Raw genomic sequence first — 144,179 nt, 5'->3', positions numbered from 1 at the left:
CTCTCAGTTCAGTTCAGATCAGTTTAGCAGTGAATCCATTATTAAAGAGAAAGTTCAAACTTAAAGCACAAATTAATATGTTTGATGGATCATTAGATTGAGATCTAAAATGTTACAAAACATGATCATAAAACATCTAAAGTATCATTCAATCAGGAAAAATAATCTCTTATTTGCACTATATTAAAAGTCAGTCTTGTGCAAAATCTGCTTTAATTCACGAGTTCACACTTACAAATAAGTTAGATAAAATAAATGGTATGCATATTTAGTGTGCTGTCCGGGGAGAGGGCTCCGAGCTCGGATATTGGACCCTAACCCAGAGTACTCCCCCCGTATTGCTGGTCAGAAAGTAACCAGGCGAGTGTGAGGAGACGGGGTGGTGGAGGGATGCTGAAAAACTGTCGAGGAACATTGGTGAGTCAAATGAGTATATATATATATATATATATATAGGTCTCCACTCATGCTGATTGGATAGACATGTTGATAACTGATTGTTGACAGCTGGTTGGAATGATGTGATAATTGGATCAATTATTTGAACGTGCTCCTCCCGAACTTTGTTAATAAAACATCAATAAATGAGACTATTCACAACATAGGCTAGTTTTACTGTTACTTAATAGATCTGTACTATGTAATATGTATGGAATGTCAATTAGTGTGTGTGTTAGGGATGGGGAAATGAAGCCTCATGAATCACTGAGGCATTCCCCTGACTGTTCCGGGAAAAGATTCAAAGCTTCGAGAGTGTCGAGAACAGCGCCATCTGGTGCTTAATTAAAATAAAGCAGCCAGAAGCCTGTGTTAGAAGCTCTGGCAGATGAAGCAACCACAACACACTCCATAGTTTCAATGTTATGTGTACAAATAAAAGCTTTACATGTTTGTGTTTGATTTGTTCATTAAATAAATTCATTTTCCCATTAAAGTGTGACAATAAAATATAATAGCTTATAAGCTTATATGATTCAATAAGATTTAATGTAGGCCTACTCTCTCTCTCTTGTCTGATAGGATCGTGTTATTAAATGTCAATATCAATAATTGTAAATATCAACCAGACTGAGGCAACAATGACTCATTAAATACGATCTGAAGTTCGAGCCTTCTGACACCCAAAGCGAAACGCGCACGTGACTGGTCAGAAAGTGAGGCTTCGTTTGTCATCGATCACGTGACTCTAGTAAACCAATACACGCCTCGATACGGGGCTTCAAATTGTGTCGCTTATGTGATACGCGCATCGAAGCTTCAGTGTCATATGTAACATCACTAGTGTGTGTGTGTGTGTGTGTGTGTGTGTGAGAAAGTGTGTATTTCAGTGTGACTCTCAGTCCTGCAGTTTCATGTTATTGAGGATCAGCTCATGTGTTCAATCATTTACAGCTCAATAATCTGAACTCACAGCAGCAGAAAGAGGCTGAACACTTCAAATATACTTTACATTGTGATTCATGTGTGAGAGTCAAATATGATCTTACCTCAGTCTCTCCAGTTTACAGTGAGGATTCTGTAGTACATCAGACAGCAGATTCACTGATTCTCCTATTTTATTCCCAGAAAGACTCAGTTCTCTCAGGTGTTCAGGGTTTGATCTCAGAGCTGAAGTCAGAGCAGCAAAACCTTCATCTGTGACGCCACAACTCCTCAACCTGTAGAGAACAATGACACACACTTCACTCTCACAGTTCAGATCAGATCAGTTTAGCAGTGAATCCATTATTAAAGAGAAAGTTCAAACTTAAAGCACAAATTAATATGTTTGAGGGATCATTAGATTGAGATCTAAAATGTCACAAAACATGATCATAAAACATCTAAAGTATCATTCAATCAGGAAAAATAATCTCTTATTTGCACTATATTAAAATTCAGTCTTGGGCAAAATCTGCTTTAATAAATGACACTATTCACAACATAGGTTAGTTTTACTGTTACTTACTAGATCTGTACTATGTAATATGCATGGAGTGTCAATTAGTGTGTGTGTGTGTGTGAGTGAAAGTGTGTATTTCAGTGTGACTCTCAGTCCTGCAGTTTCATGTTATTGAGGAGCAGCTCATGTGTGTCACAATCACTGTCACTCTCATCGTCATTGTCTTCTGTTAGTTTCTGTCAGCACTGCATTTCCCATCATCCTCTCTGGCTCACACCTGCACTCAATCCATCAATACCCACACCTGCCAGCAATCATCATCGTCTTCACTCATCATCTTCAGCTGTTGTCTTCATTGTTCTTCTGTGTATTTAAGTTCCCCTTGTGTCATGTTCATTATTGTTTGTGGTTAGTGCACACTGTTTGTGTCACACATACTGTTTCGCATCCTGGATTACCATCGTTGTTGAAATAAATCTTCTTGTTATTTTTGTATACCTGTTGCCTCCATCGTCATTGAGAACCAGCGTTACAATGTGTTCAATCATTTACAGCTCAATAATCTGAACTCACAGCAGCAGAAAGAGGCTGAACACTTCAAATATACTTTACATTGTGATTCATGTGTGAGAGTCAAATATGATCTTACCACAGTTTCTCCAGTTTACAGTGAGGATTCTGTTGTACATCAGACAGCAGATTCACTGATTTTCCTATTTTATTCCCAGACAGATCCAGTTCTTTCAGGTGTTCAGGGTTTGATCTCAGAGCTGAAGTCAGAGCAGCAAAACCTTCATCTGTGACGCCACACTTACTCAACCTGTAGAGAACAATGACACACACTTCACGCTCTCAGTTCAGATCAGATCAGTTTAGCAGTGAATCCATTATTAAAGAGAAAGTTCAAACTTAAAACACAAATGAATATGTTTGATGGATCATTAAATTGAGATCTAAAATGTCCCAAAACATGATCATAAAACATCTAAAGTATCATTCAATCAGGAAAAATAATCTCTTATTTGCACTACATTAAAAGTCAGTCTTGTGCAAAATCTGCTTAAATAAATGACACTTTTCAAAAAATAGGCTAGTTTTACTGTTAAGCCGACTGCACACTGTGCGATTTTGGCCACGATTTGGCTGTCTGAGACAAATTTAGCAAATCCCAAAAGTTTTCTCTGATCTTAGGCCAAAACCTGAAGTGTTTGATCGTTAGTTTGATATTAGGGCTGCACGATTGATCGAAATGAAACCGCACGCGATCTGGTAAAGGCTGTTATTATTTTATGTGCAGTTTGTCAGTGAAGTACGGCTCTGTGATCGGTAGTAAATGCTGCTCAATCTGAAAGCCAGAGGGCATCTCTCACACACACACACACACACACACACACACTAAATATGACCCTCCGCAGAAGAACGATAACACACAATATTCCAGGAAATCCCTATCGGCATCATACTATCTGTAGCTGAATAAACAGAAGATTGAAACGCTTTGATTTATTAATGTTGTCTTTTGTTGGACAAGAGGTTCATAAATGCTTCTCATGTTTGGAAAGATGTTTGATGTGTGTTTCTTTTTCAAATGCACATTAAAAGCGACTCAAACTCGCAGTGCTTTCAGATGGAGCAGCGTTTACTACTGATCAGAGCCGTACGTCACTGACAAGCTGCACATAATAAATAATCACAGCTTTTGCGATTTCATAATAGCGATATAAGCAAAATGGATTTCATGTTAATTGCGATTAATCGTGCAGCTCTATTTGATATGTTCACCAACAGCCGATTAAAGGAACACTCCACCGTTTTTTGAAATAGGGCTTATTCACCTTCTTTCCTACATTTAGATAGGTGGGCAAATGCATTTTTGTCTCAGTGCATGCATTGTTTTAGTTTGACAGGGTCGGCGCTAGCTTAGCTTAGCACAATGAATGGAATCCTTTGTTGCCAGCTAGCATGTCCTGAGTAAAAGTAATATCAAAAATAAAACAAACCCACCTAATTACTTCTTGTGGCCTGCGTATTCACAACAGGCACAAATAGCGATGCAGATTAACACTAGGCGATTTCCTATGCAGATATTGACTTGGGACTATATTAGGGGGAAGCACAGGCGAAGCACTGCTACTTGGGTGCAGAGATATCACGCCCAAGTAGCAGTGCTTCGCCTGTGCTTTCCCCTAATATAGTCCTTAATATATAAGTCAATATCTGCCTAGGAAATCGCCTAGTGTTAATCTGCATTGCTATTTGTACTCGTTGTGAATACGCAGGCCACAAGAAGTAATTAGGTGAGTTTTTTTAATTTTTATATCACTTTTACTCAGGACATGCTAGCTGGCAACAAAGGATTCCATTCATTGTGCTAAGCTAAGCTAGCGCCGACCCTGTCAAACTAAAACAATGCATGCACTGAGACAAAAATGCATTTGCCCACCTATCTAAATGTAGGAAAGAAGGTGAATAAGCCCTATTTCAAAAAACGGTGGAGTGTTCCTTTAATGACCGTTGTAAAAAAGGCTATAGTTTGCCATCAAACCTAACCTCTCTTTATAATTTCTCCCTCTGTATTTGAGGCACACACGGCACCTTACCTGAGCCAATCAGCGTCCAGAAACCTTGAGCATGTGACCTCCCCCGCCCTCACAGAGACAGTATTACAATGTAGCGGGACTCGGAGATCGACGCTGAAGTTACATCGGTATAAACTGTTTACATACCACATTTCGGACGAAGTGTTGTGCGTGAATGCAAAAAAACCCACACAAACACAACCATACAAGCCAGTCTGTTGAGTGGTGACAATAAATGGGTTATTCCCAGAAAAGTGCATCTTCGTTTGGTCTCTAATCGGACAGTCTTTGGTGGCTCAGCACCCTGAGCTGGCAACTTGTCGTATAAGTTCTACTAATCAGAAGCATTTTTTCATGGTCCTTCGAGCCGGAGCCTGGACTTACCAAAGAGATAGAAGATGTCACTATATGAAGAGGATGAGCCAATTGTGCGAGTCAGGAGGAGGACTGTCCTTCCCGCACGTTACGATGAGTACGATCTCACTGGCTTCACCCTCTCTAAGCCTGTTCCAGAACCCATGTCACCACTCACTCATCCAGTCAGACTGGCAGAGAAAGGCGCAACTGGATTCACTCCAGTGCTACCAGGTTATGAAGATGACAATCTGTCACAGTGGTCCGATGATGAGCGCAAATCTGCATCAGATATCATACGGGAAGAGAATAAGGATCTCCGCAAAGTCCTACAAAGGATACAACAGGAAAGGGACACAGTTCAGAGCAAAAATGACCAATATGCAAAGGAGCTTTCTCAGCTCAAGCAGCAAATGAAGCAGCTACAAATTCAGATGGAGCATCAACTTCCTGGAAGTCAGCCCCTTTCGCCTGACACCCCTACGAGGCAGTATGGCTCCAGTTCTCCTGTGCCTGCACCACGTGTCTGCCCACAGGCACGTTCTGAGGGAACTAGCTTCAGACCTGTACCAGCTCCGCGCATAAAACCGCAAAAGGAGCATCAGACCGAGGACAAGTTTCAAAGTCCTCCACACCACCCAACTCCAGCATCTGCTTACAATAGAGAACAGAGCTCTTCTTACCACTATATGCCACAAGGGGTTCAGAGATTAGAGGTAGATTACTCCCACAGGCAAGAACATTCAAATTCTCCATATTGGGTCTCTCAAGACACAGCAAGACATCCACAAATGCCATGGCGGTCACTTACTCCATCACCTCCCCCTGAACGAGAACTGATGTATAGAGGTCCAACCCCCACAATTCCTGACTTTATACATCCTAATCCAAGAGAGTTCTCACGACTGAAAATTGCTCTGGAAAATATCCTCCCAGCTAATGCGACAGAAAGGTTCAAATTCCAGATACTGATGGATCATCTGAAATTAGAGGAGGCTCTGCTAATTGCTGACTCGTACTGCCATTCGCAACACCCTTACACAAGGACGATGGCTGCTTTAGATCAGCAGTATGGTCAGCCACATCAACTAGCTCTACAACGGATTGCAGAGTTAATGGACGGCACAAATATAGCTAGTGGAGACCAGAAGGCCTTTAGACTTTTCGCTCTCAAGGTCCGTTCCCTGGTTGGCATGCTGGAACAATTAGGCAAGAAGGGAACTTTCGAATTACAGTGTGGGTCTCATGTGTCTCGGCTGCTTGGGAAGCTTCCACATGACCTCAGATCAGGGTTTCGGAGGTTTGCACATCCACATCATGTGCCCATCCCTACACTTCTGGATTTTGCAGAATGGCTGGAGTTTGAAATCCAAGTTCAAGAGGACACTACAAGGTTTGCAAGTAATCAACGTAGAGGGCCCTTACCACGAACAAGAGAGACTTACAGAGACTCTAAGCCAGCCACTAAAAGCACCACAATCTTACTGAACACAGAGAAGGAGAATTCTGAGTCTATGCCATCTGCTTCACCACTTAAGACTTCTCTGAGACCCTACTGCACCTACTGTGACAACAGTAAGCACTCCCTCAACAACTGCACCAACTTCAAGCTGCTTACTAAAGACCAGAAACGAAGCTGGGTCAAAGACAACAACAGATGTTGGCGCTGTGGTAGAACTCATAAGTCAGCAGAATGTAACCTAAAAATGCGATGCAAACAGTGCAATAGTCGACACCTTATGGCTCTGCATGACATCAGTGCTTGGAAGCCAGAGTATCCAAAGCCTGTTCACAATGAAACTGCTGATACCAACACCTGTCTGCTCAACACTATGAATGAGATTCTCTTGGTTCATAAACCGCCCACCAGCCGGAAAGTTCTTCTTAAAATCACAAAAGTGATTCTCAGAAATGGAAAGAGGAGAATGGATGCATACGCAATCCAGGATGATGGATCTGAGAGAACTATCCTCCTCCACAATGCAGCTCAGCAGTTGGGCCTCAAAGGTCAGCCTGAAGACCTACCCCTTCGGACAGTCAGGCAGGAGTTTCAAGTTCTCAGAGGTGCAGCCGTCTCATTTACAATCTCCCCAATGGCTCAGCCCACCAAACGGTATCGCATCAAAGGTGCCTTTACTGCTCAACAGCTAAGTTTAGCAGAGCACTCACATCCTGTGAATAATCTAAGAAAGAGATATCAACACCTTAAAGGGCTTCCACTATATGATTTTGACGCAGTCTGTCCCGTGCTGCTCATTGGTTCTGATTATCCCCATCTGATCACTCCTGTAGAACCAGTAAGACTAGGCCCTCCAGGGGGACCAGCGGCTATAAAGACACGTCTTGGCTGGACATTACAGGGCCCAGTCCAACACTTTCGGCAGGAGATGACTGAACAGCACTGTCTCTTCACTTCGGTTTCGTTCCCAGAATCAGATCTCTACAAGCAAGTGGAGAAATTATGGCAGATGGACATACTGCCCTGGCGCAACGAAAAGATTTGCATCAGATCCAGACTGGACCAGGAGGCGGTGGACCTCTTGGAAAGGAAGACAATCAGGGTTGAGGTGGATGGTATCAAACGTTACGCAACCCCTCTCTTGCGTGTCAAGAACATGCCTGAACTCAGAGCACCCAAAGAGGCAGTCTTATCACAGCTGAGGGCCACCGAAAAGAGACTGGCAAAGAATCCAGAGCAAGCAGCCGCTTATACTGCTGAGATTTCAAAACTGGAACAAGCAGGCTATGTTAGTAAATTGCCACAGAATGCTGAGCCAGATCCTTCCAGCTCCTGGTACATCCCGCATCACATGGTGCACCACAATGGGAAAAACAGGATAGTTTTCAACTGCTCGTTCCAATATCACGGACAAAACTTGAATGAGCTTCTGCTGCCAGGACCAGTGTTGGGACCATCGCTACTTGCTGTGCTACTCAGATTTAGGGAACATTCAGTAGCAGTCAGCAGCGACATCAAGGGGATGTTCCACCAAATTCGACTACTTCCAGAGGACAAACCACTCTTGCGTTTCCTCTGGAGAGATCTGAATATACAGGAACAACCCAGTGTGTACGAATGGCAAGTCCTCCCATTCGGCACTACCTGCAGCCCCTGCTGTGCCGTATTTGCACTCCAGAAACACGTCCTTGATCATAGCCTGCCTGGAGATGATGTCTGCAATTCGGTGCTGAAATCCTTTTATGTAGACAACTGCCTACAAAGTTTCACTTCAGCAGAAGAAGCAAAGTGTTTCGTTGACAAAATAAGGAACCTGCTGGCAGATGGAGGCTTCGAGCTGAGGCAGTGGTCCAGCAATGCCCCTTTAACTATAAGTCACCTGCCTCACAATGCAATTTCGGACAGTGCAGAACTCTGGATTTCACAAGGCCAAACAGACACCCATGAGTCGACATTGGGGCTCCTCTGGAACCATCAGTCTGACACAATCTCCTACAAATACCGTGCCAAAGACAGTAGTGAGACTACCATGCGTAACATATATAGAATCCTAGCCAGCCAGTACGACCCGTTGGGTTATCTCATCCCCTACACCACACGCGCCAAGATCCTCGTTCAATGATTGAGGGACAAAAAACGGGATTGGGATGATCCACACTTGCCCATGGATCTGCTACAAACCTGGACCGAATGGGAGGAGGAGCTACCAGCCCTACAGAATATCATTCTTCCTCGGTGTTACAGTAGCCCCACCAAAGACACAAAAACGAGCCTAAGAGATATACATGTTTTCTGTGATGCCTCCGAACGTGCCTATGGCTCTGTGGCATATCTTAGAACAGAGGATCAACATGGGCAAACAGAGGTAAGCCTTCTTAACAGCAAGATCACGTGTAGCACCAAAGAAACAACAATCTGTTCCCCGACTGGAACTGTGCGCTGCACTGACAGGAGCTCAACTTGCCAAAGTACTCAACAATGAGTTAAACCTGCCCATACGCCAAACGATCTTGTGGACCGATTCCACTACGGTCCTCACATGGTTACAATCGGACTCCTGCCGATTCAAAGTATTTGTTGGGACTCGGGTGGCAGAAATTCAGGACCTTACAGAACAACACAGCTGGCGATATGTACCCTCCGCCAACAATCCGGCCGATGACATCACTCGGGGAATGAGTCTGCGTGAGATTGGCCCGGAAAAACGCTGGTGCCAAGGACCGCCTTTCTTAAAAGATCCAGCCAACCTGTGGCCTGTTTGCCCCAGTCCAGTTGAAATAGATGATAATGAACTTCGCAAGATTGGGTCCAGTACTCTAGTCTGCTTCACCTCCTCTGAATTCAGTCAGTTTAAGTCTTTCGAGGAGCTAATCGAGTCCACGGCTCTTCAAGAGGCCAAAAATGGTGAGGCCACAGCCAATGACTACAGAAGTGCCGAGATTAGTGTTTTGCAGCAAGCACAGCAAGAATGCTTTCCATCAGACTTAGAACAACTAAGGACAGGTAAACCACTTTCACGGAACAGTCGACTAGTCGCACTGGCCCCAGAATTTGATGGAGAAACCAAATTAATCAGAGTTGGCGGACGTTTACGGCATAGTCCCTATCTTGAACCTGACAACATGCACCCTATAGTACTAGATCCAAAGCACCCCATCACGAAACTTATCATCCAAAGTTATGACTCCAAACTTTGTCATCCAGGTCCTGAAAGGGTGTTCGCTGAACTCCGCCGTAAATATTGGGTTCTACGGGGTAGAGAGGCCATCAAGCATCTGCAGCGAGAGTGTGTGCAGTGCCAAAAATGGAGGAAAAAACCAGAGGTACCTAAAATGGCGGACCTCCCCCCAGCAAGACTACGTCTGTTCAAGCCCACCTTTTACTCCACTGGTGTGGACTGCTTTGGCCCCTATACCGTTAAAGTGGGTCGACGCAGTGAGAAAAAATGGGGAATAATATTCAAATGCCTCACCACCAGAGCAGTATACATCGACATCCTCCATAGTCTGGAAGCCGACTCCTTCCTTAAGGCTCTCAGACGATTCACGGCTAGACGAGGGAAACCCCATGAGCTCTTGTCAGATCAAGGCACAAACTTCAGAGGAGGTGAAAGGGAGCTAAAGGAAGCTTTTACAGCTCTTTCTCCAGATCTGCAGAGACATCTGGCTAAACAACAAATTGAATTCCATTTCAACCCTCCTAGCTCACCCCACTTTGGAGGTTGTTGGGAGCGAGAAATTCGCTCCTTGAAAAACGCACTGATGGTGACTCTAGGAACTCAATCAGTGACTTTTGAGGTCCTTCAAACTGTGTTGGTGGAAATTGAAGGAATCTTGAACTCCAAACCACTGGGATATACATCATCTGATGTTTCTGATCCTGACCCCATTACCCCAAATTGTCTCCTAATGGGGCGGCCAGATGCTTCACTCCCCTTGACAGTATATCCCCAGTCTGAGCTGATCAGCCGACGGCGATGGCGTCACAGCCAGATCCTTGCGGACCAATTCTGGAGACATTACCTCAAATTCTACCTCCCGGGTCTTCAGAACCGCCAAAAGTGGCGAAAGGACACTCCAGACATCCAGGTTGGCACTACGGTGTTGATTATCGACCCTCAACTACCCAGAGCTCTCTGGCCTGTGGGGAATGTGTCAGAAGTATTCCCTGGAGCTGACACCAGAGTGAGGACAGCCAAGGTTCAGGTGGGAGAAAAAACATACACTCGGCCAGTTGCACGACTTATACAATTACCTGCTATTCCTGACTAAAGTAATTGTAACCGACAGTAGATTAAAAAGCCTTTTGAATGTGTACATATTTCCTTACGGAAATCTGGGGGCGGCTGTAAAAAAGGCTATAGTTTGCCATCAAACCTAACCTCTCTTTATAATTTCTCCCTCTGTATTTGAGGCACACACGGCACCTTACCTGAGCCAATCAGCGTCCAGAAACCTTGAGCATGTGACCTCCCCCGCCCTCACAGAGACAGTATTACAATGTAGCGGGACTCGGAGATCGACGCTGAAGTTACATCGGTATAAACTGTTTACATACCACATTTCGGACGAAGTGTTGTGCGTGAATGCAAAAAAAAACACACAAACACAACCATACAAGCCAGTCTGTTGAGTGGTGACAATAAATGGGTTATTCCCAGAAAAGTGCATCTTCGTTTGGTCTCTAATCGGACAGTCTTTGGTGGGTCAGCACCCTGAGCTGGCAACTTGTCGTATAAGTGCTACTAATCAGAAGCATTTTTTCAACCGTTGAGATCAAATTTGACCTCTGACGAGATTCTGACAGTGTCTGAAGATTTGACTCTCAGTCCTGCAGTGACTTCTCCTACGACAACCGTCAAATCGACTTCGTTTTTCAAGACAAGCCATGACCAAAATAAACATTAGAGATTTCTGTAGCCACCATTTCAATCCCGCCTGTAACGCAGCTCACATCACCAAACGTGTCATTGATTGATGATGTAAAACATGTTCAATCTCTTACAGCTCAATAATCTGAACTCACAGCAGCAGAAAGAGGCTGAACACTTCAAATATACTTTACATTGTGATTCATGTGTGAGTCAAATATGATCTTACTCTAATTTCTCCAGTTTACAGTGAGGATTCTGTAGTACATCAGACAGCAGATTCACGGATTTTCCTATTTTATTCCATGACAGATCCAGTTCTCTCAGGTGTTCAGGGTTTGATCTCAGAGCTGAAGTCAGAGCAGCAAAACCTTTATCTGTGAGATCACAATTACTCAACCTGTAGAGAACAAAGACACACACTTCACTCTCTCAGTTCAGATCAGATCAGTTTAGCAGTGAATCCATTATTAAAGAGAAAGTTCAAACTTAAAGCACAAATGAATATGTTTGATGGATCATTAGATTGAGATCTAAAATGTCACAAAACATGATTATAAAACATCTAAAGTATCATTCAATCAGGAAAAATAATCTCTTATTTGCACTATATTAAAATATAAAAATTCAGTCTTGTGCAAAATCTGCTTTAATAAATGACACTATTTTACCATGTTAATTACTAGATGTAATATGTATGGAGTGGCAATTACTGTGTGTGTGTGTTTTCATTTAACAAAATTAAAAACGATAATTTTAAAAGTGTCAATGCAGAAAGAAGAACATAATAAATATTAAGAATGGATCCAGCATGTTCTATAACTCAAATAGCATAATTTAAACACTATCTTAGTACAGTAAAGGGAGCGCTCTTTCGAGGCTATACATAATCCATTGAATAAAAGTTTCGTTTTTCTTGCTGCTGAGAGGACCGGTGGCCAATTATACGCTGCAAAACGGCATGTCAAAATAGATACGCACAACAGATTAATAGATAAATAGAAAAATATTAATTTCAATATATTTTTGAAATTCCATTTCAAATATTTGTAAAAGTAATGACTCGTAAATAATCTTAAATGTCTCATTGTACATTGCTATTCTTGTTATGCAAGTCATTGCTACACATTAAATCTGCACTTTACTAGAGAATCATCACTAATTTCACATACTCAGTGATTTGATTCTTAATTGTCAATTTAATATCAAGTAAATTTTTAATTGTTCATCTACTAGTAAAAGTTAAATGTATGCCATACATGTAAACCATACATCAAATGTTTTTTTCAGGAGATTTGAGCTAATTGATAAATTAGCTCTTTCTTTTCTTAATGTTTTAACAGTGAACTGATTGTTCTGATTGATACTTACTGAACTGATCTGGATTCTTTAATCACAGGAAGAAGCTTCAGAAGAGCCTTTAGTTGTTCAGTTTTATTGTCTCTTTCAACAAAATCATTAATATTAAACTCATCCAGCTTCTCCTCTGATGTCAACAACACAAAGACTACAGCTGACCACTGAGATGAAGAGAGTTTGACTTTCTTTATTCTTCCAGATTTCAGATACTGTTGTATTTCCTCCGCTAGCGAACGATCACCCAGTTCATTCAGACAGTGGAACAGATTGATGGATTTCTCTGGAGAGTCAATGGTCCTGATCTTCTCCTTGATGTACTTAACTGTTTCCTCATTGCCGTCAGATCTACTTGTCTGTTTCATTAGTCTTTGTAGGAGATTCTGATGAGACTCCACTGACAGACCCAGAAGAAACCGCAGGAAAAGATCCAGATGTCCATTTTTACTCTGTAGAGCCTCATTCACAGATCTCTGATGCAGCTCAGATAATGAAGCATGTTCTGATGAATTTTGTCGAAACCAATCCTTAACTTTGGACCGCGAACTCCGTTTGGTGATTGGGTTAAACACATTGGTGTTGTTGATTGTATAGTCGAGATGCACATATAGAGCCGCTAGATGTTCCTGAACGCTCAGATGAACAAAGCAAAAGACTTTCCCCTGATACCAGCCAAACTCCTCTCTGAAGATCTGAGTGCACAATCCTGAGTAAACTGATGCTTCTGTCACATCAATGCCACACTCTCTCAGGTCTTCCTCATAGAAGATCACATTGCCTTTCACAAGCTGCTGAAAAGCCAGTTTCCCCAGTTTGAGGATCATGTCTTCATCTGTCACGTTCTTCTCATAGTCCTTCTCATGTTTGATGTTGGTCTGAAGGATCAGGAAGTGTGTGTACATCTGAGTGAGAGTCTTGGGAATCTCTCCAGTCTCTGCTTCGCTCAACATCTTCTCCAGAACAGTGGCTGAGATCCAGCAGAACACTGGGATGTGGCACATGATGTGGAGGATCCTCGAGGACTTCAGGTGTGTGATGATTGTATTGGCCAGACTCTGATCACTGATTCTCTTCCTGAAGTATTCCTCCTTCTGTGGATCATTGAAGCCTCGTACCTCTGTCACTCGATGGACACACTCAGAGGGGACGAGATCGGCTGCTGCTGGTCTGGAGGTGATCCAGATGAGAGCAGAGGGAAGCAGATTCCCCACAATGAGGTTCGTCAGCAGCACGTCCACTGAGGTCTCTTTGGTCTGATCCCGTAGAATCTCATTCTGGTGAAAGTTTAAGGGAAGACGACACTCATCCAGACCATCAAAGATGAACATCACTTTATATTTGTCTTTGGATATTTCCATTTCTTTAGTTTCAGGGAAAAAGACATGAAGAAGATCTGAAAGACTGAGTGTTTTGTCCTTCATCAGATTGATCTCTCTGAAAGGAAGAGGAAATATGAGCTGGACGTCCTGATTCTCTTTCTCTTCAGCCCAGTCCAGGATGAACTTCTGCACAGAGACTGTTTTTCCAATGCCAGCGACTCCCTTTGTCAGCACAGTTCTGATGGGTTTGTCTTGTCCAGGTAAAGGTCTAAAGATGTCACTGCATTTGATCGGTGTGTCCTCTGTTGCTGCTCTCCTGGATTGTGTCTCAATCTGTCTCACCTCATGTTCATTACTGATCTCTCCACTCTCACTCTCTGTGATGTAGAGCTCTGTGTAAATCTCATTCAGGAGTGTTGGGTTTCCCTGCTGTGCTGTTCCCTCATACAGACACTCAAACCTCTTCATCAGATTTGATCTAAACCTGTTGAGGACTTCATGGCTGTTAAATTAAAATACCACAGTATTAATAAACACAATGTCTTTTTTTAATCATATATTTTGTTGAAATGTAATACCTGAGATCAGTCTGTGTATCTCCACTCTTAAAATCTACTGGCCGAATCATAGAGCCGTCACTCCTCATAGACACACAGCTGGGCTCTGGTTCTGATCTCTTCTGGTGAACTGAACTATAACAAAAATAGATTAAAGTTAATATATTGAATTACTGTATTAAAAAATCACATATTAATTTATCCTTAAAGAGTTTATTTTCACAATGTTGAGGAAAAAAAACCTGTGAAAAAGTGCTCTCATATACATCTCTCATGTGTGAGTAACACTACATACATTCAAATATTAGCTACACATTAATAAGAATTTCTCATATCTTGAAGAAAATATCACCAATATTATTCTGATAATAAAAAAATATCATGCTGTAGTCATATTTTCACAGAAACATTATACCTGATATCATGTTGTGAATCTCCACTCTTAAAATCTACTGGCCGACCCATAGACGCGTCAGTCCTTATAGACACACAGCTGGCCTCTGGCTCTGATCTCTTCTGATGAACTGAACTATATAAAAAAAAAATAACGGTGATAATATTTTAATATAAGTTAACTTAATAAAAACATATATTATATATATATATATATATATATATATATATATATATATATATATATATATATATATATATACATATATATATATACTATATTTTACAGATGATTTTATCTGGAGTTTATTCAAAATACCTGCAACCTGGATAAAAATCTTCATCTCTGGATGTTTGAGTTTCATCCATGATGAAGCTGAACAGTTGAAACAGAATCTGATCTTCACCACTGACTCTGAATGGAAATGACAAGCAATAATTCAGCTGAACGGAACCTGAGATTCAGAGAAACAGGATCATGAGACGTTTGATGATTGACGTTTAATTTTTCAATTGATGATGAAACAGATCATCATCAATTGTTCACTCAAATACACAATGTTAGTCGTGTATTAACACAAATGCAAACTAAACCACAGACAACACGAAACAATAAAAGAATGTTTTGCTCTAAAATGAAACATATCAAACACATACAAAATAACTATGTCCTTTAGGGGAAATAGGCTAATATTGGCCTAAATGCAGAAGTCACATGCAAAACGTCTCGAGAACTGAACACTCACCCTTGATTAACGTTTGATCACATTCAGATTCACAAAATCCATCGCCGTTTCTATCAAGTAGTTACTTGTAAATTCGTGTCTTAGCTTTTGTGAAGGTTTCCCTGAAACACTTTGCATTTGGCACTCAGTATAGAATCGATTCTGGCTGTTTAAATGGCGAAACATCAACTCTGATCATTTACTTTCACTTTTTGCGCGCAGAACAATGATGGCGTCACGTCACGCGCGCGCTCACAGTCCTGCACGTACACGGGTTCTGTTTGGTAAACCCGCACTCGCAGTAGCAACTAAACAAAATATAGCAGCACTAATTTAATTCCGTGCCCGACCCATTTGACATAAAGACCGCGACCCGAAACGCACCCGCATTAAATCAGGTAGATTTTTTTTTCTACACAAGCAACCAAACCAACATTAGCCATTCTGAGTTGATGCATTCCATAGCACAAATGCAATGTGCCACAGACGTTGCAACACCGTAAACCTGACATGCAGATCTGTCTGTCACGAACGAGCGGATAGATCGTCAATATTAAGCAGATTTCTTTTATCCAAAGAGACAAGCAGGGACAATATTTTATAACAATAATTTATTTAATTTATACAATCTTATTCAGTTAGGGTTGACTGTAATGTTACTGTCAGCTACCCTGGGGTGCGTTTCCCGAAAGCATCGTTAGCCAACTATGGTCGCAAGTTCCCTCGTTACCAATAGAGTTCAATGGACATTGCGATGAACTTGCGACCATAGTTGGCCAACGATGCTTTCGGGAAACGCACCCCTGATCTAGCAATCACTACCGACATATTTTACAGGTTTTACAATGTTATTTTTGATGTATTGTAAGTAAGTGTAAGATGTAAGTGTATTGTACAATGTCATAAAGTTGACCATTTGTATTGACTTACATTTTAAATTGTGGAAGCACTGTTTTTTTTTTTTTGTTTTTTTTTGCTTGTAAATCTGGCATAAATTGTCACATTTGAGAGAATTGTAAAACCATTTTTACATGCACATGTAGAATTACAAAAATTGCAAAAATAACTTGTTTCTGAATACAATGTGAAAAAAAGATGTTATATGACAAGATTCAACCAGGATCAGCCCCGACAAAAAGTTGCAAAAATGTTTTTTAAACGGAAACGGTGGTGCGTTGAACACACTGTTCTGATGACGCAAGAGTTGCAACTATGGCTGCTGAGAAGGCCATTCTTTGTGTTCAGTCACTGCTAGGGATGTTACTATATATACTTATATATACACAATATATCAATATATCAATATATTACATATATATATATTACAATATATCGTCACAACATATCACTATACAAAAATGCATCAATATGTATTTGACAGGAAAGTTCAACCTAAATGAAAATTTCTGTATGAGAAAAAGTAAAAGTTTTAGTGTCAGTACTACATTACTACAGTACTACATTTGGCCAGCAGCCATATTACCCTGTAGCCCAAGACTGGTGGCCCACTGAAGCTAAGCAGGGCTGAGCCTGGTCAGTACCTGGATGGGAGACCTCCTGAGAAAACCAGGTTGGGTCCTAACGCCCCAGTGTAGTGACAGGGACACTATACTATCAAAAAGCACCGTCCTTCGGATGAGACGTTAAACCGAGGTCCTGACCCTCTGTGGTCATTAAAAATCCCAGGATGTCGTTCGAAAAAGAGTGGGGGTGTAACCCCGGCATCCTGGCCAAATTTGCCCATTGGCCTCTATCCATCATGGCCTCCTAATCATCCCCATATTGGCTTCATCACCCTGTCTTCTCTCGTAAGCTGGTGTGTGTTGGGCGTTCTGGCGCAGTATGGCTACCGTCGCATCATCCAGGTGATGCTGCACATTGGTGGTGTTTGAGGAGATTCCCCCTTCCATGTAAAGCGATTTGAGTACCTAGAAAAGCGCTATGTAAATATAACAAATTATTATTAATTATTATTACATTAAACTACCACATATAATGTTATTCTGTTGTCACCATTGTCCTGTGCATTGGGTTACCAGCACTAAGTCCAACTCTATTCATTTACACCCCCAATGTAACACCAAATTTAACTTTTTAATCAACAGTACATTTTTTGTTAACCTTTAACCATATGGTGTATCGCAATAAAATTTTATCATTAGTTCAGTATCGTGATATGTATCGAATCGTGACATGAGGGTATCGTTACACCCCTAGTCACTGCCCTTGCCGTCCAGAATAAATGAGAACATCCCAATTGAGTGAAGGGATTTGTGGAAACTGTGGTTCCTAATTATTGTGATCCAACATTTGCATCGTATTTCAGGATGAAAAGACAAACATGACTTCTAATATCGTCAATTGTTGCGTATACCACACGTGTAAACGACTTTACTTGGACCCATTGTGCGAGCTGTCTCTTTAATACCACGTGGTTTATATACATGTTGCTGCTGATTGGGCTGACATTTTCAACACACCCACCAAACACGAGCCATATATAGCTCTGCACTAAACAAGAGAAAAGGTATCTCAAACCCCATTGCACACCGTTTCCAGGAAACATGTCGTTCAGCCCGGAAACCGTAGCAAAAACGTTTGCGCACTGGTTTGAGACTATACCAGTAACTATAACTATATACTATAACTTGCCCCAGGATTCAATGACAAAATCAATCACAAATTACAGCCAATCAGCAGAGTTTGTGGGTGGAGTCTCTGCAAGCTAACTGCACTCGCAATAATATGGACAAATATGTGGCACTTGGGTCCTCCAACACAACACTTATACTGGACCAGATCTAGGTTATGATGGAGTGGGGTGGAAAGATATAAAACTTACGCTGGAGACCAGATGTTGAATACAGAAAGACTTTACTGTAACACAACACATTAAAATTGAAGTTGGATCAGTGGGGTAAATAAATAGATATATAAATAAATAAATAGTTAAAGGTGCATTAAGCAACTTTTCATGTTAAAAATACCCGTTTTCTAACCCATACATGCTTAAACAATTGCCTGATGGGCTGAATGAGCCCTTCTCTGATCACTGAGATTGTCTCTATAATCCTGTAAAGTAAAATAAATAAGAGGGATTCGGGACGGAATTTTAGACTGGGCGTGACGTCATGCGCGTTCACGGCACGCTCACCTGGCTATGTCTGGCAGGTTTGTGTATTCGCCGCCATTTTCCGTAGAAGATGGATTCTAAGAGACCGGCTTGTAGTTCATTTCAAACACCAACGCAAACTCCACGTAAGATAAAAAAAAGAAAACTTTTGTCCGTGAGCGTGCACACTTCTGGTTGCAGTTTCGCTTGCCGCCAGAGGGGGCATAGTTCTGCAAAAACTCAGAGACTTGCGCAATGCACCTTTAAATATATAAGAAAAGGTAAGTAAAAAATTTTTTTTGTATTCTGTTAACCCTTTTTTCCCTTCACAGGTAAAAGAACAACTTTGTTGTACTTGTCGTAGAAATTTTGGTAACACTTTATTTTGATAGTCCGTTCGTTGAGACTTTACTAGTTATTAGTAGCCATTCAGTAGCTTGTCAACAGTGCATCAGTTGACATTCAACAACACTGTTTCAACAGACAAGTAACATACATTCAACTGACTGCCTATAGACTATAAGGTACAATTCAAGTGTTAATCTACAGATTTTACGAAAAAGTGCCTGTTGACTGTCAATGTTATTTTGCAACAGGTTATTAACCAATTGGCGACTAACTTTCAATTGTCAACTAACTTTCTGTAGATTGAGTACCAACAACTCAAGATCAATCTGTCAGTTAAATGTCAACAGTCATGTCAGCATATGAAGTATATGATACTGTATATCCTACTCAAGGGGTCTCATGTGCATCAAATTAATAATTATTTTAGCTGATTTAAAAAAATTTTTTTAACCATTTGTAGATAATCTGTTGATAGTCAACTAAAGATTACATGTAGTTGCTTATTTGTTGCTTGTCAACAAATAAATTGTTTATGATCAGTAGACTATTAATAGACATTCTCAACTAGGCGTTAGTAGATATATTTTAGGACTATCTAATTAAAGTGAAAAACAGTTTATATCAGTAGAAAGTCTATAACCTATCAACAGATTAATATATTGTTTATGATCAGTTGACTATTAATAGACATTCTCAACTAAGTGTTAGTAGATATCTTTTAGGACTATCTACTTAAAGTGAAAGTCTATAACCTATCAACAGATTGCCTCCCTAACCTGACTGAAGCAGAACAAACACTATGGCCAGCATATCAGAGAAAAAAAAAATCACTTTTATTAAAAAAAAAATAATAATAATAATAATAATACAACCCATTATTTACTAGGATATCACGATCACATCTGAACCATCTGATTATGTGAAAAAAATTATATTGAGCATTCCAAATGAGAAAACTCTCAATAGTTACATCATTTCAAATGCCCGAGGCCAAGATCAAAAGTTATAAACAACAAATAACAATAATTATTAATTAATACATTTAGCCTTTCATGACAGTAAGTTTTACAGAAAATCGCATTTATTAAATGCAGTTTAACGTTATAACAGTTACTCATTTAAGAAATAATCTCTGTTCCTGCTGCAAACTCGCTTCGGAGGATTAACAGACAAGACTATAGTTTAAACCCTTAACAATACCTTCTTTAATCGTTTAACCATTTTGTAACATTTAGTTTATTTAACGTTACGGTGAGACACAAAAGGCGTTTTCTCCTATAGAACCATAATACACCAAACACAATATAAATTAACAAAATAAATAATTTTTATTAGCGAACGTAACGTTAGATGTAATCCAAATCTTTATAATCCATACGCAAACAAGAAACAGATGCAAATTCAGCCCTTCATCCACATCCAGCTATCTCCATCTACATTCTCAGCAGCGACCGCTCGTGATGAATTTAAATTCAAAAATTGCGCCCTCAAGAAGCGTTACGACATGTTTTACGGCAGTGATATCAAACGCTCATTGGCTCTCGCCTGCTTCGTCACAGATTGCAGCAAGCCGTGTTTCAGTTGAAACAACATTGAAATGCAGAAGCGCGCGCGCCGTCTTCATGCAGAGGGAAGCTGGGTTAACATTTTCATGGATTAATAACTTAAATTCTGCTCTGTCCCTTATACAAAACTATTATATACTGCCAGAGAGGACTGCAACACATCGTCATTTGAGCGACTTTTGGTACTGATTTACATTTTCGCAATAAATTATTATGATTACACATCTGTTGTTTTTCTTCATAATTTTAGCCTGCATAGTTTTAAGAAATGGTTATGGGTAGGTTTAGGGGCAGGAGTAGGATTAATGTTAGTGGCTCAAAATATATTTTAATGCTATTAATAAAACTGGCATTTCCCTACACATCTCTGTCCATAAAGTGTTTTATTCTTTTTATATTCTGTATAAAATGAGTAATTTAAGGGAACTTACATTTATCTATAAAACAGTATAAGGGAAATGATACAGATATCTTTGATTTGTAAACGTTTTGTAGCTGTGAATTCGTAATAATTCTACGTTGCAGACATGTTTGTATCATACGTTTCAGCATCTATCCAAACGTACAAAAAAAGTATGTTTTCAATCTGTTGATAGGTTATAGACTTTCTACTGATATAAACTGTTTTTCACTTTAATTAGATAGTCCTAAAATGTATCTACTAACACTTGGTGGATAATGTCTATTAATAGTCTACTGATCATAAACAATTTATTTGTTGACAAGCAACAGATCTAATCTTTAGTTGACTATCAACAGATTATCTACAAATGGTTAAAACATTTTTAAAAACAGTTTTAAATCAGCTAAAATAATCATTAATTTGATGCATATGAGACCCCTTGAGTAGGATATACAGTATCATATACTTCATATGCTGACATGACTGTTGACATTTAACTGACAGATTGATCTTGAGTTGTTGGTACTCAATCAACAGAAAGTTAGTTGACAATTGAAATTTAGTCGACAATTGGTTAATAACCTGTTGCAAAATAATATTGACAGTCAACAGGCACTTTTTCGTAAAATCTGTAGATTAACACTTGAATTGTACCTTATAGTCTATAGGCAGTCAGTTGAACGTATGTTACTTGTCTGTTGAAACAGTGTTGTTGAATGTCAACTGATGAACTGTTGACAAGCTACTGAATGGCTACTAATAACTAGTAAAGTCTCAACAAATGGACTATCAAAATAAAGTGTTACTGAAATTTTAAACTGTATATTCAACTAACCATGTTTCTAACATCTAACCTTATTTAACATCTAACATTTGAACAGGATGTACTGTGCTTGTGACTTTGAGTGTGTGTGTGTGTGTGTGTGTGTGTGTGTGTGTATAAATAACATAGTTTGGGAAATTAAACTAGACAGTCTGTTAGAATCTTGTAATTAACAAATGAAGTGAAGTCATCATTAAAACAGAGTTTGCTTGTGCCAGTGACAGAGGAAAAAGTTTGCGACTTTTGAACCAATCATATTGAAGGTGACATGTTAGTCTTATTTGTTTTCTCGATTCTATAAAAACTGTTGTATCTGTGTTTTACGGTGGGATTCTCAATGGAATTTGTCTGAGATCCGCAGCCTTGATTCTTCTTGGGAGAGTTTCTCTGAGAACTGCTCGAACACTCTCCCGGCTGTTAATAAAAGCATTTAAAGGACATTTGCTGAAAGTCTGTCTGTTATTACTGCTGCACAGCAGGTCAGTTTAGGGAAGCAAAGTAAGTTAGAGAAAGAGACTTGGCCAGTTGTCGATGGAAGACGCAGAGAGCCAGAATATAAAGGTTATTAAGTGTCAACTGGAAGGCGCTATGGGTGTCGATTTGAAGACACCAGATTTAATTTATTAAGTGTTGATTTGCAGACACTAGATAGTCAGGTTTAGGGAAAAAAATCCTCTATGTACTCAAGGCAAAAGAAATAAACAATCACATATAACAACAACAATATAAAACAATAAAAATAAATAAAAAATATTCAATACCGCAACTCAATTTGTGTTGTGTGAAAGAGTACAGTTCACTCAATATGTGTAAAATAGTTCAGTTCCCACAAGGGTCTGACAGCAGATCCACAGAGTCACAGATTACCACAATTACAGTTTTACCCCACAGCAGTTTCGCCTGCGCATGTGCATTTCGTCGTGAGAGTTTGAGAGAGTTTTATGTTGTCGAGATGCATGTTATGGCACTGGAAGCAGGCCCGCCCACAGAAATGACTGGGCCCCTGAAAAGGTCCAGTGAATGGGCCCTCCCCAAATCTGCTATAGGCTACTCATATCATGCGTGTGCTCTCTCTCTCTCTCTCTCTCTCTCTCTCTCTCTCTCTCTCCTACATTAACACATACATTTAACTGAGAGAGACTCAGGGGCGCAACTACCCAGTGTCAGAAGGGTATGCAGCAACAATTTTGCTGTCACTGAGTGACAAAACAAAAAAAACAAAAAAAAAACAAATAAATAAATAAATAAATAAGTGTGCCATGTAATGAGTGAGTAGGAACGAGTGAGAGTTAATAGATGAAATAAGTAAAAAAAAATTAATTTATTAATACAATTGAACTATACTCCACAGTGATGAATCAAATAAATAAATAAATATATAAACTGCATTGCCATAGCAATACCAGTGTTTCTTACAGGATTTTTGGTAAAGCTGTGGTGAGTGGACCTCTGTACCTCTAGGGGGGTAGGGGGGTTGGGGGGCACCCTCCGTAAGAAAATTTTGTGCTTTTTAATGTTAAATTCATCAATCTGGTGCACTTTGAGAGTTCAAAATTAAAAACTCCAACCCATATTCAGTGTGCAAATTAAAAATTAAAACCTCTTTTAGTTACAGTGTCTGTCTACATTACACTACTACATATGATAACAGTTATAATATTAATCCCATGATATAATAGCCATATATTGTAAAACAAATGCACTGAAAAATAAAGGAAACTTTCATAATTAGTTTTGTACTAATTTCTATACTTGAAAGAGTATATTTCTATACTTCACATTAAAGATGTGATTGGGCCAGCCCAGTGACCATCAAGAAAAGAACCGGTACTATGGTTATCTGGACCATACGATGGCCTACCCCTAACCCCGCCCCTAAACCTACCCGTCACTGGTCCGAATAACCATATAGTTCCAAAGAACCAATGGGCCGCTGATCTACTTGTTTCATGGGCCGGTGTTTCAGAAAAAAAAACTAACGCTGACTTTTTTTGACCAATGCATTACACCGGCACTAACCCAGCGCCGCCGATTAAACAAAACAAAACAAAATGAATGTACAGTTTTATGGGCTGTTAAGACAAAAAAAAAGAAAAAAAGTATGGGATGCATCGGCCCAAAAAGCACGTCGGCCCACTGGGAATCTCTCGGTAGTCCCGATGGCCAGATGGATCTACATGCCTGGACGTCACACTTTAAATCCTACCTGTTGCCTTTCATCCACTTATTTAGCTGCTGTCTCATCCACTACCTGCTGCTCGCTCAGCACTCATGGCGCCCGCGCCCGCTCGCGATATTAAGTAGGCCTACAATAAAAATAGCTTACTCAGACCATTTTCAGGAAAGGGGTGTTTCATTATGACACAGGCTACATTTTACTCAAGCAACATTAAATAAAATGCATTTTTTTCTCACTTTCAACAATTAATGGTGCTATTTTGGTTCAAAATAAAATATGGTAACTTTTGCTTATATTTAGGATGAACTTAACTTATATTTAGGAGTTCATGCACAGCAAAAACTCCAGTGTTAAATTAACACTCCTGGGAGTGTATATGAGTCCACACTCAAGAGTGTTAAAGTTAATGAGCTAATTAAGTGATTAATTTAGTGATGATTGAGCATTATTGAAGACATCTGATGTTAACAAGCAGAATCACTAAAGGAGAAAATCACAAATTGTAAGTTACCATTATGGCGATGGGTGTTTGCTTTAGTTGGGCTATTGACCCTTATATGTTTACTTTAAATTTTGCTTGTCTGCTGTTATTGATTTATAACAGTCAGATGAACAAAGAAAAAATGTGATCTGATAGTGTTGGTTATGTTTTGACATAATCATGTTGAGATCTGAAAAACGAAACTTATTGAGATAGTTTGGTTTAAGTTGTCAATTACAGCAGCTCTGTGATTCTACAGCATATGATTTTCAGTATTTTTCATATAATCCAAAAATATTTCATTGTTCTGATCAAAACACTTTCAAATGAATTTATTTAGAAACACAGACATCAATAAACAGAGCAATTCCAAGAGGGTCCTCACACCATCGGTGCTCGGGCCCTAATAATCAGCCTGTGAATCTCAACAATGGTGACAATAATAAAGCATGTTGCAGTGGCTGCCACCAATCACAACTCATTAATGGCTACCATCATGCATTGCGGTATGAATAAATTATGATCTGAATTGTCTGTCATTTACTTTGCGTAATTGAATATTCTGCTCGTCACCATTGTTTAGATGCATAGACTGAATCTTGACGTCTGTGTGTGCCTAAAAAAATGATTTTTTTTTTCAAAACAACTTTTAAGAAATCCTTTGTATTATATCTAAAATTCTGGATATTTATGCAGAATCACAGTTATGCTATAATCAACAACATAAATCTAAGTCAGAAATAAGAGTTCAGTAATCAAGTTCAAATGATGATTGTCATAATATAACCGGCATCATCAGATCACTTTTTCTCTTTGTTCATCTGGCCGTTATAACTCATATACAGCAGCCAAACAAAATCTAAAGTTAATAATATAAGGGTCAAGAGCCCAACTAAAGCAAACACCCATCACCATTACGGTGTCTTAAAATTTGAGATTTTCTCCTTCAGTGATTCTGCTTGTTAACATCAGGTGTCTTCAATAATGATCAATCATCACTAAATTATTCACTTAATTAGCTCATTAACTTTAACACTCTTGAGTGTTAATTTAACACTCATATTTTAACACTTTACACTCTTCAGTGTGGACTCATATACACTCCCAGGAGTGTTAATTTAACACTGGAGTTTTTGCTGTGCATTCTTGCTCTGTAACAGTAATAATCAACAGCAGTGTAGCAGATCTAATCCATCAAGACCAAATACATTAACATTACCATATTCAATAACATGCTAAAACTATCCGAGAGTTGTCATGATTGAAATTATTTTATACTTAAAACAGTTAGAATCACGTGTAACATTATTATCCAATCACTTATTTTAACATTTGTGATTGTGAATGATATAATCATTAATAGTGGCAGTAGTGTATTATTGTAAAAAAAAAAATTACATTACTGTTTTTATTAAATTCATATTTTTTTTCTTCAATATATTTTTCTTGAATCAGTGTAGCTGAACCTGAATGAAGGAGCAGAATCCAAGTAAAACAATGTTTCAAGGATTTTCTGTAAAATTGTTTATTTTTCTCATGAATGTTCAAGAAAAAACTCTATTATAATTAGATGTAAACTTGGGTAACACTTAAAATAATATTAACAAACATATTATGCATGTTTGTCAAGCAGTGTCAGCGTGGCATGTGATCACAAACATCAGTTTAATATATTAATCATTAGTATTTAATAATACTAATTAATATAATAAGTATGTACTGTTTCAGGAAATAAATAAGGCAAATAATTAAGTTATGTGACATTTCCTTTACAAATAAATGAATTTTTTACATTAAATAATGTTTTGGTGATGTTTTATTATAATAAGAGCCCTTGATAAGGAGGATAGCACACAATTCATTGAGCTCTAGTAGTATGCAGTGCTGTCCAGTTCACAATAACACACATGCGTGACCCTGGACCACAAAACCAGTCACATTTTTTGAAATTGAGATTTGTACATCATCTGAAAGTTGAATAAATAATTGATGTACAGTATGGTTTGTTAGGATAGGATAATATTTGTCCGAGATACTATTGAAAATCTGGAATCTGAGGGTTTAAAAAATCTAAACATTGAGAAAATCACCTTTAAAGTTGTCCATTTATGTTTGCGATTGTGCTGTATTCACTTACAAAAATAAATGTTTTATATATATTTACGGTATGAAATTTACAAAATATATTCATGGAACACTTCAGAAGTTGTGTGTCCCTAAGCTTCAAGGTGCAAAGCATGTGCCACACCCCTCTTAGCTTGTTAATTTTCCTATTAACTTCTAGCTCCACCCACCTGATCTCAAGCCAATTAGGATATATAAATATATATAATTTGCCACAAATATACCAGTGCGACTTGTGACTGGTTTTGTCACCCAGGGTCACATATTAGTAGTGTATAAAACAGCTCTAGGTTACTTATGTTTATGTACCCCAGAATATTATAAGGATACAGGTTACAGGACACATGTTATATTATTATCTAAACGAATCAGAAATCTAACATAAGATGACAGAAATCCATTTAATATGCAATATGCAGACTGAATATCAGGGTCACATATATGCATTATATTCTGCAAAGCAAGCTTATTATTTCTATTATAACACTGCATATTTCTGACTCTGTTGTGTTTCTTACAACACACAAAAAACCAGAGCTATGCTTGCTCTCGTTTGGTCATTGAAACGTAAGAGTATGAAGGTAAATAATAGATAGCGCGGTGTACAAATAATAAGTAACATTTTCGATTGTAACAAACACTCACCCTCCGGATTGATTTCTGGATCAAATCGCAGCCCGCACTCATATCACTGTTTTTTAGATGTTGGTTTTAGAAATACTTGATACATCAAGAGGAATATAATCGAAATTAACATTGCAATTAGTAATTAACTGTGTTCAGAGGCAGAAACAACAACAACAAAAAAACAAGAAACCAGTAAAAGAATGTGAAGATTTATTTGGAAACATTAATAGATCATCATATAAAAATAGATTAATAATAAATAAATATTTGACAGAAATAAATGTGAAATTATTTGCATAATCTTTGTCTTCCTCTGATGGTATAATTTAACATCTCTTCTGTAGTGAAACTCTTGATAAAACCTATAACACTTTTCCCAACACTGTCTGTATTGCACAATAAATCTATTGTCTAAGGCTTGTTTTCACTTTGCTTTAACCGTTTGCCACATGTTTTGAGTGTTTCACCATTTACATTGTAATTAATATCTAACAAATTTGAAACAATTCAAAGCTGCTATTTTCAGCACTCATTTTCATGAGCCATTACTATAAAACAAGAAACTGGTGTGAAGTCACACACACACACGTCAGTGTTATCGCTGTGTGTCTCTGTGTCTTCAGTCTCTGTAGCAGCTCTTTATTCACCATCAGCTGATCCTGAGGAAACTGAACTGACGTCTAAACACTGAGAGTCCTACAATAAAACACACAGACAGTCACATATGAGTATGAGCCATTACTGAGTCACATCACATCTGGAGATCATTTCAGGAAAACACAGCCAGAGATATTAATATATTCATATTACAGCCAGAGATATTAATAAAAAACTGGAATAGATTAATAACAGCAAATGATAAACAATTATCACTTTATCACTCACTCACTCACACACACACACACACACACTTCCATGCAAACAAATAATCCGTTACTAGTAATCAGATTGACGGCTCGGACTGAAAAGCCTTCATGTAAACACCTTAATCGAATGAACTCGATCTGAATGAAATTTCTATTGGATTGGGTGGTTTATTCCTTTTCTAATCCGATCGAGAGGACATGTAAACACTTGATCAGATTGAAAACCCAATCTGGAAAGTACTGTGCCTGTGCAATGACGTAATGCCGTATGATGCGTTCGAGCTGTTGTAGTTGTTGAATGAAGTGTCATGAATGACCAACACAATCTCACGGCCTTCAGTCCTTCTTTCAGACTCTCATTCACAGGCTGTTTCGGGTGCAGGTAGGGGTGTTTTTACTGTGTGATAAATATAAGCAGCACGGCACAACGGTTCATGTGCTCATTGTCTCCTAATTAGGACCTAATCCGTCATATAGAAATATTAGCCTAAGTCTGCTGTTTAAAACAAAGAAAGTATGAGAATAGTATGTGCAAACAGCAGGAAATATTCGTGCAGTGTGTGCATGTCAAAAACTCAATTCCCATTTGAAGCTTGTGACATATAAACACACACATCAACCCGATCATTTTATTTATCATTCATGTAAACACTACATTTGGATTTATCAATCGGAATGAATTAATGAATAATCAAAGAATTAAACTCTTATTAAAAGAGTTTTTAGAGACTAAAGTGGAGCTGAATTATTATCTAATATTCTTCAGTTACACACATATGAGACCTGTCACTGAAATTGGGTCAATTTAAAGGCTTGAAATAAAAATATACTTACAGTAGTGTAATGTCTCCAGTTTATAATGTGGATCATCCTTCAGATCAGTCAGTTTAGAGAGACACTTCACTCCTGAATGTCCCATTTTATTCCCAAACAGACAATTAGTGTGTGTGTGTGTGTGTGTGTGTGTGTGTCTGTGTTTTCATTTTACAGAATTAAAAACAATCCTTTAGAAAGTGTCAATGCAGAAAGATGAACATAATTAACAGTAAGAATGAATCCAGCATGTTCTTCATTTCTCAGTTCTGACTGTGTTGAGCTCGAGTCTGTTTAAAGTCAAGAGACTGAAATGTTGATTGTGTGTGAAAGTGTGTATTTCAGTGTGACTCTCAGTCCTGCAGGTTCATGTAATTGAGCAGCTCATGTGTTCAACTTTACATTGTGATTCATGTGTGTAACCGCATTAATATTAGCTCAAATGATATATAGGGAATTTTAATAATCAATCAGGAATATGATTAATATATATCACATATTACAGTTACATTAAATTATCAAAGTTGAAAAGCTTAGATCGATTGTATATATATATTTATATATGAATGATTACCACAACGGGTTATGGTTCGTCATTAATATATCAATAGTCTTATTACAGATCAAACAATCTGTTTGTCCAGCAAACGGCCGTAAGATCAACTTATCAATAAAGTTATCACTTCTTATAATTCCAGGAAAATTAGTTTCTGGCCATGAAAATTATTCTCCTGTCCTTATAAAATTTAGGTTATTGAAATAGTAACAAATCGTAAAGCTTTGTAGCTAGGATCAACAAATCAGGGACTTTCCGTAATGTGAGCAGACAGACAGAATCAATCGAGGATATATTGGATTTTAATAATTGAACTAATAATACATCAAACTACAGTTACACACGGAATACATGTACAACAGAAACAAACAAACGAAAACATTTCCGAACGAGAGAGCGAGAGCGAGAGCGAGAGAGAGAGAGAGAGAGAGAACGGCAGCACAGTACGGCAAAAATCACAGACAAAATTAACCTTGAGAGACACCAAGGAATCAAATCACATTAAAAGTTAAGACGAAGAAAGAAAAGAAAAGAAAAACGGAGAAGAGCTCCCTAAGGAGCCATGGAACCGGAAACCTCTCACAGAAGAAGTGCTCTGGAGAAACTTTCTGTGTCAGTCTCTTATGGAGAGGATGGGTTCACGCCTCTGTTCGCGCAAACAACCAATGACCGTCCGAGAATCTGAAGCGGGAAAAGTTTCCTTTGTCCTGTCCGTTTATGATGGCATTTAGACGTCATTTCTACCCAGAAAGATGGTAAACATAGAATAATACATTTTACTGTAATCTCCTGTGGTTGGTTCAGTCAGAGCGAGGCCGTTAAACAGATACCAAGAATGAAATATAAAACGGTTAAGGATACAAAGTTACAATCAAAAGCACGATTATAGGCATTTAAAGTTCGATTAACACACAATAAAATTGTAGATACTCCAATATGACATGGTCATATAAAATGCAACACAGGAATATATCAAACATTTGGAAATGTCTGTATATGAGTAAGTCCATGGAAAGTCTGTGTGTGTGTGTGTGTGTGTGTGTGTGTGTGTGTGTGTGTGTGTGTGTGTGTGTGTGTGTGTGTGTGTGTGTGTGTGTGTGTGTGTGTGTGTGTGTGTGTGTGTGTGTGTGTGTGTGTGTGCGTGCGCGCGTGTGTGCGCGTGTGTGTGCGTGTGCGTGACGCAGAAAGTTTCGTTATCTCTCTGGCTGAGAGAGAGGGGGTTTGGAATTCTCTTGAAGCTTGCAAAGCTAGGAGTATATTGTCTCTGGAGAGGATCGCAGAGTCGTAAATGGTGTCAGAAGGCAACCCAAACCCAGACCTGGTGGCTCCATGCCAGTAATTTAGATGCTCGAGAGTCCTGATTTACATTCAATGAGTTCAGATTACAAGGCTTTGGGTTTCAGAAGGAGCGTGCTCAGGAAACACAGAGAGTCCGAATTTGTTAATTCAGAACAAACGAACAAATGATTCATAGCCCAGTCGTTACATGTGTGAGAGTCAAATATGATCTCACCACAGTATCTCCAGTTTACAGTGAGGATTCTGTAGTACATCAGACAGATTCACTGATTTTCCTATTTCATTTCCAGACAGATCCAGTTCTCTCAGGTGTTCAGGGTTTGATCTCAGAGCTGAAGTCAGAGCAGCAAAACCTTTATCTGTGACGCCACAATCCCTCAACCTGTAGAGAACAATGACACACACTTCACTCTCTCAGTTCAGATCAGATCAGTTTAGCAGTGAATCCATTATTAAAGAGAAAGTTCAAACTTAAGGAACAGTCCACAGTTTTTTCATATTAAACTATGTTATTCCCTTAACTAAGACAAGTTGATACATACCTCTCTCGTCTCAGTGCGTGCACTCAATCGCTCTGGTGCGCGGCGACACTTTGATAGCACTTAGCTTAGCCAAGTTCATTCATTAGGGACCAAACAGAGATGAAGTTAGAAGCGACCTAACACCTCCACGTTTTCCCTATTTAAATACATTTACACGAGTAGTTACACGACCAAGTATGGTGACACAAAGTAAAACGTGGTGCTTTTTCTAAGCGGGTAAATAGGATAACTATAATGTATGGCGGAATAGCACTTGGGATCACTTCGACTCGGCACAGTAAAAAGTCATTCCTGAAAAATCATTTCTCCCTCTCACTTCTGTCATTAGAACCAACGTGACTTTTTACTGTGCCGAGTCGAAGTGATCCCAAGTGCTATTCCATTGAGTGCACGCACTGAGACGAGAGAGGTATGTATCTTTATGAAAAAACGGTGGAGTGTTCTTTTAAAGCACAAATTAATATGTTTGAGGGATCATTAGTTTGAGATCTAAAATGTCACAAAACATGATCATAAAACATGTAAAGTATCATTCAATCAGGAAAAATAATCTCTTATTTGCACTATATTACAATTCAGTCTTATGCAAAATCTGCTTTAATAAATGAGACTATTCACAACATAGGTTAATTTTACAGTTAAGCCGACTGCACGATTTTGGCCACGATTTGGCCGTCTGAGACAAATTTTGCAAATCCTAAAGGTTTCCTCTGATCTTAGGCCAAAACCTGAAGTCTTTGATCGTTAGTTTGTCTTTGTTTGGAAAGATGTTTGATGTGTGTTGCTTTTTCAAATGCACATTAAAAGCGACTCAAACTCGCAGTGCTTTCAGATGGAGCAGCGTTTACTACTGATCAGAGCCGTACGCCTTTAATGACGTAATCCTGGAGGCAAGTTGAAGTGAACCCAAATGCAACTTTAACAAAACAAACATTAAACAAAGGCTGGAAACTGGAAACAAAGACAAGAACCTGGAAAAACATTCAATACTAGACAAACACACAGGGCAAACATGAGGGCTTAAATACACAAGACTAACGACAAGACAAGGGACACCGGTGAACAATAATCAGCTCCCGACGCCCATCAAAAAAAAAAAAAGTTCTGGAAGGTTGTGGAGCGGAGGCGGACCTGAGGGCGGGATGGAGGGCCAGGCCCGTGGAGCGGCAGAGGGCCTGTAGACTGCGGCAGGACGGGAGGCGGATCAGGCAGTGCAGGCGACCAGGGAGGAGACGGCCCTTCAGGCGGCCAGGGAGGAGCAGATGGTTCAGGGCTACAGGGCGGACCAGACAGTTCAGGAACAGACACCGGCTCAGGAACAGACACCGGCTCAGGAACAGGCATGGCGGCGGCCATCTCTGCTGAGGGATCAGGCGACGGTCATCTTTGCTGAGGGCTTAGGTTCAGTGCTGCGTTCCAGTCCACTTTTAGACACGCACTTGCAAACTTCCCTAAGCACTTCCCCTCGGGGAATCCCTGCCGCCATTTTGAAGTGCGTTCCACTTCGTGAAGTGGATGAGGGAAGTTTATATGGACAGACCCTCGTTCCCTCGATTTTGACCGAGGGAGCGAGTCTGCTTCAAATGTACACTTCAGGCACCTATATGTCCCACAATGCAGTACAATTGTGACGTCACCACATATCTCGTCTAATCACCACCACACCGACAACTCTATGATATATTAATTATAATGTTTTAAATTTAAAACAACCCAAACACACATATAAACATTTGGATGCTGCATTAAATTATTAAAGGGAAATTTTTTTAAAAATAATTAATCAACTCCACAGCTGATTCCAAGTGATCAAGGGCTTAGGACGTTCCAATTCAGCCCATTGCAGTTTCCGGCAGTAGTGGGCACTCGCAATGACGTACATCTGAGTGAACGAGACGAAGAGAAGTTAGCGAGTGAAGGGCATGACAATTTTGGACTGGAACACAGCACAGGCGTGGTGGTGGCCATCTCTGCTGAGGGCTCAGGTGACGCAGCGTCAGCCATCTTGTCCAAAGACACTGGCTCGGCGTCAGCCATCTTGTCCGAAGACACTGGCTCGGCGGCAACCATCTTGTCCAGAGACACTGGCTTGGCGGCGGCCATCTTGTCCGGAGACACTGGCTCGGCGGCGGCCATCTTGTCCGGAGACACTGGCTTGGCAGACGTGACGTTAACAGTCTCTGGATTGGCAGACGTGACATGAACAGTCTCTGGTTCAGCAGAAGTGACGTGAAGCTCAGGCTCGGCAGGACTGACGTGAAGAAACTCAGGCTGAGGGGATATTGTGGGCTTGTGCAGCTCCTCCTTCGTAAAGCCCACAGTAAAAGACGGACCGCTCAACAAAAGGGCCTTGTCAATATATTCAATTAGCGTCCATTGAGGGGTGTTGTCAGGCATGAGGTAGTCAAGATTGTCCTTAAGCCCATAGCAAAACATGTCTTTCAAAACCTCATCATTGAAATCCACCCCATGACAAAGCCCACAAAACTCCTCTATATAATTTTTGATCGGACGATTACCTTGGCGGAGAAGGAAGAGACGGGTTTGCTGGGTCCATATTTAGGTCTAGTATTCTGTAATGACGTAATCCTGGAGGCAATTTGAAGTGAACCCAAATGCAACTTTAATTAACAAAACAAACATTAAACAAAGGCTGTAAACAAAGGCTGTAAACAAAGGCTGGAAACAAAGGCTGGAAACAAAGGCTGGAAACAAAGGCTGGAAACTGGAAAAACATGCAATACTAGACAAACACACAGGGCAAACATGAGGGCTTAAATACACAAGACTAACGACAAGACAAGGGACACCTGTGAACAATAATCAGGCGATTAACCAATGACAAGACACATGGCAGGATCACATGACAAACAGGGAATCACATGACAAGACGAGAACCAGGCACAAGAAACAAAACCCAAAACATGACAACATCATTGACAAGCTGCACATAATAAATAATCACAGCTTTTTGATTTCATAATAGCGATAAGCATAATCTATTTCATGTTAATTGCGATTAATCGTGCAGCTCTATTTGATATGTTCACCGACAGCCGATTAATGAACGTTGCGATAAAATTTGACCAAATTTGACCTGACGAGATTCTGACAGTGTCCGAAGATTTGACTCTCAGTCCTGCAGTGACTTCTCCTACGACAACCGTCAAATTGTCTTCGTTTTTCAAGACAAGCCATGACTAAAATAAACATTAGAGATTTCTGTAGCCACCATTTCAATCCCGCATGTAACGCAGCTCACATCACCAAACGTGTCATTGATTGATGTAAAACATGTTCAATCATTTACAGCTCAATAATCTGAACTCACAGCAGCAGAAAGAGGCTTAACCCTCTGAGGTCGGCAAACGCGCCAGCGCGTTTTGCTGGATTTTCTTCACATTGTAGCACAATAAACTTAAATTTCTCCATCATTTATGGTCATACAGAAAAAAGAAATATAAAAAAAGAATCTGTGATATTTCTACTTTTGTATGTGTCCACTTACAATCAAATCAAAACATTGTGCTTCTGTAAAATAAAGAAAATAAACAGGGTTTGCGTTCTGCCTCTCCGTCGCGGTGAACTTTTTTTTCTTGAGCACGTCTATAAACTGAAACCAAACTCAGCGAATACTTGTCACACATTTATGAGCCATATACCTTTATAAACATTTAAGTGTGTACTTTTAAATGATCAGATTCAAACTGAAAACAAATATTCTCTGTTTAAGTAATTTTGTATAAAACCAACAAGATGTCCAGCTTCTCAAACGCTTCCTAATTACTTTTAATTTGACCACGCCCACTCGCGCAAAAGAGATTCACATGCAAATCTCCACATGGAACGCGCTCGCGCTCATTAGGCCTACCTCAAAAACAAAACACCAAAACACTTCACAAGTCTCTGCTTTTCGTCGAGTTTGAAAGGCGCACCGTGAGCTTACATTGGATTTAGGCTACCTCAGAAGAAGAAGAACGCGATTTGAAGACAAGAAAGATACAGGTAAGAAATTCTTACATATTAGTTTGTTATTGTTGCATAAATTTCACATTGCAGTTGAACTGTTGCTAGATATATGGTGAATATTATAATATTTAGACCCGTGTTTACTGTTACTGTGTTTGTGGATATCTGCTCAAACGTAGATATGTATGGTAACCATAATGTTTTATATTTGAGCGCGATCGCGTTTGAATGTATCATATTTGATACATTCGAAAAGCAAAACGCACCAAACGGCTTCATGTTTTTACTATTATCTAATTTCATATCATCATAACGAATGGAAACATTTGAAGTAACATGATAATCAATATATTTTTCTCTAGCTTAGTTGTTACTGAAATATTTTGGAAGATTTATAGGCTGCTATGGTTATTGTTATTATTATTTTATGCAGCACTGCGCATAGCTTATGCCTACAAGGCACAACAAACCTGGTGTTCATTATATTATTGTTGGAAACATTTGTGTGTGTGTGTGAGTGTGTGTGTGTGTATTCTGTGGATTTTAAAAAGCAATTTTAACCAGAAAAATCTCAAATGTATTCCCAAAATCGTGCAGGCCTTTCTCTTGATATCAGTATGTTCACTTTTTTTTTTTTCAGGGCCCAGATGCCACTGAGTCCTGCTGACTTAAACATTCACACAAGTCTCTGTACATGAACATGGTAAAGTGAAAATCAAACACCTTGGAAATGAAAGGTATGTAGGCCTACAATGTTTTTAGGAATGGCACAAAGGTCTCTGTCTTTGGATCATTGGTTATCTTTGGATTATGTTGTAAATAAATCAAACAATCTAAAAGCCATTCTTTTTTAAATCTCCTCATTTACAGTATTGTGCAAGGTTGCTCAGAATGATAGGGGCCTGATAGCTCCTAATAGGGCAGTTAGAGGAGGGTCTTTGTCTTTCTCAGGTGAGAAAAGCTTACATATTAATGAGCTCCCGCATAAAGCTTTGTGGCACAAAACACGTCGTAAAATTTTTAAATCAATATATTGTCTTATCTGAATGAGCAGTCAGGGTGATTTTCATATCGTTTTAGAGCAAATATTCTAGGCTACGTGATACAATTTTCAAAAGTCTTGTGAAGAAATAATCAGTATGGGTTTCATGACCTTATTTCAGTGAGAATTTTTGTTTGTATTTTCACAAACCACGCATAAATGTCATTATCTCAAAACTACAAACTTTTACACACATGCTGCTGATATATTATTGTAGCAGAGTTTGTGCTGAATACAGTGTAATTAGACTTTATCCATGAAAATGTCACAAGTAACAGAAATAAGCACAAATGTCAGAGCATGTCAGAACACCTCCAGGCCCAGAAAACAGCTCAGACCCCAGAGGGTTAAATGATCTTACCACAGTTTCTCCAGTTTACAGTGAGGATTCTGTAGTACATCAGACAGCAGATTCACTGATTCTCCTATTTTATTCCCAGACAGACTCAGTTCTCTCAGGTGTTCAGGGTTTGATCTCAGAGCTGAAGTCAGAGCAGCAAAACCTTCATCTGTGAGATCACAATTACTCAACCTGTAGAGAACAATGACACACACTTCACTCTCTCAGTTCAGATCAGATCAGTTTAGCAGTGAATCCATTATTAAAGAGAAAGTTCAAACTTAAAGCACAAATTAATATGTTTGATTGATCATTAGATTGAGATACAAAATGTCACAAAACATGATCATAAAACATCTAAAGTATCATTCAATCAGGAAAAATAATTTCTTATTTGCACTATATTAAAATTCAGTCTTGTCCAAAAAAATCTGCTTTAATAAATGAGACTATTCATTACATACGTTAGTTTTACTATGTTACTTAGATCTGTACTATGTAGTATGTATGGAGTGTCAATTAGTGTGTGTGTGTGTGTGTGTGTGTGTGTGTGTGTGTGTTCATTTTACAAAATTAAAAACAATACTTTAGACAGTGTCAATACAGAAAGATGAACATAATTAACAGTAAGAATGAATCCAGCATGTTCTTCATTTCTCAGTTCTGACTGTGTTGAGCTCGAGTCTGTTTAAAGTCAAGAGACTGAAATGTTGATTGTGTGTGAAAGTGTGTATTTCAGTGTGACTCTCAGTCCTGCAGTTTCATGTTATTGAGGATCAGCTCATGTGTTCAATAATTTACAGCTCAATAATCTGAACTCACAGCAGCAGAAAGAGGCTGAACACTTCAAATATACTTTACATTGTGATTCATGTGTGAGAATCAAATATGATCTTACCACAGTTTCTCCAGTTTACAGTGAGGATTCTGTAGTACATCAGACAGATTCACTGATTTTCCTATTTTATTCCCAGACAGATTCAGTTCTCTCAGGTGTTCAGGGTTTGATCTCAGAGCTGAAGTCAGAGCAGCAAAACCTTCATCTGTGAGATCACAATAACTCAACCTGTAGAGAACAATGACACACAATTCACTCTCTCAGTTCAGATCAGATCAGTTTAGCTTTAATCCATTATTAAAGTTTATTATTTATTATTATTATTATTATTATTAAATTATTATTTATTATTATTAAAGTTCAAACTTAAAGCACAAATTAATATGTTTGATGGATCATCATTAGATGGAGATCCAAAATGTCACAAAACATTATCATACAACATCTAAAGTATCATTCAATCATGCAATGGAGGCATCCGATCAGCGGGTGAAGGTCTCTGCGCGTTACTGTCTTTCCTCGTGGCAAAGTAGTTTGATCAAATGAAATATTTTTTTCATATGTATTACCTTGTTATTTCATCTGATTCCATAAATGAAAAGTTTTTAATGATATCTGTGCATCATTAAATGTGAGCGAATGTTTGACTTCTTTTTAACTCTTTACTGAAAATAATGTCAGAGTCAGTTAGAATAAAATCAAATGTTTACAATTTATTATGTCAGGTAAATATATCATGCCAATTTCATAATCAGTTCAAAGATAATAGATACAAAACATCAAATGCTCTGGAATAAAGAGAAGATGCGAACTTTGACATTATAAAATACATGATGCGAAGTGTTTTGCATATACCACATCACAGGCTGGTCTGGGTTACAGAATCACGCTGATCCTCTTGTTGCATTTCTTTATATAGACAGAAACTTATTTCACATGGAAACATTTGCTAACAATGGGAATTTACATTCAGAGTTTACACCTTTTGAGAGCAGGAGGCCATTTGCCTGGAAGACCCACCCTCTTCTGTGTGCGAGTTATCTCTAAACTCTTAAATACCTTTTTACCTTTTTTGTTTACCTCTTTGGGAATGAGACATTAGTACCAGTTGCACTGAGAAATTATAAATGAAATTTCATGTGTAATACTGTATGATAATTATTCACATTAAACCATATAGATTTTTGGGTGAATTTCAGGTGATCTCAGCATGAAAGAGAGGGGGAACGGGGGAATGGCGGGGTCAAGGGAAAAATATGTAGATTAGGATTGCTTAGGTGAGAATTGCGTCTCGAATGGTGGTGCTAGTTTCACAAGAGTAAGTTCAAATGTTAATTTCCCGAAAGGTCCTTTGTCTTCTCGGGGAGTGGTCGCTCCTCAACTAGACTGCCCCCCATTTTCTAATTTCTTAAGTCTTACACTAGTTTTGCTGTTACTTAGATCTGTATGTAATATGTATGGAGTAATAAATTGGTGTTTGTGTGTGTGTGTGTGTGTTTTCATTTTACAAAATTAAAAACAATACTTTAGAAAGTGACAGTTCAGAAAGATGAACATAATTAACAGTAAGAATGAATCCAGCATGTTCTTCATTTCTCAGTTCTGACTGTGTTGAGCTCGAGTCTGTTTAAAGTCAAGAGACCGAAATGTTGATTGTGTGTGAAAGTGTGTATTTCAGTGTGAGTCTCAGTCCTGCAGTTTCATGTTATTGAGGATCAGCTCATGTGTTCAATCATTTACAGCTCAATAATCTGAACTCACAGCAGCAGAAAGATAGCCTGGGAAAACCCATACAAACTTCCGACAAATTTAGATTTGCTCTGCAAGTAGTCTGGCAAAGAGCCCATTCAAGCCGATTTCTAATCCGTCCAAATCGAGGCACTAATCAGAAACGTTGAGGCGGGCTTTACACGATGACGATCGCTCTGATTGGTTTTAGGTCTATCCAATTGCGCCCAGAGGCATTTGAGCGACGTCCATTGGTGAAGCGCACCAACTATTAAATGCATTATTATATTCAAATTGCAAACACATGAGGACAGTCTCCATGAAAGACCCACTGGCAGATGAACGTGCTACTACATTTCTCTCCGAAACGGTAGGAAATTTAATTAGGTTTAATAGAAGATTTTAACTGTGACAAGATGAGGCTATTTACGTGACAGGATGCACGCGACAGATCCGTCCGATAAAGATGACGAAGTAGTATGTCCCAAAGCTTGCCTAATTTTTTGCTACACATTCAAAAGTAAATACATTTTCTTCACAAAAAGAGTACACTTTTATGGCGTAGTGTAACTTAGGCGAATTGGGATGCAGCATATGGATTTACTCGATGACGATCGCTCTGATTGGTTTTAGGTCTATCCAATTGCACCCAGAGGCATTTGAGCGACGTCCTTTGGTGACGCCCCTTTGGAAATTAGTTATTAATGAAGCTTTGCCAGACCATAACTGAGTTACTACTGAGAATGGTCTGGTTTTAACCAGGCTAGCAGAAAGAGGCTGAACACTTCAATTATACTTTACATTGTGATTCATGTGTGAGAGTCAAATATGATCTTACTCTAATTTCTCCAGTTTACAGTGAGGATTCTGTAGTACATCAGACAGCAGATTCACTGATTTTCCTATTTTATTCCCAGACAGACTCAGTTCTCTCAGGTGTTCAGGGTTTGATATCAGAGCTGAAGTCAGAGCAGCAAAACCTTCATCTGTGACGCCACAACTCCTCAACCTGTAGAGAACAAAGACACACACTTCACTCTCACAGTTCAGATCAGATCAGTTTAACAGTGAATCCATTATTAAAGAGAAAGTACAAACTTAAAGCACAATTTAACATTTGATGGATCATTAGATTGAGATCCAAAATGTCACAAAACATGATCATAAAACATCTAAAGAATCATTCAATCAGGAAAAATAATCTCTTATTTGCACTACAGCAGTGGGGATTTCTTTAAGACTGCAAGGGAAGCTCGGCTTCCCCTATAATGTCAAAAAAATTAATGGTCAAATATGTACTATTGTGTTAACATTTTATTGACTAAAAATGCGTTAGAAAACGTTCATCTCAAAGACGAGTTCGTTCAGAATCAGCTACATACAGCAGGTCGGCTGACTCGATTTCCTTCTCATACATTCCCGTAGCGTCACAGACAGTGCATTTCCCTGTTGAAGCCCAGCGTCCATTGACTTCAATGGGGCTGCTCTGAACAGTTTTTTTCAGCGCTTCGAAACCAGACGGTCATTGGATAAATGCTGCGGTTATGTCCCGCCCACGGACGCTCAGCGTCTCTGGGGGTGAATGAGGAGTGGGCTGGCCCGGACGCCGGGCTTCCGCGTGATGATTGGAGGGGCTGCATCTCCTTTTGATTGACAGCGATTTCATACAATAAAAAGTCGCTGCCGCTGAAGCTATTCGAGCTCAGTCCCATCGCGGATTTTTCAAGTGATAGTCAAAAGACAAACTGCTACAACCTCTTTCTTGGTATTTGCTTGTCGAAATTGCTAGCCATTTTTCATAATACATTTCACACAATTATACATTTATACCTTTATTATATTATTACTTATCCTATTATATTTTTTTTATAATATTATTAGTAATAATTAAAACAATAATTATTAAAATAATAAAAAATAGCCTATATATTATTAGTAGTATTATTATTAATAATATATAGGCTATTTTTAATTATTTGAATAATTATTGTTTTAATTATTACTTATCCTATTATATTTTTTATAATATTATTAGTAATAATTAAAACAATAATTATTAAAATAATTAAAAATAGCCTATATATTATTAGTAGTATTATTATACTTTATTATATTATTATTTATACCTTTATTATATTATTACATTTATACAATTATACCTAACTCTGCTGGCCATTGAGAGGACACTGGTCAAGTCACTGGAAAAGACGCCTAGTTGGAACGATATAGGGTCACAGAGCATTTTCTTGAAAAGGAACGTTGGGCAGAATTTACGTATAAATAAATGGACAATTTTTATGATGTAGGCCGAAAATGAGCTTCCCCTCTTTGAAAGACCAGCAGCCGCCACTGCACTACAGTATATTAAAAGTCAGTCTTGTGCAAAATCTGCTTTAATAAATTAGACTATTCACAACATAGTATTTCAGTGTGACTCTCAGTCCTGTAGTTTCATGTTATTGAGGATCAGCTCATGTGTTCAATCATTTACAGCTCAATAATCTGAACTCACAGCAGCAGAAAGAGGCTGAACACTTCAAAAATACTTTACATTGTGATTCATGTGTGAGAGTCAAATATGATCTTACCACAGTTTCTCCAGTTTACAGTGAGGATTCTGTAGTACATCAGACAGCAGATTCACTGAGTTTCCTATTTTATTCCATGACAGACTCAGTTCTCTCAGGTGTTCAGGGTTTGATATCAGAGCTGAAGTCAGAGCAGCAAAACCTTCATCTGTGACACCACAATTACTCAACCTGTAGAGAGATAAAAAAAATAATCAAATAGCATAATTTAAACACTATCAAATACCTTTCCAACAAATTTCAATTCCAATAAAATTTAACAATGTAAAATTATTATCCAAGGTTCATAGTCAATGTTTATATTTACAACAGTATTGTTTTTGCAGATGTAAGAACTGTAGCCAATCACAGACATGTTTGCTGATCTCTTTTTTGTTCAGTGCTGAGTTCTTCACGCTCACGAATCCTCTCATTAACAAAAATACATGACAAAAAATTGACATGACATGATTGACATGACATCTCACAGTAAAATTGAATTGTGAAGTTTTAGTCAACTTTAAGCTATACATCAAGTTAATGTTCAATTGTCCTTCTAATAGTAACATTTAAATGTATGACTCTGCTGTGTAAACCATACATCAAATGTTTTTTTTAGGAGATTTGAGCTGCTTGATAAATTAGCTGTTTCTCCAGTTGTTTGCTTGGTCTTAATTTCTTTTATCATTTCTTTTAAATATTTAAATTCCTTCTTTATGTGCAAGAACATTCAACTAGTAAACCTTTTCTGACTTTGTTTGAATGCCTGGAGGAGTTTACATTGTCACGGTTTAAGAAACACATCAAATACTGACTTTTATGTTTTATGAACTTTTATTTTCCTGATGTTTTAACAGTGAATTGATTGTTCTGATTGATACTTAATGTTGTATTACAAATTTATGAAATGTTTAATTTAGTTTTACATTGAATTTAGCATGTTAAGGTTAGGTATAAATGATGATTATCAGAGCTTCTAGCAAAAGACTCTGGTCAGTCCTGTTTTACCGAAACTCTTAATGGCTCTTGGAGCTAGTGTTTTAGCAAGAGAGTCTTGCCAGTCCTGTACTTGGGTCTCAGCATTTGAATAGATATGCTGAGTGAATTAGGGTGGGCAGCACTCTGTCTAGAAGTCTTTTTGGTTCCTGCCCCTAAATGTATATAAACTGTAAGAGAACGTCCACTTAGTCAGACTTTGGTGACTGCAGCTACTGACAGCTCATGTTATCAAAGAATTCTGCTGAAGAAACAACCAAGTCTCCTGGTCTTCGATTCTGAGTTTCCAACAATTTGGTGCCGTGACCCGGATGGAGAAACTGAAACTCAACAAAGAATGAACTTTCCAGACGGAACCTTGAAACTTCAAGAAACAAAGAACGAACTTTTCCAGATCTGAAGATTGAGAACTTCAAGCTCAAAGTTCTGAATCTTGAAACTTCAAGCTCAACAAAAGATCTGACAAAGATTGCCAGACTGAATATTTCCAGCTTCCTCCAGATTGAAAACTTCAAGCTCCAAAAAGATCTCAAAGCCTGACTGAGTTCCAGACTGAATCTTGAAACTTCAAGCTCAAAGATCTCAACAAAGCTGACTGAGTTCCAGACTGAATCTTCCTTTACAACCAAGAGTTGGTGAGTTTTCACTCCATTCAAAGAACCGTTGCAAACCAGTACAATTTTTTTTCTCTCTCTGCGCCGTTCAGAGAAGAGTTAACAGACAGCTGCAGGGTTTGGTTAACTAAGTTATCCTCTAAAACATTTTTTTTTATCCTCTACATTGCTAGAGAAGGTTTATCCTCTGTAAAGTTAGTGAAGATTTATCATCTGCTTTATCAGGGATGGTTAGCATAAGGTGCTTATATTTTGGTTTATCCTCTGTTTCAGGCAGGGAAGATTTTTAGAATATTTTTTGGTTTATCCTCTGTTTTCGTAGGCAGGGAGGTTAAGTGTGAAGTGTTGGTAATTTGGAAAGTTAACTATAGTTGAGCTGTGTTAACAAGTATATCCTCTGTTGATCAGGGAAGTTTTTAGTGTTTGTTTGTGTGGTAGCAGAAATTCACAAAATGTATAGGAAAAGTACTAGACTGATTCCCACAACTGAAAAAGGTGGACTTGCAACTCCTTTGTGGTTAGAAAGTGAATTCAAAAAAATGTTAAGAGAACAAATGGACCTAATAGTCACTGAAAAAGTTAGACAGGAACTAACTCAGAAATATGAAATTCACCCAGACAAAACTTGGTCAGTAGATGAGTGTAAAAAGGTGCTTGGAGCAGGCATCCGCAAAAACAATGTGAAGGTCATTATTTGTTGTCACAGAGAATTTCTTTTAGCAAAAGCTACAGAACAGTCTAAACGCAACTCAGAGCTAGAGAAACAGAACAATGAGCTCCGTGCTAGAATATATTCTTTGACTAAGAAATTACACCGCAACAAAGATGCAGAAAAAAATGATGAGGGAGTATTTAGTCAGCCTGATAACATTTATCCTGACTTAAAAGCTTTCTTTGAAACAGAGGTAGCCATCCCATCAGTAACTGATAAGCCTGTAGATTCAGAGAAGGTGTGTGGGGCAAGGAGAAGATCTCAGGGAATTGAGGGAACTGAAAATGTTCCTCCCAACTCTTCTGTTGTCAAAATACAAACTGTTGCCAAAGCGCTAGGGCCTAAAGATATAGAGAGACTCTCCCAGAGCTTACCCTCAGCACGCACAAATTTTTCTGAATTTAGAAGAGCATTGATCAGTAAAATGCGTCTTTACGACATGTCGTTGCCAGAAGTCACACAGCTGATGTCACAAATTCTAACTGAATCTGAATTCAACAATTTTGAGTCTGCTGTTACTTCCGAACTGCAACATGCCAGTAAAGGCGATTTGAGAGAAGGTGTTTTGAAAATCCTAAAGAATCTCTTAGGACCCAAAATAGATTGGTCGAAAATTACCAGTTGTGTACAAAAAAAAGAAGAAACTGTTAGTGAATATACTGAGAGGTTCTGTCAGGTAGCTGTAACGTACAGTGGAATCGTTGATGACCCTGAAAGTGTGCGAGATGATAAGGGACCCCTAGTCCGCATCTGGGCAGATGGCCTTGTAGCCGAATACAGAAGAGCTTTGCCATTCCTAGATCTAACTTGGTGTACCAAACTCTTAGAAGTAACTTAGACAGTTTGACTACATGGGAAAGAGATGCTGATGTTAAAGCCAAAGTGAGAGTAGCAGCAGCAGCTACATTTAGCACAGCAAAACAAGAAAACAGGTGGTCTAAAAAAGAAGGCAAATGCCACTACTGTGGAAACTTAGGACATTGAGAGAGAGTGTAGAAAGAAGCAAGATACAAAAAGAAATGCTATGCATAATTCTGCTCCTTCTCAGCCTGCCTACAACCCTGACGTAGTTCCGCCAATGTCCACTGAAACTTTAGGACAGCTCGCTCAGGCTCTTCTAAGAGCACAAAAAGAACAGGAAAAAAACTAATTTTTGGGGCTGTGAGTAGCTACCTTTCCCCTGTAATCCATCCAGAGGCGAACCAACACTGAGTGGGGGCCCCAGGCAAAATTAATCAATGAGGCCCTTTTTTTAATATATGTATTTTATATAGGCCTATGTTTTATATATAATATATTTAAAAAAAAATTGTTAATATATCTTCATTACCTAGAGATTATACAAAATTCAAAAAGTAGTCAAAACACAGAACATAACAGAACATAAGTTGTTTAATTTTTACAACATGCTTATTTTTTTAATTAACGAAATGTCAATCTTTATCTTTATAACATGATGCAATACAATACAACAATCTTCAATATATAGTAAATCTTCAAATGTGTAACAGATTGTCACCTTAAAAACAGTAATTTGTGTGGTGGAACAAGTCATGATATGTAGAATTATATAGTTAGCATCTTAATTTAATCTTTGTTTTATTATTTTATTAGTTCATTAACTAATTGTTAACTCAACAAATTTAATGTAAAGAGCTGGATACTTATTAGGCCTACTAATTAAATAATGTCAACTATAGTAAATGTATTGATTAGAGTTGCCATAGACTAAAGATTTTACTAGTCGACTAATTGCACGTTTATATTAATTTCTGCTTAAATACTGGGTATGGAGGAATATAGCCTATTCTGCACTCAAGCGCATGCATAAATCTCGCCGCAAAAGCAGGCTAATGATAATAAACATGTCTTTAAAAATAACAATGCATTTTAATTGTTTATTAATAAACTAGTGTTTTCTAAATAAAAAACTAGTGTCAGCTGCAAACATATCTCCACATATCCGCTGTAAAGTGGATGCGCTTTTAATAGAGAGAATGCATCTTATGGATTACATAATCAGATGATATTCGATTTTTTTCGTTTAATAGTGGACATATCAAGCTTTATATAGATATTTTTCTCATGTATGTGAGGCTAGTAGACTATAGCCTACGCTGTGATTCTGTTTATTTTTGTGACGCGCTCCAGTTCACGGAGACCATGAAAGCGCGCCCTGATTGTTTTATTTTATGAAAGCAAAACATTTTCTTGTTATTGTGAGTTTACACAAATAAAAGTAGTTGCAATAACACAGATGCAGTTTACACAAATAAAACTGATGCATTATTCTTTTCTGAATGGCTAGAAATGGAGTATTTTAAGTTGTTTCCACTGTTGATAGGAAAATGCGAGTAATCGCGTCCGCGCCTTCATGTCATGCAGTGAGCGCGCTCCACACTCCACACAAACACTTGGATATGAGCCTAATAATAGCGCACATTTATCTTGGTTAACGTAAGAGCGAGCGGCCATGCCAGACGGAAAATCCTCTTCATGTTTAACAAATCAAATCATGCATTTTCTACCTACCGCGAGTCAGCGCTTTTTAAAAAGGCTGGTGAGACTATACGGTACAAGCATAACCAGCGTAAGGAGAAAGGGGCCCCACTAAGGGGGATGCAGAGATGTTGCTGCGTCTTTATATTAACATTCCTGATTGTTTGAATGATCAGCCTTCGGGGGCCCCCTTAAAATGCGGGGCCCCAGGCAATTGCCTGGCTTGCCTGCCCTATTGCGACGCCTCTGAATCCATCACAATGACAAAATAATTTTTGTGAAAGGTAGCATACAAGAGAGAGAGATTGATTTTTTGCTTGATACAGGTGCAGAAATTACAATAATTCCTACACAATTGGCTAAAGGTTAGACATCCCGTACAAGAAAACCAAACTTTCTTTAACTGGCATAACAGGTGAAGATTCTGCTTTGTATGAAACCCCACCCATAGAGGTACAATTTGGCCCGAAAACTCTGACTACAAAATTGCTATGTGCTCCATTGAATACAGGTGCAATTTTAGGCATGGATCTTCTGAGACAAGTACATCTAACTTTAGACATGTCCTCAGAATCTGCTAGCATTAAAATTTCCTCAGCACACGTTTCTACCAATAATGCAATCCCTCCAGAGTATGCTTTCTTACTGAATCATCCAATTTGGGCTAATGACAAGGATGATTGTGGTTTATTGACAGGTGTAGAACCAGTTAAATTGAAAGGAACTCCACCCCACGGCTACCAAACAGTATCCAATCAGTAAGGAAGCCATACAGGGAATCTAACCTATTGTAGAAAAGTTGCTGACGCAAGGAGTGCTAGTTAAAACCAATAGCCCATGTAATTCACCCATATGGCCCATCAAAAAGTCCAATGCAACATGGAGACTTACAATAGACTACAGAGTAGCCAATAAACATATTGATAAAATCACCCTGCTAGTGGCAGATCCATCTACAATTTGTAATGGCTTATCATTAGATTGTAAGATTTTTTCAGTAATTGATATGTCTAATGGATTCTTTTCTGTACCATTGCACTCTGACAGCCAGCCATGGTTAGCTTTCACAGTTGACCATGAACAATATCATACCCCTTTTCCACCAACAAGAACCGAGTGCTGGTTCAGAGCCAGAGCCAAAGCTGGTTCAGAGTTGGTTCGACTGACGAGCTTACTAAGAACCGGTTTGCCTTTCCACCGGCTAGAGAGCCACAACCAGTTTTTCTGGTTCGGAGCTGGTGCTTTGGCGGTGGAAAAACAAAGAACCGATTTGAAACTAGGCTCTGGCTCCGAACCAGCACCAGCTCTGCCTTGGTGGAAAAGGGGTATCAGTGGACCCGATTGGCTCAGGGTTTTCAAAACTCCCCGACCATATACCATCAGGCTGTCAGACGTGATTTGTGTGACCCAGAATGTCCAGTAAAACAGTCCACTATGATCCAATATGTCGATGATATTTTGATTGCCTCAACAGATCATGAGGTACATCAAACTGAATTGGCAGCATTGTTGGACTATTTGCATAAAAAATGACACAAATGCAGCTTTCACAAAGCTCAAATTGCTAAAAAACAAGTCACATTTCTGGGTCAAACAATTGGTGCAGGAAATAGATCCATTACACAGGATCGAGCGGCTTCAGTCAAAGCCATACCTCCGCCTACTACCATTAAAACACTACGCTCCTTTTTAGGAACAGCAGGTTACTGTAGACCGTGGATTGAAGAATATGCCTTGATTGCTCAGCCTCTCTATGACTTGTTGAAAGGCCAGGGTAAAGATTCAGATATTGTTTGTATGGAAGAACTTAACCTCAAAGCATTCAATGATTTGAAGAGAGCACTATGTCAAGCACCAGCATTAGGAATTGCCCAATCTGATAGACCCTTTGTGCTTTATGTCCATGAACACATAGGCTCCATGACTGCATGTCTAATGCAAGATCATGGGGGCAGTTTACGTCCAATTCATTACTATTCTGGTAAACTTGACATAGTCGCTCAAGGTATGGGCCCATGCCTCAGAGCAGTACAGGCAGTTCATCTAGCTCTTCAGGCTTCATCTGTAATGGTGTTAGGTCAAACCGCAAATGTAAAATGTCCTCATGCAGTATCTGCACTAATGAATCAAGCAAAAGTCACTTCTGTCACTTTCTCACGTTGGGGAAATTGGTTAACTACTCTCACAGCCCCGAATATTGTTTTACAGCGTGCGCCAGTCACGAACCCCTCTTCATGTATGATGTCTGCAATGACTGAAGTTGTGTTAAAGGATGAAGGCGAAATGACTCATGATTGTGTTACGCTTACATACGCGGCGACAAGTGAAATAGCAGAAACTCCCATAGAGAACGCAGAATTTTAGTTGTTTGTTGATGGTTCAGCTCAAGTAATTGAAGGGAACAGACGAGCAGGTTATGCAGTAACATCCACCACTGAGGTGGTAGCTTCAGGTCGTCTTCCAGATCATTTTTCAGCTCAGGCTGCAGAACTGGTAGCTTTAACTAGAGCATGCACTCTAGCTTCAGGATCGGTTGCAAATATCTACACAGATTCCAGGTATACTTTTGGGGTAATTCATGATTTTGGTGTCATTTGGCAAACCAGACAGTTTCTAACTTCTGCTGGATCCCCCATTAAGCATGCGGAATTAGTGAAAGATCTTATGTTTTCCATGAAACTTCCAAAGAAATTAGCAGTGATCAAAGTGAAAGCACATCTTACAACTAACACTACAGAAGCTAAAGGTAATGCTCTTGCAGATGTAACAGCTAAACCGGCTTGTTCCTATGTAACTGTACAAGTGTGTTCAGGTAGTACAGCACAGAAGACAACTCTGCCCCCTGAATCAATCATTGATATGTACAAAGACGTTCCTTTATATGAAGCATGGACATGGTTAGATAAAGGAGCCACTGTGGATTCTTCCGGCTGCTGGACCAAAGGGGGAAAGTATGTTGCTCCCGAATCACTGCTGCCATATTTGGCTCAACAAATACACAATTTGGGTCACAGTGGTCCAGCAACGATGAATCACAGGTTCTCAAATCAATGGTGGAATCCAAAATTCAGAAATGTAGCCACAGATACAGTCAAGAGGTGTGTTACATGTCAGAAAAATAATGATGTACCAGCAGCCATTACACCAGCAGCACATACCCCAGCTCCACCAGGACCATTTCGTCACTTGCAAGTTGATTACAATTCTCGTTGCCCCCTTGTAAGGGAAAAACTGACGTTTTGGTAATAATAGACAAATTCTCAAGATGGGTAGAAGCTTATCCAACAGGGCGTGCTACCGCTGCACATACTGCTAAATGTCTTGTCACTGATTTCATTCCCAGATGGGGATTACCAGATTGCATTGACTCAGATCAGGGTACACACTTCACAGGACAGGTAGTGAAAGAAGTATCTAAAATGTTGAAGTTTAAGTGGAATCTTCACTGCCCCTACAGGCCACAAGCATCAGGACAGGTTGAACGGGTGAACAGAACCATCAAAACCAGGTTAAGCAAAATGCATCAGGAAGGAGTATCATGGGTTGAAGCGCTGCCAGCTGTACTGTGTAGTATGAGAGCGTCACCTAACAGATCAGTAGGACTGAGCCCTCATGAGATTATTACAGGACGCCCAATGCAGATGCCAGGTGTGATTGATCTTAGAAATGCTGATGTTCACATTGCCTCAGATGCCCTGATTTCTTACTGTGAACACCTTACAAAGGCAGTACAGAGTGCCAGAGAGAGAGTTGAGTCATGTTGGCAGACTCCACCAGAGGGTGGACACACAATCATCCCAGGTCAGTGGGTCATGATAAAATCATTCAGACACAAGCCGTTAGAACCTAAGTGGCATGGACCACATCAAGTAATGTTGATTACAGCAGCTGCAGTGTTGTGCCAGGGAAAGAAAACATGGACTCATGTGTCACATTGCAAAGTGGTTCCTCCCCCTACAGGGATAGGATAGGACACATGGACCAGTGAGGAGCCCCGGGGAAGAACCGGAAGCAACAGGCTTTCGGGGGCCAACCCTGCGATGAAGATTCCCTTATAGGCCCTTCCCAACCATAGTCCATCCTCACCTCACTGTTCCTTTTAGGTGTCTCATGAATTAAGAAATAGGGAAAGAAGGAACCACAATTAGCAGACTCAGATTGAACAGAGGATACAACCCTAATGTTTGCATTCTTTACAACGAATACTGGTCTGTTGCAGTTGTTCTCTTTTGTTTTTCTTTCCCAACTCTGTGCAGATACCACTTTACGGTTATCCTGAGAACCATATGCACTGACCTACACACCTGCATATGAAGACCCAACCTCCAGAAAACAACTAGAACAACTGCAGAGACTACAACCAACACAGAAGAAAAATACACAATGCAGAGAACTCAACTACGGGAACTTCAGTCATCAAGCAACATGATCAAGATTGCCTTAATCCTAACCATCATGGACACAGCGCAAAGTGTAGACCCCAGAAACAACATATTCTTAGAGCTGATGAATATGTCAAGAAATGCCTTGTTTGCTGGAAAGAACGTTTGCATGCCACATGCACCTTCAGTAGGAGCCGGAATCCCATGGGTTGCACACCCAATCTCCAAATGTGACACGTGTACATTATTCGATAGATTATACAACAAGGATACATGTCACAACGTAACCATTCCTCCAGCTTCGCAGTGTTGCATTCCTGGACTACCATCCTGCAACCTAACTTCAGCTACTCCTATCATGACAGATCTACTCCTGCAAATGATGTTCCACTGGTGCATGGAAAATTATGCTCCAGCATCGACTCCACAGGGTGAAATTCCTCGTGAACGTTGCAGTTTTGTGATTGAAAGAGGAACAGATGAATCCCATGTGTACGTTACTACTACAGAAGAGAAACAGGAAAATGACTTAAATACATACTCCACCCCAAGCTCTCCACAGTTACATTATTCAGCTCCTTCTACCAACAAAAATGGCTGCATTCCAGGACTTACTTGTGTTCAAACGTGGTGGTCAAAAACTCTTGGAGCCTTAATCCCATCGTATGGTGTCATGCAGGCTCTTGATCAAGTCAGAAGCCTGTCGGATTCTGTACAAACATTGGCCAACGATACGGCTTTGGCCCTGGGTAACATCACAGACACTCTAGCTTCACACAAGATAATGATCTTACAGAACCGAGTGGCCTTGGATTACAGTCTTGCAACGCAAGGGGGAGCCTGCACCATTATCGGCCCTGAGTGCTGCACCGGGTTAATGGATCCAACAGAGAATTTGAACAAAATCCAAAAAGACATTCTTGATATTTCAACAAAATTACACCAAATGACTGAAGACAATTCTTCATGGTTCGGAAACTTGATTGGTAAACCCTGGCTGTGGATTAAAGAAATAGCAATTCTGCTGTTGTTTCTCCTACTGGCGTTCTACGTATGCATCCACAGTATCAAGTGTTTCATTCAACAAATGACTCGCGCCTCGCACGAGAAAATGAATGGTCCAACCATAAAAGAATATTACCCGTAAGGACTTCACGGACCCTAATTGCATATTTGCTTCTGTGTCAGCATGCAAATACAGATGAACAACACAGATTATGCTATGTACCTGTAACTTACACAAGTTACAAGAATGAACTTTTAAGTGTCTAAATTTGTATTTTGTGAGAGTTTTTAAGAACTCTCAAAAGGGGGAAATGTTGTATTACAAATTTATGAAATGTTTAATTTAGTTTTACATTGAATTTAGCATGTTAAGATTAGGTATATAAATGATGATTATCAGAGCCTCTAGCAAAAGACTCTGGTCAGTCCTGTTTTACCGAAACTCTTAATGGCTCTTGGAGCTAGTGTTTTAGCAAGAGAGTCTTGCCAGTCCTGTACTTGGGTATCAGCATTTGAATAGATATGCTGAGTGAATTAGGGTGGGCAGCACTCTCAGTCTAGAACAGGTTCCTAAACCTGTCTTTTTGGTTCCTGCCCCTAAATGTATATAAACTGTAAGAGAACGTCCACTTAGTCAGACTTTGGTGACTGCAGCTACCGACAGCTCATGTTCTCAATAAAGAATTCTGCTGAAGAAACACGATTCTGAGTTTCCAACAATACTTACTGAACTGATCTGGATTCTTTAATCACAGGAAGAAGCTTCTGAAGAACCTTTAGTTGTTCAGTTTTATTGTCTCTTCCAACAAAATCATTAATATTAAACTTGTCCAGCTTCTCCTCTGATGTCAACAACACAAAGACTACAGCTGACCACTGAGATGAAGAAAGTTTGACTTCCTTTATTCTTCCAGATTTAAGATACTGTTGTATTTCCTCCACTAGTGAACGATCACCCAGTTCATTCAGACAGTGGAACAGATTGATGGATTTCTCTGGAGAGTCAATGGTCCTGATCTTCTCCTTGATGTACTCAAATGTTTTCTTATTGCTGTCAGATGTTCTTGTCCGTTTCATTAGTCTTTGTAGGAGAATCTGATGAGACTCCACTGACAAACCCAGAAGAAACCGCAGAAAAAGGTCCAGATGTCCATTTTTACTCTGTAGAGCCTCATTCACAGCTCTCTGATGCAGCGCAGATAATGAAACGTGTTTAGACATGAGCTGAAACCAGCCCTTCATTTTAGACCGCGAACTCTGTTTGGTGATTTGGTCAAACACATTTGTGTTGTTGATTGTACAGGAGAGATGCACATATAGAGCCGCTAGATGTTCCTGAACGCTCAGATGAACAAAGCAGAAGACTTTCCCCTGATACCAGCCAAACTCCTCTCTGAAGATCTGAGTGCACAATCCTGAGTAAACTGATGCTTGTGTCACATCAATGCCACACTCTCTCAGGTCTTCCTCATAGAAGATCACATTGCCTTTCACAAGCTGCTGAAAAGCCAGTTTCCCCAGTTTGAGGATCATGTCTTCATCTGTCACGTTCTTCTCATGTTTGATGTTGGTCTGAAGGATCAGGAGGTGTGTGTACATCTGAGTGAGAGTCTTGGGAATCTCTCCAGTCTCTGCTTCGCTCAACATCTTCTCCAGAACAGTGGCTGAGATCCAGCAGAACACTGGGATGTGGCACATGATGAAGAGGCTCCTTGATGACTTCAGGTGTGTGATGATTGTATCGGCCAGACTCTGATCACTGATTCTCTTCCTGAAGTATTCCTCCTTCTGTGGATCATTGAAGCCTCGTACCTCTGTCACTCGATGGACACACTCAGAGGGGACGAGATCGGCGGCTGCTGGTCTGGAGGTGATCCAGATGAGAGCAGAGGGAAGGAGATTCCCCACAATGAGGTTCGTCAGCAGCACGTCCACTGAGGCTGATTCACTTACATCACACAACCTCACATCGCTCTGAAAATCCAGAGACAGACGACACTCGTCCAGACCATCAAAGATGAACAACACTTTATATTTGTCTTTGGATATTTCCACTTCTTTAGTTTCAGGGAAAAAGACATGAAGAAGATCTGAAAGACTGAGTGTCTTGTCCTTCATCAGATTGATCTCTCTGAAAGGAAGTGGAAATATGAGCTGGACGTCCTGGTTCTCTTTCTCTTCAGCCCAGTCCAGGATGAACTTCTGCACAGAGACTGTTTTTCCAATGCCAGCGACTCCCTTTGTCAGCACAGTTCTGATGGGTTTGTCTTGTCCAGGTAAAGGTCTAAAGATGTCATTGCATTTGATCGGTGTGTCCTCTGTTGCTGCTCTCCTGAATTGTGTCTCAATCTGTCTCAGCTCATGTTCATTACTGATCTCTCCACTCTCACTCTCTGTGATGTAGAGCTCTGTGTAGATCTCATTCAGGAGTGTTGGGTTTCCCTGCTGTGCTGTTCCCTCATACAGACACTCAAACTTCTTCATCAGATTTGATCTAAACCTGTTGAGGACTTCATGGCTGTAAAATTAAAATACCACAGCATTAACAAACACAATGTCTTTTTTTAACCATATATTTTGTTGAAATGTAATACCTGAGATCAGTCTGTTTATCTCCACTCTTAAAATCTACTGGCCGAATCATAGACGCATCTATCCTCATAGACACACAGCTGGGCTCTGGTTCTGATCTCTTCTGATGAACTGAACTATAACAGAGTTTAAAGTTAAACATATTTGCCATATTCAACATATTACATATACATTTATCAATAAAATAATCACTCTTCATGATTATTTAATTTACACTGTTATTACAAAAATTGTACATTGAAATGAGTTCTTTCACAGATGTCTCTCGGTGTAAGCAAATACTGTATGCATTAAAATATTACATTAAAACATTCTTCTTGTACATTGTTTATATCTTGTAGAATATATTACTGATAATGTTCTGATAATATAAAATGGCATACTACAATCACATTTTTATAGAAATTAAATACCTGAGATCAGTCTGTGTATCTTCACTCTTAAAATGTATTATATTATCCATAGACGCACAGCTGGGCTCTGGTTCTGATCTCTTCTGATGAACTGAACTATAACATAACTAGATTAAAGTTAATAAAAATTACTGTATTTAAAAAAAAAAAAAAAAACACAAAAAAACACACATAATTTATCCTTAAAGAATTTATTTTCACAATGTTGATAAAAAACCTGTAAAATGAACGAAGTCTCTCATGTGTAACACTACATACATTAAAGGGCCCCATTATGAATTTTTCAAAATGACCTTTCATGTAGTGTGTAACACAGCTCTAAGGTAATGAAAACATCCTGCAAAATGTTTAAAATCTGAAAGTGCACCATATATAAAGTTATTGTCTTTCAAAAGTAAGAGTCGACTCTGAGTCAATTAAAAAAATTGTTTTTCAAGCGTTTCATTAAGTCGTTTTGTTGAGACGTTAAGACGAAACATTAGCATATTGCCCACCCACTTATTACGCGCACAGACACCAGGGAAAACTCGAATCTCAAACACTACAGCTGATTCCTGTGGATACTGGACAGCATCATGTCGAGAAGACGCTGTGCTCTACAATGTGAAGGTAAAGCCAGTTTTTTTTCACTGCCCAAGGACGAGCATGTGAAGAATCAGTGGTAAAAATTCACCTTTATTAAAGGAGAACTCGGCAACTCTAGCGAACTCTAGTCACTTCTTCGCTGATTTTCCCTTTTGTTGTCGCATGTTTTCCCCACGAGCTCCCCCTCCAGCTGTGGGGGGTGTATATTTCACAACACGGTCGTAAAAAACTCACTTGCGGCGGCCTCCTCCCCCTCTCTACCGCTGCTCATGTGCGTTTGTTTTGATCGGAGCAAGCCAACTGTATCGTGTGGAGCTATGTCTACCGAGGTGGGTAATCTGGTAATACATCATACATGCGTGTGTGTTTATGTCGAATTGCCGTAAAGCAATTCGTGTTTCGCGCTCGTTCTCGTTCTCGCTTCTCACAAGACTTCCAATTTCTATCTTGCCGGGACGGTAGTCCCCAAGTTGCAAGGTTGGTTTTCTGCCTGGGAACGCTGGGGGGAGCGGGGAAAGTCACCAATATCACCAGAACAGGTTGTTTAACCATCCAAATGATTTCTAGACAGTTTTATTAAGTTAAAAAAAGTTACCAAGTTCTCCTTTAAACTCCTAAACTTTTGCTGTGTTAACTTTATTTCACTGACGACTGTTTCTCAAATCTCAATGCAGGATTCGCAAACCGCTTGCTCTTGAAAGATGGTGTTCAAAATACTTAGTTTTGAGTTTTATATTGTGTAGGTCTTCTGCTAACTGGATAACTCACATTATTACTGTCTTACTGAAATTCTTCAGCTAATCAGTTGTGGGCCACTATTACCTATAACTGTGTCTATTAATGCAGATTGTCTGTCGTTCTCACTACTTTGAGGAAAGATTAAGCATGGAGCAAGATTTGTTTTACCAAAGTTTATGTTACATCAGTCATTCATGCTAGAGCTCGTCTAATGTATGCACTGTAATTGATACAGTTTCCACATGTTCACCGCAATAAATTAGAAAAATACTCTGTAAATAAATAAGTATAAGTAAAATAATCGGTTTGTTGATGGACGTGGACTTGTTAATGTTGATGGTGAGAAATTACAGTTGCAACATCCCTTAATGTACCCCAAACTGAGTAGTGTATCACTGAGAAACTTCCTGCTAGAGTCGTCCTTGCGATGGAAGTTCGAGTTGAACGACTAGTTCATTCAATGCAATCAGTTCATTCAAGTCTCAGAGTAAAACTGGGAGTTGTGAAAAATATGATGCACCGGTGTTTTGCCAGATGAGAAATTTATCTATCCATCCATCCATCTTCTTCCGCTTATCCGGGGCCGGGTCGCGGGGGCAGCAGTCTAAGCAGAGATGCCCAGACTTCCCTCTTGCTATACACTTCCTCTAGCTCTTCCGGGGGGACACCGAGGCGTTCCCAGGCCAGCCGGGAGACATAGTCCCTCCACCGTGTCCTAGGTCTTCCCCGGGGTCTCCTCCCAGTGGGACGCGCCCGGAACACCTTCCCGGGAAGGCGTCCAGGAGGCATCTGGAACAGATGCCCGAGCCACCTCAGCTGACCCCTCTCGATGTGGAGGAGCAGCGGCTCTACTCTGAGCTCTTCCCGAGTGACCGAGCTTCTCACCCTATCTCTAAGGGACCGCCCAGCCACCCGGCGGAGAAAGCTCATTTCGGCTGCCTGTATCCGGGATCTTGTCCTTTCAGTCATGACCCAAAGCTCATGACCATAGGAACGTAGATTGACCGGTAAATCGAGAGCTTCGCCTTGCGGCTCAGCTCTTTCTTCACCACGACAGACCGCATTACTGCAGAAGCTGCACCGATCCGTCTGTCAATCTCCCGTTCCATCCTTCCCTCACTCGTGAACAAAACCCCAAGATACTTAAACTCCTCCACTTGAGGCAGGAACTCTCCACAAACTGAAGTGGGCAAGCCACCCTTTTCTGACTGAGGACCAGGGCCTCGGATTTACCGTCCCGCTGCATGCTGAAGTTCCTGGTCTGAAGGGGCCAACACGACAACATCATCCACAAAGAGCAGAGACGAAATCGTGTTGTCCCCAAACCTGATACCCTCGGGCCCCTGGCTACGCCTAGAAATTCTGTCCATAAAAATTATGAACAGAACTGGCGACAAAGGGCAGCCCTGCCGGAGTCCAACATGGAAGAAGTCTGACTTAATGCCGGCAATGAGAACCAAGCTCCTGCTTCGGTCGTACAGGGACCGGACAGCCCTTAGCAAAGGACCCCTGACCCCATACTCCCAGAGCACCCTCCACAGGACACCGCGGGGGACACAGTCGAATGCCTTCTCCAAATCCACAAAGCACATGTGGATTGGTTGGGCAAACTCCCATGAACCCTCCAGCACCCTGTAGAGCAGTGGTTTTCAAACTTTTTCAAGAGTGTCCCTTTTTTTTTTTTTTTTTTTTTATTGATGCGACCCATTGGCCTATATAGGGCTATTCTTAAGCCAAGCATACAGAATACAAGGGTGCTAAAGGCGCATTAGATTTTATTCTCATTTAAAAGTGCTCTGTTGTGCACAGCTGGCACAAAAATTCAGCTCAGCACTTTTCTTAACAAACCCTTTTGATGATGCGCGTGCAGTGGCTTATCCGTGACGCGATCGCAACGCAAACTTGATTTTGCACTCTTTTGATCTAGCTAAAGCTACAGGGATGCTAATTAACCGGTTAACCATTAACCATTGTAAGAATTTTAACCAATTAATAGCCTACTATAGTTTGCTGTATGCTTAAAAAATACACAAAAATTATTCCACAACAAATCCTTTAAATTTAATGATATTCAGAACAGAACAAGAATGAAAAAAATATCTATAAACAAGCAAAAACGAAATAATTTAAAGCGAAAGTGAAAGTAAGCGGCATTGGGCTCACGTAACTCTCTCATTCGAATACATTTTTTTCTATATTCGTGATTTATTTGGATGCTAAACTTATTTATTATAGGCTTCTAACACCGTGTCCTAACTACATGCGACGCGTTAAGATTCCAGCGACAAGCAGTGTGTCTGTCCACACTAGACGCGACTGTGAGACGCCACAACGCCAATCAGAACAGCGTGTGGGCGGAGTCTCGCAGCAAGTGCACAGCACTAGAGAGTAATCTTGACGGCACTCGCAAGAAAATGGATAAGTAGCTACATAATCAAATTCACAAATAGTACACCATTTAAAAAATACAGAGGCTACTGAGTTACTAAAACAATCTTTGTCAAATAATACACTTGATTGTTCACAGTTTTAACGTTCATGTTTCCATTTGTTTAATTTCAAGATCTGAGGTGAATTATATCCATTGTTGCTTTTACAGCTTCAAAGCTGGAGCACTAAATGATATTCAAAGTCACATTACACGCTTTTAACATTAAATAAAGCACATAAACAGTACCTGAGATGATCATTGCCATACTTTGTGTTTGATGTTCCAGCGCGACGTCGCAGAAAAATAGAAACCGTTTCTAAATTAGAAATTTCGCGTGTCGCCGTCGCGCCTGGTTAGGACAAAAACTCTGATTAACATGGAAAAGATACCTTTTATCGCGTGTAGTTAGGACACGGTGTAAGAAAAAATGAAAATGATTATCCCCCCAAATTTTAAATATATATTAGGCTTAAAAAAATAACAATTTTTAATTTAAGTGAACTTAAAACAAACATTACATAAACCCATTATAAATGTCATATTTACCTGTGCCTTTCCTGTCTAACAGGTATGAAATATACAGAAATTGAATAAGGTTATCAAAACATTCCGCACTGCATAAATTATAAACTAAATATAGATAAATCCTTATTAAAGCTACAAGCATTCTTTAGTCAAGAGCAGTTAGTAATTTTCTCTGTTTTCTTTGTCCTTTGGTTAACTTTACTGACAGAGAGAATTAGCTGCTGCCACTTTAGGACCAGCCGCTGCTGACGATCTCACACATCCCATTCTCTCTCTACTCTTTACTTTCATTTAAGATTTTATTTAACTCATTTAAGACTGCTCTTGTGAGGATATTCAACAAAACGGACATTTTGGCATACATGTGTGTTGTTTGTTCTAGTGCGAAAGAGAACTTGATACTGGCGCGCTGTCTGTGCAATACTGGCGCGCATCTATCTCTGTGTGTGTGTGTGTGTGTGTGTGTGTCTGTCAGGAGTTCATTCACTGACAGCGCGTTCTCTTGTCTTGTCGCGCATATAACGATATCTTAACCCTCTGGGGTCTGAGGGGTTTTTGGGGTCCTTGAGATGTTCTGACATGCCCTGACATTTGTGCTTTTTTCAGTTGCTTATAAACATATTAATGGCAAAGGTGTAATTACACTCTATTTAGCACAAACAGGGCTACCATAATATGTGAACAACTTGCATGTACATGTTTGTATTTTTGAGAGAATAATGTTTATGCATGGTTTTTGAAAAAACAAAAAACTAAAGTTTCTGAAATAAGGCCACAAAACACATACTAAATATGTGTCAATAAGACTTTTGACTAATGGATGTCGTTGCCTAGAGTTTTTTCTTCAAAATTATGTGAAAATCATCCTGCCTAATCATTCACATAACACAATACATTAATTTAAATCTTGTAAAACACTTTTTGTTTGGAAAGGCCATATGCGGGTGGGCGTGATTTACACCTGAGGAGACAATGGGGCCCGCATAATGAGGCTGCATACGTAATGAGCCTTTCATTCAGGTGTGTGACTGAGCCACAAGACTGCAAGGACAATATATATATATACAGGGGTTAAAGTGGGCCGGAACGGTCCGGAACTGCGTTCCGGCACCTCAGATAAATTAATAAATAAATAGATTCAAATCAAATCATTCTCATCAAATTCAATTATTCTCATCATTCATCAAATCAAAACTGAATATCACCGCCTGGCCCCGCCTTCACAAACACGCTTCCCGACGTTATGTTCTCATGGTTCTCCTGTTTGATTTGAGTGCATCTGCACCGGTTCACGCCTCCCCTCCCCGCTGAACGCCAGCGATTACTTGCGTGAAATGCACTCACGGTGGTTGAGCGCGGTAAAGTTAGTTTTAGGTTCGATATTCGCCGGACATTTGTTTTCCCTTGCAATATATTTTATTATTTATTATTATATTATATTTATACCTGAGAATGCTTTGACGCGTTTCCACAGCACATGATGCTTAAGGGAACGTCTGCCAATTCCACCAACTGCGTTATAGTCCAGTCATTTTAAGCCAAAATTGCAACAGAAGCAAACTCAACTGATTTTGTATCCTCAATATGTCCTGAGTAAGGAAAAAAAAGCCCCGAAGAATCCCATTAGGGGAAAGTTTAGAAAAAGACCCAAATATAGCCTATTCATACACCTATTCATTCTTTTACTTATGTGAATAGGGTAAAAAAAAAAATAACCTTTAGATATCACCATGAAAATTACTGAGTTGATTACTTACATCAAGACACAAAAAAAATGTATTACAAGTTTTTTTAAATTGTTAACATGGACATACAGTGCACAATCTAATTACGTATGTGCTCATTTGCATAAATACAACAACAGGTCTAAACATTGGGTCTAGCTACGTGAAAATGTCTTGTTTAATCTTGTTAACAGTAAAATACTTAATGTTAAGGTCTGAATGGAACCCATTTAGGCTACCCATGAGCATTAATACATAGAGGCAGGAAGAAGTACTTTAGAAACCAGCCTTTATTCATTTTTAAGAGATGGGGTTTGGGGCTGGGCCCGTGGGACTGTTTCTGGGGGACGAGTCTGAGGGAAGAACAGGAGACAATGGTAAGGAGGATGCAGAAGACAAAAGGTAGGCAAAATAAAAAGTGAATCCCCAGAAACAGTCCCACGGACCCAGCCCCAAACCCCATCTCTGCAAAAATAATTAATAAAGGCTGGTTTAAAGTACTTCTTCCTGCCTCTATGTATTAATGTTCATGGGTAGCCTAAAACATGTCTCAGAAAATGATTCATAAAACATATAAATATCAGTTGAGCCTATGTATACTTTCTTCACTGACACAGACGAAAATGAAAAGACTATCAGTCAAAGTTCAGTTTTAGGAGGGGAAGAATTAGGGCAGAAGGAGACTGAGAGAAAAAGAAAGATGAAGATGAGGAGAGAGCAGGTATTGACAAATAATCTAATGACAATGTTTTAAAGCTATTTCTTTTCTTTTTTTTAATTGGTCTTCAAAAGCCCTAAATTGCACATATGTTGATCAGAGAAATCCAAATTTTCTCGGGGGAGCATGCCCCCGAACCCCCCTAATTACCTCATATTTTAGTCAGTTTTGAACTTCTCATTTTTATGTTTAAATTTACATTGTGAAAAACAAAGTTGTGTTCCATATCGTGGCCAGCAATTTTAACATAGTATCGTCATCATATCAGTGTAAAATAGATGTAGATGGACCAAAATTAAAACATTAAAAGTATTAAATAAGTATTGTGATGCTTGGTGCCACAGTGACAATCTTGTCCCAAAAAGTATTGCTATACCACGATACTCAATATGTTGTCCCACGGTGAGTAATTTTTCCCTGTTGCACCTACACAAAATTTGAGGGTTCCCCCACCTGCCAAATCCTACTTTAACCACTATATATATATATATATATATATATATATATATATATATATATATATATATATATATATATATATATATATATATATATATAACTGGTTCACAGTTGTTGTTGTTTTTTCCACAAATTGTGCTTGCAAATTGTACAATATCCAAGGTAAACATTTCTAGTAATTGTGCAGTTAATTGTTCTCATACTGTATTTTCAGATTTGGAATATATTCTCTACCAAAATGTGTCACTAATAAAGCATAATAAAATTATTTAAAGAGAAGGCTTATAATGACCTTTTAAGATTTTGTATATATATATATATATATATATATATATATATATATATATATATTTTTTTTTTTTTTAAAGGTTATACAATTACAACAACATTTAAAATTGTAACAATATTTCCAGTGTAATCTTTCTTTGTAAAAACTAAAGTATACATTTTTTCATACGTAATTCAATTCATATGAGAAGAAATTGGCAACATTATAAGCTTATTTGATGTGGCAGTATTTTACAGTAAAAACTTTATAATCTATCCGATTTTGTAGTCGATTTTTACTCATCTCAGTATAGCAATTTTGGTAAAAAGTTTGGTAAAAGCTGTTCATTCATTCATACATAGAAACGCGATTCATATTTAAGCAGTATTTTTGCCAGCTGTAGTAGCTCCACAACAGCACGTATCTGTGCGTTCGTTCATTCATTCATACACAGAAACGCGATTCATATTTAAACAGTATTTTTGCCAGCTGTAGTAGCTCCACAACAGCACACATCTGTGCGTTCATTCAAAGAACAAAGCAAATAGAACTGACATATTCCTCAGCGGGATCCGTTTGCTCCTCGAAATGAAACTTCTGAGGTCAATTTTTCAGGATTATTATCAAGATAGTATTATTCCTCACAGCATCGTAAAGTACATAAGTCTGAAAGTGAACTCGCGGTGTGTGTTATCCAGCTGATGTGGCCGTTTCACAGGTTTGTATTGATCGCCTCACATTTGCGTTTGAATAGTGCACGCTCTCCGTGGGCGGAGCACATTAAAACTTAATGAGCTGTGATGAGAACGACTGACATCTCTCTCTTTGCATACATATTACATAAACTGTGAATATTTCTTTTGTATAAAAAATATTTCATTTAAAAGAAGAGAATTCAAGCTTCATGCCTGTGTGTCTGTATGTCTGTTTGACTGAGTATTCGCTGAGTTATTGTTCATTTTCGGACGCGTTTCAGAATGGACTACACTGACAGAGAGGAGGCAGAACTCGCATCATGTTTATTTTTCTTTATTTGGCAAAAAGCACAACACTTTGTTTTTATTGTTAGTATACACAAAAATAATACACACTTAACAGGATCGATTGATGTAAAACAAGCATATAAGATAAAAATTATTATTATTATTATTATTTTTTTGCACTGATAAGGAAAAAAACTAACCTATTGCACTGGCGCAATAGCCGACCTCAGGGGGTTAAAGTCACCTGTTGTTGTTTCTGGCGTTTCATCGCCTGTGCCGCAACCGCGATACCACAGAAGCGCAGGACCAAGCCTATGTCGATGCGCGCGTCCACGTCCAGGAACATCGCATGCACACTATATAAATAAATAGCAAATGAGATTTTGGATTTTGAAAAGTGGGGGGGACCCCATAGGAAATTACGCCCGTTGGATTCTTTGTACTTCACTCACGTTCCAATATCGATCCCTCTTCAAAAAAATCCCCCTTTTCACATGCGCAAAAATGTGCCTGGAAACATCACAGTGGAGCGGTGCTTACGCTGAATTGCACAAAATGCAGGCTACTGATTATTTAAACAGAGCAGTGTAATTTTTATGTTAGGTTGACTATTTTATTTTGATAATGAACCAGCTGCGATGTCAAGATTGCAATGCTGGAATATGTTGTGTGTGTGTGTGTGAGGCGCCGGCGCGATGGAATCATAAAAATATACTCCGTCATTTTGTTCATACAGGACATCTTTCGAATTTATTTATTTATATTTGAGTGCACTCGCAATAAAACACAACATTGTGCTTTAGTAAAATAAAGAAAACAAACAAACTGCCATCTCGGTTTCCTTTCCGTCAACTTGTTTGTGAGGCGCCGCGTGATGCTGTCAGTTTTTTCTTTTGTTTTAATAATCTATTAATTGTTTTAATAGCCATATTTTGCGTGTCTTTTATATAGGCCTATAGACTATGGTTTTATGAAAACAAATTTTGTTTTTTTATTTAATTATATTTTCCTTAAATCATCCTGGCGACCCACCCCAGGGTCGCGACCCAGGGTTTGAAAAACGCTGCTGTAGAGGGGTATAGAGCTGGTCCATTGTTCCACGGCCTGAACGAAAACCGTACTGTTCCTCCTGAATCCGAGGTTCTACCATCGGCCGTATTCTCCTCTCCAGTACACTGGCATAGACTTTCCCAGGGAGGCTGAGAAGTGTGATCCCCCTGTAGTTGGAACACACCCTCTGGTCCCCCTTCTTAAAAAGAGGGACCACCAGCCCGGTCTGCCATCCCAGAGGCACTGTCCCTGACCGCCATGCGATGCTGCAGAGGCGTGTCAGCCAAGACAGCCCCACAACATCCAGAGACTTGAGGTAATCAGGGCAGATCTCATCCACCCCCGGTGCCTTGCAACCGAGGAGCTTCTTGACTACCTCGATGACTTCAGCCCTCAGCCTCTGCTTCCTCAATGGAAGACGTGACCACGGGATTGAGGAGATCTTCGAAGTATTCCTTCCACCGTCCAACGACATCCCCAGTTGAGGTCAACAGCTGCCCAACTCCACTGTAGACAGCATTAGTAGGGCACTGCTTCCCTCTCCTGAGGTGCCGGACGGTTTGCCAGAATCTCTTCGAGGCCAGCCGATAGTCCTTCTCCATAGCCTCACCGAACTCCTCACAGGCCCGAGTTTTTGCCTCCACAACCACCCGGGCTGCAGTCCACTCGGCCTGTCGGTACCCGTCAGCTGCCTCAGAGGTGGGAGTTGAAGATCTCTCTGACAGGGGATTCGGCCAAACATTCCCAGCAGACCCTTATAGTACGCTTGGGTCTGCCGAGTCTGTCCAGCTTCCTCCCCCGCCATCGGATCCAACTCACCACCAGGTGATGATCAGTTGACAGCTCTGCCCCTCTCTTCACCCGAGTGTCCAAGACATACGGCCGTAGGTCAGATGAAACGACCACAAAGTCGATCATCGACCTACGGCCTAGGGTGTCCTGGTGCCACATGCACTGATGGACACCCTTATGCTTGAACATGGTGTTCGTTATGGACCAACTGTAACTAGCACAGAAGTCCAATAACTGAACACCGCTCGGGTTCCCTCCAGGTGTCACTGTCGTTGCCCACGTGGGCGTTGAAGTCCCCCAGTAGAACGACCGAGTCCCCAGTCGGAGCACTTTCCAGCACCCCTCCCAGAGACTCCAAGAAGGCCAGGTGCTGCTCTGCACTGCCGTTTGGCCTGTAGGCACACACGACAGTGAGAGACCTATCCCTGACCCGTAGGCGCAGGGAAACGACCCTCTCATTCACCGGGGTGAACTCCAACACATGGCGGCTGAGCTGGGGGGCTATAAGCAAACCCACACCAGCCCGCCGCCTCTCACCATGGGCAACTCCAGAGTGGTAAAGAGTCCATCCTCTCTCAAGGAGAAAGGTTCCAGAGCCCAAGCCGTGCGTAGAGGTGATCCCGACTAGCTCTAGTTGGAACCTCTCAACCTCACGCATAATCTCAGGCTCCTTCCCCACCAGCGAGGTGACGTTCCACGTCCCTAGAGCTAGTTTCCGTGTCCAGGGATCGGGTTGTCAAGGCCCCGCCTTCGACTGCCGCCCGGTCCTCTCAGCACCGGCCCCTTACGGTCCCTCCTGTAGGTGGTGAGCCCACGGGAAGGCGGCCGCTCCTTCGAGCTGAGCCCGGCCAGACCCTGTGGGGGGAGGCCCGGCCGCCAGGCGCTCGCATACGAGCCCTAACCCCGGGCCTGGCTCCAGGGTGGGGCCCCGGCTGCGCCATACCGGGCGACGTCAAGGTCCTCGATTTAATGTTACTCATAAAGGGTTTTTTGAACCACTCTTAGTCTGACCCGTCGCCTAGGACCTGTTTTGGGAGACCTGAAGGATTACAAATTTAAGAATCTATTTCAAATATGCTTCCTTACATAACATCACGGTGAAGAATACTGATTTTAGCATTTGAGGTTTTAATTTAGATTCCAATATAGACGGAGAAAGTTTAGCAGCGGTTATGATGATTATATCAAGAGATTCCTGATAGTCCTGTTCTCTAAATGAGTCAATTCCTGAGACTCTCACCCTCACCCTTTGTCTTTATGCATTTCCTGACCAGTAAGCTCAATGTACAGCTGTGCTTTTGTCTCTGTGATCATGTGAAGGTATGGGTGATACCGTCAGGCTGATTGGATAATTTAAATGATAGTGTTATGCTGATTGGTTCTGTCTCTCTTGAGCAAGCCGGATAACCTGCCAAACTGGTTTTGACTTGATTGAATCAAATCATGCCTATGCTTTGTCTTGATTTGTCTCCAGCTCCAAAAGTCCCTCCTCCTTGTAAATGTATAAAAACTATACTGTATAGAACTCAGATAGATTTGGGAAGAACTGCAGCCACGTCAACGCGAAGTCCTCAATAAAGAATAACTTCTTGAACGTGATCCCAAATACTCCTGGTTCATGCTTCGATGAAAGAAAAACTTTCCAACAGACCCTACCAGGGTCATATAGCCCCAGACAACATAGCTCCTAGGGCTTATTCGGGTACTCAAACCCCTTCACCACGTTAAGATGGCAGTTCAAGGAGGGGCCATCATTTATCTATGCATCATCTTTTTACTCTTAATTAATTTTATAATTGTATCATATTTCTCTTTTAATTTCTTTTATAACTTTTAATTTTCCTTGCTTTTATGTTGTGATTATTTTAATCCCTTTCTGTAAAGAACTTTGAATTGCCATAGTGTATGAAATGTGCTATATATATCTATAAACTTGCCTTGGCAAGTTCTTCCAGTGTTTCATCTTCGGACTTGTGCTTGGATTGATATGGTAAAATCAACGTCATTGTTCGTTACTGTCTTTAGTTTACAGTGTAGGAAGCCTCAGGACAAGCAGATCTGATGTTGTTATGGCAATGGGCGTTTTTGTTTTCGACACAAATGCATAAATCAGTCACAACAGACTGAGCTGTCTGGCCAATCAGAACAGAGTAGCTCACGAAAAGGCGGGATTTAGAGAGACTAATTCATCTGATGAGTCGTTTGAGAATCCTTGAAAATGTGGTGAAGAGCAAAAGTATATTATGAGAAAATTAAACCGTTTTTTGACCTTTGATGCATGTAAACATGTATACTAATCTAAAAATTAAAAATACCTTTTAGACAGACGAAAGAGAAAACACAAGGCTGCGTCTGAAGAGGACCGCCAACTGTCACTACACAGCTGAGAGTTGCCATGGATATGTTGCGTAACATAAGGAATGACGTCACTCAAAACAACACCAGAAAACTTTAAAATAGCATAATAGGGGCACATTAAAATATTAGCAACACATAAAAAATAACTGTAAGCAATGTCCAAAAATTATTTCTCATATCTTGAATATATTACAGATAATGTTCTGATAATATAAAATGCCATACTTTAATCATATTTTTATAGAAATGTAATACCTGAGATCAGTATGTGTATCTCCACTCTTAAAATGTATTATCTTATCCATAGACGCGTCACTCCTCATAGACACACAGCTGGGCTCTGGTTCTGATCTCTTCTGATGAACTGAACTATAACAGAGTTTAAAGTTAAACATATTTGCCATATTCAACACAATACATATCCATTTATCAATTAAACAATCACTCTTCATGATTATTTAATTTACAGTTATTACAAAAATTGTACATTGAAATGAGTTCTTTCACAGATGTCTCTCTGTGTGAGCAACACTATACTGTATGCATTAAAATATTACATTAAAACATTCTTCTTGTACATTGTTAATATCTTGTACAATATATTACTGATAATGTTTTGATAATATAAAATGCCATGTATTCATATTTTTATAGAAATGTAATACCTGAGATCAGTCTGTGTATCTCCACTCTTAAAATGTATTATATTATCCATAGACGCGTCACTCCTCATAGACACACAGCTGGGCTCTGGTTCTGATCTCTTCTGATGAACTAAACTGAAAAAAAATGAATGGTGATAATATTTTCATATAAGTTCTTAAGAGGCATTTTAATAAAAAAAAACTGGCTGGTCAAATGGTTTTCAATAAAATTACAGTTTTTGACTGTATGATACCTGTAACCTGGATACAAATCTTCATCTCTGGATGTTTGAGTTTCATCCATGATGAAGCTGAACAGCTGAAACAGAATCTGATCTTCACCACTGACTCTGAATGGAAATGACAAACAATAATTCAGCTGAACGGAGCCTGAGATTCAGAGAAACAGGATCATGAGACGCGGCGTTCACTCAAATACACGTTAGCCGTATATTAACACATGCTAAATAAATCACAGACAACACGAAACAATGAAACCAAATTTTGTTCTAAAATAAAACTTTTAATCAAACAAACACATATAAAATAACGAATATGCCCTTTAGGGGAAATAGGCTAATATTGACCTAAATGCGGAAGTCACCTGTAAACCGTCTCGAGAACTGAACACTCACCTTGATCAACGTTTGATCACATTCAGATTCACAAAATCCACCGCCGTTTCTATCAAGTAGTTGCACGAACATTCGTGTCTTAGCTTTTGTGAAGGTTTCCATTAAACACTTTGCATTTGATACTTTGTATGGAATCGATTCTGGCTGTTTAAATGGCGAAACATCAACTGTCATTTACGTTCACTTTTTATTTGTTACGCTCAAATCAATAACGGCGTCACGTTACGCGCGCGCTCACAGTCCTTCACGTGCACGGCAGACCCATGTAGAGATCATGAGCGCTGGTGCAGGTTCTGTTCCGCGACTCGGTGTCAGTCAGGTCAGGTGTCGTGAATCTCGCTGTAATGTCAGTGACACGTCACTATCCACTGGCACATGCCAATGAAGACCGGATGTGGCAATAAGCACAGCTCAATGTTAAAACTGCTACTGACTGTTTCGTTACTTTCTCAGACAGGTGCTTCAAATCCCTCATGCTGGATCTGTGCCCGGTTGTTTTAAAAAGTAAGAATGGAAAGCAAAATATATTTTAGCGCCTAGCGCCCTATATTGGCCAGCTGCCCCTGGTTACAAATCCTTAATCAAATTCATAAATATAATACTACTTTAACATTACTAAAAATACATATCGAGTGACTGAAACAATCTTTGTCATAGAATAGACTTATTTGATCACACCGAGATGACAGTTTCTTTCAATGTTCTTGTTTGTTTTATTTTCAGGATCTGAGGTGAATTATTACCAGTGTGTCTATAAAGGTCACCCACAAATGATATTCACACACTCATTAGAAGATGCTCATTTTTACATTAAGTAAAGCACATAAACAATACCTGAGATTTTCATTGTCATATTTTGTAAGTTGACGTTCCAGCCGGGTCTTCAAAGAAATAGATGGTTAGAAAAAAAACGTATGTAACCTTTTTTTTTTTTTTTTTGCGTGTTGCGGCGTCTCGTCTGGTTACATTGACAGTCAATGTAGAATGACCGTACAAATAGTTAATAAAACATTCATGTGATGGAATGGTTTTATAAAATATTCCAGAGAAATTCTCCCTAATAATGTTTTACAAAAATAAAATCTCTAGCGAACACATATGCTATTTGAGCATTTGGCAAGCAAAATCTCCTGAAGTTAGACTGAATGATCAGACAGAAAGACAAATTTGAGAGTACAGTACAATAATTTAATGTTTACAGTAACACGAATCTAATAAACAATAGATCCATCATAAACACACTTATATTTCATTCTAGTTTTCAGTGATTTACTGCAGTTTATTTCTAGAATGCCAAACCAGAGTAAGTGTCTGAAGCTGCTTCATACATAAAACGACATGAACAAAAGTTCCCAATCCACGACACAAGTAAACCTAATGCAAGCTGAACTGAGACTGTTAAACTTAAGCTCAGCTAAGACTGTTGTTTAGGAGTGAATGTGCATGAAAATTAAGGCTGTAAATCATCAAAACATGGAATGACAAAACAACAAAAAGGCAACACGTATATTTGCTTGTATAAATGTTGACAGCACTAACATAACAGAGGAAATAACAAAATACAGACAAGACACTTTAAAAAAATAAATAAAATTGGACTCATCTTACTCTCACCTCTACAGGAAAGCTAGAATTACTGCAACATCTGTTTTATTGCCATATTGAAATTTTATACTTCAGTGAAATCATTTTCTAAAGACTTCAGATGCCATTTTGAATCAGACACCAATGAAAACAAGGCTGTGAGAGATATTAAACGAATTGTTCACCCAATGAAATTAGCATTTCCACAAATTAAGTGGAAAAAATGTGCAGGGGGAAAAACAAAGAAAGTGATGCTGCATTGATGTCATGTTAAAATTACCATTATTACGAGTTCATGATTAATAAAACCAACTAGTAAAATTTGCTATTACTAGTTGACTGTTGTGATGTGATATAAAAATAACTGAAATTGCAGCAGCTCCAACAGTTAAAGATAGTTAGTTTGGTATCTGTAAGCATTAGTTTGATATTTACTATATTTTGATGAAGTTTTAATATTACTATAATATTAATGTAAAGATGGTGTGAATGTACTTCTATCCCTCACAGCTTCGTTTTCATTCACATCTAAACTGATTAGAGTGTAAAGCAAGAACAGTCTGCGGCTGTGCTCATCCTACACAATCTATATTATCAGATTATTATGAACTCCAATAAAGTAAATCAATAATCTCACAGATTTGCCAGATCATACAGCGGGTGAGGATGCAGGTTTAGTTGATCACTGCTGTCTGAGAGCCTGAGCGAGTCGGCGGGAGTCAAGCGATCATTTTCTCTTGGTCTTGATCCTCTTTCTTCTCATTGGTCGGTTGAGGCTTTGGAGGGGGCGTGTCCAGCCGCGCCCAGGTTATAGGCTCCGCCTTCTTCATGACCACCTCCACTTTAGAGGCCATCATGTTAACAACACTCTTACTGATGTCAATCACCTGTCAAACACACAATCATATATCAACAAAAAATAACCCAAATACACTGCAAAATCATGAACTTTGAATTCTTCTTAACAAAACATCTAATAACGCCATCTAATGGATGAAATTCACATTGTAAATCATTGACTTGAAAGTGTTAAGTCTCTTTTTCTAACTTTTTAGTACTAATGTAATCCAATCAAATATTGGCATAAATAAATGGGAGAATTACATAGTTGGGCATTTCTCAGATTAAGGGCCAAATTGGGTTGCTGCAATTTTGAAAATTAAAATTCCAAATTTGACTAATTGGTATACATGAAATTATCAGTCCTTAAGTCAGGAGCGACGTTATGAGCTTGGTTGGGACCATAAGATAAGGGAATTTATGATTTTTTGCCATTTTCTTAACTATGTCAAGTAAATGTGTCATTACCATCACATCATCGAATATATGTAAAAAATAAAACTTAAATGATAAATCAGTGCTTTTAAAACATTTTGTGGTTTCACATAACAATCTATTTTATCTTGAACTTAATGGGATTGTTGATTTTTACTTGTAAGATGAATTATAGTCATTTAAGTATCTAAATTTCTGATTCATTACTCTACCCTGGCTTGGAATATAAGCTTATTTAAAGTGAATGCCATATATCAAAACTTTTTAATGCAGTGATAATTTAGACTGTCCAACATTGTCAGAAATATATAATTGTAGGATGTTTTTGTAATTTATACATAATTTATTGGCAAAAATATGTATGGTGATGGGGATGACACTGCAGTTCTGGTAATGACAGTTTGTTGCGGTGATGACAAATCACTGATCATAAGCTATTAAGCTATATTAATTTAAGAGCCTAAGTGACTTCAGACCAACAAAAAAAACACCAGCTAGTAATCTGTTTAAACATCATAACATGGTTTAATCTGATTATGGAAGACCAAACATGAACTGTGTTCCTTGTGAACAGGATTGGTTCGGTATTATTATAGTCTAAACAGACTATTTAATCATTTCATAGCCATGTTGAATAAAAAAAAACATGAAACAGGAGGGCAGTTAAGACCAGGTTGTCACAGTTGTGTTCTGTTTGTGTAAGTCCTATTAGTCCTATTTTGGTGTGTGTAACCTTCTGCCTGTCTGTACCCGTTGGAAATTATTATAAGTAAAAGTTTGTATTGGAACTTTTGTGTCCTCATCTTCTTCTGCCTGCACCACACAGTAACAGATCTACGTACCTCCAAAATGGATGATAGAGCTCAGTTTATTTCGGTGGCTCAGGAGAGCACTGATTTTTTTAGTTTCACAATGAACTTCTGTCATCTTGCATTTATCAGCCTGCTTGTTCCTGATCGGGGTCACTAGTTTCAACCGTCCCGTTTATCTCCCTGACACCACGGGACTGAATTGGAGGGAAACTGTCCTCCGGTGTCTGAAAAGTGTCAGGCTTTGATCAGGAACACAGCCAGAGCCAGGGAATCCTCACACCTCACCGTCTGAGCCCTCAGCCAAGATGGCCGCGGCCATGCCCAGTCCAGAGTCTTGTCCCTCCGGGACCACCCGTCCAGAGTCTCGTCCCGCCGAGACCGCCCTTCCTGGATCTCGTCTAACCTAACTGAGAATCTTCACATCATGTCTACCGAGCCTGAGAATCTTGCCTGACCAGCCTGAACTTCACGTCGAGCCCGCCGAGCCAGAGACGCTTCACATCAGTCCTGCCAAGCCTGCGCTTCACGTCAGTCCGGTTGAGTCTGAATCTTCTGTCCTGAATCTGAATTCCCACCCAGCCTCCCTCTCCCAACTCCTTCCTTCTGCCTCCTCTCAACCCTTCTTCCACCACTGCCAGTCAGCCCCTCTGCTCCTCTAACAACCTTCGGGGAAGTGGAGTCACCGTGGGTCTGCCTGTCACCCACTCAATCAGGGTCGGTGGATCCCCGGTCTCCGCCACCGACCTCCTCGACCCGGGACTCCGCTGCGGCCTGTCAGACCATTGGCTTCGCCGTGGCTCCTGCCTCCCTCATCTCCGCCGTGGCCCATCAGTCCACCAGCTCCGCCGGGCTCCCTCGTCCCCCCGGTTCCACCTTAGTCATTCCTCGCCCTGCCCTCGCCTTGGGACTACCCTCCTCTGGCTTCACCTCATCCCTTCGTCCCTCTGGCTCCGTTGAGCTCCTCTCTCCCTCCAGCTCCACATTGGTCCTCGGTCACTCCGGCTTCACCGTGGCCTTCTGGATCCCCGCCTGCGCATCAGTCGCCAGAGCCATCTGCATCACCAAGTCCCTCCAGATCCTCTGCATTGCCCTGTCTCGTTGGCTCTCCGGCTCCACCCTGGTCTCCTCTTCCACCTGCTTTGCCCCCGTCAGTCGGCCCCCTTTAGTTGTCAGCCCTGCCTCCACCATGGCTCCTCCCTCCGTCGGCTCCGCCCTGGCTGTCTGCACTGCCTGCTCCACCCTGGTCCCTCTAGCCTTTTGTCTGCCCTCACATACTGTACGGATATCAGGAGATCCTGGAGGACTTTTCATTGAAAGATATTTTTCTATTTCTCTTTTTTCTCTGTCCTTAGCTCTCTTCCTTTGTTGATTAACTTTCCATCTGTGTTCTCGCGTGCTCAATAGGGAAACAGATTTCAATTTTCCTGTTTCTCTTCTTCTACGATATCTCTCTTTCTCACTCTGCAGCAGTGGGGATTTCTTTAAGACTACAAGGGAAGCTCGGCTTCCCCTATAATGTCAAAAAATGTATGGTCAAATATGTACTATTGTGTTAACATTTAATTGACTAAAAATGCGTTAGAACACGTTCATCTCAAAGACGAGTTCGTTCAGAATCAGTTACATATAGCAGGTCAGCTAAATGGATTTCCTTCTCATACATTCCCGTGGCTTCACAGTGCATTTCCCTGTTGAAGCCCAGCGTCCATTGACTTCAATGGGGCTGCTTCGAACTGTTTTTTTTCAGTGCTTCAAAACTAGATGGTCATTGGATAAATGCTGCGATTATGTCCCGCCCACGGACGCTCACCGTCTCTGGAGTGAATGAGGAGTGGGCTGGTCTGGACTCTGGGCTTCTGCGTGATGATTGGAGGGTCTGTCGAAAGGCTGCATCTCCTTTTGATTGACAGCGATTTCATACAATAAAAAGTCGCTGACGCTGAAGCTGTTCGAGCTCAGTCCCATTGCAGATTTTGCAAATGTAGTCAAACTTCTTTGTATTTGCTTGTCGAAATTGCTAGCCAATTTTCATAATACAATTCACACAATTATACATTTATATCTTTATTATATTATTACTTATTCTATTTTTTATATTATTATTATTATTATTAGAAGTAATAATAAAAAAATAATTATTAAAATAATAATAAAAAAAATGTTAGTAGTATTATTATACTTTATTATATTATTATTTATACCTTTATTATATTATTACATTTATACAATTATACCTAACTCTGCTGGCCATTGAGAGTAACTGGAAAAGACGGCTAGTTGGTATGACAGGGTCACAGAGCATTTTCTTGAAAAGGAACATAGGGCAGAATTTACGTATAAATAAATGGACAATTTTTATGATGTAGGCTGAAAATGAGCTTCCCCTCTTTGAAAGACCAACAGCCGCCACTGCTCTGCAGATACTGTGCATATTTCTCAGGATTATCTTTTAGACGTTTTCTGTATGATTTGGACCTTTGGGCAGCTGCTTTTGGAGCCATGTCACACCTAAACACAACAATTATAATGAATTAATTTAGTATTTTAAAAACAAATGCATTACTTAATATAGTGACTTTTGATTGGTAAATATATATTAATTCATTTAACATAATGTATTCAACATAAATTCTTTAAAGAACAGTATGTTTAATGTATCTGCCGTCATCACCACCACAACCTGTCATTACCAGCACAAGCTGTAATGTGCTGGTAATGACTGTGCTGGTAATGACATTTTTGTCAAAAAACTAGCTTTACTAGCAAAGACAATGACTAAGCAAGTGTAGCTAGCTTTCTACATGTAATGTACACCATTTTAACTATTAAAGTTATAAAAATAATCCAAAAATGTTTAAAAATACAGAAATACAACACATATGGTAATGACGCATAATGTGTACATGCCCAACACAAAGAATAAAGAGTAGATTTACTTACTTTTCTGGACATAAAGGCATCAGTCTTGCAGCTTGAAATCCATGTGCTCCACTATGATATTAGGTTACCATGGCTACCAAATAAACTTTTGATGAAAAAAAAGTAGGAAAGTGGCTTTATGCAGAGCGTGTTGGTAATGACGGCTAAACCATGGGACAGGTAGAAATTAAGCAAAATAAAGTACAAAATGCATATATATGCTTAATCTGTGCATGTAGTTTATTAGTTCAAGTAACATTTAATTAATTTGCATATTTTTTTTAATTAATTTGTAATAAATAATGTTTGAGATATGGCACGACATGTGAAAACTCTGGTGGTGGACAACATCAAAACACAGATAATGTACCACAAAACACCAATAAAATGCGTTAAAATCATTAGTAAGAGCAGCCATAAAAAAGTCTAGGCTTGTTTTTGTTTATACTAATTAGTGGTGCTAAAATGTATTAGATTTAATTCGTTTTTAATAGAATTATACCCTTTGGACAGAAATAGGCCCGAATTCTGGGAAATACCCAGTTAAACAAATGTATGTAATATATATTTTAAGTTAATTATTTAATTGTCCTCCCACTACCTCATTCATTTAAAAAAAATTAAATAAACTAAAATATCACATTTGAAAATAATGTGTGCACAATTTATATTTGTCTAATACTATTATTTATATACTATTATAGTTTTATTTTGAATTAGATTTATTTATTTTTATTTTCAGCTTTCATTTTAATTTCAGTATTTTTGTTATGTTTTCTTTTAAGCTTTAATTTTTTTTATTTCAGCTTTAGAAATGTCAGCACTTCAACTATGATTTCTTTCAGTTCTTTCAACATTTCAAATGTATTTCTTTTCATCTAATATTTGTAGATTTTGAAATACACTGTTGAATAACACTGTTGTCTACAAAGTAATTTCAAGCACTTTAGCAGATTTTAGAACAAATGTTTTTTAAGATCATAATTAAGATAAAAAATGTAATTAAGAAAAGTTTATAAGATCATCAAATTATCTGAATAAATTGTGGTATTATAGTTAGTAAAACTAAACTAAAGTAAAACTAAACAGAATGATTTGTTACTTTAAATAAAATAAAAAAGGAAATAAAATGAAATATTTAAAAAAAAAACTTTATCTTATTGTATTTCAGCCGTTTGCAAGGCAACATTTTAGTACTAAAATATCAAACTAAAACTGAAATAAAAAGTAAACTAATAAAAAAAATAATCAAAAACGAACAAAAACATACAAATTAACTAAAATTAAAATTCAAAATATAAAAAATAAAAGCTAGTTCAAAATATGAATAAATCAATAATGTTATCTCAATGACAGTAAATGTGTTTTACCGACAGATAATGGCTGGTCACTGAAACTCACCCCCCACAGGCTCATCTTCAGCTCAAACTCTTTTTCTCCATCAAAGATCAGACGCATTTTCAGCTGCCGAAAAAATCATTCATCAGACAACAAAAGTACAGACCATTAATAAAGAACATCACCACACTGGACAATGGCAAACACACATATATCACTTTAAACAGTCGAACTCCCTCACCGAGATGCTGCTCGCTTCCACAGAACAAAGCTCAGGATTCGAGTTCTTTGCATAGATAGACATGGTCACATGACTTCCTGTCTGGTGCCAATCAAATCGACATGGAGCCACTTTGTTACCCTGCAGGGACAGAAAACACACGTGTTTGAGAATCATAGTATATCATGTGATATTGACCTGATGGACATGAAGCCATTGCTCGGCTCACCGTGTCTTTCCTCCACTGGTGTGATCCTTCATTACAGCCCTCCTGAGACAGGAATGAGTTAAAATCAGACGTCTTCCTCTTACAGCAGCTCCAGTACTTCATCCTGAAACCATGCATGTGCATAAAATACCGACTAAAAAGATGAAATAGTCGCTTTCAGCATCAGTTATAAATTCTCCTCACCCCTCGTGGAAGATGGGCACTCCAGGATGATATGAACACGTTTCTGCATCAGTCTTTGGTCCGTTGTATGTCTGATAATCATAATGGCATAATATTAGCACACATATTTCATTTAAAAAAAGGTTAATACTACTGTATACAGAAAGGTTCCATCTCTTAACATTAAGTATATTAGTAAACGTGAACTAACAATGAAAAATACTAAACCATTTATTAATCTTCATTTACAAATATGCTGACAGATCAAATACTGTAGATAAAATCTAAAATTGTATCAGTTAATATTATGTAATGTTCCTGAAATTACATTGAACAGTTGTATTTTTTATTAACAAAGATTAAAAAATACTGTGACAAATGTATCACTCAATGTTATAATGTATTTAATGATGTTTAAGAGGCCATTTGATGTCTTGATTTTGTTTTTGGGCTCTACAAGAATAGGTTTTCATGCTTTCATGTTAAAAAACACATTATTTTCCCATATTCTCCATTGTTGCAGCTCCTCTCTTCCCAGTCTGTCAGTAACGCTCTGTTTAGTTCCTGTCTCTATGAAGCCCCTCCTTCTGAAAAGCACACTGTGCTCTGATTGGTCGGCTGTATCAGAGTGTTGTGATTGGTCAAGCGCTTCGAGTGTGTTTGGGAAATGTCCCGCCCCTTACCATAACCTCGAGTTTCAACACACTACTAACTAACTCAACCAGGCTCCGCCCCTTTATTCTGCATATTTATTATTTAAATGAGGAATATTGTGACGTGTTCGTTCCCGGAAGAAACTCAAGACTACAATGGAGGCATTTCAGGGAGTTCAGAAACACTGACACTGATATAGAGAATAACTCCTGCTGGAGGGACTCAAACATGCTCAAACAGCAATATTACACACTAAAGAAAGATGAACATGGAAAAATCATAATAGGTCCTCTTTAACTAACAGGAGCTTATATCACCATAACATACAGCAGAAATGTTCTTCTAACCTTCGAGCAGCCTCCATTTTTACACGCCGTCCCAATTTTGACCTCACTTCCTTCCTCTTCTGGAGGTCAGAAAGATGCACATGTCAGGTTTTGCATGAGATGGTCAAGTAACTAAATAAAATGAGAATAAATCTAGAACCTCCTGCAAGGTTATAATGATGTAACGTCACCTTTCTCTTGGAGCTGAGCGGCGTCTGCGAGTCTGAGTTTCTCGAGCGTCTGGTTCAGAGACGGGGAGACTTTCCTCTGCAGCTCCACCAGCGGCTCCTCAGCGCTGAAACAACATTTATAAAGCGCTTTATACAATACACATCCTTTCAAAGCAGCTTTAGCAGCCATTATAGCGATGATGAAGACGATGATGAAGAGGAGGAAGAGTTACCTGGGTCTCTGGATGGACTCCAGTGGTTTGGGGGCCTGGATGATATACTCATTAAACCTGGGCTTCAGATCCTCCAGCTCTTTCTTCTCTCCTGAGACCTTCACGTCTGGTTTCACGGGTTCAAGCGGCTTCTCGCTGTTATGAGGACCTTTAGTGCAGCCCTGACAGAGAACGAGCCATAAAACAGGAGACATTTGCATGCATTTGCTTTATCTCAGTGACAGAATTCATGGATATCGAAGAGATAAAGGAATTTTACATGGTTCTGATATCGGTTAGCAGCTGAGAGTTAGAGAATTAAAACACACCAGTGCAAAACAGAAAATAGTTTTAATAATTAACACTTAAAATAATATTAACAAACATTATATGCATGTTTGTGAAGCAGTGTCAGCGTGGCATGTGATCACAAATATCAGTTTAATATATTAATTATTATTATTTAATAATAATAATAATTCATATAAAAATATACAATCTAAAAATATTTTAAAGTTAATGCTTCAAGTAATGTTTCAGGGAAAAAAAATAAGGCAAATGAATTAAGTTATGTGACAATTTCCTTTACAAATGAATGATCTTTTATACATTAAATAATGTTTGATGATCTTTTATTATAATGTAAGAGCCCTTGATAAGGAGGATAGCACATAATTCATTGAGCTCTAGTAGTATGCAGTGCTGTCCAGTTTACAATAACCATGCTTGCTCTCGTTAGGTCATTGAAACTAAGAGTATGAGGGTAAATAATAGATAGCGCAGTATACTAATAATAAGTATCACTTTAGATTATGAATAAACTTTGTAACTAAATTAGTGTAACAAACACTCACCCTCCGGATTGATCCTGGATCAAATCTCAGCCCGCACTCATATCACTGTTTCTTTGTTATTGGCTTTAGAAATACTTGCCATCAAGAGGAATATGATAGAAATTAACATTGCAATCAGTAATTAACTCCTGTGTTCAGAGGCAGGAGGGGAAAAACAAGAATCCGGTAAAAGAATGTGAAGATTTATTTGGAAACATTAATAGATCATCATATAAAAAATAGATTAATAATAAAAAAAATATTTGACAGAAATACATTTTCAGTGAAATTATTTGCATAATCGTTGTCTTCCTCTGCTGGTATAATTTACAACATCTCTTCTGTAGTGAAACTCTTGATAAAACTTATAACACTTTTCTGTATTGTCTGTATTGCACAATAAATCTATTGTCTAAGGCTTGTTTTCACTTTGCTTTAACCGTTTGCCACGTATTTTAAGTGTTTCACGATCTACATTGTAATCAATATCTAACAAATTTGAAACAATTCAAAGCTGCTTTTTTCAGCACTCCTTTTCATGAGCCATTACTATAGAACAAGAAACTGGTGTGAAGTCACACACACACACGTCAGTGAGATCGCTGTGTGTCTCTGTGTCTTCAGTCTCTGTAGCGGCTCTTTATTCACCATCAGCTGATCCTGAGGAAACTGAACTGACGTCTAAACACTGAGAGTCCTACAATAAAACACACAGACAGACACATATGAGTATGAGACATTACTGAGTCACATCACATCTGGAGATCATTTCAGGAAAACACAGCCAGAGATATTAATATATTCAAATTACAGCCAGAGATATTAATGAAAAACTGGAATAGATTAATAACAGCAAATGATAAACAATTCTCACTTTATCACTCAAACACACACACACCACATTTTCATGCAAACAAATAATCTGTTAGCAATCAGATTGACGGCTCAGACTGAAAAGCCTTCATGCAAACACTTTAATCGTATGAGCTCGATCTGAATGAAATTTGGATCGGATTGGGTGGTTTATTCCTTTTCTAATCCGATCGAGAGGACATGTAAACACTTGATCAGATTGAAAACCGAACCTGGAAAGTTCTGTGTGTGTGCAATGACGTAATGATGTATGATGCGTACGAGCTGTTGTAGTTGTTGAATGAAGTGTCATGAATGACCAACACAATCTCACGGCCTTCAGTCCTTCTTTCAGACTCTCATCCACAGGCTGTTTCGGGTGCAGGTAGGGCTGTTTTTACTGCGTGATAAATATAAGCAGCACGGCACAACGGTTCATGTGCTCATTGTCTCCTAATTAGGACCTGACCCGTCATATATAAATATTAAGTCTGTGGTTTAAAACAAACAAACAAAGTAGGAGAATAGTTTGTGCAAACAGCGGGAAAAATTTGTGTGTGCATGTCAAAAACTCAATTCCCATTTGAAGCTTGTGACATATAAACACACACATCAACCCAATCATTTTATTTATCGTTCATGTAAACACTATGTTTGGATTCATCAATCAGAATGAATTAATTCCAATTGACCCTTCGCTAAGCCCCGCCCTCCTTAGTTACTGTTGCAACGCCTGACAAGCTTTCGCGCCTGGCATGTCTATTACAGTATGTATGCAGGGGTGTATAACACCCAACGTAGGCTTTAAAATGACTAATTATTGCTAATTTGAGCTATTATAGCCTATTAATTTAAAATTAAACAGGTTTCAATTAAGGCTATTATAATGGTGTGTTGTATGCAAACAGCATTGTTAGTGTACAGTTTATTTATTTAGCCTTTACCTCTGATTACATGTATAACCAAATTATCATCTGAAAGTGTATGTTCTGCTCTTTCAATGGGTTGTCTCAGTTCATTTTTAGCACTAATGATCGCGGAGATATTCAAGCAATTTAGCACTATAGATATCGTGTTCTAGTTTGTGCTCACCTTTCTTTGAAATTAAGTCAGTTACCAATTGTTTCCCCTCATTTTGATTTCTTTAATTCTCCTGTCTTTCCTTTCTTTTTTGGTGGTTTGATTTGGCTTTCTTTGAGAAAGACATTTCTACAGCAGAATTTTTGCACTCCACCAGATGCTCAACTAACTAACATAAACAAAATGCATGCAGATGGATTAACCATTTGGCTCATTAGCAAGGGGTGGGACCAGTCAGTCAATCAAGTTATTCAGCCAATACACTAACTTTACATTTCATCTGACATTCATTATGAAATTTAATTTAATTAGGAAATGAAAATATCTAGGTAAAATAAAATATATTCCAGACTTTTCAAGGGCCCTCTCTCCCCTTGGGGCCCTGGTAATCAGTACTGGTTTTACCCCCAGTCCGACGCCCCTGTATGTATGCACTGGTGTCATACATTCCCAAGGAGATCATTAATAATTAATAATTTAAAGCCTAGTGTTGTTGTTGTTGTTGTGGAACACGTGTTCGACGCACGCTGCGCCTAGAGTAATTCTCCAGCAGAGTGAGCAGACATCATCCAGTGCTTAAGGAAAGAGCTAAGTTCCTTGGAGAAAACTCCTTTATATTTAATTAAAACCTTTTGATACGTTACTGCCAACTTCGAGAAAAAATATGAATAGGCGACATGACGTTCGGCTACTTTGGATATTGATAGCATAGTTGAGGTTGCATTAGCACAGCAGAAGGGTTGCTATCATGTCACAATAAGTAAGCAAGAATTTTGCAATTACAGACAGAGAATCTGAGACTTTTATTTGTTTTGTGTGTCTTATATTTGAGAGGGTTGTCACTAAATGCTTGCTTTGCTAGCGTCGTCGTCGCTAGGGTTGGGTAGCTACAGACAGACCCGGTGCTAATACGGCACTGGTGCCTTAACGACCATTATCTACCGGACCGAATATCAATGCGGATTTCTGTGCTTCATTTCAGTGCTACTGTTATGCCTGTGATTCTCTTGGATGCTCTGAAAACGGACGTTAGAAACGTGACGCTAGTCAGCAACTTTAGCATACCTTTAGCTAGTAGCTGGATTAAACACGGTTAAAATGCTGGCCAAACAGTGTAATGTGTGACTGTATTTCACTGTAGACTAGGGGTGGAACGGTACATGTATTCGTATTGAACCGAAACGGTACGGGCGTCACGGTTCGGTGTATAAATTTACACTGAGAATAGGCTTAATGTTACATGGTATAAAAATAAATAAAACACGCGTGCAAAATGCGGAACTACTGTTAAGATACGCGGGTTCTTTGGGGACCCCTAATCTGTAGCCCTGCCTTAGCTCTGAAGCAGGCTGCGATGTAAAGATTGCAATGCTGGAATATGGTGTGTGTGTGAGAGAGGGAGAGGGAGAGAGTGGCGCGGGCGCGATCCAAAAGTCGTGTGTGTTTAAAGTCGCAAAGTGTTTACTTATATTTCTCTCTCTCTCTCTCTCTCTCTGTGTGTGTGTGTGTGTGTGTGTGTGTGTGTGTGTGTGAGGCGCGGATGCGATCGAACAGTGGAAACATAAAAACATACTCAGTCAAAGTGTTTAAGTTACTGTTAATTAAAATTTTAAGGAAAACAAATATATTAATCCGAAATGTAGCAAATTCATTTTAAATTCATTTAGGTACAATTACCAAACATATCTCAAGGTCTTTTTGTCTTTTGTTCAAGTGCAGATTGGTCAAGTGTTCAATAAATGTTTTTGTTGAGAAATCTTGTCTATCTTAAGTAATTATTTGTGTTACATTTTATCTTTCAAATAGAGGTTAAAAACAAGCACATAATCGGCCAAATATCGGCCAAAATAAATCAGCAGCATTAATCGGCCATCGGCTGACCCGAATTTCAAAAGATCGGCATCGGCCTGAAAAAAAACATATCGGTCGACCTCTAATATCAACGACATAATATGCAACCGATTAGAGAATAATTTAATCAAAATTGAAGCTAAAGCCTATAGGTCCCAGTGAAAGCAGCAGCCGCCTCATACGCTGACCATTCAAATGGGAAACACACAAATTGAGGAACAGCTGTTCAATGCACAGCAGGGTAAGTGAAATTTGAAAATAATCTAATAATTATAAATCAAACAGCTTATCCATAAATCTTGTGGAATAAACACAAGACATTAGCCTAACCACTTTGCAATGATAACATTCTCCCGCTTATATTTTTAGCACGCCAGGCTACTGCTCACACGTCGTGGGTCTAATCTACAACATTTAGTTGTGAATGGGGCCTCCCACACTGCTTGATCCACGCCCGGCATTTCTCCCCTTGGGTTTTAGGACAATCCATACGCACAACGCTTCGGCATGTTTCCCTCGCTCGAAATCTTGCCAGACCTCCCGTGCCTAGTTACGGTTGCTAAGCCACGATTGGCCTGTTGTGGTTTTCTGGGTCAATTTAAAGGCTTGAAATAAAAATATACTCACAGTAGAGTAATGTCTCCAGTTTATAATGTGGTTCATCCTTCAGTTTAGAGAGACACTTCACTTCTGAATGTCCTATTTTATTCCCAGACAGACTCAGTTCTCTCAGGTGTTCAGGGTTTGATCTCAGAGCTGAAGTCAGAGCAGCAAAACCTTCATCTGTGACGCCACAACATCTCAACCTGTAGAGAACAAAGACACACACTTCACTCTCTCAGTTCAGATCAGATCTACGGAGCCCGGGAAGTCACCTGTGAGAAAAAAACAAAACAATCTGTGGCGACGGTTTTGCAATCCGTTCGCTCAGTTTATAAACCGTACTCACGAATTCTCAAACTGTTCCCTCGGTTTAACAAATCGTGCCCACAGATTAATAAACCGTACCCACGAGTTTCTAATCCGAGCTCTCAGATTTGTAAACCGTGCCTTCAGTTTTTGCAATCTGTACCCACAAATTCATAAACCGTGCCCACGCTTTCACAATCCGTTCCCACGGGTTTCTCACTCTCATTTTAGAAGAACACCAGGAGGTACGTTGTTAACGAATCTTATTGTATATTGTTTTATTGTGTATTAAGGGGAATGCATCAAATTGTCTTAACTTCATCTGCATGTTTAAAGTGATTCTCAATTGTAGCGGGTATGGGTGGAATATACGATTTAATATGAATGACATGCATCAAAATCTTTTGTTTATTTGTGATAATCTTAGCACTTTATTATTATTTTCTAACCGTGACACGACACCTCTTGTTTGATCATTAGTTTGTCTTTTTGTTGGACAAGAGGTTCATAAATGCTTCTCATGTTTGGAAAGATGTTTGATGTGTGTTTCTTTTTCAAATGCACATTAAAAGCGACTCAGACTCGCAGTGCTTTCAGATGGAGCAGTGTTTACTACTGATCAGAGCTGTACGTCACTGACAAGCTGCACATAATAAATAATCACAGCTTTTGCGATTTCATAATAGCAATAAGCAAAATCGATTTCATGTTAATTGCGATTAATCGTACAGCTCTATTTGATATGTTCACCGACAGCCAATTAATGACCGTTGAGATAAAATTTTCCCTCCGACGAGATTCTGACAGTGTCTGAAGATTTGACTCTCAGTCCTGCAGTGTGACTTCTCCTACGACAACCGTCACATTGTCTTCGTTTTTCAAGACAAGCCATGACCAAAATAAACATTAGAGATTTCGTTGTAGCCACCATTTCAATCCTGTGTGTAACGCAGCTCACATCACCAAACGTGTCATTGATTGATGATGTAAAACATGTGTTCAATCATTTACAGCTCAATAATCTGAACTCACAGCAGCAGAAAGAGGCTGAACACTTCAAATATACTTTACATTGTGATTCATGTGTGAGAGTCAAATATGATCTTACCTCAGTCTCTCCAGTTTACAGTGAGGATTCTGTAGTACATCAGACAGCAGATTCACTGATTCTCCTATTTTATTCTCAGACAGATCCAGTTTTCTCAGGTGTTCAGGGTTTGATCTCAGAGCTGAAGTCAGAGCAGCAAAACCTTCATCTGTGAGATCACAATTCCTCAACCTGTAGAGAGATGAAAATCAAATAGCATAATTTAAACCAAATATCAAATAGTTTTCCAACAAATGTCAATTCCAATATAATTTAACAATGTAAAATTCTTATTCAAGGTTCATGGTCAAATGTTTCTATTTACAACGTGTTTTTGCCACGGTAAGAAATGTAGTCAATCTTGCTGATCTCTTTTTTTGTTTGTGAATCCTCTCATTTACAAAAAGACCGATTTTCTTTATGCAGTGTAGACAAGTTTATTGTTTATAATGGAACTTTGTGAGATTGTGGACTGTAATGACTTGTAAATAATCTGAAATGTCTCATTGTATATTGCTGTTCTTGTTAAGTAAGAGTCGTTGCTACACATTAAATCTGCACTTTACTAGAGAACCATCACTAATTTCACAAACTCAGTGATTTGATTCTTAATTGTTAATCTCACAGTAAAATTAAAATGTGAAATTTTAGTAAACTTTAATCTAAACATCAAATAAATGTTTAATTGTCCATCTAATAGTAACATTTAAATGTATGACTCTGCTATGTAAACCATACATCAAATGTTTTAGGAGATTTGAGCTACTTGATAAATGAGCTGTTTCTCCAGTTGTTTGCTTGGTCTTAATTTCTTTATCATTTATTTTAAATATTTAAATTCCTTCTTTATCTGCAAGAACATTCAACTAGTAAACCTGAATTATTTATTCATACACAAATTTTCTGACTTTGTTTGAATGCCTGAAAGAATTTTACATTGTCACGGTTTAGGAAACACATCAAATACTGACCACTGAACTCTAGACAACATCTGCAGCACTGAAGAATTATGAACTTTTATTTTCCTGATGTTTTAACAGTGAACTGATTGTTCTGATTTATACTTACTGAACTGATCTGGATTCTTTAATCACAGGAAGAAGCTTCAGAAGAACCTTTAGTTGTTCAGTTTTATTGTCTCGTCCAACATAATCTTTAATTTTAAACTCATCCAGCTTCTTCTCTGATGTCAACAACACAAAGACTACAGCTGACCACTGAGATGAAGAGAGTTTGGCTTCCTTTATTCCTCCAGATTTCAGAGACTGTTGTATTTCCTCCACTAGTGAACGATCACCCAGTTCATTCAGACAGTGGAACAGATTGATGGATTTCTCTGGAGAGTTAATGGTCCTGATCTTCTTCTTGATGTACTGAACTGTTTCCTCATTGCTGTCAGATCTTCTTGTCTGTTTCCTTAGTCTTTGTAGGAGAATCTGATGAGACTTTACTGACAGACCCAGAAGAAACCGCAGGAAAAGATCCAGGGCCCGTATTCATAAAGAATCTTAATGCAAAGAGTAGCTCCTAGTGACAAAATTCTAAGAAAATTCTTAGAAATGTGGGCGTTTACTCTTAAATTTAAAGAAAAAATCCTAATAAAGAAAAAAGTAATTCAGAAAGCATCTTAACCCTTAAAAGAGGTCTTAAGGTCAAAATTGTTAGGAGCACGGACGAGGACTTTTAAGAGGCTTAAGAGTTTCTTTAGCAGAGGAGAAAATGGCAGAAAGACGAAGAAGGAGAAGAAATGTGTTGCAGACAATGGATGACAGTGAGTTAATAAGACGCTTTAAATTAGATCATGCAGGGATCATGTTTGTGACAGATCTTTTTAGAGACACGCTAATATCTCCAACACAGCGCAGAAATGCCATAGCGCCCGAAATGAAAGTAATCACTACATTACGATATTTGGCAACTCGGAAAATTCCATGTTTGATACATTAAAACCAACATTCAAACCACCATTTAAATAGACATGCCAACAATCAGTGTAATTAGAAAGAGTGGAACAATTTTTATCATTCTAAGCCAAGCAAATACCTTATAGGAAATCAACAGCATGGTTAATAAAATAAGGATTTATATATATAATGTGTGTGTGTGAGAACGGTCAAATAGGAAAAATTACGCATGTAATTTCAAAGTGAAGGCTTAGAATAGACCCTATACTTAAAATCACTTTTTTCCCCTTCTTGGACAACCAACCAATCACAGTCTTCAAAAGATTGTGTCATACATAGCAACGGGGTCAACCCCGCCTTCTTACTAAGATAAAAGTTTTTGTCTTTTCCTTACTCAGAGTTGCTCTCAGATCAGTCCCGAATTGCTCTTAAGCTAAGACTCCTACGTAAAAGTTTTTAAGCTAAATTAAGAGTTTTCTGAGAGGATTCTTAGAATCTTTATGAATACGGGCCCAGATGTCCATTTTTACTCTGTAGAGCCTCATCCACAGCTCTCTGATGCAGCTCAGATAATGAAACATGTTTAAACATGAGCTGAAGCAAGTCCTTGACTTTAGACTGTGAACTCTGTTTGGTGATTGGGTCAAACACATTTATGTTGTTGATTGTACAGGAGAGATGCACATATAGAGCCGCTAGATGTTCCTGAACGCTCAGATGAACAAAGCAGAAGACTTTCCCCTGAAACCAGCCAAACTCCTGTCTGAAGATCTGAGTGCACAATCCTGAGTAAACTGATGCTTCTGTCACATCAATGCCACACTCTCTCAGGTCTTCCTCATAGAAGATCACATTGCCTTTCACAAGCTGCTGAAAAGCCAGTTTCCCCAGTTTGAGGATCATGTCTTCATCTGTCACGTTCTTCTCATAGTCCTTCTCATGTTTGATGTTGGTCTGAAGGATCAGGAAGTGTGTGTACATCTGAGTGAGAGTCTTGGGAATCTCTCCAGTCTCTGCTTCGCTCAACATCTTCTCCAGAACAGCGGCTGAGATCCAGCAGAACACTGGGATGTGGCACATGATGAAGAGGCTCCTTGATGACTTCAGGTGTGTGATGATTGTATTGGCCAGACTCTGATCACTGATTCTTTTCCTGAAGTATTCCTCCTTCTGTGGATCATTGAAGCCTCGTACCTCTGTCACTCGATGGACACACTCAGAGGGGACGAGATCGGCTGCTGCTGGTCTGGAGGTGATCCAGATGAGGGCAGAGGGAAGCAGATTCCCCACAATGAGGTTCGTCAGCAGCACGTCCAGTGATTTCTTTTTGTTTGCATCTTGTAAAGTCTCATTCTTGAGAAGTTCACAATTCAATTCAAATTCGAGTTCACGCGCATGATCATAGGTACTAAACCAATGCGCGTGAACTCGACAATCGATTACTATGGACTTTGACCGAAAACAGGATGTAAATACAGGTATGTGCGCTGGCTGAAATAACATCACTTTTATTTTATATCTTGCACATCTACTGCAGTCAGATTCACTCGTGTTCACTCTGAAGGAATCACTCACATTGGCTGTGCACTTGTAATAACACATAAAGGATGTTAAGAGGCTAAAAGCAGGTTTAAAACTTGCCCCATTGAAGTCAACAGGGTGTAAATTTTAAAAAGAGGATAACACGGTGTAGGCAACACCGATTTTTGTCGTTGTTCTCTGTATTGACAGCACTCCAAATGCACAAAAAAATGAGCACAATGTTAAAATTGACCGGAGTTCTCCTTTAAATTATTATTATTGTTATTAAATGTCATCTTGTTGTGTTGTTGGGTACAAGAATCGACGGAGTACAGGCTCCAATTTAAAATTTTATCGCATAATGTTTTCTAAATTATTGTGATTATTTGTGAATCATCTATGATTGTATACATTGTTTTGATTGATTGTGACTAGACTTTTTGAAGAACCTGGTAAGAAAGTGTAATCAAATACATAGTTAAAAAATGAATATGCTGTATCTGGAATTTTTATTTCTAGAAAATATTCACACCATTAAAATGGCACCGTAATGTCACTTTACATTGTCGTCTTCTGTCTGGCCTTGGCACTGGCTAGACAGAACTGCGGATCGTAGGCTAAGTTACCACACAAGTCATGTACGTGACCATTTAGTATAGTTATAGGCATCTTAATATGTATATGCCCTCAGTTTCTCTTTACCCTCGGTTTCTCTATCGGGTAGGTGTAGAAGTCAGGCCACTCAACCGGAGGTAGCGATGACCTTAATCCTGTCAGATCGTCCATCCATTGAATGAGCGTGTATGCCAGGTCAGCCAATCTGGGATGTCCGTTAAAATTAACTTTTGCAAATAACAATCGCTGTCCTGGACAGTGAGTGACCTTGCACATTAAGATAAAATTGGATTTTCTTCAGTCATTGTTAAAAAACAAGCTAACAAAACTTGCACACTAACGTTAGAGAAGAGGCCAGAGGGATCGTTCTGCCTCCAGCTAAGCCCCGCCCACAAAAAAATGTCACCATGTTTACCAACTGAAAAGGGGTCTATATATCATCTTTTTACTCTTTTAATTCATTTTATAACTGTATCATATATCTCTTTTCATTTCTTTTATAACTCTATTAATTTTCCTTGCTTTTATTTTGTGATTATTTTAATTCCTTTCTGTAAAGCACTTTGAATTGCCATAGTGTATGAAATGTGCTATATAAATACACTTGCCTTGCCTAGGCTCTGCGCGCGCTGTACGCGGTAGACCAATCACAACAGACTGAGCTGTCTGGCCAATCAGAGCAGAGTAGCTCGCGGAAAGGAGGGATTTAGAGAGATTGGCCCTGTTCCAAATGGCACCCTAAGCACTCGCGGTCTTCCTCTGAGCCTGCACTTATATCTTGGTATCTTGCTTTATTATTATTTATTATGAATTTCTTAAACAACATAAGGGCAGATCCTTTGGCTCGATGGTGTTTTAAGCCCCCAATGGCTCCTTAGAGGCAGCTAACCCTACCCTCAACCTTAAACCTACCCATCCCCTCGCTGCCTGGAAGGCGCCGTTGGGGGCTTAAAACACCAAACACCGATCCTTTGAGCGCTGCTGCTGACGCGGTGAAGTGACGCTCGAGTGATCAAGTATTCCAATGTATAAAAAAAAGTTACATTTGATTATTCCGTCCTCATTTTCTTTCCTTGCAGTCTTCCCTCGCATCCTACAGGGGGTGGAGCTGAGACGTGAGGAAAGGAAACGAGGATGCACAAATAAGAAATGAGAAGCACCCCAAAAGTGCATATGAAGTGTGCCATATGGGACAGGGCCATTGATTCATCTGACGAGTCGTTTGAGAATCATTGAAAATGTGGTGATGTGCAAATGTATATTATGAGAAAATTAAACAGTTTTTTGACCTTTGATGCATGTAAACCTGTTGTAGGAGACTCCAAAACAACATTAGGAAACTTTAAAATAGCATAATTTGGGCACATTAAAATATTAGCTACACATAAAAAACAACTGTAAGCAATGTCCAAAAAGAATTTCTCATATCTTGTAGAATATATTACTGATAATGTTCTGATCATATAAAATGCCATACTATAATCATATTTTTATAGAAATGAAATACCTGAGATCAGTCTGTGTATCTTTACTCTTAAAATTTAATATATTATCCATAGACGCGTCACTCCTCATAGACACACAGCTGGGCTCTGGTTCTGATCTCTTCTGATGAACTGAACTATAACAAAAATAGATTAAAGTTGATACATGGAATTACTGTTAAAATGAACTAAGTGCTCTCATATACTTCTCTCATGTGAGAGTAACACTACATGCATTAAAGTGCCTCTATTATGGATTTTTGAAAATGACCTTTCATGTAGTGTGTAACATAGCTCTGAGTGAATGAAAACATCCTGCAAAGTTTTAAATCTGAAAGTGCACCGTATATAAACTTATATGACTTTCAAAATTAAGAGTCGACTCTGAGTCAATTAAACAAATCGTTTTTCAAATGAGTCATAAGCCGTTTCGTTGTGACGTCAAGACGAAACATTAGCATATTGCGCGCGCAGACACCAGGGAAAACTTGAACCTCAAACACTTGAGCTGATTCCTGTGGATACTAGATAGCATCATGTCGAGAAGACGCTGTGCTCTACAATGTGAAGGTAAAGCCAGTTTTTTTCCACTGCCCAAGGACGAGCATGTGAAGAATCAGTGGTTAAAATTCATCTTCACCACGATATCACCGCAGTATAATCCTAAACTTTTGCTGTGTTCCCTTTATTTCACTGACTACTGCTTCTCAAATCTCGGAGTTCAGTGTATTCGCAAACCGCTTTCTCTTGAAAGATGGAGTTCAAAATACTTAGTTTTGAGTTTTATATTGTGTAGGTCTTCTGCTAACTGGATAACTCACATTATTAATACTGGTTAATGCTAATCAGTTGTGGGCCACTACTACCTTTAACTGTGTCTTTAATGCAGATTGTCTGTTGTTCTCACTACTTTGAGGAAAGATTAAGCATGGAGCAAGATTTATTTTACCAACGTTTATGTTACATCAGTCATTCACGCTAGAGCTCGGCTAATGTATACACTGTAATTGATACAGTTTCCACAAGTTCACCGCAATGAACTAGAAAATTACTCTGTAAATAAATAAGTATAAATAAAATAAAAGAAATTACAGTTGCAACATCTCATAATGTACCTCAAACTGGGTAGTGTATCACTGAGAGACGTCCTGCTAGAGTCGTCCTTACGATGGAGGTTCGGGTTGAATAACTAGTTCATTCAATTCAATCAGTTCATTCAAATCTCAGAGTAAAACTGAGAGGTGTGTAAAATATGATACACCGGTGTTTTGCCAGATGAGAAGTTTATCTCATCTTTTTACTCTTTTAATTCATTTTATAACTGTATCATATATCTCTTTTAATTTCTTTTATAACTCTTTTAATTTTCCTTGCTTTTATTTTGCGATTATTTTAATTCATTTCTGTAAAGCACTTTGAATTGCCATAGTGTATGAAATGTGCTATATAAATAAACTTGCCTTGCCTAGTTATTCCAGTGTTTTATCTTCGGTCTCGCGCTCGGATTGATATGGTAAAATCGATGTCATTGTTCGTTACTGTCTAGGAAGCCTCAGGACACGCAGAGATGACGTTGTTATGGCAATGGGTGTTTTTGTTTTCAACACGCACGCTCACGGCTCTGCGCGCGCTGTACGCGGTAGACCAATCACAACAGACTGAGCTGTCTGGCCAATCAGAGCAGAGTAGCTCGCGGAAAGGAGGGATTTAGAGAGATTGGCCCTGTCCCAAATGGCACCCTAAGCACTCGCGGTCTTCAGCCGGTCTTCAAATCGACCGCATAGGGGGCGCTCACGAGCACCCTTCTGAGACCTAAAATGACAAATGGGACACCCTACGGTCTCACAGCCATTGTAAGTCCACAAGACCCAGGGTGCTTCCCAATATCCCTCCTCGTCTCCTCACTCCTCCGTCCTCCATCCTATGACGGTGAAACACCTCCGTGAAGTTGGCACCCCATAAAACGAAATAATTTCCAAAACTATGCCATTCGTTTGTGCTGCGTTTGTGCTGATTTGTGCCGCAAAAACGAACGTTTGTGCTGGTTTGGTGTTTGAGATATTGAACATTATTTTTTGGGTTGTGTGACGTCACTCTCCACCCCATGTCCTTCAAATCGCTCCAAACCGGTGTCATTCGTTTGTGCTCAGTTTGTGCTGGTTTGTGCCGTCAAAACAAACACTGTATCTGTTTTCATTTCGCAGATATAACAAATTTAATTCGGGAGCTGTGACGTCACTCTCCACCTGCTGTTCTTAAAACAGTGAGGAAAATAAGTATTTGAACACCCTGCTATTTTGCATGTTCTCCCACTTGGAAATCATGGAGGGGTCTGAAATTATCATCGTAGGTGCATGTCCACAGCATTAGAGCCCGACCGATATGGATTTTTGGGCGCCGATGCCGATACCGATAAAAAAAAGCCAGATACCGATATATCGGCCGATATTATTTATGTGTATATTATAATACAGTAGCAATATTATTTATGTGTATTATAGTACAGTAAGTTTGGACACACTTTACAATTGGTGTGTACAAACTTTTGATGGGTACTAGAGCCCGACCGATAAAGGATTTTGAAGGCCGATACCGGTACAAATATTTGTTGGTTTTAAAATCTGATATTCCGATATATCGGACGATATATATATATTTTTTTTTTTCAGAAACACGCAACAAAACATTAACAAATTTCCCTAACATTAGTTATTTGTAGTTATTTATGAGTTTTAACTAAAATAATATGATAATGCATTTTAAAAAGAAACTTGTTTCTTTTATTGTCACAACAGAACAGAGGAACATCAAAATATATTAAAGTTCTGATAAATAAAATGTATAAAAATACAAACTTAAGATTTTTTTTTAAGACTAAACGTTTAGTCCTTTGAACAAAAACAACAATTTCACATTCAAATTGACAACAAATTCAAATTGTCATAATTTACTCTCTCAAGTTGTTTTTTTCTTCTGTTGAAAATAAGTTATTTGGATGAATGTTGGTAACCAAACAGTTGATGTACCCCAGTGACTTCCATAGTATATTTTTCTCCTTTGGAAGTCAATGGGGACCAGCTACTGTTTGGTTACCCACATTCTTCAAACTATTAATATTAGAAAAATATTAGAAGGAAATTAATACAGTTGGAACAACATTAGAGTGCCTGTAAATAATGAGATCATTTTTATTATTGGGTGAACTATCCCTTTAAGGACAAGCGGCAATGTGTTTACAATTGCTACTGTCTCTTTAAGAGCTGAGCACGACACGTCTAATGTACACGCATTTGACAAGCAGATTTTCTCTCAATTTTGCCTTCACTTTAGACAACCGACTTTGTTTATGTAAATCTTGTGTGTATAACAGTATTAGCACAATAATACTCGAAAGATAACTTAGTCCAGTATCCAGGCGCTGGTAGAAAGGCTTTTAGTGCATGTGAGCTTCACATGTACGCGCTGAGAAACGCACACGTTAGAACAGCGCATCAGCATTTAAAATTAAATGTTTAACCGACAAAGCATTAAAGCACATGCACATTATGAACTTTTGTGAACTGCAGTGTTAACATTTTATGTGAATATAGCCTACGTCGCGTTGTTCCGCTTCACTCTCGGCTTATTTAACCGCAGCAAAACTGGACATGAGTCACGAATTTTGTCATCCTTATTTGAGTTAAGAGAACTGATAGGGATGTTCTTTTAATTGTTATTCAAGCAATGTATGTCTCGTGAGTCGTTACCAACTCACCATGAACACACTTCACCGATGATCTCACTCGCGGTTCTCTCTGCCCGACTCTGGCTGGATCAGCAGGTTGCAGAATGTGTGGCGCGTTATACACGAGTGTTGCCAACAGGGACGGTGTAGAGTGCCCTCTGGTGGACAAACTATACAACGCCAACACTCATAATATGGTTGAAGGGTGTTTCGTCCGTTTTTATTTTATTTTTGAAATATTCATTTATCGGCCGTTATAAATGCCGATACCGATAGTTTTGAAAATGCCTAATATCGGCCGATAATATCGGCCTGCCGATATATCGGTCGGGCTCTACACAGCATCGACATCACTTGGTCTTTCTCTTTTTCTTGTCTTGAAGGGCCTGCAGTATCACCCTCCTCCACCAATTCACTGTCATCACCTACCTCCTGTAGGCCTACAGGCCTAGCAGCTAAACTCTCAGCCAGATTTTCCACCATAGTATACGCCTCATTCCTTTGCTCATCATCAGTGAAAAAAGAAAGCTTCTTAAAACGTGGGTCAAGAATTGCAGCCTTGATATAAATACTGCTCTCCAAAAGACGGCCTTTAAGCTCCCATCGTCTGTCAATCTCCTCGGTCAGGGTAGTCTTTAGGGTCTTCGTAACAGCGCTGTCGTTTTCATGTACCACCAAGTGTCGTTTCTTAATGTTCAAAAGCATCGGAACAGTGGCAGACAGAGATGTGTTCATATCTTGTGACAAAAGCTCTGTCAGTTTGATCATTGGCTTGAGAACATTGACTATGTCCTCTGCCATTCTCCACTGGGATGTTGTGAGCTCTAGATCACGGTCGGACCGTTTGCTGACAGTTGAATCCGTCAGCACAGCTGAAACTGCACCCCTTTGTTCTAACAGGCGATCGAGCATAAGATAGACAGAATTCCATCGAGTGGCAACATCTTGCACAAGTTTATGCTCTGCAACATTCAGTTCTCTTTGTTTTTCTGCAAGTGCTGTGGTGGCCTTTGCGCTTTTTTTGATGTGTGAAACAAGGCGCCTTGCAGCAGCAACAGTGCGACACAAGGGATCTTTCTTTAATGCGCTGCTAATGCACAATTGCAGTGTATGCCCCGCACAACGGACTCCCTGTACAGTTCCCCACGATGGGTCTTGGGCCAGTTGGTGCATGCAACCATATCCGTTGCATTGTCATGGACAACAGAAACGATCTTAGTACCTGGAATGTCCCAATCAGAAATGACTTCTTTCAGTGTTTGTGAAATATGTTCTGCTGTATGACTTTCCTCCATTTTTTTTGTTGCTAACACAGCATTTTCCAGTCGCCAGGCTTCAGTAATAAAGTGGGCTGTAACTGTAAGATATGCCTCCATTTGCAGCGAAGTCCAAATATCTGTAGTGAGGCTGACTGCTTTGCAATTGTTTATTAACATGTAAACCTCCGCGCGTATGGACGCGCATTTCGCATCCACCGCATGCATAACCGTCTCTCTTTTGGGAACTGTGTATCCTGGCTCAAGTGTGCACATTAATTCTTTAAAACCTTCACCGTCCACAACATTCACTGGCCTCATGTCGAGCGCAATAAACTCTGCAATTTTGTCCGTGATTTCTCTTTTCCTTTTCTCGGACAATGGCGGCCTCAAATCTAGCTTTCTTTGAGTTAGTTTTGGCGCGGCTCCGGTACTACTACTAGATGAACTGCCGTCGTCAGTCTGATACTGTGGGTGGATCTAGAAAAAAGACATATGATATAAAGTCCCAACATATGATATTGCTATTCGTAAATTAAAAGCGCCATTATATATGAAAGAGTGAACCGTCTTTATTAGTAAGAAACTTACCCGTTTTAAGTGGAAAGCCATGTTTGTTGTTGATGAGTGGTAGGCCATGAGCTGTTGGCACAACTTGCATTTAACTTTTTTTGGATAATCTTTTACCATTTCAAAGTGCATCCACATTTTAGATTTTCTTAATCCAGACATTAAGTAATCCCTGCCGTCAATATGCTCCTCGTTTGTCACGGATAAGGGAAAGTGAAACTTAAATCTGTCACAGGGGTGGTTGGATTTATTCACAAACACGTTAAAAATATTTATTGAACGCTTCTTTCTTTTCACGTTTGTTTTTACAGCATTATCATATTTAAAGGCTGTATATAACTTAATATAACCGTACAAAACCAGTAGTTCTGTGCGCAATTAGACATTGAGCACCCCCATATTGCCAAAATGGTATGATGCTCGTTTCACCTGCGAAGATTCGACTGTGAGATCGGTGGTCAAATCAGGCTCCGCATATCAATGCATCGAATCTTCGACTATTCGGGGTCACCCCTAGTCCACTGTGAGAGACATAATCTAAAAAAAAAAATCCAGAAATCACAATGTATGATTTTTTAACTATTTATTTGTATGATACAGCTGCAAATAAGTATTTGAACACCTGTCTATCAGCTAGAATTCTGACCCTCAAAGACCTGTTAGTCTGCCTTTAAAATGTCCACCTCCACTCCATTTATTATCCTAAATTAGATGCACCTGTTTGAGGTTGTTAGCTGCATAAAGACACCTGTCCACCCCATACAATCAGTAAGAATCCAACTACTAACATGGCCAAGACCAAAGAGCTGTCCAAAGACACTAGAGACAAAATTGTACACCTCCACAAGGCTGGAAAGGGCTACGGGGAAATTGCCAAGCAGCTTGGTGAAAAAAGGTCCAATGTTGGAGCAATCATTAGAAAATGGAAGAAGCTAAACATGACTTTCAATCTCCCTCGGACTGGGGCTCCATGCAAGATCTCACCTCGTGGGGTCTTAATGATCCTAAGAAAGGTGAGAAATCAGCCCAGAACTACACGGGAGGAGCTGGTCAATGACCTGAAAAGAGCTGGGACCACCGTTTCCAAGGTTACTGTTGGTAATACACTAAGACGTCATGGTTTGAAATCATGCATGGCACGGAAGGTTCCCCTGCTTAAACCAGCACATGTCAAGGCCTGTCTTAAGTTTGCCAATGACCATTTGGATGATCCAGAGGAGTCATGGGAGAAAGTCATGTGGTCAGATGAGACCAAAATAGAACTTTTTGGTCATAATTCCACTAAACGTGTTTGGAGGAAGAAGAATGATGAGTACCATCCCAAGAACACCATCCCTACTGTGAAGCATGGGGGTGGTAGCATCATGCTTTGGGGGTGTTTTTCTGCACATGGGACAGGGCGACTGCACTGTATTAAGGAGAGGATGACCGGGGCCATGTATTGCGAGATTTTGGGTAACAACCTCCTTCCCTCAGTTAGAGCATTGAAGATGGGTCGAGGCTGGGTCTTCCAACATGACAATGACCCGAAGCACACAGCCAGGATAACCAAGGAGTGGCTCTGTAAGAAGCATATCAAGGTTCTGGCATAGCCTAGCCAGTCTCCAGACCTAAACCAAATAGAGAATCTTTGGAGGGAGCTCAAACTCCGTGTTTCTCAGCGACAGCCCAGAAACCTGACTGATCTAGAGAAGATCTGTGTGGAGGAGTGGGCCAAAATCCCTCCTGCAGTGTGTGCAAACCTGGTGAAAAACTACAGGAAACGTTTGACCTCTGTAATTGCAAACAAAGGCTACTGTACCAAATATTAACATTGATTTTCTCAGGTGTTCAAATACTTATTTGCAGCTGTATCATACAAATAAATAGTTAAAAAATCATACATTGTGATTTCTGGATTTTTTTTTTTTAGATTAGGCCCTATGTCTCTCACAGTGGACATGCACCTACGATGACAATTTCAGACCCCTCCATGATTTCTAAGTGGGAGAACTTGCAAAATAGCAGGGTTATGTTCAAATACTTATTTTCCTCACTGTATATGCATTATATTCTACAAAGCAAGCTTATTAACAAGACTGCATATATTTCTGACTCCGTTGTTTTTCTTACAACACACAAGAAACCAGAGCTATGCATGCTCTCATTTGGTCATGCTCTCATTTGGTCATATGAAGGTAAATAATAGATAGCGCGGTATACAAAATAATAAGTAACACTTTCGATTATAAATAAATTTTGTAACTAGATTAGTGTAACAAACACTCACCCTCCGGATTGATTTCTGGATCAAATCGCAGCCCGCACTCATATCACTGTTTTTTTGTTGTTGGCTTTAGAAATACTAGATACATCAAGAGGAATATGATAGAAATTAACATTGCAATTAGTAATTAACTGTGTTCAGAGGCAGGAGGGGAAAAAAAAACAAGAAACCAGTAAAAGAATGTGTGACGATTTATTTGTAAACATTAATAGATCATCATATAAAAAATAGATTAATAATAAAAACATATTTGACAGAAATAAATGTTCAGTGAAATTATTTGCATAATCTGTCCTCCTCTGCTGGTATAATTTACAACATCTCTTCTGTAGTGAAACTCTTGATAAAACTTATAACACTTTTCCCAACGCTCTCTGTACTGCACAATAAATCTATTGTCTAAGGCTTGTTTTCACTTTGCTTTAACCGTTTGCCACGTATTTTAAGTGTTTCACGATCTACATTGTAATCAATATCTAACAAATTTGAAACAATTTAAAGCTGCTATTTTCAGCACTCCTTTTCATGAGCCATTACTATAAAACAAGAAACTGGTGTGAAGTCACACACACACATCAGTGTGATCGCTGTGTCTCTGTGTCTTCAGTCTCTGTAGCGGCTCTTTATTCACCATCAGCTGATCCTGAGGAAACTGAACTGACGTCTAAACACAGAGTCCTAGAATAAAACACAGACAGACACATGAGTATGAGACATTACTGAGTCACATCACATCTGGAGATCATTTCAGGAAAACACAGCCAGAGATATTAGTATATTCATATTACTGGAAAAAGTTAAAAAAGAAAAACTGGAAAAGATTAACAGTAAATGATAAACAACTCTCACTTTATCACTCACACACACACATACACTCTCATACACCACGTTTACATGCAACCAAATAATCTGTTAGTAATCAGATTGACGGCTCCGACTGAAAAGCCTTCATGTAAACACTTTAATCGAATGAGCTCGATCTGAATGATATTTCGATCGGTTTGGATGGTTTATTTCTTTTCTAATCCAATCGAGAGGACATGTAAACACTTGATCAGATTGAAAACCCAAACTGGAAAGTGCTCATTGTCTCCTAATTAGGACCTGACCCGTCATATATAAATATTATGTCTGCCGTTTAAAACAAACAAACAAAGTAGGGGAATAGTATGTGGAAACAGCAGGAAATATTTGTGCAGTGTGTGCATGTCAAAAACTCAATTCCCATTTGAAGCTTGTGACATATAAACACACACATCAACCCGATAATTAGGGCCCAAGCCCTGAAAGGGCGAAGGCCCTATTGTTTTTGTAAGGATTATTTTTAGGGCCCAAGCCCTATTGTTTTCGGTAGGATTATTTTTTTCTATTATTTTATTTATTTTTATTTTTTTTTACTTTCGGGCACTTTTGGGGCCCTTAACATGCTCAAAAACTCTTGAAACTTTGCACACGGGCCAGAACCCGCGGCCATCAGGGCCATTATGGCGAATAATGGGACACAGGAAGTGTATTATAACTTCTGCATACACTGACTGATCTTGATAAAACTTCAGCAGTGTGTTCGTGGTCAGAGGCTGATCACATTGAATTGACTATTGTGAGTCAAAGTTATAGCGCCACCTCTGGCAGCAGGAAGTGTGTCACTTTCAAAATGCTTTGAAATCACCCTCTTATTTTTACCCGATTTGCTTCAGACTTTATCTGTATAATGTAAACACACGGCAGATGTAGACCTGTGAAAGGATTATTGATATCTTAGATACTGTTGCTGTGGCAACGCATCAAACTTTAATTTTCTTTTTGGATGCTTTTGAGACTCTTAAGATGCTTGAAATTGGATGAAACTCGACAGACACATCACATTTATTAGCCAGTAGACATGTGCAAAGTTTCAGAAACGGGCATTGCGAGGGGCTCAGTAGCGCCACCTTTAGTCAAAAATGGGGGCTTAGTTTTACATAGAGTCTTAAAACTTAGTACGTATATTGATCTCATCGAGCCGGACAACTTTCTAATTTACAGTCATTAGCCCCGACCAACAGGAAGCCAGATAGTTTGGTTTGAATGTGGATTTCTTTGCAAAATCAGCCTCTGAATTTTTACCCACTCCTCTTAAGTGGTTTATTTTATTCCCACCAAACTTTTTCAACATGATGAAAATACATTAAAAATGCTAAATTGTGAACGGATAATACATATCTCAAACGGTTTTGCTATGACGAGGGATTAATGTCAAAAATGGAAACACTGAAAGCCTCATATCTTCTAAAAATGTAATTATACACCATTTATTTCTATATAAAATTATACAAATATCAGAACTAAACCCATTTTATTTTATTTTTATTTTTCTTTAAATTTAATAATTGTTTAAGTTTAAAAACAGCCAGAATGTTTTTTTAGTCCAAAAAATAAATAAATCATGTCATTCATAGTGCTATACTGCCCTCTTGTGTTCAAAATCAGGTAGGCCTATTGTATCTATATAAAAATATACTAGGTATGTGACGGTGAGAATATTTTACCACCGGTTAATCAACGGGTTAATCAACGTTAATCAATGTTGTGGAATATTTTGAGTGTATCATAAAATCAGAATAAGGTAAGACAAGTAATATTTTCTGTCTTTTATTTATTTATTTATATATATATATAGTCGCTGTCCGATGAAAACCGCGTATGTCCATTTTGCCGATTTTGAGATTTTTCGACGGATAGAATGTCCAGGTTCATTTCCGTATACAGTATGCTTCACATGTCTAAATGACCAATGAAAAGTTGTGAAATCATGTGATCTGATTTTCACGTATATCCATTTGGTGTCAAAGCTGTCAATCACGCCGTGTATCTCCCGCCCAGTGGCGGCATCTCGCCAGTCTAAGCGTCTCTGGAAGCTCAGCATTGTATAGCCGAATAACTCTGTGAGGTAAAGTATCAGCAAATGTTTGTTTTTGACAACTGTTCAAGTTTATTATATATTCGCAATATATTCACAACTGTTATTTACCGGTAAATGGTCTAGATGAAGTAATTGTCACTGTTTATTGAGGAGATGTTAACGCACGGGTCTGTTAAGCAATAGCATACTTTTAAGGTAGTCTAATATTTTTCTGACTAATAAATTACTGACACAGTAAAGGGTAGATTTAAATAAAGAATAATGAATTTTAAATAAAGAAAAACAAAATTTAAATAAAGAAAAAACTAAATTTAAATAAAGAAAAATTACATTTAAATAAAGAAAAATTACATTTAAATAAAGAAAAAACGAAAATTAAATAAAGAAAAAAAAAACGAAATTTAAATAAAGAAAAACGAAATTAAGTTAAATTAAAAACGAGATTAATTTAGATTGATAACGGGTAAAAAGGCTAATACATGTTGGGTCCGTGTACTTTTTCGTTCATTTCGGAATGAAAGATGAAATGTAAAAAAAAAGGTGCAGCTTGTTTTTTTGTTTAAAAGAAAAAAACAGAAATGGCTGTATTTTTTTGTAGGCTACATAGCATAGCCAACTTTGTTATGATTTTAGTATCATAATGATTAATAAATGCACGCACAATTATCCGTGAACTTGATTTGAAGCCTTTCAACTTGTGTGTGCAAAATTCAGAATTAAATGAATGTGCAGCAATTTGTACAAATAGTCTGTAGGTCTACTATACTGTTGTAGCCATTAAATGAGCTCATTTAGTTTCATATTTGTTAAAATATTATGGGGTTTTTTCTTCCATTTTTGTTGATTTATGAAAAGTGAACAGCACGAGTAATAGGATGCACAATTTGAGACATGGAGTGGGTCAGACATGATTTTGACCACTTCATTAAGTTTTGTTTTGTAGAAAGCCTTTCTTTAAAGTGAATTTTGTTTTGTATAAATTGTATCTTAATTTGAATACATTTTTCATCAACCAATTGCCTGGAGTGTATTTAATAAATAAGAAGCAAATATATAGCAGACAATATAATCATGGAGGCGCCCGCGCGGTCACTTGCATTGCACGTTAACTGGAGCGCATCTCATCCTAACTTAACAGTGTATGCCTCACACAGACATGAGAAATACATCAAATGCACAAAGCTTGAAAAGTCTTTAAACGAAATAATTCAAAACGAAAAGAAAAAGGCTACTCTCTGATTATGTATGATTATATGATCATATAGCCTAGCCTATTTTGTGAATTGTTCATTCCCGGTTGGCACACATTTTGCTGCCCTTACAAAAGTGCCGCTCTAGGCAATTGCCTAGTTCGCCTATGGACGCGCCGGTCCTGGGTTCAGCAATGAGTGTATTGATTCATTGTCCCTTCATAGTTTGCAAGAGACATTTAATAAACTGAGCGTATTTAATAAACTGAGATGTAAGCTATTTAATAAACTGAGCGTAGCCTATTCATCTGTCAATATGAAACGCGACTTGGCCATTCTAATTAATGATCGGAAGAACGCGTATCGACCACCGTTACTGTAAAATATGCATGTATGTCCATTTAAACTCGATTTTGGTCAAATGTGGATATCATTACACTGGCAAGAATATGGTTACATTTAAAGATGCCGTACCAAGTATGACAACGCTACGTTCAACTGCTTTAGAATTACGGTGTTTTTTTCACTTCCTGAAAAGTAACCGTTTTGGACATACGTGAGTTTCATCGGGCAGCGACGATATATATATATATATATATATATATATATATATATATATATATATATATATATATATATATATATATATAAAAATATAGCTGCGAGCAGCGATGAAGGGCCAAAGCCGGCGGCACCGCCACCCCGGTGCCTTTAGGTACCTAGTTACCTTTAGGTAACTAAAGGCACCGGGGTGGCGGTGCCACCGGCTTGGGCCCGTAATCGCTGCTCGCAGCTATATTTATTATTATTTTTTTCTACTTCTCGGGCACTTTTGGGGCCTTTAACATGCTCGAAAACTCTTGAAACTTTGCACACGGGTCAGAACCTGCGGCCATCAGGGCCGGGCTGAAGCTGGTACCCGGGCGTGGCAGGGGGGCTTGACAGCGCCCCCTGGAACGGGATCCGAACACTTGTCCATAAATTAGACACGCTTGCATGTAATAATATGAAACTCGGTACACATATGGATCTCATCGGGCCGAACAACTTTCGTGCTCTAAGTTTTACGCCAGCCCAACAGGAAGTCGGCTATTATGGGTTGTTTGGAAACGCATGCTGTGGAATTTTATGTACTCCTCCTAGGAAATTCATCCATTCGCCTCCAAACTCGGTGTGAATGAAGTCAAGACATTGAGGATGAATTCTTGTGAACAGATTTTTGATATCTCGGACGGTTTGGTCCGGGCGAGGAAACGAATTTGTGGCGAATAATGGGAAACAGGTAGTGTATTATAACTTCAGCATACATTAACTGATCTTGATGAAACTTCAGCAGTGTGTTCGTTGTAAGAGGCCGATCACATGGATGTGACTATTGTGAGTCAAAGTTATAGCGCCACCAACTGGCAGGAGGAAGTTTGTCACTCTCAAAATTCTTTGAAATCACTCTCTTATTTTTACCCGATCTGCTTCAAACTTTATATGTATAATGTAGACACACGGCAGATGTAGACCTGTGAAAGGATTATTGATATCTTAGATACTGTTGCCATGGCAACGCATCAAACTTTAATATTCTTTTTTGATCCTTTTGAGACTCTTAGCATGCTTGAAATTGGATGAAACCCGACAGACACATCACATTTATTAGCCAGTAGACATGTGCAAAGTTTTAGAAACAGGCGTGGTGGAATGGCTCAGTAGCACCACCTTTTGACCAAAGTGGGGGGTTAGATTCATCTACAGCAACAAAACTTGGTATGTATATTGTTCTCATCAAGCCGGACAACTTTCTAATTTTCTGTCATTAGCTCCGACCAACAGGAAGTCAGATATTTTGGTTTGAATGTGGATTTTTCTGGAGAACTTTCTCTCTCTCTCTCTCTCTCTGTCTCTGTGTGTGTGAGGGGTGGGGGGGATTTTTCACCCTTGAACGGGGTCTGAAAACTTGGTCCATAGATCAAACACACTTGCATGAATTAATATGAAACTCAGTACACGTATAGATCTCATCGGGCCGAACAACTTTAACTCGGTCAAGTTTTACGCCAGCCCAACATGAAGTCGGCTATTATGGGTTGTTTGGAGAACGCTTGCTCTGGAATTTGAAATAATCCTCCTAGGCAATTCTTTCAATTGCCACCAAACTCGGTCAGCATGAAGTCAAAACATTGAGGATGCTAAATTGCGGACGGATTTTTGATATCTCGAACGGTTTGGCCGTGGCCAGGAAACAAATTTATGGCGAGTATGCATATTAGTCTCATCGAGTCGGACAATTTTCGAATTTACAGTCATTAGCTCCGAGCATCAGGAAGTCAGATATTTTGGTTTGAATGTGAATTTCTTTGCAAAATCAGCCTCTGAATTTTTAAACCACTCCTCTTAAGTGGTTTATTTTATTGCCACCAAACTTTTTCAACATGATGAAAATACATTAAAGATGCTAAATTGTAAACAGATAATAAATATCTCAAACAGTTTTGCTATGGCAAGGGATTAATGTCAAAAAAGGAAACACAAAAAGCCTCATATCTTCTAAAAATTCTATATAAAATTATACAAATATCAGAACTAAACCCATTTTATTCTTTTATTTTTCAATTTAATAATTGTTTAAGTTTAAAAACATCCAGAATGTTTTTTAGTTAAAAAATAAATAATGTCATTCATAGTGCTATACTGCCCTCTTGTGTTCAAAATCAGGTAGGCCTATTGTATCTATATAAAAATATACAAGGTATGTGATGGTGAGAATATTTTAACACCGGTTAATCAACGTGTGACACCGCTGGGGGCTTTTGAATCGCTAACTTAAAAACGAAAGTAAAATATGTTCGTCCGCACTGACATGGATAATGGTGCAGAGCAGAGCGAGCGTTTTCAATGAATTCCTATGGAAGTAGGAATGAACTAAAAAACATTGACACTGTTCTGCTCGTTCCTCGCCATGGACGCACACCGTTATGAATGCCCGTGCAGCTGTGAGCATTTTAGTTTAATTTTAAAATAAGCGCCATTTCGGGGGCAGATTGCTTGAATTTATTTTACAAAAGCACAATGTTGTTTTATTTCGACTGTACACAAATATAAGTTAACACTTTGCAGTTTGAATGATGTTAGGGTTATATATATATATATATATATATATATATATATATATATATATATATATATATATATATATATATATTAGAGGTGGGCATAGATTAATTTTTTTAATCTAGATTAATCTAGATTAATTTTGAAATTAATCTAGATTAATCTAGATTAAAATGGCTCATTTGAATTCTGCCGAAGGCATTCAGAATATGTGTGCTACCCAAATAATGACTATAAAAGTAAGTCTTTGAGAACGGGTTTCTCAAGCCAGGTGGCGCATTAGACCAGGGGCTCATCTCCTGTTTCCAAAATGCATCACAAACTGCTTGAGAAAGCTGTTCTACTCATAGACTGTAAAAGGTTACTTACTACTGTACTGTTACCGTACGTAGGCAACATTAGGTAGGCCTATGTTATTATCAACTACTAGCCTATAGGCTATCAATTAGGGATGGGCGATATGGCCTAAAATCCATATTGTGATATACATTGCAGCCTCTTGCGATAACGATATTATAATAAAACCATTTCAGAACAGGTTACACAGACCCTGCTAAACAACTGCTAAATGTTTTTTTTTTTTTTTTTTTTTTGAAAGGGTGTATGTAGTTTTGAGAACATATATTGTTCAAAACTGTAAGTATACAACATAATTTTGCAGATAAATAAAATTTAAGTACACTAGCTGCAGAGACTTAAGTAGGTCTAATGTTTATTATGGCTTGGAGCTTATGAAACCCCAAATTTAAAATTAGAATATTGTCTAACTGATGTCTTTTCAGTTAAAAAGAAACACAACAACGATTCTTAAAATCGGGCGCAGACAGAGATTATGTGCTACACCACTAAGATATATTGGGAATAATACGCGCGCGCTGGTATTCAGTGATATGTTTCGTTTTGAATTTGAGGTGGTAGAACGGATTAGTCGTGTGTTAACTTACCGAACTGTTACACCACACGGTCTACGTCGGACGGCTTAAATCCGAACCAAGTCCAAATAATGGTTGTTGCACCGATCTTTTACACCAGCTTTCACTTTCAGCCGTGTTTACTTAAGATGACGACGAATATGATGCGTTGCAGCCGGGTGTTCCACGCGGCCGCGGGTAGATTGCGTCATCATAGCTTGTGTAGCTTGAGCCATCTCCCAACCCAACTTGGAGAATAGATTAACGGCGATATTTTTTTTTAACGCCGATAACGGCCCACCACTAATATATATATATATATATATATATATATATATATATATATATATATATATATATATATATATATTAAACTCTTATTAAAAACAGTTTACAGAGACTAAAGTGGAGCTGAATTATTATCTTTTATTCTCCAGTTACACACATATGAGGCCTGTCACTGAAATTGGATCAATTTAAAGGCTTGAAATAAAGATATACTCACAGTAGTAAAATGTCTCCCGTTTATAATGTGGATCATCCTTCAGATTAGAGAGCAACTTCACTTCTGAATGTCTTAGTTCATTAAAAAACAGATTCAGTTCTCTCAGGTGTTTAGGGTTTGATCTCAGAGCTGAAGTCAGAGCAACAAAACCTTCATCTCTGACGCCACACTTACTCAACCTGTAGAGAACAATGACACACACTTCACTCTCTCAGTTCAGATCAGATCAGTTTAGCAGTGAATCCATTATTAAAGAGAAAGTTCAAACTTAAAGCACAAATTAATGTTTGAGGGATCATTAGATTGAGATCTAAAATGTCACAAAACGTGATCATTAAACATCTAAAGTATCATTTAATCAGGAAAAACAATCTCTTATTTAATTAAAAGTCAGTCCTGTGTTCAGTCTGTTTTAATAATTCACTACATACGTTAGTTTTACTATGTTACTTACTAGATCTGTACAATGTAATCTATATGGAGTGTCAATTAGAGTGTGTTTTCATTTTACAAAATTAAAAACAATCCTTTAGAAAGTGTCAATGCAGAAAGATGAACATAATTAACAGTAAGAATGAATCCAGCATGTTCTTCATTTCTCAGTTCTGACTGTGTTGAGCTCGAGTCTGTTTAAAGTCAAGAGACTGAAATGTTGATTGTGTGTAAAAGTGTATATTTCAGTGTGACTCTCAGTCCTGCAGTTTCATGTTATTGAGGATCAGCTCATGTGTTCAATCATTTACAGCTCAATAATCTGAACTCACAGCAGCAGAAAGAGGCTGAACACTTCAAATATACTTAACATTGTGATTCATGTGTGAGAGTCAAATATGATCTTACCACAGTTTCTCCAGTTTACAGTGAGGATTCTGTAGTACATCAGACAGCAGATTCACTGATTTTCCTATTTTATACCCAGACAGACTCAGATCTCTCAGGTGTTCAGGGTTTGATCTCAGAGCTAAAGTCAGAGCAGCAAAACCTTCATCTGTGAGATCACAATAACTCAACCTGTAGAGAACAATGACACACAATTCACTCTCTCAGTTCAGATCAGATCAGTTTAGTAGTGAATCCATTATTAAAGAGAAATTTCAAACTTAAAGCACAAATTAATATGTTTGATGGATCATTAGATTGAGATCTAAAATGTCACAAAACATGATCATAAAACATCTAAAGTATCATTCAATCAGAAAAAATAATCTCTTATTTGCACTATATTAAAATTCAGTCTTGTGCAAAATCTGCTTTAATAAATGAGACTATTCACAACATAGGCTAGTTTTACTATGTTACTTACTAGATCTGTACTATGTAATATGCATGGAGTGTCAATTTGAGTGTGTATTTGAGTGTGTTTTCATTTTACAAAATTGAAAACAATACTTTAGAAAGTGTCAATGCAGAAAGATGAACATAATTAACAGTAAGAATGAATCCAGCATGTTCTTCATTTCTCAGTTCTGACTGTGTTGAGCTCGAGTCTGTTTAAAGTCAAGAGACTGAAATGTTGATTGTGTGTGAAAGTGTGTATTTCAATTTGACTCTCAGTCCTGCAGTTTCATGTTATTGAGGATCAGCTCATGTGTTCAATCATTTACACCTCAATAATCTGAACTCACAGCAGCAGAAAGAGGCTGAACACTTCAAATATATTTTACATTGTGATTCATGTGAGAGAGTCAAATATGATCTTACCACAGTAACTCCAGTTTACAGTGAGGATTCTGTAGTACATCAGACAGCAGATTCACTGATTCTCCTATTTTATTCCATGACAGATTCAGTTTTCTCAGGTGTTCAGGGTTTGATCTCAGAGCTGAAGACAGAGCAGCAAAACCTTCATCTGTGACGCCACAATTACTCAACCTGTAGAGAACAATGACACACACTTCACTCTTCAGTTCAGATCAGATCAGTTTAGCAGTGAATCCATTATTAAAGAGAAAGTACAAATTTAAAGCACAAATTAATATGTTTGATGAATCATTAGATTGAGATCTAAAATGTCACAAAACATGATCATAAAACATCTAAAGTATCATTCAATCAGGAAAAATAATCTCTTATTTGCACTATATTAAAATTCATGTCTTGTGCAAAATCTACTTTAATAAATTACACAATTCACAATGTAGGCTAGTTTTACTGTTACTTAGATCTGTACTATGTACCGTATTTTCCGGATTATAAATCGCTCCAGAGTATAAGTCGCTTCAGTCAAAAAATGCATCATGAAGAGGAAAAAAACATATATAAGACGCACTGGACTATAAGTCGCATTTATTTAAAAATTAATTTCACACACAAATAAAAAAACATGTTACAGATGGGACAGTTCTCCGTTACGGACGTGAACGCTCTGAAAGCGGCACTAAAAGACTGCTTTAAAACTTTCACAGAGACCTCAAACAGAAAGCACAAAGCCTGTCTTTAAATTTAATTTAGTTTTGTATTAATTGTATCTTAATTTTAATCAATGTTTCATCAACCAATTGCCTGGATTTAATAAATAAGAAGAAAATAGATAATAAATATAATAGATAAAAAAATAGAATAAATATAGTAGAAAATAGATAACCACGACACGGAGGCGCCAGCGCGTGAACTGGAGCTCGTCTCTTAAATGAACCGAAACTCAGCGTATAAGGTAGCGTACTTGCCTCACAGACCTGAGGCATATATAGAAAGCTTGAAATGTCTACTTTTAAACAGAACAATTCAAAACGAAAGAAAACAGACTGCTCTCTGCTTATGTAATCCGTATGAAATGTGCATTTCTCTCTGGCACGTTCACTTCTGCAAAGATCATGAGTCAGCATCGTCAACTTCATCTTTGCAGCCGACACTGACACAGAAAACACTTGTTTATTAATAAACAATTAAAATGTCTCCTTGCTATATTTGACATATTCATAATCTTACTTTTTGCCTGTTCTTTGTGACAGCTTTTAGGTGCTTTATTGGCAAGGCTACTCTTACATGTTACATGAACGCATCACCACCGCATCAGCACCGAAAACATGGAGATTTTTTTCTTTTGGGGGGCATTTTGTTTGTGTTCAGGCTTTCTCAGTTGTCTTTAGGTTAATGTTTCAGTTAACAGTTTTTCAGGGGTACGCTACAGGAGCAGCATCTGTACTCTCGCGGATGTAGACGGTAATGTTTTCTCTTGGTTCATGTCAGTCAGTATGAATTAATTTTGATATATAGTCGCAGGACCAGTCAAACTATGAAAAAAAGTGTGACTTATAGTCCGGAAAATACGGTAACATGTATGGAGTGTCAATTTGAGTGTTTACACAGCATTCTGCTTTACAGCAATCCTTCAGTCGCTTTGAACGCGTTGTTTATGTTTGAGCTCAGTCGATTTGATTCATAATCCGTGATTTTTCTCTTTAAACTCACTTACAACGAACATTTTCTACTTTTCCTCACTGAGAAGCACTGCTGCTCAAACCTCATAGTTACAACGCGGACTGTTGAGCAGACGCGTCTCAAGCCGATTTGTGACCCAACACCGGTTTACACCTGTGGTTCACGGCTGAGCGCATCTTCTTTACACTCACTTACAAACGAACATTTTCCCGCCTATCGTGCGTCTACATTACACCCGTACCACTAAAAAGACGGATTATATCCAAGACTTCAGTCATAAATTAGTGTTAATATTGATAGCATCACTGGTAGCGTCGTTGCTAACTTACTGTCAATCTGTTAAAATGGCGAATATATCAGATGTATGTTGTCTACAAGGTGAGGACACATTCAAGCTGCACGCGGTGCAGTCCGAGCTGGAAGCTGTAGAAGCAGATCCGTGACCTTTTAGAGAGACAAGCCGAGCTGAGAGACCGGCATTTAGCTCTTGAAACATCACGCGCCGATGCACACAAATCAGCGATTAACGTTAGTAACCCGCTGACCCCGACCTCGTCTACTCCGTGCGTTTCTCAGCATTGGTCCCGAGCGCCCAGGCCACGATCAGCCATGGTTTCATTCACTCCGGATCCGACACACCACCACGAAGCCTGGGTGGTTCCACAGCGGAAGACGCGAGCCAGGACCAGAGCAAGAATCTCTCCGCCCCTCCCGGTTTTCGAGATCTCCACCCAGAACCGCTTCAACAGTAAAAAAAAAAAAAAACAAAAAAAAAACACTTTGTAGACCATCGTGCAAACATAAAGCATGTTAATAAACTGTGCTACACAAGTGCGCATTTAAAAGTTCACGGCACAAAGCGAAGAAATGTCGAGCGCATAAATCCTAGTGTCTATCTGTCCAACAGTTTATTGATCATTTGTTTCTTCACAGTTTTAAATTCCAGTTATTGTGCGTTTGATGCCGATTTAGTCCTTGTGATGTGTGATCTAACATGCACACGGTAGCGCGAGTCGTTTAAAAACAGCAACAAACTCCAACAAAATAAAGTCATTTTATGCAAATCCACAGCCTTTTCTCTACAGATCAAGCATTATAATGTGAATATCATATTGGAGAGAGTTTTACCGTGCATGTATGCTGCTGTAACCGGAAGAGGCGCGCGCGAGATATATTCGATATATTGAATACCGAATGGAGAATGATAGCCGCAGAGGAGGGAAAATGAGTTTTCGTAAACTTTAATGATGTAAATAGACTTCTGTCCCTCACATTAAGCTATGAAATAGGCTTCAGATGAATTTATCACCCAAACTGACGTGAAAAAAGCGGGAGGCGCCGAAAAGCGCGCTGTTTGCATCCCTGTACTTGGAAAGGAAGGAAAAATGCATCTCTTTGCCATCTGTAACCATGGTGACGTGCCGCCCGTTGTGGCCCTGTTGCGCGGGGACGGCGATTGTGGTTCCGTCCCGGGTTAACATGGTGACGTCTGTGATTATTCTGCCATTGGTGCAATTACAATATCTATTTTTTTTATTAAAAAAATCGCGATACCTCGATTTAATAAAAAAATAAATCGTCTTAAAACGTAAATTCAAATTAATCGAAAAAATCGCCCAGCCCTAGCGGGTACCCAAGGTCTTGAACGGTGACGAGCGCGTCGGAGCTGTCGTGCTGCACGCGGGAGTGAACGATATCAGGCTGCGGCAGACGGAGGTTCTGAAGAAAGACTTCAGGAGCCTGATCGAGACGGTACGCAGCACATCGCCTGAAACAACGATCATTGTGTCTGGACCGCTTCCCACGTACCGACAAGGGCATGAAAAGTTCAGTAGATTATTCGCGCTAAATGAATGGTTAATGTCATGGTGTAATGAGCAGAAACTGCTCTTTGTAAATAATTGGAATCTGTTTTGGGAGCGTCCTAGGCTCTTCCGCGCTGATGGCTTACACCCAAGTAGAATCGGAGCGGATCTTCTGTCGGATAACATCTCCAAGATGTTAAATACCGTTTGACTAGTAACCAAAAGTCCAAATCACAGTCTCTGCTGCACCAATTTAATTGATATAAATACTAGTGTAGAACATTGCATAGACACTGTGTCTATTCCTCGCTTAGTGAGATCAAATAATAAATCTACTGCAGGATCTAGGAAAAATCTAATTGTTATTAAAACAGAAAATCTCGCTATAAGTGAACAAAAACAATTTCTAAAGCAAGGTCTTCTAAACATTAGATCACTCACACCTAAGGCAGTTATTGTAAATGAAATAGTCACAGATAATAGCATCGATGTACTTTGCCTTTTCTGAAACCTGGCTTAAACCAAATTATTATTTCGGTCTAAAGGAGTCTACTCCGCCAGGATACTGTTATAAGCATGAGCCCCGTCTTATTGGTCGTGGCGGCGTTGTTGCAACAATCTACAGAGATATTCTTAATGTTACTCAGAAAACAGGTGACAAGTTTAATTCGTTTGAAGTATTTGTATTAAATGTTACGCTCTTAGATGTAAGAAAAAAATCCCTATTATCTCTAGCCTTGGCTACCGTATACAGACCGCCAGGGCCTTACGCTAATTTCCTAAAAGAGTTTGCAGATTTTCTCTCAGATCTATTGGTTAACGTCAATAAAGCATTAATTGTTGGAGATTTTAACATACACGTAGATAATTCAAATGATGCGTTAGGGGCTGCGTTTACAGATTTATTAAACTCCTTTGGGGTCAAGCAAAACGTCACTGGACCAACTCATCGTCTTAATCATACACTCGATTTAATTATATCATATGGAACCGATCCAACCGATATAGATATCATTCCACAAAGTGATGATGTCACCAGGGCTGTAGTACTCGAGTCCGGTCTTGGACTGGACATAGACCGTTTTTCTATGGTCTCGGACTCGCTGGTATTCGGACTCGGACTTGTCTCGGTCTCGGCCACTGGTCTTGCCAAATATGGCTTTTGGTCTCGACCGAGTCCAGGTTTCTTTATTATGTTCCCAGTAATAACGAATTATTGTAGTATGCTTCCCGCAGACTTCCGCAGAAACCTCCGTAGATGATGACCTGCGCGTGTTATTTATTTTCTACTATTTGCTACTGCAATACCGGCGCATAGCTGAAATAACAGATCCGTCTATTCACTGCCGATCATAATATCAAATTGCTATATGGACTAGTGACTGTGAATATTAAAGACTGCTATCAAAGTCTGGTTGTTCAGCGAGTCTCTGCAAATGAGTGCAGGTTCATGTACTAAACATACTCAAGTACACGTTCATATTCAGCATTTCATCGTCAGATACGCTCAGAAACCTGTCAAAATAAAATTTTGGTTTAATGTGAAAATTATCAATAAGAAAGAAATTATCACAGATATATTTTACTGGAGTGAAGCTATATTGTCATTTAGTTGCTCAAATGCTCAGTACTAGTACCTAGCAGTGGTAATAGTAGTGGGTTGGTGTTTGTATATCAGTTCTAACACTGCTATTATGAGGTATCAGCACCATATGTCATCAATTCTGTTTTCTTTAGATTAGATTATATGATATCAAGGGGAATATCTATACTTAAAAATCCTGGGTGTTGTGACACTGTTTTTGCTTTTAGATCAACAAATAATAACCCAAAATGATTGTCTTGATAATGTCATGCACAAGACTTTTTTTTTCCTGTCCTGTCCTGGACTCGGTCTTGACTCGGACTCAAACCTTTTTGGACTCTGTCTTGTCTTGGACTCGAACCTCTTTGGACTTGGTCTTGACTTGGACTCGACTAGTCCTGTTCTTGGACTTGTCTTGGACTCGACAAAGGTGGTCTTGACTACAGCCCTAGATGTCACTGACCGTTACATGGTAACTTGCATATTACGTACTGCTGTAATATGTCATGCTGTGCCGCGTTATCGACCAGGCAGAACAATCCTTCCATCCACCATAGATAATTTCTCAAATTGCTTATCTGATCTGTCTCAGCTACTGCCTGAACCCAAACAAACAAATGAACTAGAGGAACTAACTAGCACTATGAGCACCATTCTCTCTAGAACATTGGATATTGTTGCACCTATTAGATTAAAAAAGTAAATGGAAACAAACTAATTTAGAGGTCTTTAGAATCGCGTGGAAAGACAGTATGTCACGTTATAAAAAGGCCCTAAAAGCGGCTAGGGCTGAGCACCTCCGCAAACTAATAGAAAACAACCAAAACAATTTAAGGTTTTTATTTAACACCATGGCTAGACTAACAAATAAACAGACGTCACCTGAACAAAATATCCCGTTACAGTTTAGTAGTAATGATTTCATGAACTTCTTCACTGAGAAAATGGAAAGCATCAGAACCACAATTGTAAACGTTCAATCTTCAATCGCGCCTTATAATTCAGCCTCAATTATCACCCCGCAAGAACAATTACAGTGCTTTACAACTATAGAACAAAAAGAGTTAAATAAACTTATCACTTCATCTAAAACAACAACATGTTTATTAGATCCTATAGCAACTAAACTACTGAAAGAAGTGTTACCAATAGTGGAAGAGCCTCTCCTCAATATTATTAACTCATCTTTATCTTTAGGTCATGTTCCAAGAACATTTAAACTGGCAGTTATAAAACCACCCATTAAGAAACCACAATTTGACCCACATAATCTAGCAAATTATAGACCCATTTCAAATCTTCCATTTATGTCTAAAATATTAGAAAAAGTTGTGTCCGCTCAACTGGGCTCTTTCTTGCAAGAAAATTACATCTATGAAAAGTTTCAGTCTGGATTCAGGCCGCACCATAGCACTGAAACTGCACTCGTTAAAAATCACAAATTATTTACTTTTAGCTTCTGACCAAGGCTGTATCTCAATACTAGTTTTACTTGATCTTAGTGCTGCGTTCGATACTATAGATCACACAATACTCTTAGATCGACTACAAAATTATACTGGTGTTCAAGGACAAGCATTAAGCTGGTTCAGATCATACTTATCTGACCACTACCATTTTGTTTATTTAAATGGAGAAAAATCAATTATAACTTCAGTAAACTATGGAGTGCCGCAGGGATCTGTGTTAGGCCCTCTATTATTCTCAATATACATGATGCCACTTGGAAATATTATAAGGAAACATGGAATTAGTTTCCATTGTTATGCTGATGACACTCAAATATATATATTTCATCACGGCCGGATGAAAACGCTAAACTATCCAAATTGACAGAGTGTGTTAAAGATATAAAAGATTGGATGACACGTAATCCAGACAAGACAGAGGTACTACTTATCGGTTGAAAAAACTGCCCACAAAACCTCTCACAATACAACTATAACATAGTAGGATGTCCTGTTACTTTATCCTCTACAGTAAAAGACCTGGGTGTTATAATAGACTGCAACTTGCCTTTCGAAATTCATATTTCATATGTTACAAGAACAGCCTTTTTCCACCTTAGAAACATTGCTAAGCTACGTAACATGCTATCTGTTTCTGATGCAGAAAAGTTAGTTTATGCATTCATGACCTCGAGACTAGATTACTGTAATGCTTTATTAGCTGGTTGTCCTGCATCCTCAATAAACAAGCTACAGTTAGTCCAAAATGCAGTTCTTACTAGATCAAGAAAATATGATCATATAACACCGATTTTATCATCACTACATTGGTTTAGAGCCCTGCACGGGCCTCAAATCTAAGCCCGAGCCCGGCCCTGGCCCGAGACGCTCAGGCCCTAGCCCGACCCGTGTCCGACAGCTCATCAGAATTATCAGCCCGAGTCCGACCCGAGCCCCTTTTTTTTTTTTTTTTCACAGCGGCAGCCTGCCCTATTTGCAGCCGTTAAAATAGGTCCGTTTTGTTAGTTATGTTTCTTTTCTTTTCATTTCTTTATTAAGTTAATTAAGACAAATGTTTTGAGCATTTTTTTTTAAATGACGACCAAGCAGCCGAGCCGACAGCGAGTAATACATGTTTGATCAATTTAGCCTCTCAAATCAACGCTAATACTTTACTTGGCTACAATAAAATCCATAAATATAAAACACTTCAAGCATATCACACAGACAGTTAAGTTTAATGTTTATTTATTAAACCACAGAGAGTAAAACAAAAAAAAAAATTAAATACTGAGGCAGGCTCAGGCTGCTCGCAACAGCGTTCGCAAACGAAATGAGCAATAGCCTACAATCTAAACAAATTAAATTAAATAAATCAAAAACAAACTTGCAGGTTATCTTACCTAAAAAATGCACCACAGAACATGGCCATTCTTTTTTTCCAGTAGTTTCCAACAGTTAAACGAAAATAAAGTCCAATCAAACGAAAAGTTAGAACAGTCTCTTACAGAGCATTGTGGAGTAAAAGAATAGCATCCACAGTGGAAGATTTTAACCCAGTCCTCCTCTCTTCTATCACTCTTCCCGCTGCGCTGAAGACACGTTCGCTGCTGCGATTTTTCTCTTAATATTCTCCATTATTTGCACATGAGGTGAATCGTGGGTTGCGCTGACGGGAAACCTTCTGTGTGCGTGCATGCGTGCGTGAAACTGTCATGTCAATCATATGTCAGTGTAATTATAAGATTATGAAAGTTATGAGGTTATGAAATGTCTATGTTTGTTTTTCTATCGTCGACGTCAACTTCTCATATTTTTTTAATTAATGTCTAAAAATATAAAAAGAAGGATAACCCAAAAAAGGCCCGAGGCCCGGCCCGCATGTGAACTATGACGTGAAAATTGGCCCGAAGCCCGGCCCTAGGGGCGTGAAAAAGTCGGGGCCCGTCGGGCTTGGGCTGAAATGCAGGGCTCAACATTGGTTACCTATAAAGTTCCGTATTAATTACAAGGTATTGCTGCTGACTTATAAAGCCCTAAACGGCTTAGCTCCAGTCTATTTAACGGATCTTCTATCGCCCTATAATCCATCGCGCTCTTTAAGATCACTAAATTCGAGGCTTTTGGTCATACCTAGGATATCCAGATCCACCAAAGGAGGGAGAGCATTTTCACATTTAGCTCCAAAACTCTGGAATAGCCTTCCTGATACTGTTCGTTGCTCAGACTCGCTCTCCCAGTTTAAAACTAGATTAAAGACGAATCTCTTCAGCCAGGCATTCATATAATAATTTTAATCTTACAGTTAAATCCGGCCTCTAGTTCATAAACGCCAGAGAAGAACTGGCCCCCGACTGAGCCTGGGTTCTCCCAAGTTTTTTTTTTTTTCTCCATTAGGTCACCTGATGGAGTTTTAGGTCACCACTAGGTCACTTGATGGATTTTTTCGGTTCCTTGCTACTGTTGCCTTTGGCTTGCTCAGTTGGGGATATTTAATTTAATTTAATCAATCAATAATACTATTTATCAGTATTAACAAACGTGGACTTTTTTTTTTTCACTAGAAACCAACCTTGTTGTATTATTTTAATTTAATACTGTGAAGCTGCTTTGATACGATCTGTGATGTGAAAAAAAGCGCTATACAAATATACTTTTCATTTTACAAAATTAAAAACAATACTTTAGAAAGTGTCAATGCAGAAAGATGAACATAATTAACAGTAAGAATGAATCCAGCATGTTCTTCATTTCTCAGTTCTGACGGTGTTGAGCTCGAGTCTATTTAAAGTCAAGAGAGTGAAATGTTGATTGTGTGTGAAAGTGGGTATTTCAGTGTGACTCTCAGTCCTGCAGTTTCATGTTATTGAGGATCAGCTCATGTGTTCAATCATTTACAGCTCAATAATCTGAACTCACAGCAGCAGAAAGAGGCTGAACACTTCAAATATACTTTACATTGTGATTCATGTGAGAGAGTCAAATATGATCTTACCACAGTATCTCCAGTTTACAGAGAGGATTCTGTAGTACATCAGACAGCAGATTCACTGATTTTCCTATTTTATTCCCACACAGACTCAGTTCTCTCAGGTGTTCAGGGTTTGATCTCAGAGCTGAAGTCAGAGCAGCAAAACCTTCATCTGTGACGCCACAATCACTCAATCTGTAGAGAACAATGACACACACTTCACTCTCAGTTCAGATCGGATCAGTTTAGCAGTGAATCCATTATTAAAGAGAAAGTTCAAACTTGAAGCACAAATTAATATGTCTGATGGAGCATTAGACTGAGATCTAAAATGTCACAAAACATGATCATAAAACATCTAAAGTATCATTCAATCAGGAAAAATAATCTCTTATTGCACTATATTAAAATTCAGTCTTGTGCAAAATCTGCTTTAATAAATGAGACTATTCATTACATAGGCTAGATTTACTATGTTACTTACTAGATCTGTACTATGTAATATGTATGGAGTGTCAATTTGAGTGTGTATGTGAGTGTATTTTCCATCCATCCATCCATTTTCTACCGCTTATCCGGGACCGGGTTGCGGGGGCAGCAGTCTAAGCATGGATGCCCAGACTTCCCTCTCCCTCGACACTTCCTCCAGCTCTTCCGGGGGGACACCGAGGCGTTCCCAGGCCAGCCGGGAGACATAGTCTCTCCAGCGTGTCCTAGGTCTTCCCCGGGGTCTCCTCCCGGTGGGACATGCCCGGAACGCCTTCCCAGGAAGGCGTCCAGGAGGCATCCGGAAAAGATGCCCGAGCCACCTCAACTGACCCCTCTCGATGTGGAGGAGCAGCGGCTCTACTCTGAGCTCCTCCCGAGTGACCGAGCTTCTCACCCTATCTCTAAGGGAGCGCCCAGCCACCCTGCGGAGAAAGCTCATTTCGGCCGCTTGTATCCGGGATCTTGTCCTTTCGGTCATGACCCAAAGCTCATGACCATAGGTGAGAGTAGGAACGTAGATTGACCGGTAAATCGAGAGCTTCGCCTTGCGGCTCAGCTCCTTCTTCACCACGACAGACCGGTACAGCGACCGCATTACTGCAGAAGCTGCACCGATCCGTCTGTCAATCTCCCGTTCCATCCTTCCCTCACTCGTGAACAAGACCCCGAGATACTTGAACTCCTCCACTTGAGGCAGGAACTCTCCACCAACCTGAAGCGGGCAAGCCACCCTTTTCCGACTGAGGACCATGGCCTCGGATTTGGAGGTGCTGATTCTCATCCCGGCCGCTTCACACTCGGCTGCAAACCGTCCCAGCGCATGCTGGAGGTCCTGGTTTGATGAGGCCAACACGACCACATCATCCGCAAAGAGCAGAGATGAAATCGTGTGGTCCCCAAACCTGACCCCCTCCGGCCCCTGGCTGCGCCTAGAAATTCTGTCCATAAAAATTATGAACAGAACCGGTGACAAAGGGCAGCCCTGCCGGAGTCCAACACGCACCGGGAACAAGTCTGACTTACTGCTGGCAATACGAACCAAGCTCCTGCTCCGGTCGTACAGGGACCGGATAGCCCTTAGCAAAGGGCCCCGAACCCCATACTCCCGGAGCACCCTCCACAGGCCGCCGCGAGGGACACAGTCGAATGCCTTCTCCAAATCCACAAAGCACATGTGGATTGGTTGGGCAAACTCCCATGAACCCTCCAGCACCCTGTAGAGGGTATAGAGCTGATCCAGTGTTCCACGACCGGGACGAAAACCACACTGTTCCTCCTGAATCCGAGGTTCTACTATCGGCCGGATTCTCCTCTCCAGTACCCTGGCATAGACTTTCCCAGGGAGGCTGAGAAGTGTGATCCCCCTATAGTTGGAGCACACCCTCCGATCCCCCTTCTTGAAAAGAGGGACCACCACCCCGGTCTGCCAGTCCAAAGGTACTGTCCCCGACCGCCACGCGATGTTGCAGAGGCGTGTCAACCAAGACAGCCCCATAACATCCAGAGACTTGAGGTACTCAGGGCGGATCTCATCCACCCCCGGTGCCTTGCCACCGAGGAGTTTCTTGACTACCTCGGTGACTTCAGCCCGGGTGATGGACGAGTCCGCCTCCGAGCCCTCAGCCTCTGCTTCCTCAATGGAAGACGTGACGGCGGGATTGATGGCGGGATTGAGGAGATCCTCGAAGTATTCCTTCCACCGTCCGGTGATATCCCCAGTCGAGGTCAACAGCTGCCCACCTCCACTGTAAACAGCATTGGTAGGGCACTGCTTCCCCCTCCTGAGGCGCCGGACGGTTTGCCAGAATCTCTTCGAGGCCGACCGATAGTCCTTCTCCATGGCCTCACCGAACTCCTCCCAGGCCCGAGTTTTTGCCTCCACAACCACCCGGGCTGCAGTCCGCTTGGCCCGTCGGTACCCATCAGCTGCCTCAGGAGTCCCACAAGCCAGCCAGGCCCGGTAGGACTCCTTCTTCAGCTTGACGGCATCCCTTACTTCCGGTGTCCACCACCGGGTTCGGGGATTGCCGCCTCGACAGGCACCGGAGACCTTACGGCCACAGCTCCGAGTGGCTGTGTTGACAATGGAGGTGGAGAACATGGTCCACTCGGACTCAATATCTCCAGACTCCCTCGGGATCTGGTCGAAGCTCTGCCGGAGGTGGGAATTGAAGATCTCTCTGACAGGGGATTCGGCCAAGCGTTCCCAACAGACCCTCACAGTACGTTTGGGTCTGCCGAGTCTGTCCAGCTTCCTCCCCCGCCATCGGATCCAACTCACCACCAGGTGGTGATCAGTTGACAGCTCCGCCCCTCTCTTCACCCGAGTGTCCAAGACATACGGCCGGAGGTCGGATGAAACGACTACAAAGTCGATCATCGACCTCCGGCCTAGGGTGTCCTGGTGCCATGTGCACTGATGGACACCCTTATGCTTGAACATGGTGTTCGTTATGGACAAGCTGTAACTAGCACAGAAGTCCAATAACAGAACACCACTCGGGTTCAGATCAGGGGGGCCGTTCCTCCCAATCACGCCCCTCCAGGTGTCACTGTCGCTGCCCACGTGGGCGTTGAAGTCGCCCAGTAGAACGATGGAGTCCCCAGTCGGAGCACTTTCCAGCACCCCTCCCAGAGACTCCAAGAAGGCCGGGTACTCTGCACTGCCATTCGGCCCGTAAGCACAAACGACAGTGAGAGACCTATCCCCGACCCGAAGGCGCAGGGAAACGACCCTCTCGTTCACCGGGGTGAACTCCAACACATGGCGGCTGAGCTGGGGGGCTATAAGCAAACCCACACCAGCCCGCCGCCTCTCACCATGGGCAACTCCAGAGTGGTGAAGAGTCCATCCTCTCTCGAGGAGTGTGGTTCCAGAGCCCAAGCCGTGCGTAGAGGTGATCCCAACTATCTCTAGTCGGAATCTCTGAACCTCACGCACAACCTCAGGCTCCTTCCCCGCCAGAGAGGTGACATTCCATGTCCCTAGAGCTAGATTCCGCGTCCAGGGATCGGGTTGTCTAGGCCCCCGCCTTCGACTGCCGCCCGATCCACTTTGCACCGGCCCCTTACGGTCCCTCCTGCAGGTGGTGGGTCCACGGGAGGGTGAGTGTATTTTCATTTTACAGAATTAAAAACAATACTTTACAAAGTGTCAATGCAGAAAGATGAACATAATTAACAGTAAGAATGAATCCAGCATGTTCTTCATTTCTCAGTTCTGACTGTGTTGAGCTCGAGTCTGTTTAAAGTCAAGAGACTGAAATGTTGATTGTGTGTGAAAGTGTGTATTTCAGTGTGACTCTCAGTCCTGCAGTTTCATGTTATTGAGGATCAGCTCATGTTTTCAATCATTTACACCTCAATAATCTGAGCTCACAGCAGCAGAAAGAGGCTGAACACTTCAAATATACTTTACATTGTGATTCATGTGTGAGAGTCAAATATGATCTTACTCTAATTTCTCCAGTTTACAGTGAGGATTCTGTAGTACATCAGACAGCAGATTCACTGATTTTCCTATTTTATTCCCAGACAGATCCAGTTCTCTCAGGTTTTCAGGGTTTGATCTCAGAGCTGAAGTCAGAGCAGCAAAACCTTCATCTGTGACGCCACACTTACTCAACCTAAGAGAGATGAAAATCAAATAGCATAATTTAAACACTATCAAATACCTTTCCAACAAATGTAATATTCTTATCCAAGGTTCATGGTCAAATGCTTCTATTTACAATGTGTTGTTGCAGTGGTAAGAAATGTAGCCAATCACAGACATGTTTGCTGATCTCTTTTTTTGTTTGCGAATCCTCTCATTTACAAAAAGACCGATTTTATTTATACAGTGTAGACAACTTTGTTTATAATGGAACTTTGAGAGATTGTGGACTGTAATGACAAAAGTAATGACTTGTAAATAATCTTAAATGTCTCATTGTACATTGCTGTTCTTGTTATGTAAGAGTTCTTGCTACACATTAAATCTGCATTTTACTAGAGAAACATCACTAAACTCAGTGATTTGATTCTTTATTGTCAATCTCACAGTAAAATTAAAAAGTGAAGTTTTAGTAAACTTTAATCTAAACATCAAGTGATGTTTAGCTGACCATCTAATAGTAAAACATAAATGTATGACTCTGCTGTGTAAACCATACATAAAATGTTTTAGGAGATTTGAGCTACTTGATAAATGAGGTGTTTCTCCAGTGGTTTGCTTGGTCTTAATTTCTTTTATCATTTATTTAAAATATTTAAATTCCTTCCTTATGTGCAAGAACATTCAACTAGTAAACCTGAATTATTTATTCATACACACATTTTCTGACTTTGTTTGTAATTCCTAAAGGAATTTTACATTGTCACAGTTTAGGAAACACATCAAATACTGACCACTGAACTCTAGACAACATCTGCAGCACTGAAGATTTATGAACTGTTATTTTCCTAATGTTTTAACAGTGAACTGATTGTTCTGATTTATACTTACTGAACTGATCTGGATTCTTTAATCACAGGAAGAAGCTTCTGAAGAACCTTTAGTTGTTCAGTTTTATTGTCTCTTCCAACAAAATCATTAATATTAAACTTGTCCAGCTTCTCCTCTGATGTCAACAACACAAAGACTACAGCTGACCACTGAGATGAAGAGAGTTTGGCTTTCTTTATTCTTCCAGATTTCAGATACTGTTGTATTTCCTCCACTAGTGAACGATCACCCAGTTCATTCAGACAGTGGAACAGATTGATGGATTTCTCTGGAGAGTCAATGGTCCTGATCTTCTTCTTGATGTACTCAACTGTTTTCTTATTGCTGTCAGATCTTCTTGTCTGTTTCATTAGTCTTTGTAGGAGAATCTGATGAGACTCCACTGACAGACCCAGAAGAAACCGCAGGAAAAGATCCAGATGTCCATTTTTACTCTGTAGAGCCTCATTCACAGCTCTCTGATGCAGCGCAGATAATGAAACATGTTCTTCTGGTGAACTGAGCTGAAACCAGTCCTTGACTTTAGACCGCAAACTCTGTTTGGTAATTGAGTCAAACACATTTTTGTTGTTGGTCGTACAGGAGAGATGCACATATAGAGCCGCTAGATGTTCCTGAACACTCAGATGAACAAAGCAGAAGACTTTCCCCTGATACCAGCCAAACTCCTCTCTGAAGATCTGAGTGCACAATCCTGAGTAAACTGATGCTTCTGTTACATCAATGCCACACTCTCTCAGGTCTTCCTCATAGAAGATCACATTGCCTTTCACAAGCTGCTGAAAAGCCAGTTTCCCCAGTTTGAGGATCATGTCTTCATCAGTCACGTTCTTCTCATAGTCCTTCTCATGTTTGATGTTGGTCTGAAGGATCAGGAAGTGTGTGTACATCTGAGTGAGAGTCTTGGGAATCTCTCCAGTCTCTGCTTCGCTCAACATCTTCTCCAGAACAGTGGCTGAGATCCAGCAGAACACTGGGATGTGGCACATGATGTAGAGGCTCCTTGATGACTTCAGGTGTGTGATGATTGTATTTGCCAGACTCGGATCACTGATTCTCTTCCTGAAGTATTCCTCCTTCTGTGGATCATTGAAGCCTCGTACCTCTGTCACTCGATGGACACACTCAGAGGGGACGAGATCGGCTGCTGCTGGTCTGGAGGTGATCCAGATGAGAGCCGAGGGAAGCAGATTCCCCACAATGAGGTTCGTCAGCAGCACGTCCACTGAGGCTGATTCACTTACATCACACAACCTCACATCGCTCTGAAAATCCAGAGACAGACGACACTCGTCCAGACCATCAAAGATGAACAACACTTTATATTCGTCTTTGGATATTTCCATTTCTTTTGTTTCAGGGAAAAAGACATGAAGAAGATCTGAAAGACTGAGTGTTTTGTCCTTCATCAGATTGATCTCTCTGAAAGGAAGTGGAAATATGAGCTGGACGTCCTGATTCTCTCTCTCTTCAGCCCAGTCCAGGATGAACTTCTGCACAGAGACTGTTTTTCCAATGCCAGCGACTCCCTTTGTCAGCACAGTTCTGATGGGTTTATCTTGTCCAGGTAAAGGTCTAAAGATGTCTGTGCATTTGATCGGTGTGTCCTCTGTTGCTGCTCTCCTGGATTGTGTCTCAATCTGTCTCACCTCATGTTCATTACTGATCTCTCCACTCTCACTCTCTGTGATGTAGAGCTCTGTGTAAATCTCATTCAGGAGTGTTGGGTTTCCCTGCTGTGCCGTTCCCTCATACAGACACTCAAACTTCTTCATCAGACTTGATCTAAACCTGTTGAGGACTTCATGGCTGTAAAATTAAAATACCACAGTATTAATAAACACAATGTCTTTTTTTAACCATATATTTTGTTGAAATGTAATACCTAAGATCAGTCTGTGTATCTCCACTCTTAAAATGTACTGGCCGAATCATAGACGCATCTATCCTCATAGACACACAGCTGGGCTCTGGTTTTGATCTCTTCTGGTGAACTGAACTAACAGAGTTTAAAGAGTTTATAAGAGTTTAAAGTTAAACATATTAGCCATATTCAACATATTACACATCCATTTATCAATAAAACAATCACCCTTTATGATTATTTAATTTACACTGTTATTACAAAAATTGTACATTGAAATTAGTTATTTCACAGATGTCTCTCTGTGTGAGCAACACTAAACTGTATGCATTAAAATATTACATTAAAACATTCTTATTGTACATTGTTTATATCTTGTAGAATATTTTATTGATAATATTTTGACAATATAAAATGTCATACTATAATCATATTTTTATAGAAATGTAATACCTGAGATCATGTTTATCTTCACTCTTAAAATATACTGGATGACCCATAGACCGGTCACTCCTCATAGACACACAGCTGGGCTCTGGTTCTGATCTCTTCTGATGAACTGAACTATAACATAAATATATTACAGTTAATACACTGAATTACTGTATTCAAAAATCACATATTCATTTATCCTTAAATAAAAAAATGTTCACAATGTTGATAAAAACAAAACTGTAAAATGAAGCAAGTGCTCTCATATACGTCTCTCATGTGTGAGTAACACTACATACACTAAAATATTAGCTACACATAAAAAAATAACTAAGCAATTTCCAAAAAGAATTTATCATATCTTGTAGAATATGTAAGGAATAATTGACGACAGGCCGTTGAATTATTAGAAAAATAATGCACACCCGAGGTGGTAATGCGGTCACGACGCGAAGCGCAGTGCATTATTTTTCTAATAATTCAACGGCCTGAAGTCAATTATTCCGCTTATACTACAGTTACCACACCTCGAAACATTGTTCAGATTATGTATTTCAAGACGTTTGTAAAGTTTTTGTCATTAAAACGCTCTTGTATGTAGGACTAATTTCTTACGCATCTAATCCAATGCCTCCGTTGCTAATTCCAAAACGTCATTTTAGAGTTAGTAACGGAGGTTTGAGCCACTGATAGCAGACTAATGCTGGGACACACGACTAGCTGACACATTCTCTGACTGTTTTCATCGCAGCAGATTTTAAACACCGACTTTGAACCATAGACTGTAAAAAAGCTTTGAACACAGACTGAACGCGCGTTTGGGCATGATCAGTCATAAGTATCAAATTACATTCATAACCGGCCTTAAAGTGTTTCCCCGACTTTATGCAGTTATTAATGCAGTTATTAGAGAGAGATGTTGCAATAATGAGACAGAAAAGCATGTGCGTCCGTCAATATTATTATTTATTTATTAATTCAATTCGTTATAATTAATTTGTTCATTCTTTTTTATATTATTGACAGATGACAGTAGACTAGCCAAATAAATGAAACACAAAGTCATTTTAACAAGTAGGCCTATCAATAATTATTTATTTGTTATATATTATCTGCAATAAAAATCCGTGCTGCAGGACTATCCATTTATTTAGCCTATATTCAGTTTAATTTTCTATTGATTATAGATAGGAATATTCTTTATTTATTAAAATTAAACTGCATGTTTCCATTGATTGTGAAGCTAGACATTGAAAATTGCAGATCAAGCGCATGGGGCTGCATGTTTTTTCTTGTTATGAATTGTATCCTATTTTCCGTTATTACAGTTGACAACGCGAAGTGATATGGAACTGTAATGCGGTCAAGACCTGCCTGGAACTACTTTAGCTGTGCGTTTCCCTGAAAATAATGCACACCTTAGAACGTTCTTCAACCAATCAGATTCAAGCATTCAACAGCCCTGTAGTATAAATTACTGATAATGTTCTGATAAAATAAAATGCCATACTATAATCATATTTTTATAGAAATGTAATACCTGAGATCATGTTGTGTATCTTCACTCTTAAAATATACTGGATGACCCATAGACCGGTCTGTCCTCATAGACACACAGCTGGGCTTTGGTTCTGATCTCTTCTGATGAACTGAACTATAACATAAATATATTAAAAATTAATACATTGAATTACTGTATTCAGAATTAACATATACATTTATCCTTAAAGAAAAAAAAAAATTCACAATGTTGATAAAAAAAAAACCTGTAAAATGAACTAAGTGCTCTCATATACGTCCCTCATGTGTGAATAACACTACATACAGTCAAATATTAGCTACACATAAAAATAACGTACTCTGTTACTAGCGTAACCTCGGTTCTCTCTAGTAGAAGGAACGAGTACTGCGTACGATATCTTACGCTAAGGGAAAATCCTTTTTCCGCGAGATATTGAAGCCAAAAATTATCCTTAATTTTTCAATAATGCTAAACGCGTTGCGGCAGCATACAGACAGAGGCGAGGCAGCTCGCGCGCCTATTGGCTGTTCTGCGACAACTGCAGCAGCCTATCGAGCGAGGCCTGGCGTGTCGCCAGACCCAATCAGGGTGCTTCGCGCCCGCTGCGTCACATCCCGCCAAAACGGGCGTGGTCTAGGCCTATAAATACCGCTCGCAGGCAGCTATTATCTGGTTTTTCATTACCGAAGCAACCAGAGCGTGTGCATGCACGGCAAGATACGCAGTACTCGTTCCCTCTACTAGAGAGAACCGAGGTTACGTTAGTAACCGAGTACGTTCTCTTACGATAGGTCTCTCGTACTGCGTAAGATATCTTACGCTAGGGGACCCAATGCAAGACGCCGTGCATGCAGGGATCTGACACCAAAGACCCAAGGGCGAAAGCCCGGGGTTCATATAGTGCACAATCACCCAGGTAACTCACAGGGAGTCCGGGAAGAGGGAGGGGCGAAGCCGCACTCTTCCACGTATAGCAGCGTCGCTTAGACGCGAATTACATCATACAGACAGGGCGGGGTACGGCCTGAACTGATGGGGAAATTTGGGTCTTACACAGTTTGCTGCTATAGCCGCCACATAAACTTTGAGCGTGGAAGGGGTCCTGCCCTTATCCAACAGCTCTTGTAGGAAGGAAAGCAGCTCCGTCATACCACAGTCTGTGGGTGACACGCCACGGGCTGTGCACCAGCCCGAAAACACTGACCATTTCGAGGAGTAGAGACGTCTCGTAGACGGAGCTCTAGCCTGCGTGATCGCGTTTAACACTCCCTTAGGGAGTTCAACATGTACCCGTTGATGGCCCAGACATGAAGGGACCACAATTCCGGGTGAGGATGCCAGATCGAGCCGTGAGCCTGAGAGAGGTCTCTCCTCACTGGCACTGGCCACGGGGCAGTGCTCGCTAGCTGCATCACAACTGGGAACCAAGGTTGGTTTTTCCAGAACGGTGCTACAAGCAGTACTGAGCATCCTTCTTCCCTGATCCTTCCCTTCCCTGAGGCAGGAGAGAGACGGGGGGAAAAGCATAGAGCGGGCAGCGGGGCCATACATGAGCCAGCACGTCCCTGCTCTTGGAGAAAAACTCCGGACAGTGAGCGTTTTCTTGAGACGCGAACAGGTCTACTTCCGCTCTGCCAAATTTCTTCTACAGCAGTTGGACTGTCTGTGGGTGTAGAGACCATTCGCCTGCCGGAACATTGTCCCTGGACAGTCTGTCTGGTCCTATGTTTAGGAGCCCTGGCACGTGCGCTGCTCTCAGCGAGTGCAGGTTGCGCTGAGCCCATACCAGGAGGCGTTCTGCTAGCCTGTGCAGGTTCCTGGACCTGAGGCCGCCCTGGCGATTTATGTAGGACACCACAGACATGTTGTCCGAGCGGACCAGGACGTGGCGTCCTTTTATTTGGGGACAAAAACGCGTCAGCGCGTTGTCTACTGCCAACATTTCGAGGCAGTTTATGTGCAGGAGCTTCTCCCGTTCTGACCACTGGCCGAAGAACGGTCTGCCCTCGAGCAGCGCTCCCCATCCCGAGGTGGATGCGTCCGTAGACACCACCTTCATCCTCGAGGAAGTCCCCAGGCTTACACCTGATCGGTACCAGTCGTCCGCTTTCCAAGGTTTCAGAGCTGTGACGCACTTCTGATTGACCTTGAGACGAAGCAGACCGGATGTCCACGCTCGGCGTGGGACTCGCGCTTTCAGCCAGAACTGCAGTGGGCGCATGCGGAGCAGGCCCAGCTGGAGCACTGAGGATGCTGAGGCCATGAGACCCAGCATCTTCTGAAATTTCTTGAGCGGGACAGATGCGCCGCAGCGGAAAGAGTTCGCTGCACGCTGAATGTCCACCGCGCGCTGTGGTGATAGTCACGCTATCATGGACAGCGAGTCCAACTCTGTGCCCAGGAAAGATATCGTCTGACTGGGGGACAGAGAGCTCTTCGCCCAATTGACTCTGAGACCCAAATTCTCGAGGTGATCGAGTAAAATGGTCGTCATTCTGAGGGGTGCGAGCGCCGCGTCCATGCACTTCGTAAATGTACGGGGTGCCCGGGATAAACCGAACGGCAGGACTGTTTACTGATATGCCTGGCCCTCGAAGGCGAATCTCAAAAATCGCCTGTGACGTGATGCTATCTGTATTTGAAAATACGCGTCTTTCAGATCTATTGAGACGAACCAATCTCCCCGGCGAATCTGCGCGAGGATTTTTCTGGTCGTGAGCATCCTGAACTGTCGCTTCACAAGCACTCTGTTCAGTTGCCTTAGATCTAGTATGGGTCTGAGACCCCCATCTTTTTTTGGTACCAGGAAGTATCTGCTGTATAGCCCTCCTTCGCTCTGAACTTGAGAGAGAGGCTCTATGGCCCCTTTGCTCAATAGTTTCGCCACTTCGGCTCGAAGTAAATGTGCTACTTCTGTTTTTACCGTGGTCTCGACGCGCGCCGTATAGCGGCGAGGGCGTCGGCGAAACTGCAGCGAATAGCCTCTTTTTATAATGTCTAGCACCCACTTCGAAATGTAGCTGGCGCTGGCGCGACCACAACATCAAATGGCAAACGCAATGTAAGCGGAACGAAACTGAGCTACTCATGACGGACTGTTTATCAGTTTGGACCAACGCAGCGCGAGCCGATCTTATACTACACAGCGCTAAGAGATCCAGTAAAGAAAGCATTTGAACTTGCCACTAAAGTAATAACATCGCTGCGAGATCTAGTGAGAAACATTCACATTTCTCCGTTATTAACGGATCAAACAGCGCTGACGTGGAAACCAGGAAGAAACATTGTGCCATGAATGAACAATCCAGTGTCCACAGATCTGCAATATTCACCATGGATTTACTGTAGTAACACTAACTGCAACTTTGGAAGTTTGTTAGGAATAGTAGGCTATAATGCTTCCAAGTAACGTTATGTCGGATTTATTTCGACATTATGAATAACATTGCTGCCCTCAAATGTTAATCTGAACTAAAATAAACATTTGTATATACGCACAAAATATTACATTTAATTTTTTCCAAGGAACTGTTTTGTTTTATATGCTCCTAAGAAGAGTCAATTATAGCTCCATCATTGCTCAAAGAAAAAAATGTCATACTTTATGATGTTAGTTCTAATAAAAAAATAATAAAAAAAAAAAAATCAAGGAAATTTCTCTGGCATTTCTTTCTTTTTGCTGTATCGAAAACGTATCGAAAACGTACCGAACCGTGACACAAGTGTATCGTATTGAACCGAACCATGAATTTTGTGAACCGTTACACCCTACACTTTTTATTTTCTGGCCTTGAGTTGGACAATAAAGTTGAAATTTAATTTCAAATGGTTCTCAAGCATAGAGAAGAGAAACATTTCTCATTCAAAGCACTGAAAGCAGTGATTTATGCTTTCTTTTTCAGGTTTGAAAATGCCATATCCAATACCCTGTACCATTTAATTTTATTTTATTTAATGACATTTATGTCAAAGATACAGGAGAGTGATAATACACACATAGCAGCCAATAAAATCTGTTGTTCAATATCTGACTGCTTGTATTGCCTCATGACTGATGAAAATTTTGCCTTGTTGTGTGCAGTAGAATTTTGATGCATCGCAATGCATCGTAGAATCGAATTGAATCAAATCGTTACCTGGTGAATCGTAATCGAATCGAATCGTGAGGGCAGTGCCAATGCACACCCCTAGTGGCCGGCGGCTGGGGCTGTGAGCTCTGTGCAGACGGTTTCGCACAGCCTGCTGCAGAGCTGGAGCGCTTCGGGAGGAAGTGCTTCATAGCCTGTGACGCTTTCTGTACCTCGGCGAATCTCTCCGCAAAATCCTTCACGGAGGATCCGAAGAGGCCGGCGGGAGAAAGCGGGGCGTCGAGGAACGCGGTGCGCTCGGACTCGGCCATCTCTGAGAGCGTCAGCCACAGGTGCCTCTCAGTCACAGTGAGAGAGGCCATACTCCGTCCAATGGCCTGTGCTGAGGACTTAGTGGCACGGAGAGCGAGGTCCGTGGCGCTCCTCAAGTCCGGCACGCAGATCGCGTCAGGTCCTTTCTCATCCAGCTTTCGGAGGAGATCGGCCTGGAAGATCTGCAACGTGGCCATGGTGTGCAGTGCTGACGCAGCTTGCCCGGCGGCGGAGAAAGCGCAGCGGAGCAGGCTTGACGTCGTGCGGCAAGCTTTCGAGGGTAGGGCCAGCTTAGCGCGCCGTCCCTGCTCGGGCGAAGACCACTCGAGGCCGAGGCTCGCCGCGGCCTGTGCAAGTACTCGCATGAGCTCCGTCTCGATGGACGCTCTCTTGCCTGACGATGTGCGGGCAGGGGGCGCGAGATCCTCAGAGCTCGCCCAATCCTCACTGCCTGATGCCAGGATAGAGCAGGAATCCTCCTCTCCCAGCAGGGCTTCCTCATCAGCGATGTCGACGGAAGCGGCGGCAGACAGCGGCCGCTGTCCGTCAGGAAGAGAGGCTGACGAAGCCGGTGAAGCAGGCGGGCGAACCGGCGAGCTTTGGCGGCTGGGGGAAGGTTCCGGGCTGGGCACGGCACTTTTTACGGCGCAACACCGCGGCGGGCGGGGGAGCAGTCTCGGCGAAGAAGGCCAGGCGAGTCCTCAGAGTCGCCATGGGCAATAGCTCGCAGTGAGGGCAGCCGCCATCAGCGAGCGCGAGAGCTGCATGTTCCTCACCCAGGCAGGAAACGCAGATCCCATGGCGGTCCCCGTCGCTGAGTGTGGCTCTGCACAAGCCGCAGGAAGGCATCTTAAAAAAGATGCTGCTCTTTTAGGATGTGTGTCGCGGCGGCGACACACACACACACAGTACAGAGAGTAAAAAAGGATATAAGCTAGGGCTGTCGCAGTGAAGGATTTTCCCTTGCGGTAATTTTGAGTGGCTCAATAGCGCGATATGCGGTTTTACCGCATTTATTAATTTATTTTTTGATTTATTTATATTTATTTGTTGCTATAATCAGCATGCACAAAAACGAGTACATTTTTAGTAACCAATAAACCGAAACTAAACAGCGTCTCTCCGCATTGAAAGCCTGTCACTCAGCGCGCAGTTGTTACGGCAACAGGCTGTCTTTGAGTGAGTCATTAAACTATTCATTCAACAACACGTTCAAAAACGCTGATTGATTCATTAAAAGATAGTAATGAAACAAGGTTAATTATTTTTTAACTTTGAGCTCCACTTTTCAAGGCTCAGCTGACCAGCAATGCGTCGCACGGGTAACACTGAAGCAGAGCCCGTCTTATTAGACATTCTCTGACTAAAGCTTCACTTAATGGAGACAAATGGCATTGATTCAATGCGTGACTCACTGAGTTTTGTTTCCTCGCGCTGTGGATGCTGACCAGCGCTGTCGCTGATGCCATTCATGGTAACCTTTATTTTAAACGTTAAAAGGATGACAGGACAAATATTTAACTTTCCTTGGACACGGCAACCTTTTCACGAATATATGACTTGACCTCAAAGACAGATGCAGGTAATCGCACGCGCTCAGTCGATCGCTCTCATTCACTGTCTGTTTAGGCTTAAGTGCAAATCCACGAAGCCTCTGTACAAATCACCATGATAAAACCATGATTGCCGCGTCTTATTATCATTATTAACTTATTTAACATTCAATACATGCACGAAGTTCAAAACAAGAAGGGTATAGCCTTATGAAAAAAGAAAACACGGGAATATCGCGGTTGCTGCGGTTACTTGAATTCCTCTGCGGTTGGCTTGTCAGTAGCGCGGTACTGCAATATTGCGGTTATCGCGACAGCCCTAATATAAGCGCCGGAAAGCGCAGCAGGAAGGCAAGGAAGGCGGCGTGGCCAGCGACTTCAGTGACTCGTCCCGCTGAAGGTGTTCTCTCTCAACGGCGCGGCTTCTCTCCAGCTCCAGCGATGCGTGTGCTTCGCTTGAAGGATGAAAAATCAGATAATAGCTGCCTGCGAGCGGGATTTATAGGCCTAGACCACGCCCGTTTCGGCGGGATGTGACGCAGCGGGCGCGAAGCACCCTGATTGGGTCTGGCGTCACGCCAGGCCTCGCTCGATAGGCTGCTGCAGTTGCCGCAGAACAGCCAATAGGCGCGCAAGCTGCCTCGCCTATGTCTGTATGCTGCTGCAACGCGTTTTGCATTATTGAAAAATTAAAGGGGGGGTGAAATGCTATTTAATGCATACTGAGTTTTTTACAGTGTTAAAGAGTTGGATTCCCATGCTAAACATGGACAAAGTTTCAAAAATTAAATTGTACGTTTGAAGGAGTATTTCTGTTCCAAAAATGCTCCTTCCGGTTTGTCACAAGTTTCGGAAAGTTTTTTTCGAGTATGGGCATGTGTGACGTCAGATGTAGCGGAATTTCCTTATACGGGTCCTAAGGGCACTTCTGCCGGAAGAACCGCGGGCGGGCGCGCGCGCACTCGTAGACCAGAGCAAGAGAGCGAAAGCAGTACACCCATCAAAGCGCTATGCTCGGCTTTAGGGAAGTCAATGTCACCAAAGAAGTGGGTTTTTGGTTGCCAGGGCAAGACAACCCTGCACAGATTCCCAAAGAACCCAGCGCTAAGGGACCAGTGGATGGAGTTTGTTTTTTCAGAGCATCATCAATGGAGTTGCGTAAGACTGTTTGTTCCCTGCATTTCGACGATGCTTGTTTTATAAACAAAGCCCAGATCGACGGATTTGCAGATCGTCTAATGCTTAAGGATCGAGCAGTCACAATGATAAAGGTTCGCGGTCGTGCGTTGGAACCGGACGGTGAGTAAAACTGCTTCTATTGTCTCTGTGTGTTGTTAGCTCGGCGCGTTAGCACACAGCTTTAGCTTCGCCCACTGGGCCCGCCTCCAGCTGCTCGTTTTTTCCCGGAAAGACTCGGTACAGCCTATCTTTCTTTTATAAATATAATAAAACTAAAGACTTTTTGGAGATATGAAGGATGCAATACTACTCTATAGGTACTCAAGATTAACAGGAGATTGAGTGAAAATGAGCATTTCGCCCCCCCTTTAAGGATAATTTTTGGCTTCAATATCTCGCGGAAAAAGGATTTTCCCCTAGTGTAAGATATCTTACGCAGTACGAGAGACCTCTCGTAAGAGAACTGTAAGCAATGTTCAAAAAGAATTTCTCATATCTTGTAGGATATATTACTGATAATGTTCTGATAATTTAAAATGCCATACTATAATCATATTTTTATAGAAATGTAATACCTGAGATCTTGTTGTGTATCTTCACTCTTAAAATGTATTATCTTATCCATAGACGCGTCACTCCTCATAGACACACAGCTGGGCTCTGGTTCTGATCTCTTCTGATGAACTGAACTATAACATAAAAAAAAAAAATGTTGGTGATAATATTTTAATATAAGTTCTTAAAAGGTATTTTTTTTTAAAAAACTGGCAGGTCTCATTGTTTTCAATACAATTAAAGTTTTTAACTTAATAAAAACATCTTCTTTATTTAAAATACCTGCATCCTGGATAAAAATCTTCATTTCTGGATGTTGGAGTTTCATCCATGATGAAGCTGAACAGTTGAAACAGAATCTGATCTTCAACACTGACTCTGAATGGAAATGACAAACAATAATTCAGCTGAACGCAGCCTGAGATTCAGAGAAACATGATTATGAGACGCGGCGTTCACTCAAATACACAATTTGAGTGAACGTATATTTACGTATATTTAAGTCGTATATTTACACAAATGCTAAATAAACCACAGACAACACGAAACAATGAAACCATGTTTTGCTCTAAAATGAAAAATATCAAACACATATAAAATAACTAGTAATATAGCCTATTTTTTAGGGGAAATATTGGCCTAAATGCGGAAGTCACCTGTAAAAAGTCTCGAGACCTGAACACTCACCTTGATCAACGTTTAATCACATTCAGATTCACAAAATCCACCGCCGTTGTCGTGCCGAAAAGTGATGGTCTGCCGAAAATTGATTGCATTATTTATTGGAATAAGTAGAGGCTTCAATCATTTTGTTGTAAGTAGAATACTGCATTTTATGGGTTGTTTTCGACATTAAAGGTATTTTAACATGTAAAAAGGGCTGGATTGGTTGGTACACAGCAGGTAAAATAATGCAGAGTCATAAGGATAATTGCAAAAGAGATCATGTCTTTATTTTATATATAGCTCAGCATTAAGTCATGTTATAGGCAACGGTCTGTTTTCCAAATACAAACACGTATTCCATCGGCAACAACAGGCTTCTATTATTTCCTATAATCATGTAAATGTCATACCTGATTAAGCTATAAACTGCAAACACTTATTTGGCCACAATTGTTAATATTATGTTAAAAGAAACGTTAAAGTATCACACAGATATAGGCTACCTTTGCTATTACCACGGACATTTTCTATAAAGTAGATACACGTAGCCTAAATTCGTGTCTTAGCTTTTGTGAAGGTTTCCATGAAACACTTTGCATTTGATACTCATTATAATCGATTCTGGCTGTTAAATGGCGAAACATTAACTCTGATAATTTACTTTTTATTTGTTCCGCGCAAAACAATATGTTGTCCAGTTCGTGAAGGAATCGTTCTTTTGAACCGATTCTTTTTAGTGAACCGGTCGAACCAGTAGGCTACATCAAATCGGACTGAATCGTTCGTAACAGTACGCGTCTTGAGTCAGCGCTGATCCAGTTACTAAACTTACTCACTTTCGGACATGCCTGGCAGTCCCTCCGACTCGAAATAAAACAATATCCCGGAGTATATTTTACTCCAGTAACTCCAACAGTTCACTGAACTGAGGCATGTTGTGCTGAGAGAACTGATGAGCACGAGTAGCTGAGCTGACACTGCGCATGCGCGCACTACCGACCATACAGGTGCGGTTCTTAATCACCAGTACAGAACCGATAACTGTTTCTTTCGGACGTGTTCGACACACTGAAAACCGATGAGCTGAGCATACGTGCAATTTTTTAACAGGGACGAAGTAGGCTATTTAAGTAGGCTATTTTGTTCAACATCAGTAATTGTAACAAAATAAAACACGTTGGAAACATGTTTAGGCCTATCACATAATTACATATCACCAGGGGCGGGTGGCAACTAAAGGTGGCAACTAAAAAGAGGCAACCATTATCTGACTATTTTTAAGTTAGCCTACATAGGTAAAATTGGAATTTGGTGTAAACATCATTACTAATCTTAAAGGGCACCTATTATGCAAAATTCACTTTTACATGGTGTTTGAACATAAATGTGTGTTGGCAGTGTGTGAGCAAAACCACCTGTAACGGGGTTCAGATGTTATGGGAAGAAGGAGCCCTGCAAACACGTCCACTTGGGGCCCACATGGGCCTCACTTGGGCTAGTTGGGCTTCGGCTGGGCATGGGCTCAGAGTGGGCTTTGTTGTTGGGCCCCACATGGGCAGTAGATGGGCTAAACTTATGTGGCTCCAGCTGGGCTCCACTCCTAAGATATTATGTTTTCTATATAATAGAAATAGATATTAGATATAAATATAGATATATTTATACTATTATATAATATAGCCTAATATAATATCTTATATTTCTAATTTCTGTAGTTTTTGCATTTTTAGTTTTTGTTATTTATTATTAGATATTAATATTTATATAAAATATTTTTAGATATTATGTTTTCATATATAATTATTCCAAATTGATTATGTCAGACATGGATGCTATTTTTAACAATAGCCACTGGGCTAGGTCCACTTTTTATACAAATTTGATTAGACTATTAAGCTATTTAGAAGCCATAGCAATTTAATAGTGGTCTTAAGCACTATACGACTTTCAACAGACAAGTTTGCCACAGCAGGTTTCCCCACAAAATGTTAAAAACCTAAAGTAAGAAGTGCGCACTCTGTGCAGCGCACATCCGGAAAGCTCCACCCCCATCACCGAGCGAAAGAAGTTTGCCCAGCAACAACTTTGCCGCCTTTGAGTCTGCTGTCCGTTAAGGATCCATTACGGTGTCGTGTGGACAAAAGACAGGTAAGATTCTGCCTCAATGTAGGCTATAATAAACAGGGGATGATTTTACCGTATGATGAATGTTAACCAAAAGCTTTTTTGTAAAGTATTAGTTAAGAGGCCAGGGAACTAGCTTTTAGCGAATATAAACCAGTGAGGTAACGCTTCGGTAACGTTAATTAAACCTGGTTAAAGCATGGCGTTGAACAGACAAGTTTAATTTATTAACTTAAGTCAATATCATGCATATGTTGAGCTTATTTTGAGTGGTTGACTTGAATATATTGTTTAGAAGGATTTGGTTGTGAACTTTGTTAGCAAGGCAGTTGAACAGACGTAGCAAGCTGTAAAAAAAAAAGCTGTAAAATGCCCATTTCTCCGCTTTTACCAGCTGGTGGCATTTTAATGTTTGCACTTGTATATAGTTAAAGCAAAAACACAGGTGAAAGTCCATTTGAATGTCAACAATGTTTTATCGGCTAGGGTGTCGTGTCAAGGCACTTAACGTTATTCCCGCCAGGATTTGCATCCTCTGGCCGCGGGAGCACGCAGAGAAGCGGAGTTTGCTGCTGCACTACGAATTCACCTCTTAAATGGAACAAATAGCGACGTGGAAGGGTTTTCCATAGTAATAAGGGACTCATTTATCTACATAAATATGTTTATTTGTCTGTTAACTTACATTAAGGCGACGTGTGAATTGTTTAATGCGTCGTTTAATATTGTGGATTGATCGACAGTGTTTTCCATATTGCCATGCATCTTATAAGCTACATAGGCCGACTGATACAGGGGTTATCCTGCATTTTTTCGTGGCCAACATTTTTTGTCCCGCCAAAGCCTTATTTTGATCGGTGAATGACTGATGGGGGGGTATTGTCACAGTAACTGCCATGCAGGCTAGAATTGCGAAACATTATTGGATAATTCTTATAATTGACATTTCTCTGGGCCAATCGGAATCTTAGCACTTTTTCTCTGGGCCAATCGGAATCTTAGCACTTTTTCTCTGGGCCAATCGGAATCTTAGCACTTGCGTCAGAATCTTGAAGCACACAGCGTCAACTGAGCTCGCCATTTGATGAGACGCCTGGCTACCGTGCGAGTCTAATGGAAGCTCACGCATGAATTTTCCTGCATTGAACTTGTTTTAGCGCCCGCCAAAGTCTTATTTGATCGGTGAGTAATGTAGATGAACGGCTGCGTTTGTGACAGGGCTCATGTTTAACTGAAAGAACGACCAGAGAGAGAGAGCCAGTCGCGCGCGCACATTCTCTGTGTAAACGACTTCACCGTCTCCAAACTAGGCGCTGTGTTGCTCTCTCTATCCCTCGCACATATTAACGTTAATCAAAATAAATCGACACGGTGGTGAAAGGTCGGAAGACCAAAGTTTCATGTTAACGTTAGAGCATTTGGAGATGTTTTTTTTCCTGAATTACTGCTGGAATTGACCCTTCGCAGGGAGCTTGATTGACAGGCGATCTAACCAATCATAATCCGCCATCCGCCATTTTGTCCGACAAAGCAGTCAGGAGAGATAGCAGATTAACATGGGAGGATTTGAACATGAAAAACGGAGTGTACTGACGTCTTTCCGCGGTTAAAACAACAATCCTTCCCATGTTCATTCATGTTTATTTGATGCTTTAAATTAACTAGAAGGAAGGGATGATTGGTTCACGAGCAGCTTTAACTGATGCTCTACAGCGATCTGTCAGACATTAAAGAGCCACAAAACGGTATGTATCGTTTAAATTTCTTTTAAAAAATGAAAAGAACTCCTACTCCCCCCCCCCCCCCCCTCCCCGGGGTATTGAAAGCGGCGGCTGCTGTACCTGGGCTGGGGGTATGGATAGACGAGGTATGAGAGAAAGGAAACGGAAGCACGAGGAAGCGACAGACGAGAGAGGGGAGAGAGGGAGGAAAAAAAAAACTCTTGATCCGGTTCCCGGACACACTGCCGCTCGGTCCTCAACCGGCTGAGAGTCACTCGCGGTGCCATGCGATGGTACTGGACATTCGTTGGGGAACGGCTCGACGCTCTTCCGCCTCCTGGCGGCCGGCGGTGACTCCTCCTGTCGAGGGCAGCCGGCAGCGAGTTTCCCGTTCCCTGCTCCGCCCCCATCATGGCCGACGGCAACAGGCTCCGGCCCACGGCGAATGGGAGTATGCACGACTCCTCCGCTCCCTCTTGGACGGCAGCCACCCCTCCTCGATCCAGGAGCACGGTGTCGAGCTCTCCGTCCCACCAGATCTTCCATCGCTCCAGCACCATCGCCTCGGGCAGCAATCGGCGGCCGTCGCTCCCTCGTGCTGCCCGACCTCCTCAGCACCGCGATCCCCCCCAGCAGCGAGGGCTCTCCGACAGCGTGTCCCTCCTTCTTCCCGGGTTTCGGCACCAATGTAACGGGGTTCAGATGTTATGGGAAGAAGGAGGCGGGAACCGGCGAACATTCAACATTTTAATAAATAAATAAACAAATACAAAAATGAAAGTAAAAGCCAGCAGCCCCTCACGGACGACTGCTGGCAACACAAAACAGAAACAACACCAAATAAAATGCAGGCCTGTCCTCTCTCGCTCTTCACTGTCGTCGCTCCTCCTTTATGCTTCCGCTCCTCCGTGAGAGATGCGAGACCGGTGCGTCGCGCACGTGTCGCTCATTATCAATCGCGCCACCGGCCTCGCGCTGTCCTCCCACGGCCCTCGACCTCGTCGTGCTCGCCACACCACCCTAGAATGATAAAAATCCACCCAGTGGTTTTTTTACTATCTCAATAAATCACAAGCACTGTCTCAGAACGCCCTGTTCTAAGATTGCCCTCACTGTGACGTAGAATTGCGCTAAGCCCCACCGACGTGTTTGATTGACAGTCTGGTTTTGGCATAGACCCCGCCCTCGGTGATCTGTTCTGTACACCATCGCCATTGTTTCAACGACAGCCGGTAATGTCTCCTAAGAAGTGTAGGTGTTCTGTTGTGGGATGTAAGAATGGACATACTAGTCTTCACTGACATCAGAGCCTCTGAAAACGCAGCGGATGGATTTTATTTATGAAGAAAAGGCGCCACTTAAAATTCCTAAATACAAGAATTATTTTCTGACTGACTGTTTAGTGAACGAGGGTCAAAGTTAATCCTCAAGTGTGGATCGTTGCCTACTGTTCGCGATCCAACGTCACCTCCAGAAGAAGTAAGTGTATTTTATTATTTTTGAGCAAATAGTCATTTCAATCGATGTCAGCCAGTTCAACAACAGATGCGTCTAAAGCTATTTATTGTCGTCGTCATAGGATGTCTCAACAAACAACGTCAGACAGTTTTATGTCACGTATCATTATTTTTTGCAGCAATAACAAATGTAAAATGAATACCTCTATCTCCATAGACAGTATATAAACGTCTATCTCCCTGCAGCATATGTTTTCTGGTTCTGTAACATTAGCCATCTTCTCATATTTGCCACATAAGCGTGTGTGTGAGTTAGTTTCAAAACATTGCGCGAAAGTTATCACAATTTGTTTGTGTGTGTGTGTTGCACATCCATAATTGCAAAGGGGACGCGATTAAAACTTTTTAAGTACATAAATGTATCAAATAACCATTCCGAGACGTTTAGTCCATTCTCATTCGTGTTTATTCTGCCGGAGTCTCTTCATCATCTGGGTCCAGCAGGGCGGGGATATGCAGCTCATTTACATTTAAGGTGGTACACACCAAAACAGCTCTTTTTAAAACAGGCCCCAAAAATGACATTTTCAAATGGTTATAATAAATTAACTGTGGGGTATTTTGTGCTGAAACTTCACAAATACATTCTGGGGACACCCAAGACCAATATTACATCTTGTAAAAAGGGGCATAATAGGTGCCCTTTAAGAGTTCAGTTCTGTTTAGTTTGTGCTTAGCTGACAAATCTGCTACATCAGAATCCATGCCATAATAATTTAGGCTGCTCTAGCAAACAGCAAATGCTGCAGTGCCAAGTAAATGTGCTCTTCAATACTCTGAATCGAATATCAGGCCAACAGAAGAACATTTACTAAAATTATATTATATTTCTTAGGGAAATAGCACAGTATGATAAACAACATGACCATATATTATTATGTTATGGTACTTTATTTGTTTGACTACTGGTCACGTTTCTCCTGACTCTTCTTCTCTTACTCATGCTCCACTCATCTCTGGAAATTTCGTCCACTGAAAGAAAAAAGTATAAACCAAAGAAAGTATAAGTGTTTCTGATCACAAACTTAAGAGGCAAAAAAGATTAAATGCAAATCTTATTCTCTTACATTTACTTCTGGCATCTGTGCTCCCCTTTACTCATCTGCTCTTCACTCCTTACTGCTAAACGCATTTTCATCTCTTGTCCCTCTTCCAATTCACCTGCTTTCATATTTCATTTCTTTTCATCTCTATTTTTTTTTTTTGCTTTCTCCCTCACTCATCCCTTTCTTCTCCACTCCTCAAATCCAGACTTCCACTTGTCCTCTTCTCTCCCATTTCTCCACTCCTCATCACACATTTTTCTCCTCTCTCCTTCTCTCAACTTCTGCTTTTCACTTCTTTCTCACTCTCTTCATCATCTCTCCTCCTCTTGTCCTCCAGCCTCTCCAGCTCCACAGGTGTATTCGTGTCCTTGCCTCTTCACTCACTTATTTTTCCTCCTCATCACCAGACCATTATCTTTTTATTTTCTCTCCTTCATTTATGTCCTCCTCCATCCTCCTCTATTTTCTTTGCTTTCTCCCTCACTCATCCCTTTTTTCTCCACTCCTCAAATCCAGACTTCCACTTGTCCTCTTCTCTCCCATTTCTCCACTCCTCATCACACATTTTTCTCCTCTCTCCTTCTCTTAACTTCTGCTTTTCACGTGTTTATGCATTACAGTAAACAGATTCAAGTTATTCAGTCTAGCAGATAAACCTTACCCTCTACTGAAGTCTGTGCATCATTCCTCTGCTGTGGCTGCCTCATAAAGTTTTGTCCTATAACTTTGCTGTTGCCTGCTTTCCTCTTTTCTCAATTGTTTTTCTTCTTCTCATCATAACAGCTCTCCTTTTGATTTGGGCTCTCCTTGCCTCTCTCCTCTCCTTTCTCTTCTTCTATCCACACCTGTCATCTTCTCATTTAATCTAATGTCTTCATTCCTCTTCTTTGTTCCATTTTTTTTAATGTCCCCCTTTTCTCTTCTCCATACATCTTGTCCACTCATTTCTCATTTTTCCTCCCTCCACTCTATTTTTTCTCCCTATACCCTTTTACACTATTCTCCTCTTAAAGTGTGCCCACTTCTCTACTTTGCGTATTTGCCTTTTTCATTTGCTTTGAATTTTCTTTTTGTTATAATGCTTTACAGTAAAATTGTGTTTGTTAACATTAGTTAGTGTAATAGTTAACTGCTAATTTACATTAATTACTATGTCCATATGTTCCAAAAATTATAAATTCTTTGTAATGAACAATTGTATTTTGATTTTTTTTTAAAGATTTACAAATATGAATGAATGCAATTAAAAAAAACAATTCTTAGTTTATTGGTAATAAAGTAACTAATGATAACAAATAAAACTTTACTGTAAAGTGGTTTTATCTGCCTCCCTCCATCCCGTTTCTGTCTGAACATGGTTCTTTATTGCGTTGATGGTGGTAGTTTAAGAGCGTATCGTCTTGATTTCATCTGGGCAAATCTGTCTATCACCATGTCATGGTCAGCAGCAGTCAAGTTCTCCTTCTCTATGGACATCACTGCCAGGTGGTTAAGCCGGTCTTGTTCCATTGTGTTTCTTAACCATGTATGCAGTCGACGCAAGGCACTAAAGGAACGTTCACAGCTGCAGCTACTAACTGGGATTGTCAGTGCTACTTGAAATACTGAATTCAGTGTGGGGAACATGTCAGTATTTAGCATCTTGAACACACTGACTATGTCAAGAATTACTTCTTTCTCCTTCCTTCTGTTCAAGAAGTTTTTTGCCACCAGGAGCTGCTCTGACTGCAACTCTATTTTATAATGTTTGGCAAGAATCTTGAGAGATTCTTCATCAAGAAAGCTGTCTGATGCTGGATGGCAGGCTTGAATGCCCTTCATAAGATCTACTCCTACTCCTGAGAAACGGTTGTCAATCTCTTGCATCATTCGGTCAAGGCAAGGGTAGTACAATGTACACATGTGGTCATGTGAAGAACTGATTTCTGAGGTTGTCCTACATGCTGTTTCCACCACATAATCATCAAGCCTCTTCTGTTTCCGTCTAAAACCTGCTGAAGGTTCTGGAATGTTATTTACCTCACACAAGGCCTTTGTTTTTGAAAATAACTCTGTAGCACCCTGAGCTGTGCGTTGTTCTTTAAGAGAGTCGTAGACTGCTGTTTTGTATTGAACTGCTTGTCCCAGGTCTAC

The 144,179-nt window shown here is 39.9% G+C and overlaps 4 protein-coding genes across 4 annotated transcripts in view; all 4 read right to left on the bottom strand.

Annotated features, from left to right (window-relative positions):
• LOC307167642 (NACHT, LRR and PYD domains-containing protein 12-like) overlaps nt 1-15,712 on the bottom strand; it is a 29,277-nt gene extending 13,565 nt beyond the window's left edge. The window contains exons 1-6 of the mRNA XM_079886902.1: nt 15,516-15,712; nt 15,089-15,224; nt 14,792-14,905; nt 14,398-14,511; nt 12,516-14,321; nt 1,488-1,658 (exon numbers count right to left, since the gene is read on the bottom strand). Of these exons, the coding sequence (XP_079743028.1) occupies nt 1,488-1,658; nt 12,516-14,321; nt 14,398-14,511; nt 14,792-14,905; nt 15,089-15,138 (2,255 nt within the window). The 5' untranslated portion in view covers nt 15,139-15,224; nt 15,516-15,712. The remainder of the gene's footprint in view (nt 1-1,487; nt 1,659-12,515; nt 14,322-14,397; nt 14,512-14,791; nt 14,906-15,088; nt 15,225-15,515) is intronic.
• A 13,965-nt stretch (nt 15,713-29,677) lies between these two features.
• LOC307167552 (NACHT, LRR and PYD domains-containing protein 3-like) lies at nt 29,678-69,209 on the bottom strand. The gene is made up of 11 exons (XM_079886742.1): nt 68,840-69,209; nt 68,459-68,554; nt 68,226-68,339; nt 67,816-67,929; nt 54,519-54,632; nt 52,652-54,442; nt 41,738-41,908; nt 39,988-40,158; nt 37,482-37,649; nt 36,605-36,775; nt 29,678-31,072 (listed from the first exon to the last, which is right to left on the bottom strand). Exons 2-11 carry the CDS (start codon nt 68,506-68,508, stop codon nt 30,901-30,903), a joined length of 3,036 nt encoding a protein of 1,011 aa, XP_079742868.1. The 5' UTR covers nt 68,509-68,554; nt 68,840-69,209; the 3' UTR covers nt 29,678-30,900.
• Nucleotides 69,210-70,796: 1,587 nt separating this feature from the next.
• Nucleotides 70,797-79,464, bottom strand: LOC307167271 (cysteine and histidine-rich domain-containing protein 1-like; the record flags this gene model as incomplete). Its single annotated transcript, XM_079886257.1, has 9 exons — nt 70,797-71,310; nt 76,831-76,893; nt 77,009-77,128; nt 77,217-77,319; nt 77,400-77,470; nt 78,380-78,438; nt 78,550-78,653; nt 78,762-78,922; nt 79,456-79,464. 9 exons carry the CDS (start codon nt 79,462-79,464, stop codon nt 71,143-71,145), a joined length of 858 nt encoding a protein of 285 aa, XP_079742383.1. The 3' UTR covers nt 70,797-71,142.
• Nucleotides 79,465-98,870: 19,406 nt separating this feature from the next.
• On the bottom strand, nt 98,871-125,282 carry LOC307167559 (NACHT, LRR and PYD domains-containing protein 3-like). Its single transcript, XM_079886759.1, has 7 exons — nt 123,468-125,282; nt 122,437-122,607; nt 118,517-118,687; nt 109,004-109,174; nt 108,143-108,313; nt 107,303-107,481; nt 98,871-99,370 (listed from the first exon to the last, which is right to left on the bottom strand). Coding segments are annotated over exons 1-7 (2,640 nt in total). The 5' UTR covers nt 125,243-125,282; the 3' UTR covers nt 98,871-99,368.
• Nucleotides 125,283-144,179: the final 18,897 nt, after the last annotated feature.

Source organism: Squalius cephalus, assembly GCF_949319135.1.
Source record: "Squalius cephalus genome assembly, chromosome: 11".
NCBI lineage: Eukaryota > Metazoa > Chordata > Actinopteri > Cypriniformes > Leuciscidae > Squalius > Squalius cephalus.
The sequence above is the reverse complement of the archived record's forward strand: the minus strand, read 5'-3'. Positions and strand labels throughout refer to the sequence as shown.

Coding starts and splice junctions, on each gene's coding strand:
- LOC307167552 (XM_079886742.1), bottom strand. CDS start 68,508: ATGGATGAAACTCAAACATCCAGAGATGAAGATTTGTATCCAGGTTAC. Junction 36,776..37,481: donor TGTAAACTGGAGAAACTGTG/GTAAGATCATAT, acceptor TGTTCTCTACAG/GTTGAGTAATTGTGATCTCA. Junction 31,073..36,604: donor TGTAAACTGGAGAAACTGTG/GTAAGATCATTT, acceptor TGTTCTCTACAG/GTTGAGGGATTGTGGCGTCA.
- LOC307167559 (XM_079886759.1), bottom strand. CDS start 125,242: ATGAAGAAGTTTGAGTGTCTGTATGAGGGAACGGCACAGCAGGGAAAC. Junction 118,688..122,436: donor TGTAAACTGGAGAAATTAGA/GTAAGATCATAT, acceptor TGTTCTCTACAG/ATTGAGTGATTGTGGCGTCA. Junction 107,482..108,142: donor TGTAAACTGGAGAAACTGTG/GTAAGATCATAT, acceptor TGTTCTCTACAG/GTTGAGTAAGTGTGGCGTCA.